The sequence below is a fragment of the Phragmites australis genome, chromosome 11, assembly GCF_958298935.1.
Source record: "Phragmites australis chromosome 11, lpPhrAust1.1, whole genome shotgun sequence".
Lineage (NCBI taxonomy): Eukaryota > Viridiplantae > Streptophyta > Magnoliopsida > Poales > Poaceae > Phragmites > Phragmites australis.
In genome coordinates this window covers 29,979,668-30,087,313 of record NC_084931.1, presented here as the reverse complement: position 1 = coordinate 30,087,313, position 107,646 = coordinate 29,979,668, and the positions used below count along the sequence as shown (strand labels likewise).

Genomic DNA, 107,646 nt, shown 5'->3' with positions numbered 1-107,646 from the left:
CCAGTGCTTTCACTGTTAGCGCGAGATTTGTTAACGGTTCCTGTATCTATAGTTTCTTCTGAGGCTGCCTTCAGTCTTACAGGAAGGATAATCGAAGGGAGAAGAACAAATCTGTCAAGTGAGATGGTTGAAATACTCACCATAGTAAAGGATTGGGAACAAGCTGAAGCACGAATGCAACACACTGCAGAAAATACTAAGCTTGAAGAATCATTCCAAAATTTGTATCTAGATGCTGATGAGAACGTGTAATTTTAAATTTTCTGAGCTAGGTTGTACTCTTTTTTCCTTTGCTAGAAAGGTTTTTAATGAGACAACCTATCAATAAAGCTCATTTTTATCATGTGCCCCTATTATTTCTAAGTTTTTTTATTCATGTTTTTTGTTTATTTTTTTAAAATACCCCCCACGGCCCCACCCCCACCTACCTCTCCTCTCATCGTGGCCTATAAATACCATCTACTCCATCTCAAACTCCATGTATTCTCATTGCCCACCCTGCCCACCCATCTCTCTTTTCCTATTTGCTAGCCAAGTAGCCAGTAGTCACTTCACATTAAGAAACCAATTCCATATTTCAATTCATGGATCAAGACGCCGAGAACTCACGTGTATGGTCATGAGTGTGGCAACATTTTGAAAAGGTATTCAAAGAAATTAACGGGGAACAGGTAAGATTTGCTAAGTGTAATATATGCAGCATAGAAATAGGTGCCAGATCTTCACATGGAACGGGACACTTGAGGAAGCATATTAAAAATTACAAGCAAAATTCTGGGGTTTCTAATGAAACCATGTAATTTTCGGAGCATAATCATTGGTTGTACTCTTTTTTCCTTCTAGTAGAAAGGTTTTTAACGAGGCAACCAATCAATAAAGATGTTGTGTATTTATTTTCTATATTTTTTATTCTTTTTTGGATTTTTTTAGCTATTATTTTTTTTTTTCCCTATTTTTTTGAGTGCTGACGGGCCCAACGTGCCTCCACCGTGCCGGCCGGGCCCGTCGTGCCTTCCCGTGCCGACCTGGCCCGTCGTGCCAAACGGGCCTATCGTGCCTCCACCGTGCCGAACGAGCCCATCGTGCCGAACGGGCCCATCGTGCCGGCCGGGCCCATCATGCCGACCGTGCCATGGGCCGGCCCGGCACGGCACGGTGACAGTTGGGCCGTGCCGTGGGCCGACGGCTCGGCACGCGGGCCGGCACGGCACGGCCCGTAACAGTAAATGGGCCAATCGGGCCGTGCCGATTTCGGGCCGTGCCGAGATGGGCCCGTGCCGGGCCGGCCCGATTGGCCCATTTGGCCATCTTTATCTATGATGGTGTTAGTATCAATATTATAAACCTTGTAAGCATGACTATAAAGAAAATACTCTAAGAAAATGTCATCGAAAAAACGCGACTCAAACTTGTCGAGATTGTCACACTTTTGGATGAAGCACCGGCAACCAAAAACTATCAAATATGAAACCTTCGGCTTCCTCCCAAAGCACAACTCATAAAAAGTCAAATTCAAGATTGAGCGCAAGAAAATTCGATTTGAGTGCTAATGGCCTCAGCCCAAAACTTCCTAGGGGTCATGTGCCCATCGAGCGTCATCCTAGCCATCTCCACTAAAGTCCTGTTCTTTTTTTCAACCAAGCCATTCAGTTGAGAAACGCGTGGGGCAGTAAATTGATGCTTAATACCATGTTCAAGGTAGAAAGCATCAAATAGATAGTTTTTAAACTCGGTGTCATTATCATTGAGAATTGCTTTCAATACACCTAAGAGTTCTTTGAACAATCTCAAAGCTAAACTCTGAAAGTGTGAGAACACTTTATCCTTACTTACAAGAAAGAAGACTCAAGAGTAGTGTTGGGGGATGATCTCCCGTACCCCTTCGGATGGCAAGTCAAAGTCCGCCGGTGGTTGAGCACTAATGAATGTTGCAGTTGTATTTCAGGAAATGCAGGCGAAGGCTATGGCGGGCCTTCGGTCGGAGGCCGAAGGTTGATCTGCGACTTCGCTCGCCCGTGTAGGCGAAGGCTATGGCGAGCCTTCGGTCGGAGGCCGAAGGTTGATCTGCGACTTCGCCCACCCATGTAGACGAAGGCTCTGGCACCGGAGAGCAGGAGGAGCGAAGGTCGTGGTGAATCTTCGGTTGGAGGCCGAAGAGAGACCCACGGCATAGTCACGAGACTGGCTGAAGGCACCCAGTGGACGTCGAAGCCCACATAGTCGCTCAGGGTATAGCTATAATTATACAAATGTACTTGATAGTACCATAATACCGCCGAATATGCCGAGAATGTGGCAGTTGATGGGGTGAAACTGTAAATCCTAGCGTGGAGTGGTTGAGTACGGGCTATAAATAGGGGCATACTGTTCCTGAGGTGACAGAGGAATTAAGATTATTCACCCTCTAAACACGTGTCACACCCAGGAGCCTTCGGCTTTCCCTCTAGGCAAAGGCCTTCCTTGTTCGGGGACTTAGGTTCCAACAAGTAGTGAGAGTAATCATCAACAATAACAAGTACATACCACTTACCACCTGTCGAATGAACCCGGGAAGGACCAAAAATATCCATATAAATAAGTTCTTCTAGTCATTCAATCATTACTAGATTGATTAGTGGATGAGGAGCGGTAACCATCTTGTCATATCGACAAGGAGCGGTAACCCTAGGGCACTCAAACGAGTAAACAAATTAAAACTCATGTGCCCTAATGGCCTAATCTCCTTATGCCACATCCAAAGCTCAGAAGAGGGTTGAGCAAGTAAACACCGAGAAGATCCAGAAACCTCAGAAAAATCGGCTCCAAAAACTCTCCTAACTCGAGAAATCTTGCAAATCAAAGCACCAAAAGAATCAAGAACTCGAGAAGTATCGCACTTGAAGCGTACTTCTCAGTCCGCATCTAGCAACTGAAATACAGAAAGAAGGCTATATCCTATATGCTCAACCAAACCCACATCTTTGAGAGTAAAACTCTCATTTACCTTTATCGTTCCTTTGGCATTTACTCTACCTTTCCGATCATCCCACAAAATGATATACTCGTGATGCTTAGTCGGGGTGAGGCTAAAAAACTACGATGAATCTACGGTCATGTGCGTGAATAACCGTAGTCAATGAGCCACTTGTTCTCCAAGCCTCCACCTGCCACATACATAAAAGAAGAATAGAATGTGTATGACTCAGTACTGGGGTTAGTCAAAAACCTCCTGGGAATCCAGTACTGGGTCATCCGCCCAAAAGCAGAAATAGTAGGTGCGTACAACTTAACACCAACACGCTGGGGGCGAGTACCACAATGAGGAAAATATGGTCTGCCTAAGCGTTGGGACTCAAAGCCTCTTACATGTGGACCAAAACCATATGAGTTATGGTAAAATCCACGATGGGCAACACCTCTAGGAAAAGACTGAAAAATGCTTGAGACTCGTGGATAGGAGAGAAAAAAGGCTCATGTACACCAACAGATAGGCGGTACATGTCCCAGGTACTCCACTCCCACTCACGCCTCTCATCTCTCATACGGCGAAAGCAAAACCCAACAAGGTGACCCTCTCTCTGGCAGTAGGTGCAGTGATAGCGTCTCTCAAGAACTCAACTGTCAGTCACTCTAGGCTCTCTCACAGGTGCCCTCATCTTAGGCCGTGGAGCTCTCTTGGGTGTGGGTTTCTTTTTTGTAGGTTGACGTGTAGGTTTTTTCTTTTCTGACATGGATTGTAAGACATTGATTTTGGCTTTCTCCGACTCTAGGGTAGTGGATGAGGTGTATACAGTATTGCCAAAACTGGTGTAAGCAACTCTCTCAAAGCTCAAACCCAAAACTAATCCAGTCTTATCAGCACACATCTTGCTCTTGGCCAAGATCAAATCAATTTTGCCCTTGCCTTCTGAGCAATTCTCCACAAGAGAAATAAGGTACTCATTCTCAGCCATGAGCTTTTCAACTTGTCCTCTAACTCAGCTGAGCTTGTCCTTAAGGATCATGCAGGTGGGACACTTAGGCTGCATATCCGTAGAACTCTCGATACTCTCCAATCTAGACTCTAGCTCCTTTATGTGTTTATCTTTCACTTCAGCATCCTTTAAAAGCAAAGGGCAATTCTTGCAAGTGCCTAAGAGAGTAGGTCTAGACTCCTTCTCGATGAGCTTCTTCTCGGTAGTCTCAAGCCGACTGACGACTTGAGCATGCACAATTTGAAGCTCGACATGATCACTCATGACAACCAAGCAACTCTCATAATCTTCATCCTCAACCTTAGTCCTAGTCCTAAGCAACTCAAGCTTAGAAGAAACAGACTCATACTTAGGCTTAAGCTCCTTCAACTCACGTACAACTTTCTTAAATAACATATCCTGGCTAACGAGAGCATCATTTAAGGTATCGATTTAGTTGGAAAGCTGGTCATAGGAAGGTAATACCTCATAAGGATCAAACTCGGGGTCGTGTCATTGTTGTTGTCCACCATGAATCAGAGGTCGGTGAAGTCCTTAGCCTTTTTTCTTGTTTTTCACTTCTGGTTCCTCCTCCTCTGAGCTCTCCTCCGAGCTTGATGAGGTGTCGATGTTGCTGAGAGCTACCACGAACGCACTAGAAGCTGCCTTGGCCACCTTCTTAGCCATCTTATCGCGGTTCTTCTTGAAGAATGGCATCTTATTCTTCTTCTTATGCTTGTTGTAGTTGTGGTTGTTGTCCTCCCTCTTCTTGAGGTTGGGGTAGTCCGTCTTGTAGTGAGTGATATCACCACACTCAAAACAAGCACGGGAGCCCCCTCTACTTCAGTCTCTCCTGTTGTTGTAGAAGCGGGTGAATTTCTTCATGATGAGAGCAAGATCCTCATCAAACAGTGCATCTACCTGCTCCTCTGTGATAGAAACCAAGGAGGAGAAAGCAAAACCACTCAGTGAGGTGTTAGCACAAGAAAAGCTAGCTCCAGCCTGATTGCCACCATTTGGTCCAAAAATCAACATCATGTTCTAAGATAGGGGATTTCTGAGGCCAATCTGAGTCGCCTTAGCTATCTCGGTGTATTTGAGCTTACTGAAGAGTTTATCACAAATTAACGTGTCATAACTTGGTGACTCTTCAATGCTCGAGATCTTCATTTCCCATATGCTAAGGTCAAGATCATAGAGAAGCTTGATCGTCCTCTTATGGTCAGAGTATGAAAAAACACCCGTGGATCTAAGGTTACTCATAATTCCATCAAAACGAGCAAACATAACATCCAAAGATTCACCAGACCCTTACATAAACATTTGATATTCTTGATTATAAATGCTTTAACGTCTGACCTTAATCTGATTAGTGCCTTCATAGAAGGCACTCAGAGTAGTCCAGATCTCCCGGGTAGTACGGAGGTGTTGAACCCTCTTAATCGCATTCAGACTCAGGCTAGTGAATAAAATATTTTTGGCTTTGTTGTTGGTCTCATACTGTCCGATTTGAACCTGAGTCGTGAGAGTAGGAGGGATTTCGTAGTTGGAATCAACTACTTCGTATATTGCACTTCCTTGTCTTAGAAGATAAGCCTCTATACGCACATTCCAGTATGAAAGTCTCTTCCATCGAACAACGAAATCTTCTCATTTCTCTCCATGTCGTCTACAGATCATAAAGCCGGTTAAGGTCAATAAGTGATCAAACCGGCTCTGATACTAATTGTAGGATCGAGAACGACGACTAAAGGGGGTGAATATGTTGCCTTATAAATTTTTTACGAAATAATTGGCATACTCCTTATTCACCTAACGCTCCTCAAAAACGCACAAACGGAAGTATAAACTTTAGAGAGATAAAGCGAGAAAGAAAGTTCTAAGGCAACATGACTTCACAAATGTAATATGAATTATAGGATCTATTCAAGACCATTTCATGTGTCTTTGAGCACAAAAGCTTGAAACTTGAATGAAGAACAAAGCAAAAAGATAATCACCGAAAGAAGCAACTCTACATGTACAGTTAGGATCGCCCTTAACTCCGTCCGACCTCCTTGATCGTTCGACACCAAGCACCCACTTAGCCCTAATCACCCGTCGTCGACCGCCAAGTTTCATCCGCAACTGCACACCATGAGACAATCAAACTTATTTCTCCAACTCCAACTCCAGTTAGTCCATAATCAAAATACCCAAACCAAGTTCAAGCAATACAAAACTTGACAAATCAAATCGATAAACTTGTCAATCACTCATCACATATAAATCAAGACATATTTTAACTTGGTTTCTTAGCACTAGATGCTAGCTAGTGCTATTAAAATGTTGAGCACCCAAGAGGGGAGGTAATTAAGTAGCCAATTAATGGACCACACATCAGCAACTGAATCGATTGATCAACATATATTGATATTAAATGGATGGCACTTCAATTCCTGCATGCATATCAAATCGTACAAGAAACAAGCAACCAAAATCCCGCTTCTCCGCAATCGCCATCCCCATCCAGGAACAAACAAATGTATTGCTATACTAGGTTAGGTTTCCTTACAATTCCAAGTCCGAACGGAACTTTTAGGATAGGTCTCTACTCCACGGCAGCCCAGAACCAACACAAGGAGGATGAGAAAGGTGACAGAGACGAGAAGAGGTGGTTGTGGAATGGAAGGAGGCCTGGATTTGGATGGCAAGGGAGACCGCGATGTAGCTTGAGCTTCCCTTATCTTCCTCGTCTCTTTGCCTATGTTGCGTTCCCACTAAGATCTAAAGGATTTAGATGTGACGAGTAGAGGAACCCTAAAGGCAGCAGGAGAGAAGGGGGAGAGAACTCAGATCATCGTCAGCAAAGAGGATGCAGAGGCCGAGGTGGAGACGTCGCACTACTACATAAAGGATCATCCATACCTCATTTCACTATCAGTTCAAAAATAGCCATCAGTGATAAGGTATCACTGTCAGTTCATAAGCTGAACCGATAGATTTAACCATGAGCCGTTAAGAACCGGCAATGATAGTTGATATTACTGCCGATTCTAACAACGAACTGGCAGTGATATCCTTTCTTACTGTCGGTTCATAAACTCATCGACAGAGCAATAATTGAGGCAACACGAACCGACAGTGATCAAACTTATCTTTGTTGGCTCGTATTCCAAATCGGCAGTAATAAAGATTATCACTGCCGGTTCATAAGGTCACCGATGGAGCAATAATTGAGCGAATACGAACCGACAGTAATACTCATTATCTCTGTCAGCTTCTATTCAAATTCAGTAGTGATAATCTTCTATAAATCCCGAGCATGTCTCCCTCAGTCCGCTCCCCATGTCACTTCGCTCCCAATCTCCATAAATCGATCCCGAGGGGTAGTGGCAGTCAAAGTGATATGATAGTCACCGTCACCACTTCAACCGTCCCTACCCCTCGTGCTCGTCTTCCACATCCTCTGAGCCTGTTACCGTCTCCAGAGCCCGAGCCACCTCATGGCCACCCTTGTTTCCCTAATCCGTGGTTGTCTACCTAGCCCATCGCCGACCTCGCCATCTACTGGGTCTATCGCCCCATTTTCTCGAGCCCAAGCCGTCTATCAAGCTGTCGAGCCCACCGCCATGTCTCCACAACTAAACGAGTGGCAAGTTGAGTGTTCAAGACTGTTGCAATAGACATATCTAAATGAGTGGCAGAAAACACATTTGCTTCAAGATGATTGTATTTTCATCATTCATTTAGATGTACTATTGTCACTCGGATAGCGCAAGATGTAAAACAGATAGCCCAATATTGTTGTACCAAGAGCTCTTCGATGTATGGTGTAATACTATAAGCCTAGATCCCAAGCCGAAGAGCTCCTGCTACAACAGCTTTGCAACATCCGTTCCTATATATTATTGCGGTTTCAACAAGATTATAATTTCAAATTAGGATCAAGCTTGAGCATAGGAATTGATGTGCCTTGCGGTGCAAAACTGCTTTATCAGGAGCTAGGAGCTCTAAGCGGTTTTGCATCGTATGGCATATTGTTCCTAATGTTGATTGAGACTACAAATTTAGATTTAAATATAAAATACTCTATCACGAACATTTTGGTATAGGGCTTATGTCTTAAGTTTGAGATAGATCCTCATGACGAAGAGTTCACGGTAGAGTATTTTTCATATATGGACGGATTATCACTGTCAGTCCAACCATCACTGTCGGTTCTCGACTTGAACCAGTGGTGATATTTACTATCACTTTCAATTCATAAGCCGGCAATGATGATCTCTGATTATACTACCGCTAATTTATTATCAATTTTAAAATTAACACTGATGCTAATTTTAAACCGGTAATGATGTTAGTTTTGAATCTACGATGATAGCATGTTTAGTAGTAGTGCCGGAAGGCTCGATCGCCTCTGGCCTGCTGAGATTCTTCCGCGTGCGTGCGTGCGACCCATTGATGGTCGTGGTAACTCGGCGCGGTCGGGCTTAGCTTCTACTGTTGCCGGCGTCGATCGGATCGAGCTGCCCCTTGAGAAGGGCTTGCAAGAACCGAGATCATCATGCGGTATGTGCTCTGAAAAGCATTCAGACGCCCGTGCTTAATAACTAATCGACCTATAACTATCCCTCCACGTTAATACTACTAGTATTAGGCATTGCCTTTGCACCACGAGCCAGCTGCTTCAAGTAAACTAGTGGAGTACTGTGTACTGCGATGGCTTAATACTTGGGACCATGTGCAGTCATGTGACTGTGTGTGCATTGGTCCAGGGCAAAAGACACAGCGCAGCAGCAAAGCACTGCTCCTGCAAATCTGCTGCAGTTCACTGCATGTATGCAAGCCCTAGCTAAATAGCTACCACAGTCCACAGGGCTATGGATGCTGCAGACGCATGCAGGAGTAGCTTAGCTTTAGTCGATCCCATATATGGGGGCCGCCGCGCCTCAGCATACCTGCAGTCCACAGGCCTAGATCCGCTTTGGCTATCGCTTGTGCTTCCTCTTTGCCCCATGGATCCTCTGTTGCCGTGGCCGGCCGGTCGAGTCATCCATCCTTCGGTGAGGTGCTGTGTGACTCTCTTTTTCTCGAATACCATGCAGGCTGTGTCACTCGCAAGCACGCATGTCTTTCTGTTCTTGCAGAACGCAGACGCACGCCTGCCAGGTTAAGGTCCTGTTTGTTTCAGATTATAGAATCTGGATTGTGATCAAAATCTAAAAACTGAAACAAACAGCTGAATTGTAAAAGCTGGATTCTGATCACAATTTAAAAACTGAAACAAACAGCTAGTTGGAAAAGCTGGATTGTTACAATCCAACACACAGATTGTAACAATCCAGCAATCTGTTTTCCAACAGATTCTAACAATCCACAATCCAGCTTTTTACAATCCAGATTTTACAATCCAGCTACTTACAATCCACAATCTATAAGTTGATTTTCACAGTCTACAGCTGAAGGTCAGTTCTGTGCTGGCTAGGTGTTGTGTTTTCTTTTGCAAAGCTGTGAAGCGCAGCTGCTGGGTTGATTTGACCTTATTATTAGTACTAGCACGAGTGAAACGTTTGTACTGTACACTGCTGGATATCTAGTAAAAAGAAGCGGTAATTTAGCTGAAAGAAGCCTTGGTCGCCTGTGGTACATATGTAACCAGCTGTTCACGTCAGAATTCAGATGTCATCGATCTTTAGCTCATGCATTGCATGCATGCGGTTGATCTTTTCCTGCAAGACCGCGCGTGCCTTAGCATGTACGCATGCATGCTATGCAAAGTGCAAAAGCCGTGCGTTGAACGAATTACCAGTAGCTGTAGATTGGTCCCGCCCAGGCACATACAGAATGCGTTTTCCGTGCCACATTCTTGCTGCTACATACATTTTCCGCGTACGTGGATGACGCATGCGGCTTCATGCAGACCAGGAGAGGGAATAGATTTACAGTGCATGCGTTGACAGTGCTGGTGGTCACGGCAAAAGGCATTTATCCTTGGGCTGCTACCTTCATCTAGTTCACATATCCAAAATGAAATGCATTACACACGCCATGAACCCTGCTATATGCTGCTTGTTATATGTGCTATGGCCTCTGCCGGAACTCATGAATTTCACATGAAACGGTGCATGATTGAGAATGGATATATGCGAGGAAATCAAATTTCCACGTCCATGAGGTATAAAAGTAGCAAACCACCAACTTGAAACCTGTACATGCTAGGACTTTAGTATGAGGAGTAGTGCTTTTGTGCTATTCGAACGAAAATTTGCAAATCTTGATGGAATACTGTTAGCTCTGAAGTAGTGACTGGCTGCATTTTTTAAAACCATTGAATCACACCTTGATCGGCTAAAATTTGTTCACAAGGTAACAATGCGGTGGTGACGGCTAGAGTGGCAGCCGGGAGCTGAGATGCGCCACCGGGTGGGGAAGTGTCAAGGATAGCGCAGGGATAGAAACGGGCACGGTTATATTATCTATAGAACAGCACCATGGCATTTACATACGACACCATAGGACATGACGCCGTGCTAGGCCACATCAACAAGGGGCTCTGAGGGAGGATATCCTTACGTGGCAGAGCATGGCGCCAAAGATTATGGTGCCAATAAGAATACCAACAGCACCAGAGTAGTGGCGCCGTGAAAAGAGTCTATTTCTAGACAAAGTTTCCTAAAGGATCTATTTATAAAATATATTTAAAAAAGAGCTAAAAAATAAAAATTCCACCAAGAGCAACGAATGTGGATACCAATCATGCCCCAATTTGCTATTGATCACCTGTGCTTTCCATTTATTTATTTTTCAGTTCTGGGAGCCGGAGATTATATGGGATGATCTATACTTGAACCGATTGAATTTGTGCTCATTAACCAGTTTGAATCGAAGGAGTATTGCGAGAATAGGCAAAATCCATCAAACCAGTCGCTCGGTCCAAACGAGTCCTTAGTGTTTTTGTGTGGGAAAGAGGGATCATGTGCGCTATTGTGCTATTATGTCGAAAATTTGACTTGTACAGCACTTAAGATAAATCAGGCAACTTATAAATGGAAAATCCGAATTGAAAATCGTTTTCTCGAGTTTGTGTGCCATACTACTACTTAGGAAACATAGAGATAACAGCATTTGATATGTAGGGCAATGCAATGTAGGCAGCCCCAACAAAAGATGAAAAGGAAAGCAAGTAAAGCTTTCTCCAAAAGAGGATTGAAAGCGAAAATCCGAGAATCGAAAACTTTAACATATCGGTAAGGAATTGCTCGACCAAGAAGCAAAAGTCCTATGAGGAACACAATCTAGCCAAGCACAAATTCAAAAAATATCAAATCGTTATTACAAAAACCAACACACCATGAACAGTTACTTCCTTGTATAAAAAAGAAGCAACGAAATGCATTGCATGCCCTGCAAAAAACCTTAATTACTATGCATGCTAATGCTAGCTGATCTACGTCGTTGTTCTAGAGCCCTTAAGTTGATTAGACCAAAAGCCTCTCTCAAAACTGCAATCACATTCGTTGAAGAAAAAACGCAATCACAAGCTTAACGTACCTTCAAACAAGTACTTGACTACTACGCCAAGAGCATTATTGTTCTACATACCTTCTTGGAGCAGAGATCGATCGATGATCTAAGCATCATCCCTGGTTTCCCGAATGAAGGAAGCTTCTTGCTGAGCTCAGTGAGAGCTGGCCTTGCGAATGGTCGAGGTTATCTACAGGGAACTGATCGGCGGCTTCTTTCATGGCAAAGCCGCCACCTTCCGGTGAGTAGAAGACGAGCTGAGGCCCCGGAGCCAGAGACAGCAGCGATGAGAACGGCGAGTGGTGATGGTGAGCCACCGTTTGAGGCGAAGTGCCGTGGTTCACCTGATCATGGACATGGCCACTCGTCCAAGATTCACCGCCCGTGTAGTACATACCGTGAGCCAGCGGCATGGCGCCATTGACGAGGCCGACGGAATTGTTCAGGCCCACGAACCCTTTGATGCTGCTCTTGTCGCAGTCCAGCGCGGACGACACGGCCGTCGCCGTGTTCGTGGCGGCGGCGGCGCCGTTCGCGAACGGCGTCAACATGGAGGAGGGCAGGTGGGCGACGAGGTCCTGCGCTTGCATCGCGAACTGGAGCGGCGGCAGCTTGTCGATCTCGTGCTGCGCGGCGTCGAGCAGCCAGTCCACCACTTTGCTCGGCTGGCTCAGCCCCAGCCGGTCCTGGAGGTCGTAGAGCTGGATCGCCGTCTGCACGGACAGCCGCACGCGCCGGTCGCGCAGCCCCTTGACGGTCCTCACCTTGCTGTGCCGGTCCTTGCCGCCGAACACCCGCGAGACGCGCACGATCCTCGACTCCGTGGACGGCGGCCAGTGCCGCGAGTTCGCCGCGGCGCCCTTGGCGGCCCCCGCGCCTGCGGGCGGCATCTCGGCCTTCGCGCACCTGCCCAGCTGCTCCTCATTTGTGTGGTTGCCGCTTATCATCTTGGGCCTCCGCTCATGATCATACCTAATCGATCGATCATCAGAACTCAGAACCATGCAGGGAAATTAATGGGCGTGCATGAAATGTGATGACGCATCGATCACAGTGCGTGCTGCATGTGGTAGACCGATCTGGCACTGTTCCACTGGTGAACGAGCAGCCTTATTCGCTGCACATGACACTGAAACATGAACTTGTGCATAGCAAACTGTAGCTCTCTCTATGCAATGCTTTGCTAGTTTATTCTACACTCCTACATTAATATTTATAAAACATCTATGCACTAGTCAGTTTGAAGGAGAGTGTATTTTTTTTAAAAAAAAAACTTGTTCTAGATCGCTCAAAGGATTTAGTTGATTTATGAACACCGCGCGCATGTAGTATCTGTATGAAATTAACACGTTTCATATAATTATCCAGGAGATTAGCAACAAATGAAGAAGAAAGTTCTCTCGAGCAATGAAGATGAGAAACAAAAACCTTGAAAATCAGATCGACCTTCTTGGCTGAACCAGTGCCGCTTTACGTGTACTAGGAAAAAATTAAAATTCCCCAAAGAACAAAAGATATTCCACAAAATTAACTACTGAGAGGAAGAAGAGATTAACCAGGCCGATCTACCAAGAACCACTTACAAGCTAGCATGAGCAAGATTGTAGACTCCCTCCCTCAGATCGATGAGTTCAACCAGCCCCCCCCCCCCCCCCCCCGGGGGCCCTGCAGCAAGCTGAACCAAACGGGGTGTAGTCCTTGCGTCAAGCGAAGCTCGAACGCCACCGTGAAGCGCCGGAATTCAGCCGACCAGGACGACGGATAGATCGAAGGAGACCGGACGGCGACGGGTCAGAACTGCTAGCTTCTGTGTAAACCCTAGAAAGCTCTAGCTGGAGAAGGATGGAAAGGCAGAGCTGTTTGGGCTATCGAGCTAGCTGGTGTGTGTACTACCAGGGGAGCAAGCGCTTGGGAACTTGTGGAGCTAGCTTATTTACATGGACTAAATGATCAGCGTCGCTTTCGGGTCCCTGTCCTTTTCACCAAATCGTGCTCCTCGTGTGTTAGTGTGTTACCCTCAATCGTGGATGGCCATTGCGGTGACTCAGTGAGTAGACCAGTGGGGTCGATGGTCGACCGTAAGCTCCATTGGCTAAATGCCATTTCGTATACTCGTATCAGCGATAGGCACATAGTCCAATTCAAATATTCTGAAGTTGATTTCAGCTCCTGCAAAAAAGTTGTATAATCCTCAATAATAACTCAACCAGATAGAGCAAACAGTTTTACAAATTTACTACATCGACTCAAATCTCAGCCGACCGTGCGAACACGTGGTGCCGGCTCAGACATTGTTAGGGTTTGGGGGATGAGGGTTGCCGGTGGGCTTTAATGGCTGGTGGAATTAGAAAATGGGTTCTGGGGAGGGAGGCAAGCCGAGCGCAGGGGCAGCATGACAAGGCAGTAGGAACACTACCAGCTGTGGGTGAGCAATGGACTTCCAATGGGTACGACAGGGGCATCACATCCACCTTGATTAGCGTAGCGGGGAGGCAGAGGCAGAGGCAGACCAAACGACAGGAACGCCGTTGGAGATGGTAGGAGGAGGGAGGGAGGCGGGGGAGCGCGCGAGTGCATGATGACACAAGGGAGAGAGCAACGCGATGGTAGGGAGGAGGAAGAAAGAACGAGTGCCATTGGATTTTGATCGTGCCGTCCACAACGTTGATGGAAAAAAAAATCCTGATTTTAGTCTAGTGAAACATAATCGGACCGATAGTTTTATATAGTAGGGACAACATATATGCGTCATGTAGTTGCCCAAAAAATTTTGAGAGAGAACAATTTGATTCATGATCGAACCCTAACCAAACAAACAAACTTACCTTAAAAATTGCAACCATGGGGATAAGACATTCATTGGCTTCGTCTTATAGGAGGGAAGTATCTAACTCTAACTGGCTATAAAACTCGTTGAAACTATTCTCAGGAAAGTACTCATACGATCTAGAGCATCTAGGTTCAAACCCGGTTAGATGACTTTTCAGCTAAAGGCTCTACCAACCTAGTCGTCACTCCATTCTCAACAAAATTATCTTATACAACGGGTTATATGGGAATGCACGTGCGCGATATAGTATTGCCTTATGCGAGTTCTCATCCAACTAATAGCATAGATACCGTTCCAAGATATCACAAATTTGAAAGTTGTTGCCCCATACGGTGTCTTTCTCCCAATATTTGCATCAGCATGTAGCGAACCTTTGCAAATCATTCAGTACCAAGGTTCACGTTACCGATCGCCGGTAGGTAACTGAGGTGCAGCGATAACCGAAAAGTCGTGATAACCGCGACAATCGCTCGAATTTTGAATAAATTTTGGATAAAATTCATTTGAAAAAATTTAAATTTTGGGAAAAAATTCGTGAATATGGCCTCTCGGTAACCAGTCAAATTGGACCGGTTACCGAGCGATTTTCTTGATTTATCAAACGGTTTTCTTGAATTTTTCGCATTATCGGTAACCGCTCGGTTTTCTCGATTTATGGAGCGGTTTTCTCGATTTTCAGTGAAATTCAACAAAAAAATCCAAAAATTATCTCAATCTTGTAAAATCAATAACTAATCCATCTGAGCTTCAAATCAAGTGAAACAAATTTTGTTGGTTTCCTTATAACATGGTCTACATGATAAAAGTATTTATACTCATAAAAAATTTCAACATTTTCTGTGAGAAAATGTATTTGTTAAACCAAGTTAAATGCATAGTTTACTATTTGCTAATCCAAAAATCATGAAACTAATTTTGTTAGTCTTATTACATGATCCTATGTCTTTTAAAAATACATGAACTCATGAATTAGTTATTGTAACATGCAGGATTGTGTAAATATGTTGCTACTAGATTAATTCATAACCAACCCATCACACCTCAAAAATTAGTGAAAACACTTTTATTAGTTTATTTATACTATGATTTACGTAGGAAAAATAATAGTAGACATGAAAAAGTTAATTACAGTGATGTTTCTTAACATATTCACTTTATGCTTGTGAACTTTGTAAAAATCATAGAGAAATTAATAAAACTCTAAATAAAGTGAAATAAATTTTAAAGATCCTCTTAAGATACGTTCTACACAAGAAAAATATGTGTTTGTATTTTAAGCTTTTCCTTAACATGAGTTAATAACTGAGCCGCACGCTTCAACTTTTTTCCTTTTTTTCAAACTTCCTCCCTATACAATATGATGCAAACGACATTATTTTTAAAATTTGTTTTCATAGAAGGTCTTAGAATTGTGTCTAGTTTTTTTAGGATTTTTTTGAATATTTTTATTTTTTTCGAATTTTTTGAATTCAAATTCGATTACCGTTCTGTTTCTGAAACTGAGCCGGACCGAGATGCCAGTTATCACGTATTTTTGTTGGTTACCGACGAATTTTTGAACCATGTTCAGCACCGGAACCTAGGACTCTAGGAGGCTACTCTATATAGTGCAGGGACCATCCTTCTTTGGGGCATCCAATAGCCAGCAGCAGGACCACCACCATGACTTTTTATCCTTTTGTAAGATACACATAATTTGGGTGAAATGAAGAGAAAGGGACCGTAAAGTCAAACTGGATCTCTTGAAATATTTTGTACTACTACTATATCATGTTTCATGGAATTCTCAACCCCAACATTATTTTCACATCCTCTTGCACTCACATTTTTCCCTGGAAACATCGTTGAGCACATATATATGTATAGTAGAATAATATTGTACAAAATGTAAGTATGCAACCCCCGGTAATCTGATCTATGGCTGAAGTTAGCACAAACCAAGTATAGTGTAGAACACCTAGTGTGTATACTACTAGTACAATGCAGAGACCGGAGCATTATTTCGTTCTAAAATAAAGCTTCACTCGTCTAAAAAACCACTGAATTTAAGATGACCCCCTCTCTTATTTTCTAGAGAAGAAAAGGCCAGTAAGCACTACTGAATTTCAGAAGGTAAGTATAGCGTGTACGTTCTCAGTTCTCTTCCTTACAACTAGTCTTTACCTTAGTAGAGATTATAACATACGGATTTTAAATTCTATCATATATGGTTATATATTTCTTCTCTGTAAAATATTTGTGATATCGATCTTGTTATAATAGTTTTAGAACTGTTTGTAATACACTTACACACAACATAGTTTCTACATAACCGTCTGTGCATAGTAAAAGTCAGATATTGTATTTGTTTAAACCTCTCTATGAGTACTAAGCGTTACATATAATCTTTAGTTAAACCTGTCTGTGACTACTAAAAGTCACAAACACAGATGGATTTTTATAAAAAAATTATTTGGGTCTCCTTTTCCTCCCTATAAGCAAATTTGTTTCCTAATTGCATAGTCAGGTAGCAAATTTGCTACGCAGCCAGGAAGCAAAATTGCTTATAGGGGAAAAGGGTTGCACAGATTCACCATTTATGATTCACAAATTAAACACATTATACAGAATATCGATCACACATTGTTTAGAAATAAAACACATGTATTTATATATCACAAAGGTTAAGAATATTGTTCAGAACACATAAACCGAGCTAGCTATACATCATTATTGGTTGATCTATGCTGTATTCCAAAAGGATGAAATGATTGATATAATGGCAATTGTGTTGTCGGTGTAAAGAGTAAGAGGTGTCATGTCAGGGGAGTCCACACCGGTCAATGCCACATGACAGTTGATATTATCAAGATCGTGTCCCCACAACGTGACCAGGTGGGGCTCGCGCGACCAGTCCCCTGATTGTAGAAGGAAACCCCGCGACCAACCCTTGCTAGTCGTGGAGCAGTACTCACATAACACGTCTAATCTTATTTAATGCCATTCACTCAAGTATTTTCCTTTCACAGGCATCTCCTCTCGGTGAACAAGGTTGTGACCAGCACAGAGGTGCAGTGCCCCATCCCGTAGTATTAAATGCTATGGGATGGCCTTACAGACAGGCATGGCGCCATTGGGCAGATGAGACAGGGCATGTAGGATGGCTAGGCAAGTGGGATGGTCTCACATGCGAGGGTGCGGCATGCGGTGACGGGACAAGGCATACAGATCAACCAAAGTAGGGTGAACCTACCTACCCTTCGTCATCATAAGTTAGGAGTAGTTGGCTCCGTCAGTGTTAGATCGGTCTCAGGTCTATTTGTATATACCCTTCTCCTTCTACTATATAAAAGTACGAGGACCGGGTGTGTAAGTGACAGGACTCATTTGGTAACAAGTTTATACAAGCCATAAGAAAATACGCATGACGTAGTGCTATTATCTCACGAGAGGCGTGAACCTGAATAATTTTTTGTGTTCTTGATTTTTCTTCGACACACAAACATCCACTAGAAATATTGATCATAGGCACGTCATCTAAGTATACCCCAGAAATATTATCAGGAATTAACCCTCAATAGCCATCTTCTAAAAATACGAAAAGTGGTCGAAAAACTTGGGTCCATCGACATTATGTTTCAAAAAAAATGAGATGATAGACATCATCTCAGTCTTTTGTGTTTCAGCACAATGTCAATCCAATGATCATCTTCAATTAGCATCTCGCAGTCATCCGAATCCGACTGCATCTTGATGATCTCACGCATCAACCAGAACCAAACTGCATTGCTGCCAAACCGTTATCCATGGTTCAACAAGAAATGGGCATTCAAGCATGTCTTGCAGTTGACAAAAATGTCTCCATTATAACAAACAACAATTGAGAAATTTCTATCCAATAGAACCGAATAGAGAGCATGATTGACAACGTACATTGGGGCGACGAAGGGGGCCTTCACAATTGCGAAGAAGATGAACTTCGCCAAGCTGAAGTCGACGCCAAGCCTCCCCGCTGTCGAAGCCATCATAGGGACAACCCCATCCTACCACCTCCTGATTGTCATGAATTATGCCATTGCAGATCTAGAATACATCAGAGCAGTGAAAGGAACCACATGATACTCACCTCGGTGCAGTGAAAGGGATTCGGCCACTGGCGAGATCTAGCTTCTATGATGCAAATGGCGAGTGAGGAACCAGAACACTCCTCACTTTTCAATATGGTGAAACACTTGGATATGACGAGTGAGATAGAAGAGCACTCTTCGTCGCTTTATATTGAGGAGAAACGAGAGGTTGTGTATGTGAATCCAAAAGAGCTTTGGGAGACGAATGTTTTGTGTGTGTTGGAAGCGAAGGAGCCAGGGGAGACATGTGGTCAAATTTGAAAACGTTCACGGGTCTTTAAATACAGATGGGTGTTTATAAAATCTGTATGTATCTACGAACTAGATACAGATAAATCTTACAAGAAATGGTCTATGACAATATCTTATAAAGATTTTTTTTTAAACCGTATGTATCTGTACGATAGAAACAGATGGATTTATAAAAATCTATCTGTGAGTTTATTCACAGCTAGACGTCTAATTTATTACAGACATGTCTATCTTAACAACTGTCTAATGATATATAATTTGTGATAGCTAAAAAATGTATATGATATATCATATACTTTCAATAACTCTGTATTAGTTAGTGCATCATTTCCTGGTCGTTGGTTCCATTTCCAGTACTCAGTTATAACGGGTTAAAGAGTGAAGTTAGAAAAATCTTGGCGCGCTCTCTCTCTCTCTCTCTCTCAGCATGCATGCTCCATTGGGGCGGTTGCATCACTGTAACATAATACCCAGATCGACCCAGGCCAGAAGCTACCGCTGACATGCATGAATGAGCCCTGCAGCCTGATCTCAGCTGACAGCATATCGACAAGAAGGCCGCGCCGCCGATCCCACTAGCCCACCACACAATATCTTTCCATATCTCGTAATCGATCGCTTACCTCGGTATCCATCCATCCATGATCCCATCCACGTTTCAAACGTTTCGTTTTCTCCATTGGCAGGTCGATCCTTGTTGCGGTGGTTAACCACTTAGGCCAACTCTAGTACATGAGTTATCCAAAAGTACTGAGATTCCCCATCCGGTGTTACAGTGACGCACGGTGCTGCTACAGTATTGCGGAGAGGTATGGAGGTGTATTTTGCTGGTACTGTAAACGGAAAACACTGTAGTAGAACTGTTTATAAAGGCTGACAGCTAATCCGAGGAAAAAAAAAGAGTAGTATAAGGTAGAAAATAAGTTAGCTGCTGAAAATGAAAAAATAAGAGAGATGCTGTAATAGTAATAAGGGATACTGTAATAGTATTTTTAGAATAAAAATTTAAGATAGCTGCTGGAGATTGCCTTAGGCTAACACAAGTAGATGAGTTATTTAGTGCTACAGTATCCCCGCAGAGCATATACCATTGGAAATCGGAGCAGATACCCATCCGTGCTACAGTGTGCATAGTTCTGCTACAGTGTTTGCGGGAGGGTATGGAGTTGTACTTCTGCGATACTGTAGCAGCACGCAACACTGCAGCAACACTATTCATAGTGGATGGCAGTGGATCTGGAGGGGAAACACTGTAGCAACACTGTTTATAAAGGCTGACAGCGGGATCGAAGGGAGAAAAAGAGCAGTAGAAGATAGGAAATACGGTAGCTGCTGGAGATGAAAAAATAAGGGATGCTGTAATAGTGATAAGGGATGCTGTAATAGTGATAGGTGATGCTATAATAGTATTTTTGAGGATGAAAATTTAAGATAGCTACTGGAGATGGCCTTACCATCATTGCGAATAGGGATGTCAACGGCCTCGATCCTCGTCCCTGACCGGAAATTTATATATTAGGAGGATGGAGCCAATTTTTCTACGAAGATTTAGTTAAAAAAAATCCCGTCGGGTACAGGGGGCGGAGGCAGCTCCCTATTCTTTGTTTTTTTCCTCATGGGGTTCTAAATATATAAGCTTTATATATTATTGACTCAACTAGTCTAACTTAATTTAGAGCTTAACTTATAGGATGATCCGTTCAAGTATAGCTTTATATATATTGACTCAACTAGTCCACTTAATTTAGAGCCTAACTTATAGGACGATCCGTTCAAATGTCCAGTCCAACCATCTCTATTAAACTTAAAGCTCAGCTTATACGACGCTTAATGGGGACAGGTTCCTCATCAAGTCTCCATTCTCCGTAAGAGGATGAGAGAAAAATAGTCTTCACAAGCAGATACTCTCACTGATTGTAAATGTATGTCGTTTTAGACTTGTGCATAGAGATTAAGAAAGTAGATCAAATAATCTCGTTACCCTTTATTTATTCTGTATTGGAAAAAGATAACTCATTCATTTACGAGAGTGATAACATTTATTAAACAAGGTTAACAAGGGATCAAAAGAGAAAAAAAATACATAAAAATTCGAAGATAACTTATATTTAGAAAATAATTGAGAAGACTAAAACAACCTATATTTACAATAAAAAAAGTACAAAACCGAGACAAGAAATTTTCCCCGTTCCTCGACAAAGAATTTCCTATTGGCATCCCTAATTGCGAGCTAGCTAGGTGCATGCATAGGAACACGTCAGGACAAGTGACAGTTCAGAGCAGTACTCTTCACTGACTCAGTGTGACGCATACACCACAGATCAAGTCACAAACCCCTTGGACATGCATGCAGAACTGCAGATGAAGATCCTAATCGGTTGAGATTGCCTGTCCTCGCATCTCATGTTACACTCACTCAGCTGGTCCACATGTCAGCGATTGCGAAAACGTCATCAGTTCCTTGTCGATCGATGTCGCGACGAAGTAGCTACATCATGGTAATTAGAAATGGTGTTTAATTTACACGCTACCCCCTCCAATCCTAAGGATAAGTTCATACAGCGTTCTTCCTGATGCACCAAATATAAAGTCAATTACAACTCCAATATATCTTTTTTTTATTTTTCCATGTCTATCCTTATTTATGATGTGTTTGATTTTAGAGATATATTTGAATAGGAGATGATTATCTAATTTTTTTTATGTGTTTAGTTGGAGAATAAGCTAGATGGATTGACCATCCTGAGAGAATACTCTTCTCAGATTGCTGGATGGGGTCATAAAAAAACTATTAGATGAAGTCATCCATATTCTGAATGGATTTTATTCCTGTTAATATGTTATATTCTAGTTGGTTAGTGTAAACGTACTTTTTGTTAACATGATTTAAATAATATTATCTCATAGACCATTTATTTGATTTGTAGCTATAAACTATATATTTTATGAGAAAAAATGATCAAAATATAACTTTGAAGATCAAACCAAATAAAATATACCTTGTGTATTCATGAACAGAGCGAATATTTGGGATCGGAAGGAGTAAATTCCACCAATACAGCATCTTTTGTTTACCTCGAGAGCTCTCTTTAACGTTGAATCTGCAGTGAATAATTGGATCCGCTGGACGCGCCGTACATGCAAGTGGAATCAACTCATGTAGTCTGTAGGCCTGGGATACCATCGAGCATCGACGCCGATTGAATGAAAGAATCAATTGTCCGACCAGACCACCGGATGGGAGTGCCGCAACTTGATCATCCACTCTATCACCTGGCTGGAGAGAGATGTGAATTGATGGATTCTGGGACCAATCCCTTACGAGCAAATACCAATGGGTGGCATACGTACTGTACCTGACAAGCTGAATCATGGCGTGTGACTGCACTAACAGACATGCAAGTAGGCTGTCTCGTTCAGAGAGAGAGAAAGGGGACGAACCAGGGCACCGCAGAGCTGCAAAAGGAGCTGGGTCCTGCGGGAGCAAGGACCGATGAAGTTGAAGCTAAAACTCTAACAGCCCGTGTATAATATATCTTACAAACCAAAATAATATGTACGTTAATTTATATTTGATAGGTGATGGATTATATTATTGATTTAATTTGTCGAGTTTAAGATGGTTGAAGCTTGGTTTGAGTATATTAATTATGAACTAACTAAAATTAGAGTTGAAAAAATATGTTTACTTGTCTTATGTTGTGCTGATGACGGATGTAACTTGACGGTCAACTGTGGGTCATCGGAGCTAAGCGAGTGCTTGATGCTGGACGATTAAGGAGGTTGAACGAAGTCAAGGTTGATCATAACTGTACATATGGAGGTTGAGCAAAACATAAAACAGAGGATAAAGACGGTGTATTGACAAAGTTAAGCAAAAGGCATATCAGTGCAAGTGACAATCCGACCCATGGGATTGTGAGAGGGAGAGACTTGCCGGTGGTCAGGATCACAAGATGAAGTACACATGTTGATATTAGAACGCTTGCTTAAGGTGTAAGCAAGTGGCGAATCACGTTTTGAAAAACGTACAGATGGTTTCACAGTTAGGCCTCAAAACCGTGGGAGCATTGGAGTAGTATGTTGCACTGTCGTAAAGCTTGTGTTGAGGCAAAGCTAAGTCATAAAGGCATCACGATCGTTCGATAGATGGAGTAAAAAATAGACCAAAATACTCTAAGTGGTAGGTAAGAGTATACTATAAGAGATGAGTATTTTGATAATAGGCTAGGAAACTTAGGGGTCAAGTTTCTTAGACATACAAATAGAAGGGTAGGGCTACGAGAGAGTTTGAACCAGCCACTTGAACCATTTGTGCCATCTATTTGAGAGCTTAGTGCTAGGGTTTGAAATGAGAGGAATGATAAATGCTTAGCCTATGTAATAGGTATGAGTTTGAGAGAAAATATTTGTTTCCCTATATTGGTTAATCTCTTTGAGTAATAAAATCTATATTTTTGCATATGCTTGAATTCCCTTTCTTCTAGTTTTCCTCTATTGGTTCTTTTTTTTTTTGCAAGTTTTCGATCTTGATTGCGATTTTTGTTTTCGTGCTTCAGCTAAATTTTTTCACCATGTTGGAGTTAATCTTCTAGTTGCTAGAGGCATAACATTCACGTACAAAAGTATATAACTGGGTATTGACTTTATTTGCCTATGATCCATCAACTTGGATGTTGTTTTCACCTGGTGATCATGTCCTTGAGTTTTCGGTGTTCTTCCTAAATATCTAATTTTTATATGGGGTTGAGTCATAGATTGGTTTGCTATAAAACTTAAGGCTAGATTCTAACAATGAGATCCATCTTTTGTTAGATTTTTAAATTTGGTTTTTGAATCGAAAATTCTAGGTTGAGCCTGAATTTCAGCTGTGTTGCTCTTTATGGTGATTTTTTCTCGAGGTATGTTGGGTAAACAAGTAGTAGACCATCTATTTCACAATAAATTTATAAGGCATACAATATCATCCATATCCTCATATTGATTGCCATATATAAAGATTTTTCTTCTATATTACCCTATCACTCCAACTGTACATTTATAGTTCATCCTCAATATTCTCTCTCCATTTCTTAATAGTATTCTATAACTAACAATAATTTTAGAAATTAATACATTAGATGAATATTCATGAGTTTTTTTTATTTTTGGAATTAAATTTATACCTAAAAATTCAAGGAAAATAAAAAAATACTCAAATTTAGAGAACTTTTATTTAAAATTTGTAAGAGATTTTTTAGTCAGAATCGATTAAAATGAATTATTCTATTAGTAAAAAAATCAGTGTGATTTTAAAAACTCCATAAAGTCACCTTTTAAATTTATCAAGAGAAAAGAAGAAGTAAAAGTTTTGAAGTAAAAGCTAGCTGGTTTCTCCCTCATCTCTCTATAGGAGGATGATGTGGGAGGAGATGCACGTCACATCTGACATGTCTGAGGACATGAATGGTGTGTCTGCCAAAGTAGCATGCCAGATGAAGGGTTTGTTGAAGGCTATTTTTTGGAGAAAATAGATGAAGGATGATATAGAAGTTAGGATATAAGGACTCTTATAGTGTTTGGTTGGTTGAACGAAGTTAAATGAAATGTGATCATTCTGAATAGGATGATTCTGAATAGGATGGTTCTGGATAAGATGATATAAATAGATTGTTTGGTTGAATATATGAGTTAGTACAAGAATATATTTAGTTGAATGTATGGGATGATACAATAACATGTTTAGTTGCTTAAAAATCACATATTATATTTATGTATAACTTAATTTTTTATAAGAAAAAATAATTTTTGTATTATTGTTATAATAAATTATATTAATTAGTACTAATCATTATTAATTCTAGATAATCGTAACTAAAGTTGCCGTAATCATCACTAAATATCCCAATAATAATTAGTTATAGCTAATAACATCTAATTATAACTAATATTTAACTAAATTTTTTTAATAACCACTGATATTGACTAATTATCATCAATTATAAGTGATTAGCGAAGTTAACCGTAAGGATCGTTTGGTCGATATTCTCATAAAAAACATTCAACATCTATAAAATATTCTTAAAATCTGTACTACCCACCTAAACGGTAAGGTACAATTCAGCTATCCAAACGCCTGTATCAGCTTCCATCGCGCACGACTCCGTACATGGCTCACCCAACCAAGCACACAGTTTGAGATGCACTAAGCAAGCAGTGTCGACACTGTTGAGACGGTAGCTAGGCCAACGAATTGAAGGTGCTCTCTTCAATACGAGCAGTGTCCTTCGCGTCCAGTCCAGCGAACGGAACAGGGCGCGCCCGAGATGGCCGATCCGTTCCCCTCGATTCACCCTCCTGAACCAACGTCGATTCCTTCATTGATCACCACACCAATCCATCCTTGCTTCTCCTTACAAAGCGAATCGGAGATGGCGAGCGTGTTTGCCTCTCCAAAAGTCACGAGCCGATCAGAGGAGAGCAGATGGCGAGTCCAACACAATAGCAAGCGAAATAGAGAGCCGGTTAGAGACCGTTTTTTCCGTCGATTCACTAAATACGATGATATCGAGCGCCGATAAGAGGAGAGGAGATTGGAGTTGCTCTTTAGATCATCTTCAACGGTTTTTCTTAATCTAAAATCCATTCATAACGGGATTTTTGTTCTCTTTAAAGTTCTAACAGTTTCATTCACGATTCTTATCACAAAATAATTTCTAAAGTCATTTAGTTCAGGACGAGATTGTCTCTCCTTTAACTTCACAATTCCGTTCGAATGAAAATTGTTAAAAATAAGAGAAAATAAAAAAAATAGTAATAAAAAAGAATGAAAAAAGAATAAAATAAAATGAAGTGAATATAGTTGGGTATGATATTACATACCTGCTCCCTTTGCGCGCTCCGCATTATTCGTACCGCGCGTCTGTCTCACCATGCGTCCTCCCTCCTGCGCTACCTGCCGCAAATTAATGCCACTGGGCATGCACGCACCACCCTGCCCCGTCCATCGTCTGCAGCAGCGGCAGCGGCAGCGACTGCAGCAATGCAGCTGCTGCCTCACGAAGCGGTGACCTTTCGCCAGCCGTGCAAGCCACCACAGTAAAACAGCCGCTGGGGTTCGTCTCGATCGCCTTCTCGTGGCAGTTGAGAGCAGCTCCAATGGTAGGTATACACCAGGCACGGAAACACGAGAGCCACTGCAGGCACTACGAATGGTACGGCGATCTAGCCCAGGTCGCGTACGACGTACAGGTAGCGGCCGGTTTCTTTACCGCACTGAGATCTTGAGATTTTACCGCCGTGTGTCAAGCGCCAACCCTTTTCGTTTTTGTTTGTTTGAGCAGAGCGGTCGGCCGGCGACTGACGCTTCAGGCTTTCAGCCTTATCGGTCTGCCTCACGGGAGCAGTGGAGCGTGAAGTAACTGAACAAACATATATGAAAAAATATCATAAGTAACAATTGATAATTATTATAGTAATAGATTTTTTACTGGTTACTATTAATTATAAGTGATAAGTCATTATCTATCATCAATAAGACTATTGATAATAAATTATAACTTGATTCGTCACTAAGTAAGATCATAAACAACTTGTCATGACCCGTTATTTATGTATGATACAGTTTTTTTTTGTTTTTTAACATGAAAAAGTTAAAAAAAAAATTCACCTGAGCTATCCCGATACAAGAGCCATCACCGCTCACCACGTGTCTCATACTATTTTTCAAGTTATTTTCATACTATGTGTTTCATAGAAATCGAACACGTGACCTCCCTTACGTGCACAACCCCCTTACCATCTCACACTTGCATGTGTTCTAAAGAAAATCAGAGATTTTATTGTTTTAACTTTTTCGCTAAAGGTTATTGGTGATGGGTTATAATCGTGATCCGTCACTTATGACTAATTTTCATTTTAAGTGACCCGGAGTGACTCCCATAAAACAGGCTTGCATATAAACTTTGATTTTGATATTTTTTATTCTACGAATATCTATAGAAAAAGTTACATCTGTTTCTCCCCTTGCTTTGTCAGGTTTATGGAATTTTTCGAGCCAAAAAATGGCTTCAAAGATTGAGTTATCGCCTCCGAAAGCTTATGCACTATTTTCAAAACGCGCGTTTGTGTCTATAACCATTACCCTTATATCAAACTTTAGTAGAAATAATATATATTCCTACTCTAATATTGCTGAGGTGAGAAAAAAAATAAAATAAGTAAAAAAAATAAAAATATTAATGAGCTAAATATTAATAAATACCATCTCATTATAAATAATATATCATAATTTGATACATTACTTATGATTGGCAGGACGACTCAGCTACGCCTACCTATACTCACCAATCTCCATCCATCCAACGAGATTTGAGACCATGGAACATCACCTACGAGTGTCCCTTCTTTTGGAAATGCTGTTCATGTTTGATTTGATGTTTCCTGATTTTTTAAAAATAAATCATCACGCCATCAGAAAAGGTTCAATTTATCGAACAATTGTGGTGATTTCGATCTACACTTAAAAATGGCGCAGCGTTGAGTTGGCGCCTCATAGCCCTCATCCCTGGACTCTAGATTTAAAATAGAAGACGGTTGTAAAAAAAATTCAGAATCATATATTGATAATGTGTAGTTATTGAACTAAACAGTCTTATACGTAAATCGGTAAATATCATGGCAAGTTACATAGTTACATGATATTCCATATACATACCCGGTTGTTGCATGAGAGATGTAGCACCTATACAAGAACTCATTACTAGAGATAAATCCAGCTCAACTTTATACCAGCACATATAATTTATTATTTCCAAGTTATTTTTTCTGGGCGTATAAATTTAGCCAATGGGTAAAGCATAACCTACATAAACTATTGCAATACGTCCGTAATTAAAACTAAATCTACTGTATTTAAGTGTTCTATAAGCTAATAGAGATCAACAGTGCTAATAATTACCATGTTAATTACACTACATATTTTGTATTCTCAATTTTTATTAGGGTACTACCAAGGATGCACACGACCCACTCACAAACATCACACACATGCTCCACGCACGCACACGTGTGCGTCCTAAACACACGCTAAACTCACAGTATACGAGCATGCACATCCTACTTAATATACGCGTGTGCGTACTCTGGCCGAGGACCCATTCAGGGAGTAGCTAGGAGTTAAAACCCCCTGGTAAGCACCCGCGCTGAAGCTAGACTTCAAACACGGGCGGGCTCGGTCGCTCACCTAACGACTTTGCCAAATGAGGTACGACTCGTTCTCAAGACTGCTATGAATTGAAAGGAAAAAAGAGATGAGATGAGCTGACTGTTGGTAAGGTACCTAATTAAGAAATACAAGAATGAAGTAACAATTATAACATCACAAATAATTATTTCATGTTAAAAAAAATATAATGTGTATGTTTGTTCATCCCTTTTATTATGTTTTATCTCACATGTTTGTTGAATAGGCAGTCTGCAGAGTCGAAGCGCTTTAACTCTTCAACATAATTGGTCCTGCAACATATCTTGAATATCATGACAGATTCCATGAGGTTTGTGCTCATGACCAATGATATATAATGATGGCCAAACTATGATGATCACATGAAAAATTAGAGTATATAGTCTTCTTTTTGTCAGTGAGAAAAATTGAAAAGTTATTTAATCTTCAAAAAATGATAGTGATATATAAATTTCTTGAATTGTTAGTAGCCGGTCTTTTTCATACTACATGCCATGTACTCTGCTTAACATGCTGCTAGGAACAGAAAGTGATCTGTTCAAGAGACAAGCAAACATTGATAGTCTTCTTTATGTGACTATGTGTTTTCGTAACTTTGTATGTATGCTCGTGTATATGTATTTATGTGTATGTGTAAGTCTATGTGTATGCATACATGCATGTGTACACACAAATGTATATATGTATGTATGATGTGTGTATGCCTGTGCACATATGTACATATACATGCGTATGTACGTATACATATATGTGTATGTATACTTATGCATACATGTGTACTGTTCACTCATTGTCCGGGGCCGATCTGCGTCGTTCTTTCACAATCATATATACGTGCTTTAGATATATAAGATTACGTTTACTCTATACGGTAACCTTTTAGTGCCTTATGCACAAAATATTATTTTTTTTCTGTTTAGTATGAACATTGCTGAACCGCTGGTTGCTAGGCTACATGAGCGCAGCTGAACTGCACAGTGAGTGACTGAGTGTCTCGCGACCCTTCTATCCTTCCTTCACCGCTGCCTCATGTCTCCCACGAGATTGATCAAGATCGACATGTCACATGTCCGCGCGTGTGGTTGACGGACAATCGGACATGCACGAGACGAGCGCCTGCCTGCGTTGGCACGCACATCAAAAGCCAAAAGCTCGCGCCCACGGCGGCGTCTCGTCCTGCTTGTCGCGACTCCCTTTCGCGCGGTTCCATTCCAATGCAACGCCATGATCGACGGACGAGCAGCTTGCGTTGGAAGCAAGAACGCCATGCGCGCGGCCGTGTTGGGATCATGGAGCCCGGCTTGATCTGCAAAAAGATAAAGAGATCTAGCTCCACGTATTCCTCCCACTCTTCGAGATTTCTGTACTCCCAAATTCCAAAATGCATCCACGGCCCACATGTGACAGCACAAAACATTCTGAAATGCACGGTACCAGAAAGAAGTCCATCGAGAAAAGGATTTGAGAAGTCGTGCGTGCATGATAATAATTCATGGGTTACCCACTTATCCTGAGAGCTAGTCTGCTCGATCTACCAAACGGTTCCCAGACATCACAGCGCGGAGGACGGTCTCAGCCTCTCAGGCCGGCCGGCTGGCCGGCCGGCTGGCCGGCCAACACAGCAGCCCGTCATGCCCGCAGCGCGCGTAGGCCGCCGGCAGAGCCGCGCAGAGGAGACAGGGACGGCCACTCGCTTCGCAGTACCGCAGCGTGCATTTCGCCGCAAGAGGACACGGGACAAGAACGTCACGCAAGGGCATGCAGGCCGTTACAAAAGGGGTGCCTGCCCTGCCCTTCATGGCTTCACATGCCAAGCACCATGACGGTCCATGCCATGGGGAGCACGGAGAGCAGAGTGCGCTAGTGGGACTAGTGGTACCAACCTACCTACGGCCTCCACCGATCGGGCATGGGACGATGGGAGCAAGTCTGAAATGGCACTGCAAAGCGATCCGGCACCTTTCCTGGTCAGGTCAAATCGTTGGGTTAATCAGTAGTCACATCGAAAGAGATCAAGAGACATAACGCATTGTTAATTAGTAACGGAAAAGCTACACGTACGACCGGTCGGAAAGGTCTTCCGACCAGCTATTGATACAGTACCCTGTGGTACTGTAGCAGCGCCGTTTGTCTGAACGGACGGCTGGGTCGTAAGACCCAGTAGTACTTACAGCAGCGCCCAGTTAGTAAAGTGCAACGAACAGATTGCATAGCAGCAGCGGCCATCGAGAGAAATATGTACGGGGCATTTTGCCCCCTGCAACTCTTCAACAGGAACGTTTCACCCACATGTATATACATATATAGAATAAATGTGCGAAAACAGCATGCCAAAGTAGCATTGACGATGACGTTAACACGCGGCCCGTCGAGCAACGGGTTTCTACCCTAACCGCGGCGACCGGCGGCGGCAGCGGCGTCGTCGTCTTCTGTTGGGGGCGTCGCGCGATAGGCCTAGCGCGCGAGGAGTCGCGGAATAGACTTATCGATTGAGCAGACAGACACTGAAATAGTACAACTTGGGGGCATTGTAACTCGGTAACTCCAATCTATAACCATTGAAGATCAGACATTGATTCACCCCACCCACATACACTTGGTTTGAGTTACAACAAGAAGCTCAGAATCATGTTTCTTTTGTGAACTTAGGACTGTCTTAGAGTTCCCAAGTGCACAATCTGCAGTAGTATGCATTGCTTTAGATACATAAACGCCCTGAACAGGGACGGAGCTAGAAAAAAAAAATAAAAGTCAATTAAGATGAATTGAATATTAGAGGTGTCAAATAGAAAAAATTTATTATTATACTTTAAAAATTTATATTATGTAGAGAAAATCATCAGCCGTAGGAGACAGGGCTCCTGCTAGCTCCTCCCTGACCCTGAATGATGCTGACGAACTGAGTTTTGAGTGCCAACGCGGGCGAAGGGTGAAGTAGCCACCACAATGTCACAAACTTAAAAGCGCTCCCAGAACCACACTATGAAGGAATTACTCCCGTTCGACGAGTTCCGCTTGTAAAGCAATAAAATTCGTCATTCATGAGGATTTTTTTTAAGGACACGAGGTTGAGCTGAGCAGACACTCCGCTAGACTACAGAGAAATATCGTGGGCCTTTTGGTAAATAGGAGGGTGCGGCCATGAGAAATTTTTCTATTCATTTTTATTCAATATTTAAAAAATACACATCCATTTCAAAATATTGCACATCTAAACTATTGTCGTCTATTGAAAATACGGCAGCAAGGTGTCACATATCTAACATGCCACACTTTGTGAGGCCTACGATACAACAGTTAGAAATTAAATATTCTGGCTAAGTGACGTCCACGTCAATCTGTCGTCCAACCAACAGGTGATAACTTTGCCTACACATAGGTATTGTTGCATGCATGCATGTGAATAATGCGGGGCCATTGTGATTAACAAAGATGCTACCTTTTACAACTTTGGAAAAGCATGAGTGCATGCTATTAACAAAAGCGAAAAGCACCATTGTGAGAGCACGTTGCGTAGGAAAATATATCATCAGTTGAACGGGTGACACATTTTCGGATCTACGAGCGCGTTGATTGGACGATACGTCGATGTGGATGCTATGGGCCTAATAAGTTGTCGTCCATTAGATGGGGTATCGCATTTCCAACATACGATAATAGCCTAAATACATAATATTTTAAAATAGACATGTATTTTTATAAATATTAAAAAATTAATATTACTCCGGCCATGACACGATCATCCAAGACCATATGGGCCCATTAAATAGTCCTCGGTGGGCTGAAAGATGTCCATCGGCACCTCCCACGCCCATCTGCAATATGTTTGGATCATGATTCTTTTACTTCTCCTCTCTAAAGTCACAAGGTGACTTCACTTTAAGAGCAGCCCAATCTGTGATTGATGTCTAATATTAAATCTCAATTTTATTGGACTTCAATATTTTTCTGCTAGTTATGTAATATTTTTTATTTCGTAACTAGTTCAATATTTTTTATTAGTTATATAATATTTTTTAATTAATTATGTAATGTTTTCAAGTTTAGAGTGAACTCACGGTGACTTCGAACTCATGTGATCCTCATCTAACCCGTTCCCTGATGGCCACGGGCTCTATGGGTCGCCCTGCCTTCCGCGTCAGATTTCTCGTGGCCCACTGTACGCCTCCCTCCTAGCTATCCGCGATCCATCTCCTCGTGGATCGGGTCAGGCTGCCCATCTGGCCATCGGCTAGCCGTTCCGGGCTGTTCGCTTGCGATTCCCTTTTGATGGGCTGGACGCGGTGACAAGACGCAGACGCAGGACGCCATCCAACAGAACGTGGGCCAGCTTCACAAGCAAGCCCTCCTCGTGCGTCCCGCCGAGGCCTAGCAGGCTACAGCCGTTTCCCTCAAAATAGCAAGCAGCGACCGCCGGCCCGGCAGATATTCCGTCCCCCACTAACTACGGCGCCTGCGGCCTGCCCCCATGCCGGTCTTCGCCTGCCCACCAGTAGCCCCACCGGTGCGCGGGCGACTGCGCCATGCGTCGGTTCACGCCTGGTCCGCGACAACGGTCACCGGCTCCGCGGATCCTATCCCACTCGCATATCTGGTGGGCTGGTCCCCGTCGCGGATTCCTGTGTCCGTGTCGGCGTGTTCTGCTGGACACGTTGCTCGATGGAACAACCAAGACCTCACCTCTCGCCAAGGAGTCCCTCACCCTGCACCCCTACAGATCAAACAAACGTCTCTACCACTCGATCCCAATCCGTGCGTACACCGTAACATCCAACGTGCGAGGCAATGAACGGTGCAGCGTAATGCGGAGCACGTGATCTGACTGTATCAAGTGCGAGATGTAGCCAGTCGATCGAGCAGCATAACATGAGACGCACACTAACTACCAAAAGAGCTCAATGCACGGCAGGATGGAAGGTGGCCACCACCAACACGAGCCTAACAGGGCATAGCAACAAACAAAAGACACTGGAAACACAACGACACGTATGTCCTGAAACACCACAGCTACAAAAGAATCCCTAGAGCTCTACTCGTACAACACCACATGGCGGCCACCGGCACGAGGACGGAGGAGGTCAGTTCAATAATAATAGCACAGGCTGCTACTACTACACTGATCGATCAAAACCCAGCCGGCAGAGGCCGGAAAGGCGAGCGGGACAACGACCAAAAGCGGCGGCAGACGTGCCCCGCCGAATCCGCTGCCCCTTTGCGCCGCGCGCAGCCAACCGTGGACAGCATGCGGCGCCTGCTTTTATGATTAGGCGAAGCGGAAAAGGAGAGGCGCGGCGGTGGCCAGGAGCGCGGCGGCAAGGGCTTGGCGCCCGGCGACGAGCGCCGGCGCGGCCTCGTTGTAGTCTGGGCCCGTGCTGCTGCCCGACGGGCCGTAGGCGCCGCCGAACGGTGGGCTCAGGGTGCTTCCAGGGGTTGTGATCCCCATGCCGGTGCCCGTGCTGGTTCCTCCTGTCCCTGGACCCATGCCCGTACCTGCTCCAGTGCTCGTCCCTGTACCGGTGCCGGTGCCGGTGCCTGCTCCTGTCCCGGTGCCGGCGCCTGTCCCGCCGGTGCCCGTGCCGGTGCCTACGCCGCTGCACAAAAGAACCGAAAGCAAGAAACTTTAGTTACGGTGCAAGAAACTTTAGGTATCGTGCAACGAAAAATCTGGGGATATGCTTAGGATGGAGAAAGCTCTTGCGTTGAGTGAACAATGATACTGATCCACTTGTGAAGCAGGTTCAGTGTACTTGACGTAAAACTCGGCGGCCGGAGGGGAGGGACCGCGCCCGACTGCTTCCGTTCGGAAAAGACATTGCTTTGAGCCACGATTAGAAGATCCGGTTCAGACGCCTTTTATTTCACATGGACGCAAGAATCGTAGTGGAGTACTATTGCTTTGAAAGATGAATCGTAGGGCTCTTTTACTACTTCATTAGATTTCTGTTTTTCAGATTTGGCTTGCAAATGGCAGCATGATACGCGAGTAGTACAAGTGGAGTACTACTTTGGTAGTATAACTTTATTACACCGTAGGCCTCGTTGAATTAAATATCATCATCCATACGCAGAATCTAGATCGATGCACAATAATCCAATTGAAGTATGCCAAATGACCCAGACACCGGTCGAGGACAGTAAAATACCCGAATATACTTACTCTAATCAGCACTTGGCACTTGCAAATGCTGAAGTCCCAAATCTTTTACAGGTACGGAAGTACAAGAGACGGGTTGAGCTTGCTTACCTCGGGCCGGAGGCGAACTTGCAGCTGCCGGAGCTGGGGTCGGTGGTGGTAAGGGTGGCGACGCCGCCGAAGTCGCAGGTGCCGCCTTTGGGGGCATTGAGCTGGAAGTAGCTGTTGGTTATGTAGGAGCAGACCGCCAGCTTGTTGCCGTTGCCGTAGCACGGCCCGTTCTGCATGGTCGAGGCGCAGTCGGCGCCTTTGCTGCAGGCGTAGTCGATCGCCTTCTGCATCATCGCGTCGGCCACGCCGGGCTTGCACACGCAGAACGCCCCCTCTGTCATTGTACCCAAAAGAGGACCGGTTAGTTCGAATCAACCGTGGCGACAGGGATCAGAGGTACTGCAATCTGTGTACGCCTTCACTCAGTTGCAGTGAATCTTTGATGCTTGGGAAAGCTAACTGTGCTCAGAAATGGGGGAAACACAAAAGTGCTATGTTTTTACCCCTAATAATGTATAGTAGCAACAGAATCTATATGAAATAGATAGCGCAAAGCTCAAAAGAGAAAGATATTTCACCACGCAGGTCGAGCTCAAAAGATTCCAATGAGCAATCAACCGGGGGTAAAACAGAAAGGAACAGAACTCTCGGCACGCACAACGCTCTGAGCGGAGCTAAGCTGCAGATCCGGAGCTCACCTGAGCCTGTGAACATGGTCAGCAGCAGGAGGAGCAGCAACGGAACCGCCATGGCAGCAAAGAGCTCGAGCTCTCCGGTTCTCTGAAGCTAGCCTGAACCCTGGGGGAGCTTCTAGAGCAAAATGGGGACAGCTCAGTAGGGGGAGTGGTGTGCAGTGTCGTCGAGCTCTCCCGAGGCGTCCCCCCTTTTATCGGCGAGCACTGAAGCGGCGTTCGCTTCTTTGTGCTTTTCTTTTCTTTTCTTTTTCCCTGAACACCTCAGACTCAGAGTGGCCGTGTGTGACCGTGCAGTGACTGAGTGGTGTCCCTTCGGGCGAGGAGCCGCCGTGTCCGCATGCCAACGGCTCGATTTCGCTCGCTGTGGGCTAAAGCCAGAGCGGTGACCCATCATCGCCCTCCCTCTCTCCTTCGCCAAAGCGGAAGGACCCGCGTGCACACACTGAGCGGCGCTGTCCTGCTTTGTCATGGCATGTCATGGCATGGGAGATGATGCGGCCCTGTGTTTTGGGGCTGGCTTTATGGTTCGCCAAAACATATGGGTGGGAACACCGGTTGCCTATATCGAGCCGTCCGGAGTGATCTAGCGATTCGGGAGGGGGTCAGGTCCGGACGGAACCAGAGGATAACATTACGTTCAATCATGTACACGTGAACAGTTACACCGTATTCTATATGGTTTAATGGAATATGTTGTTTCGAGGCAGAGTGGTCTTGTTTTCGAACCGTGAAAGGACGAATCTTTTCGTTCGAAATTCAAATGCAAAACGCTCGCTCGGCTCTTTCATGGCAGGCGGACCATAGCGCCACCTCGTCGTTGGTGATGAGAAGCAACAAACCTTGATGCCCTTCTCTTCATCTGCATCTCTGTTCCGTCCATCCATTCCAGGTAGAACCTATTCCTATTTTTCGCCTAGCTACGTCTCATGTTCATCTTAGTGAATCATGGTCCCAGTGAGTCGTCATGAACTTGGCTACGTTCGTTAGACAGCAATTCAGTTCCAAATTGCGGAGTATGGCACCGATGCAGATGCGAATCTATCATGCTTTGTACCTTGGACCCGATCTTCCTCAGGGCACAATATCACCGCACACAAGGACATTCGGAGAGATGCTTGTAGTGCAATTTTTCGGGTATTTTGTTCATGTGCTACATGTTCTAGGCCCTAGTTGTAATGCTTTGGTTCGATTATTTCAGGATCTTTGAGCAAGGTTCAGTGACAGGTTGCACAGAAGGACAATTCGATAGATGCCCTGGTTCATGCTCTGTTCCTCGTCTGGGTATGTATTGTGTCCGTTGTTCATTGAAGTTCTATGTGTTCATTTAGGTGCGATGTAAATGCTTCAAATCTATTTTCCTTGTTGTGCAGTTCGTTGCTACGTGAATGGATTATTTTCCGTACATTCCATGTATCATAATATGGTTAGCCAATAAATTCCTTTTGTTAAAATTGTGGAAGCTTGAATGCCATCAAAATTCAAGATTTTTTATGTGGTTTTGTTTTGCATATGGGAATAATCCTAATCACAGATAATATAACGAGAAAGAGTCAGATTGTTAGTATATTGTTTTTGCCACTGCAATGAGACAATACTCTTTTCTTTGATAGCTACTGTGCTAGATAAATTTGATGATTAGTCCAAATAACGATGGGTCTAAGTCCATCTAATAATATTTCTCACATGTCGGGTAATTGGCTTGGGCATTTGAGAGAAAAACAAAAGGAAACTATCTTGGTTGTGGTTGCGGCGCTATGTCGGGTTCCGTGGCTGTGTCGAAATGATATTGTTTTTGACAAACTAAAATATACTATTTTTTATAAGCTATTTTCAGAGCACATACTAGCTACGTTTCTAGCACTGCTGCAGCATGATGAGAAAAAGTTGAAGATCTGGGCGGCATGTCACTCTTCAGAGGTCATTGTGATGGAGTTATTCGGCACACACGGATGAAAATTTAGCAATAGACTGTGATATTTGAAACTATTGTCAGTCATTTCATAGTTATCTTTTCCTCAGCTAAATACTGAGTGAATGTAATACGAACCGGAGTACCAGACTGCTCTTTAACTCCTAACAGCATCCAAGGCAAACCTCATCATCGGCGGCGGGACACATCAAACGAGATCTTTCTCATCAGGAGGCTTACGGGGGCGGATTTAGGCCCATGATAGGGGGCCGTAGCAGCGTCGGCACGTACGTTTTTGGGCCGAAGTATCTGAAAGTTACATGGGCTTGAGCCTGCCACCAGCTCATTATCCACCATGCAGCAGCCCAGGGTCCAGCGCGCGTCTGCCACTCCGGCCACCCACCACCGCACGCACCCGGCCTCCAGCTCTCCAACTCGACGCCGCCGGTCCCTTCCCTTCCCTCTGCCGGATCCTCCACCCGCCGCTCCCCCCCACTCCTCGGTCTAGTGGTCTGGGAGTCGATTGGAGAGGAGATCCGTCCGGACGTGGATTGATTTCTTCCTTCGTTCGTCTCGGTACCCAAGGCGCCGTCTCAGTTTGTTCTCCAAAATTTCAGGGAGAGTTCAAAACTGAAGCCGCATGGACCACGTTGAGTCCGCCCCTGACTCGCCGGCGCAGGCGCCGCCGTCCTCCGCCTCGTCTCTTCCCAAGGTCCCTTTCTCCCTTCTCTTCTTCTCTCTTTTAAGCAAGGGTGTGTTCTCCTTGCGACTTATGTTTCTTTGTTTTGTTGGTATGGTAGGAGCAATCGCAGGTGGAGTTGGAGCTGAGGCTGCTTCAGGCTCTCGAGTTCTACCCCCCGTCAAAGCTAAAAGGTTTCGCCATACCCTTCTCGGCGCGTGCATTCTCGTGATAAGTTTGTTGTTTGTTTACTCTTGTGGATAGTCACATTTTTAGGGGCTTACTTGTCCTTGTTTCTATATTTATATCTATACTCCTATAAAATGGACGAGTTGTTGTAGATCCGAACGATCTTTATCGTCCACACGCCTTGATTCTATGGCTGAAATCGATAGTTGGACCCCCTCCCCTCGCATTCACAGAGCTTAATTAATTCTCTCCCCCAAAACCCACAAATTGTGGAACCAATAATTATTGCATGCAGATCACCAAGAAAATGGTCCATTCAATGGTATAGTGGTGTTGCATGCATGCAAAAGACGAGAGAAGGAATTGATGTCTAATGTTGCTGATTCACGCGCATTGAGGCAAAAGAGAGGAAATTCAAAAGGAAAATGTAACACGGATGAGTCAACCTTTGCATGGAAGGAAATAATTTACGGGATACAAATATGCATGCGCAAGAAATTAGGTAAATTTAGCCGGCTGATTTGCATAGATGAGGATTGCTTTATCTCTACTAATATAAAGCACAAATGTGGTCATGCATCACCCCCTCCCTCCCCTCCCACCAGCATCGCTAAAAAATGATCGCCTTACAAAATCGTCCGAAAAACCCTAGAGAAGATTCGCATGAAAAAACCACTACCCCTGCACACCGCTCGCAGCCTAGCCGCGCTGAGCACAAAAACTCCGCTCCGCCCTACGTGCCGCTCGAGCTGAGGCCCTCCTCAACTCATAGATTGATGTTAGATCATATTTTGTGTGAATAGGATCTTTCCAAGTAATGGTATTTGTCAATGCAACTTGTACAGTTGCCCGAGAAGATGTAATGCATGGACACTGGGTAATCTAAAGCAAATAATCGTATTGGTGTTTATTTATCCTTTATCATGAGCAACCAAGATTTTTCCTACAATGGTACAAGAGTCTATCAATGAACCATAATGATTTTAAATCTAACCACGCAATTTGCATGGGCAATTTTGCTAGTGCTGACATGATGGAAACAACTTGGAGTGGTAGATAAGCTATTCCATTTCAAAACGTCATTAGTGACTGCATCTATTTTAGTGAGCGTGAGTTTAGAGTATAGTGCTATATGAATAACTGGATTTGTAATATGGCTGTGGGGAACATGTATTGCAGTTCTGAGGATAGGTTGCTAATATCATTAACAGGCAAAATAGGAAAGCAATGAATCAGGCATCTTAGTATCATATCCGTTAAAGGCTGGGATAATCTTATTACTTTACCTAAAAAAAGTACCATATCCATGCCTGTATGTGACAAAAGTTGGTGTTTAATGCTAAACAAATTGTGTATTTTCACTCGGAAGAAATAGCATATCCCCCTCATTGTTAAATTGATGTGCAAGGTTGGAATTCTGTTGTTTTTTCTTAAACATGAATTCTGTTGTAAAGGTTTCAACTATAGCATGTCGAATGAGGCTCCTTTGTCTTACATGCGAAATATTTGAATAAATTGTTGTGTAGAGTTGCAGTGTGTAGAGCCCCTACAGCCCTACAGGACCACTGCAGTGACATTGTGAAAAATTGGGAAAGCATGAAATTTCCCATTTGATTATTTTTTACCAAGAAAAAAAACAGAAACCAACTTGGATTTCATAGAGTGACTTTGAGTTAATCATATGAGGGCATCATCTGTACATCCATGATGGAGTACGACTATATAAATATTCTCATGACATTTTTCAAAGGGCGTCTATGTCTATATATGTTGAAGAGATCATAGCAGAGAGCACAATTGGCATTGCTAATTGATTACTTATTTTACTAAGTTACGCTGATCGAGTGCTTTGCAATAGAACTTGACCTTTGATTTTTAAGTACACACAGATCTGACATAACGTAAAATTTGTGCAGAGTGATTATATTCTCGCAGTTATTATACTGTATTTCTAGTGAAATAAATGTGGTAATGCTTACACATTACGAGTGAACAGAACAACTTCAGGAAAAATAATAAAACAAAAATGATTAAATGGATGATCTGAAAAGAGCCGGTTCTTACATCTTGGATTTGCGAATTCTGGCAAATATTGTTTTGTGAACCCTGTTTCGTCCAACTTAAAATAAATTTCTAAATAATTTCTTTCTTTGTTGAACATATGGTCTAAATCTGGTCTGCATATTTGTAGGCATTCATCGTCACTTTGTTCTCTATGGCCTCATGGAATACTTGAGAAAAAGGTGTTTGTATGTGAATTCTTCAATTTCTGCGACAATGAAGTTTGTGGTTTCCAAGCTGACCAAATGTGAATTCGTCCAGCCTTGACAGACAATTCTCTGCTGATGAAGTTTTGCAACTATTGGACCGCTTCTTCAACCTAGAAATGCTGGTGATTTGTGAAACCCAATATCTCAATTACTTTGTTATATTCCTTTTAACTTTTGTATGAACACTCTGAATAGATTAGATTTCGATTTGTGCATAAGTTTACCACAATTTTGCATTAGCATCTAGAGTCTGATCGGTCATACGGTTTCATTGATTTGTTGTAACAAATGCAGAAACCAGAGGATGATGAGAAGGATAACTTCAGTCAAGGGGAAGAGTTTTCCTTACCAGATAGCTTTTTTAACAAGGAAGAATGACAGCAAGTAACCGATAACATGCTTCGTAATGTCACAGAAGGTAGTCACGTGTACTATCGCTTAACATTGTTGTCTCGCGCTAGTGAAACTGATATGGTCGGGCAAACATACCAGCGTCGCAAAAGGCAACGTGGCTTAGGTTTGCACGGCAGCCGGATAAACATCAGAGACTCTAGTCGGTTGGGAGAGATTTGATTAGTTAGATTGTTAGTTTTTTGTTAGGATCTTTTGGTTAGCTGGCCGGCTATAAGTACCATGGCAATGTATTCTATTAGTTCAAGTAAGATTCAATAAAAGAGTATCTTACCTCATATGGTTCGCATACTCGCATTGCTGCTGGGCATCGCCACAACACCTGGACGTCGGGGGTCCAAGCCTCACCCATCGGTCTACTACCACTACTTCCTCTATAGTCATTCAGTCTCTACCAATTTGGTTTCAGAGATGCTAGGCTCCAACGATAGGGATGGGTCTGTGGCGGCCGCACAGGTGTAGGCTATGGATACTATGACTAAGGTGATGGCCGACGTGCAGAAGCAGCTCAACGACATGGTGATGCAGATGTTCAACATTTCCTCTTGCATCTCCACCATGGAGCAATGTTCCTTGGAGGCCGCATCTTCCGCCACGACTGAGCCACAACACCCTTGTTGTCTCCATCATCCTTTCGCCGCCAGTTGTTGCACATACCTCCACCTTTCCTCCATCGGTCGTGGCGCCATTTCCACACACCACCGTCATACATCAAATCCAGTTTCCTCACTCCCTAACCCCACCGATCTACCATACACATCCGCTTCTCTGTTCCACACCACCATCGCTAGCCTTCTTCAGTCGCCCATTCACGTCGCGCCACGGCAAGCTAGCAACTTATGAGCATGAGCTCATCAGGCTAGTGCAAGTGGTGCGCCATTGGCGGCCATACCTGTGGGGGAGACGCTTCATCATCCGCACTGACTACTACAGCTTGAAGTATATGTTGGATCGACGCCTCTCCATTATACCATAACACCAATGGATTAGCAAGCTATTTGGCTTTAATTTTGTTGTTGAACATTGGCCAGGCCGCCTGAACATGGTAGCTGACGCCCTCTCGCGTTGTGATGTGGACCAGGGCACGCTCCTTGCCATCTCTGGCCCGACGTTCAAGCTCTATGACGACATCCGATGTGAAGTTGACGCCAACCCGGACATGGTGGCCGTCCGCGACCAGATTCGAACCGGTGACCGTGGTGAGCCATGGCGCCTACGACGGTCTTATCTTGTATGGGCATCGTGTCTTCCTGGCGATGTCATCACCTATGCTTCCAGTGCTGCTTGAAGTAGCCCACGCGGCCAATCATGAGGGGATCCAGAAGACATTGCACAGGCTGCGCGCGGATTTTCATGTGCCCTATGACCGTGGCCTTGTCCATGATTTCGTGCACACCTGTACAACGTGCCAACAAAACAAGACAAAAGCTCTCCACCCCGCTGGCCTTCTCCAGCCAGTCGTCATGCTATCTCAAGTCTGGGCAGATATCTCGATCGACTTCGTTGAGGGCCTTCCCAAGGTCCATGGCAAGTCTGTTATCCTCACCGTGGTTGACAGGTTCTCCAATTATGCGCACTTCATTGCGCTCAGCCATTCGTACACGGCGTCTTCGGTCTCTCGCGCCTTCTTTGACGGAATCGTGCGGCTACATGGGTTTCCCAACTCCATCGTGAGCGATCAAGATCACATATTCACCAGCAATCTATGTCGCGATATGTTCAAGATGGCGGGTGTTCGCCTCCACATGAGCACGGCATTCCACCCGCAGTTCGATGGGCAATTCGAGGTTGTGAACAAAGCCATATCCATGTATCTGCGTTGCATCACCAGCGATCGCCCACACGCTTGGTTGGAGTGGTTGCCCTGGGCGGAATTTTGCTACAACATGTCGCTCCACTTGGCTCTTCGCACAACACCCTTTCAGGTTGTCTATGGCCGCGAGCCTCCGGCACTGATCCCATTCACCCCCGGCACGGCTCGAATGGCGACAGTCGAAAAGATGATGCTCGGTCACAATGCCTTCCTAGAGAACGTACGGGAGCGACTCCTTCAAGCCCAGCAGTACACCAAGAAGTACTACGACGAGAACCACTGCAAGCTGCAATTCAACGTTGGGGACTGGGTCTGACTTCGTCTTCTCCATCGCCAAGTGTCGTCCCTGGAAGCTCGACCTGCCGACAAATTGGGACCTTGCTACGCCAGACCGTTCCAAGTGGTAGCTCGCGTCAGCTCCATCGCTTACCGCCTTCATCCGCCAGAGGGTGTGCGACTGCATGACGTATTCCACGTCAGGTTGCTCAAGCCATTCCATGGTGCGCCTCCAGCAACCTTGCCGACTCTGCCACCCATGGAGAACGGCCGAGCGCTACCAACACCAGAGCGAGTCCTCTGAGCTAGCCTACACCGAGGGATTTGGCACATCCTGGTTCAATGGAGTGGCATGGCCGAAGCCGATGCAACGTGGGAACTGGTGGACACGTTTCGGATGTCTTTCCCAAATTATTAGCTCGAGGACGAGCTGTTTCTCGGGGATGGGAGGGATGTTATGGTCGGGCAAACACACCAGCGTTGCAAAAGGTAACATGGCTGAGGTTTGCATGGCAACTAGATAAACATCAGAGACTCCAGTCGGTTAGAAGAGAGATCTGATTAGTTAGATTGTTAATTTTATGTTAGGATCTTTTAGTTAGCTGGCCGGCTATAAATACCACGGCAATGTATTCCATCAGTTCAAGCAAAATTCAATAAAAGAGTCTTTTATCTCATATCGTTCGCATACTCACATCGTTGCGGGACGCCACCACGGCACCTAGACGCCGGGGTCCATGCCCTGCCTGCCGGTCTACCACTACTCCCTCCGTAGTCATTCAGGCTCTACCAGAAACATTGCTTGCTGTTATCTTCTCATCGACATTGCTTGCTCTACCAGAAACATTGTTTTCATCTTGCAGGTATTTTGAAGGTCCTTGGAACGAGAAACCAGAACGTGAGTCCGCTTGGAGTTCTTGTCCTTGGCGTCCCTTGCTGGCAAACACTAGAACTGATGGAACACTTTTGATCAGCTGTGTTAAGTGCCTACTGATTTGTACAGCTTTTGTTGACTTAGGATATGCAGTCAATTGAATTACGCGGTAGGTTCGGTTTACCATGCGTTTTCTACTAGCCTTGACGCCTTGTCTTGTCACACAGGCTTATGTTGCCCTGATGCTCGCTGAAAGGCAACGTTTAACACTAGAACTGGAGTAGTTTTTGTTTCTTAGGTTAACACTCGACGAAAGCATACAGGAGCCCGTGCTAGGAGATACCAAAAGCTCTAGGGTAAACTCTTCTTAGCACTTGGCGTCACATAGTGAGTGATTGATTGTCTAGATGAGTCTTATCCTGACCTAATATAAACGTATATTTATGTTCATTTGGTGCAAATATACAGTGTCATCTAGACTCCAGAGTGATGAAGAGATCAAGCTTTACCCTCGAGTCAGACCTGACGGATGCAATTGTATTCCATTTGACAAGTTATACAGATTCGACTATCAATTATACAACCTCATGTATATAACTAATTATAATCTCAGCACATTCAATTTCTCATATAGCCTCATATTTGATCAACTAAACAAAAACTCTACTCAATCTGTCTAGAAAGACTTATATTTAATCAATCAAATATATTAAACATTTTTTCAGCAAATATTTCCCTCATCCTGCGCTGGTCGTCCCCCATTGGTAGTCGTCTCTCGGTCTGTTAGGGCACAGCGTATGTTTTGCTGGTGCACGATGAATCTTTCAGTGCTAGCTTCCGGTGTGAGTCCACCATGGCACGCAACTCCCCAGACCAAAACGCCAAAACCCCACGGCCGTCTCCGAGGCTGCCATGAGCCTTCTCCGGCTCGACGCGATCCAGGCGATGCGGACTGTGCCATGATCTCGATCAATTTGATCCATTTTCCATTGGTGCTGGGTTTTGACGCGATCCACGGGTTCCGAACAGAGATGGATAAACCCCGTGCCGGACGTCACGGCGCCCCCACCAGCCAGCGACCCAAAACCCGCGGCGCCACGAGCCCACGACGAGCCGTTGGGCGCTTGCTTCGCACGGCGCTGCGGGCGGCACATGGGCATGGGTACTTGCGCTCCAAAGCGCATCTCCTTTCCCCCGCGTCCGCCCCTCCCGATGTGATACCCACTCCGCCGCTGCCTACGCTCTGCCGGTTGCCCTTGCCACCGCGTGCGATCCCGTCGCGCCCTCGCTCCTATCCCGGCGCCGAGAACCCCCCACCGTATCACGCGAAAAATGCCCCGTCACGTCCACCACGAGCCGGCCCCGCCCCCCTGCTGCTGCGGCTGCGGCTGCGCCGAGTCGTGCTATTACCCCGCTCCCGCGCCGCCCCCGCCCAGCTCCGCCGCGTCCGACCACCTCCTCCATGCCATCGCGGCCCACCTCCTCCTCAGCTCCTCCGCGCCCCCGCCAACCCCTCAGCCCCAGCCCCAGCCCCAGCCACAGCCGCCGCCCGGTCTCGCCGCGCACCCCGCGAATCCCTACCCCTACCAGTACCACTACCAGTACGAACAGCAGCAGGCCAAACCCCACGCCTATACCCATCCACCGCCGCCGCAGCAGCCCAACCCGTCCGGCGACAACGGCCACCTCCTGATCCACTCGCTGCTGCGACGCGTGGCCGCGCTCGAGTCCGCCCTCCCCCACTACTTCCCCACCCCTCCTCCGGCGCTGCGGCCGACGCATCCAGACCCTCGCCCGCGGCGCGCGGCCCGCAGACAGCAGGTGGAGGAGGAAGAAGAGGAAGAGGAGGAAGAGGATGAGTCCCCGCCCTCGCCTCCGCCGCCGCGGCCGCGGCCGCGTCGACCCGCGCGAGTGCGGCCGTTCTCCGCGAGGGAGCTCGCGGCGCGGACGATCCAGGCGCACTTCCGCCGGTTCCTGGCGCGGCGCTCCCGGACGCTGCGCCAGCTCAAGGAGCTTGCTGTGCTCCGGTCCAAGGCCGCGGCGATCCGGGGGTCCCTCTCCGGCCGACGCGGGGGCGCCGACCCCGCGGCCGTCTCCGAGGCTGCTATGAGCCTTCTCCTCCGGCTCGACGCGATCCAGGTGATGTGAACTGTGCCATGATCTCGATCAATTTGATCCATTTTCCATTGGTGCTGGGTTTTGAGGCGGGTTTTGGATCAGGGAGGGGACCCGATGATCCGCGAAGGGAAGCGCGCGGTGAGCCGGGAACTCAGCCGGATCTTGGAGTTCGTTGACAAGGTGCTACTCAAAGAGCACGAGCAGATGGCGATGAGTGACGCGTTGGACACTGACGAGTACCATGAAGGTTGCAATGCTGCGTTCGTGGCAGATCGCCCTGCTGTGATCGAGAAGAAGGTGAGTTTCTCTGGTAATGGTCAGGTTCACGAGCTTAATGGAGAGACAGAGAATGGAAATGAGGTTGATGAGGGCTGCGAAAGCTCGAGCTCTGCTGAGTCTGTTGAGGTGAAGGGTATGCCCGCCAAGAAGAGCGCGAATGGAAAGCCTGGGCTTGCGGCACCAATGCCCGTGCACATGGAGACGAGGAAGATTGCTGGGGAAAGGAGATAACTTGTGTTCTGCATCTCGTAATGCAACCTCAGGTTTAGAGTTCTGTGGTTTCTACATTACTACTGTTATTTTCCACTGATGTTTTATGAGGAAAGATTGAACTCATAAGATGGTAGAGTTTGCACAACAGTGAACTTTAGAACTAGGGCTGTTGTATGCTCAGATTACCTCTTTGTTAATTGCAATTTTTGCTGGAATGTACTACTGTCAGTTTTATTCATGGGGATTTCTAACTTTGATTGTTTCGTTGCACTAAAATGTCCTGGTTCTTAAAGGATCGATGAATTGGAACGCCACCTTATTTTGATATTGTCCTTACTGGTTGAAGAAGATTGCTCCGTGACTGATGTTGCGTCCGTGTACTTTGGCCAACTCATGCAGATGATAAATATGGGTCGGCAGTCAGTTTGGTTGTATTTATGCCTTGTTGCTTATGACATGTGATTTCACTAGCTGTTTCATCAGAAGTTAAGCCATCTAGATTTTCAAAGCAGTCACTTGTCATGGGTTCCTTTTGGTCTTCCCTTGTCAGTTTTACATCTTTCAGTTGAGTGACCAGATAGATCATTCGATCTTAAACCACAATTTGTTTTGGTACTTGCAAAGCAAATAAATTACTGTGACTGTGACAGTGACAGTGAAATGTTTGGTTTACAGTACTAATAGATTACTGCGAACCAGATGCTCTAACCGAGATTAATCCGTTCTCACCACTGCCCCTTGATGGTACTGCTCCGTCTCGGGCGTGCACAAAAGAACATTGGTAAAGCAAATAATTATTGTGTACTGAATACTGGCTACTGATTCTGAAGTAATCTAAACCAGATTTGTGTGCTGGGTTGGATCCGCAAAGAAACCTGAATACTGACCGCTGAACCTGAACAGTTCAGATTCGCAAAGAAACATGTGAAGCTTAAGTCTCTATTTCCCGATCTTACATCATATAATCACCTAATCCTCAACAGCGATCAGTATGCAACTTATATGTATTTGGTCCATATTAAGTTGTATGGACCAATCAACTCATGAAAATGTCTAAATTGATGGGAAAAGGTAGACAATTCACTTGTGCTTCAACTATATGGACAAAGTATGAAACAATAAATGGGAAATATCTGTAGCTGTTATAACAAGTGAAGTAGAGGTAGGATTGGAGTCTTCATCTAAAAAAAAGGTAGGATTGGAGTGATTCTTTAATTGGGCAATGTTTGTACGATTACTGCTTCGCGCTTCGCTCCGCTGTTGCGGTGAGGTGAAGAACGATAGATGTTACCGGAGATGAAGAAGAGGACATGGTTGTGTTATTTTTTTTAATTTTAAGGGACATCTATATAATATGGGGATGCATTTTTCCACTTATAACAATTCCAGCCCTATTTGAAAAAGAAAATCAAAAGGTCACAAATTGGGTTTCTAGTGCCAACAATGGACAGTTTGATCGGTATGGCACCGTTTTTTTTTCTTTGTAGTTTTTGCCAGGAGCTTTTGTGTTCACCTCCTTTTCTCCACTATTTGCTTTTTCTTCGATCCCCAACCAGACCTGAACATCGTCTTGGTGCATGACAACTCCACCCCCATATTGGCGCCAGCGAGGCTCGTTGGAACTCCTCCTCCCTCCCCAGTGCATCTTATCCCTTCATTTTTGCCAGCGTGACCTTTTCTTATTTTTCAAATTTGGCGAAGCTTCCTCATATCCTCCTTCTCCTTCATCTCCGGCAGCTCTTGCCGTCAGGCTCCAACCCGCTAACCACAGTGACTATGATGCCCCTGCCTACCTTCTCTGCCCACCAGCATGGTTCACCAATGTGTTTTGACTACTAAAAACCGCTCGCAGGGGTAATCGCGGTAACCGCACAATAATTTGTTGGAATTCGATGAAAACCGAACGAATTTAGTCAAATTTTTAAATTTTTTAATTCTGAATTTGAGTTTGATCGAAAATCGGACAAATTATGAATGCGATGCGGACTGAATCGACGGGTAACCATGGTAACCGAACGTATACCGATGATTTTTGAAAGCCTGTCCACCGGTCATCTAAACTCTAAATCTCTAACCCTAACTCAGAGATTTCAGTCACCTGTGTTTATTTTTAAATTGTATGTTATACACTTATACTAGTTGGTAATCCATAATTTTCACTTCCTTTTCATTTTGCCTTTTTTCCCGTCTTATCATCTCATGCGCCTCATGCCACAGCCTTTAAAGCTCACCACCACCCTCATGATTTCCCCCCCGCGTCCCTCTCAGTCATCCGCCTCCCTTCCCCATCCCCAGCTCCCGCGTACCTCCTCGTCTCCTCGAGTTGCCTCCCTCCCCTGCTCTGCTCGTCCAATCCAAGAACCAACGCAAGAAGCAGGCGGGCCACCGGTCGGGCACGCGCCGCCTCAGCCATGGGGCCGTCATGGTGTCGGAGTCTTCGTCTCCTCTTCTTCGCGTCCCTGCTCATCTTCTCAGCCGCCGCCCTGCAGTCCTCGCCGCGCACTGGGAGCCGGCCGCCGACGCAGCAGGAGCTTCCCGCCGCCGACGCGCTCATCGCCCGCATGTGCGACCCCCGCAGCACGCACCCGGCGTCGGGCGTCCCTCCACTCTCCTGGTGCCACGGCCTGCACCTCAGGCGCCGCGGCGGGGCTGGGCGCCACCATCACGGCCACCGGCCCGTGGTGCCGCTGCCGCCGACGGGCCGGGACAGCGGGGAGGAGATCGATGTGCGCTACGGCGTCGCCAAGAGGCTCGTGCCGACGGGGCCGAACCCGCTGCACAACTGAGACCCGCGCCGCGCGCGCGCGCCAACGACGATCCGGCGCGGCGCGGTCAGTTCTTACTTTCTTGGACTCCGAGTTCTTGCAAGATCGAGCAGCGCATGCGAGCACCGCTCGTCGTCCTCTCTTGTTCCTGCTTTCCGGCCGGTACGCGCCTTGATGCCCTGCCCTGGAAAGGACTTACAATGGAGGATCGATCGATGCCTACGTCTGCATGACAATAACAGAGATAGATGTGTATGTAAGAGTATAGGCTAGTTCTTCTTCATCTTCCTTCCGATTCTTGGCTTCTTGGCTTGCTGTTGCTCTGTTTCTTGGGTCCTTGTAGTTGTAGCCTTCTTGGCTTCCATCGTTCAACTCAAAACTGGAAGTTTTTCGCGGCGGCGGTCCGCAGAATTGTCGTCTTGCCATCTCGTTCTCACCAGGGACGCCGGCTTCGACGTAACGAGAGGCCAAAGGCGACATCTTTTTCTGGCTTCGCTTCGTTTCTTTTCTGAATTCGGAGGCGACAGATGAGGTCATGCGCGTTACTACTCCCTGTGGTCGGTGTCGCCATCGCCGTTGCGATACATCGCCTGTAGTATTTAATGCGCTCTGGTTCTTCCTGTGATGGCAAAGAAAAGGATGCGGAAATTAATGGCGCTCCACGGTCTCGCCTTTCGCATTGATTTCGTGTGTTCACTCACAGCGGCGGTAAGAGTTCGGCTGACATGGTAATTTTGCAACTTCGCGTTGTGGTACGTAACGAACTTAACTACACATCTGACATGGATGTCAGTACTAAACACTGGCTTCAGAGTTCGAACCAATAATGGAAGCCTTCGACAGTTTGCTGCTTAGTCAATGGGGACTACACATAGCAAGGGCAAAGTAAGAGCTCTAAATATCCCTGTACATACTTCAGGTCCTGTTTATTTTAGATTATAAAAGTTAGATTATGATTAAAATTCAAAAGTTGAAATAAACAGCTGGATTCTGATCATAATTTAAAAGCTGAAACAAACAGCTGGTTAGAAAAGCTAGATTGTTACAATCCAACACACAGATTGTAACAATCCAGCAATCTGCTTTTCACCAGATTCTAACAATCCACAATCCAGCTTTTTACAATCTAGATTTTACAATTCAGCTTCTTACAATCCACAATCTATAAGCTGTTTTTCACAATCTACAGCTAAAACAAACAGAGCCTCAATATATCTGAATGTGCAATGTTTAGGACTAAGTGATATAAAGAGGTAAAATTAAATTGTTAATAACGGAGATTTTATTTTTTTTCCCTGATTAGTGCACTCGGAGTCGGCTAATGTAGCTTGGCTCCTGCACGTACCCCCTACACTATCTTCCTCTCCGATCAGCAGACGATCTCCGGGTCCCGGCCGCGTGCTCCGCCTTTGTCTGAGATGCCTCCCCCCGCGCACTAGGCACCGTCGTCCGACACCGAACTTGATGATCGAGTCCACGCCGGCGCTGTCACCTTCCACCAGCCGCGGTCCACCGGTCGTCTGACGGCGACCGGTAAATCGGGTGGACGCGACGGGAAAGAAGCATATGAAGAAAGTGATGGAGTAGGCGCTTGGATGTGCGATGCACCATGCGTCGGTTATAATGAGGTTGCGGCCTGACGCGTGAAAGAAACTTTGCCGTGTCAGCGCGTGCCTGCTCATGGAAACAGCCCGGCAGCAATAACTCAACGGAGCTCGATCGCACGAAGAGGTAACTCCTTGACGACCGGCATAGCGTCCCAGTCTTGTGCACTCTCAAGTTCAACTGAACAAGGAACAACATCCCAATGTAAATGGGCGCCAGACGTGGCAAAATGCTCTCTGCTGCAGGCCCGGTAAATTTCAATTATGCGGTAATATTGGCCTTTCTTTTTCGAAACAAGCAATATTGGGCTTTCTGTCAAATCGAGGAAGATACATACGCTCCTACAGTATATATAACCTATGACCTAATGGACCATTTCTTCCTGGATAACTAGCTACATACAAATTTAACAGTGGAACCATGTGTCCTGCAAGTACTGTACTAGCTCTTCTTACAAAACTATGCGCAGCAATACAACAGTTTCTCTATATATACATCATTTCTTTCTTCCAGAAACGGTCTTCTTAACAGCACCAACAGAGACCAACTGGTCGAGGGAGGAGAGCGTCTTCATGTCATCGGGAGGGAAGTAGCTCACTGCCTTCCCCATGAGCCGAATGAGAGATCGAGCCAAAATCCGATTTGATTATAAATTTAGATTCGAACAAGTATTAGTGCCGGTTGTAGATAGAACTGGCACTGAAAAAGCAATATCAGTACCAGTTCGTAGCTGGAACCGACACTGATATATCAGTACTGGTTCCAGCCAGGAAACATCACTAATAGTCTTTTTCAGCGTCAGTTCATGGTGGCTCACTCATTTTTCACGCGTGGGAGACTAAAGAACCGACATTGATATATCTTCAGTCGCGGTTCTTGTTGAACTGACTGCTACTTTTGGTTGGTTCTGTAGTAGTACGCACCCCATGGATCGAATGAACGATCATCAACCGTTCATGGCGCTCTTCGCGGTGTCACCTTGTGCACCGCCAAACCCGTCCCATCACGAACCTTGTGCATGTCTCGTCCTCGTCGATCCTCCCGACTGCCACGCACAGGTTCTTGAGTCCTGACTTGGACACGGTGACAACATCCTTGTCATCACCGCGGCGGCCTAATGAAGCCTGCTGTTGTTGGGACATGGTGCAGACGAACTAGTTCATGTCCTTGTGAAGCTACGGATTAGAAAGAACCGGTTGATGCAAAATCGGGTGCCGCAAGAAAACGCACTCGAGTCTAATAAAGCGTGTAGGGGATTTTCTCATACCTCATATCTGTCTCTGCTCTTGCTCGGTCGCTCCCCACTATCTTTCTTGCCTAAACCCAAGCTCCACCTCTTGCCATATGCTCTACATGTAATACCCCGATCTATTAGTGTTTTGGTTTTGGTCCATGTGATTTAAGTGTTTTGGTGTAGTGGATTTAGTAACATCTTAATAGTTTAAATAGGTTGGACTAGCTTATAAGTATTCATGTTTCAAACATAGCACATCCCTTTTATACGAAGCGAGAATAAAAATATAAAAGAGATGTTATTCATATATGTGTCCATTCCACAAGTGGATTGGATTATAAACAAATTTGGGAAGCTAGGTGTTACACTACTGCTCCACCCACACTCATGGTTCCAGACAAGACGTTGCTACCTGATGTAGCCAAGGACTACGCCTTCACCATGCCGACAGCAAGCTCCTCTCCATCTACCTTCACAACAGGATCATCGGTGAACCGCTCCCCGGCATCACGAGCACATCCTTCCACGATGCCGACATCTACGTTGTTGAGCCCGCTACGCTCACAGAGGGCTACCACCGGCCCAATCGAGGAAAGGGGAGGGAAGTTCTTGGTTCTTCTTCACCCCCCGTGAAGCCCAAGAACAACAGTGATAGCCACAAGTCCCGCACGGTCGGGGGCGGCGTGGGCACCTCGCACTCTGAGCGCGCTCCCTGGGACGTGGTCGACGGCAAGGGTCACCACGTAGGGAACATCCAGCCCTTCTCATACAAGCGCAAGATAGGCAAGAACGGTGAGAGGACCAACTGGTACATGGTGGAATTCGGCTAGGATCAAGAAGATGATCACGACCTGCTGGTGCTTTGCAAGATCTACCAGGCGTGCCCCTGTTCGTGCCGCATCGATGGATCTGCCTCAAGGTCATCATCCTTGGGGTTAGCGCGCAAGAGGAAGGATAGGGACGAGTGCATTGATCATGCTTCAACTCCCGTGAGGCGGCGGCTCTTTGGCTCCCTTCAGCCAGCTCCGTCGCCCGTGTCACATGACTAGAGCTCTGCACCATATTTGTTATCAGCTTATGGTCCGAATCAGTGGCGTCGCAGGACAAGATCAGCACACCATTACTAGTCTCTCTTCCCAACTTGTTGATGCCGGAGCTAGAGGCGTCGCAAGATGAGATAACAACTTTTAATTGGGGCTTCCTGGCTGCCAGTGACACCCCTCCTACGCCGGAATACTGCTTTGGCACAAACCTCATGGACGTCGGCGACATGTCAGGCATTCCTCTCATCGCATCGGGTACCCAGTCCTCTAGTTCTTGGATAGGCAGCGACACCATGGTGTCGTTGGATCCGCAGGCGCGCCATACACGTGTGCCATTCCCTCTACTCCTACTCCTGCTCGGTGGTGCAGTGACCCGGACTTCTAGGTTTCCTTATCAGAGCAGACATGCGTACGCGCGAGCGTTTCGTGGCTGATGATTTGGAAGGGAAAATTACGTTAGTTCTTGTGCCCGTCTAGTGGACGTATCAGTACCATTTATTTATGTCGAGATTCGTGTTGGAATGGTATATGAAAAAATTCATTAGATACATGAGAGAATCAATGAATTGATGGATATCAAGTGGACGAGATGGATGGATGAGATAATCCGTGTATCCACACCAAAAGTTGCATTTCCCGATTTCTTTCCACTGACGGGTGACCTTGAGGAAGACCTGGGCATCTACAGAATTCTTTGAGTTGTTGTTTTATTTGCTCCAATGATTGTCGAGGGATGATTTCTGACATTGAATCCAGGGCGTATCAGACAACAAGCACGTTGATCAGCGTTTCTGGTGGTTGGATCAAATGGATGCAAAAACGTGGGGATTTATTTAGGTTCAGATCTCATGTGGGATAATAGCCATACACCCTATATATTTTCTTCTGAATTAAATGAACTTGTTACAGAAAAATATATCTCCTTCTCAGTCTCCCCTTCCACCTTTATATAGCAAGGAAAAAGAAGAATGTATAAATAGACAAGGCCAAGCCCTATGGCCGGTCTATTCCTAACGATAGCAGACATACCTTTAGCTCATCATGATGGGGGTAGGCACACTCATCCTGCTCTGGTTATCCTGTAGGTCATGTCCTGTCCGCTGAACGCTGGCACGCTCGCCTGTCAGACCATCCCATAACATTAATACTACGGAACGAGTCACTCTATCTTCACACCTGTCCACAACCTTGCTCGTCGAAAGGAGGTAACTGGGGAATGAAAACACTTGATTTAACGTCACTAAATATGATTTGACTAGTTATGTGAGTACCTACCTTCTGATTAGCAGGGACTTGACGTAGGGTTTTATCCTTGACCGAGGGACTGGTCGACGGAGCTCTGTCATGTTCGCAAGGTAAGACCATGGTCTTGAGAATATCCGTCCGTCGACTGACATTTGACAGCGGGACGCCCGTCTGGTGAGGCACATCTTACCTATTATACCGACAAGATGTAACATGTTCTATTGATTGTTGTATTAAGACCTTGATTATGTTGATGACTGGTTCATCTGGATTCATATTCGATGTAACACCTAACAACTCACATGTTTGTTCAATAATTTTTTTGGCAGTTTCACTGTCACTCAGTCTCTGTATGAATTACTTGTGATGTGAACATATGCTAAGACCTGGATAAGGTAACCTAAGGCCGTTAGCTGCTTGAGATCGTGCTTGGTATTTTCCAGCCAGGCCAAGTGGTTATTGCTCAAGTCTTGTTCATCCAACCAAGCTTCAGATTCAGCCCGCGTGTCGGGCCAGGCCTGACTAACGCTGAAGGCCCGACGACCGCCGCCCTCGACGTCAACAAATTCCACTAATCATAACTCCGTATTCTCTTATCTTATCCTCGGTGCTTAAAATCATTATTATACCAGTCCCTGGATCAGTTGCTGGTAAATAAGAGTCTTACAACAGATATTATCAATGCTATACAACACGAGAGACGGTGAGCATAATCCACCATCCTAATAACACGTACAACACTAAGCCCAAATGCATTATAAAAAGGGTCCACGACAACAGAGTACACAGCAGAGGCAGCATGACGAACACACCACTCCATAGGCAACTTGGGTGCGGACACGACCAAGCCTACTCGTCAGCCTCACCGTCTGCCTCGGTGAAGTCCGGGTCGTCCTCTGAAAACACAAGCAATGGTGAGTACAAGAGTACTCAATAAGTCTCAACCCTTGCTGTATGTCAGGGGCTCGAATACATGCATAAGAGGATGACAAGGATAAACTGTAAGGTTGAATTTTGTAGAAAGCTAAGTTGTACACATGCATGGTTCAATTTGTGTAAAGCAGTTTATGTAAACGATATCGGTAATAAATATGGTTGTCCAAATTTTATTGTTGCTGGACATCCCGTCCACGGCACACGACCGAACCTATATTCCAAAACAGGGCACACCTAGTCCACTCACTCACAAGGAGAACACACGCAACCCATACTAGTTGCTGCGACCGAACCATAGTTCATCCATGACCGTGGACACAGCTATTCGAATAGTTTTACCTCTGCAGAGTTGTACACTTTACCCACAAGCTGAGCTCGACAACAATCTACCGTCGTGGAAGCGCGACTCAACAAAGCCATTACCCATTACAGCATTATCTCACTAACCGCCTACGGGAGCTAACAAGGGGTTTATGACCTTTAGCTAGGCCTCCAACCGGGTTGCCAAGCCTGCACCGCTTGCACCTGCTCCATGGTTCCCCGCTGCACGACTGCTTCTAGGTGGTAGTAGACTAGCTGGGGGATTTAGACTAAGCCCTGCCCATACAGGGTCGATTGATTGTACTGTATAGACTAGATAGGATATCACATCAACTCGGTCTTTAAACAAACCAAGGCAAACACCTCTACATGGAGTCTGCCACACGTACAACACTCCTCCCGAAGCCTGTCACACCGACAGCACTCCGGCTCCCTAAGCATTCCTGAGGGAACCCTGATTTTCCCCGATTCTAACCCCAACTTAGCATTCATTATTCTCATCCAACGTGGTCTTACCCAACTATAATCCACACAACACCAACACCAGGTTTTACACTTTTGAAAAGCTAGATGTGATTAAGCATGAAATAATGGTAAAGGTTATCGTTCCTAAGCATACTAGTACAAGGTGATCGCGTAGGTATAAGTAAAGTAGCCATGGCAAGATCCTAGGTTTGCCAAGATTAAGCAGACATGATAAACACGAACGGCTGGCTAAGCTACATTAGGTTATAGCTAGATCAACAGTTTAAAATATGCCACTAGTAATACTGCATGCATTATATCGAAGTAAAACGTCTGCTACGGGTGGTGTTGATAAAATCGAGTTCAATATGGTCAAAGGGAAACAGATTGAGACTTGCCTTCGTTGAAGTCCTCGAGGGGGTCCTGCTTGAATTCCTAGGTTCTTGGCACCAGCTCCTCCTCCTCGACGAACTCTTCGGCTTCTAAACGTGACATACAATCAAAGCAAGCACACAATAAATACAAATAAATTTTGAATAAATAAGAAAATGGTATGAATGGATAGAGCTCGAATTTAGAAGAATATCGGTGGAAGAATCGTCGAAATCGGAGTTGAGATGGAGAATTTATGGGCCTTGAAAGTTTGTCAGGAGAATAAAAGAAAAAGGGGATATACTCGGAATATTCTACTGAAATTCGGTTTTTCTGGAAAAAGAGAAGGGGATATTGTTCATACTAGCCTTCCGTGTGGCTAGTTTCCTTGGCTAACGGGCCGGCTAGTAGGCCGAGGCCCAACTCCAACCTGCAGGGGGGTGAAGGAGACGGTCGGGGAGACAGTGTTAAAGCGCCGGGCCCGCCTGGCAGATTAGCACCGAGAGAGAGAGGGAAAGATGGGAGGGCGACAGCGGCCTGACGACGCTCTCGGCCAAACAGCCTCGAGCGATGCCGTCGCTCAAACTTCGGCCCGCGGCGGCGGGCTTGCCAGAAGATGGCCGGAACGACCTTCTCGGTGCCGTACTTGATGGTGAACACACTGGAGGAGAGATGAGGACAAGGGGAAACCATTTTGGGGCTTCTCGAGCTATGGTGATGGGTGAAATGTGCTGGCGGCGAGCCACCATAGGTGTTACTTGCTGAGCTCGTCGTGATGCATGGTGGAGGTCAGAGGAGATGCGGAAAGGCATGGGAGGGCAGAGGAGTGTGAGTGGGTGCTCGGGAATAGCTCCTTGGTGAGGGAGTCGGCTTGGTGGGGGAGATCGAGAGGGAGACTCGGTGCATGGCCGGAGCAGAGAGGGAGCATCGAGGGAGAAAGAGAGGATCCTGTGGCTTGCCTTGGCAGCTTCGGCGAGCGGTGGTGAGGAGTGGCAAGGCTTGAGCGCGAGTATTTATAGGCGGGAAAAGGTGGGGGCTTGCCGGCAACGGCACGGTGGCAAGGACAGCGGCGAGGACGCTCTCCCGAGCTCGGCGCAAGCGGAGTAAATGCTGCCATAGGCAAGTGGTTCGGCACGGGCAAGCTCGTACGCGCGCGTGCGGTGCTTTGGCGCGATGGCAGGGGGCCAGGGGTGAGCGGGCGACACGGTTGTGTCCGATGGCCAGCTTCCCTGGGCTCGGTCGTCGATCGTCCGCGGGAGGTGATGGCTCGGGTAGGGAAAAGGGGCAAAAGGACGGCATGGCGGGGAGGCTCATGCAGAGAGAGGGGGGGTCACCTGCATACGTGGCTTGGGCGAGCGTCCAGCGCACGCGCGTACGCGTACCGGCGTGAGGTCGGTGCTGGCCAGGGAAGAAGAAGGGGGGTGCGCTCGGGTTGGGCTGGCGTAATGCTGAGAGAAGGAGAGAGAGGAGGGAGCCGAGTGGGCTGAAGGAAAAAGGGGCGGCTCAGGGGAGAAGAAAATGGTAGGCCGATCGGGGAGAAGAGATAGTGGGCCGGTCGGGTGGGGAAGGGAAAAGAAAGAAAGGAAGGTGGGCCAGCTAGGGTGAAAAAGGGAAGTTGGACCCAAGGGAAGGGGAAAGAGTTTGGGATTTTGAGATTTTGGAGGAGAATTTGAGATGGTTTTTAATTTTTTTTGAAAATATTTATTTGAAAACTTTTGAAATTTAGTTTGGCCAAAACTGGGATGTTACAAATAGATGCTTGTATTACTGCTCAGGTAGCTGTCTATAGTTACCTACACAACACTCATCGAAATCCGGAAGATCGGAGTTGTCTTCGACTACGGTCGCCTCCCGCTCCGACTCCTTGTTAGCTAAATAAGAACGCATGCAATGATGAGCATGAATGAATATAACAAGGCATGCCACAATGCTTAACAACATGCTAGAAATATAAGATATGCGAATCATTGCAATACTAAACGATCTAAACGAAAATTGGAAAATAACAGCCATCCGGAGTATCCGGATTGGTTCGGAGTATCCGGGCTTGGACCCTCTGGGTGACCCTCTGGAAGGGGTGCTCGATTGCTGCTTTTTATTTAACTGGCCCGGAGTATCAGGGTGAATCTGGAATGTCCGAGTTCCAGAGTATCGGGGCCATCCTTCGGTGAAAGCTCTCGGTTAGCCATTATTCTAACTTGACCCGGAACCTCCAGGTTTGTCCGGACTATCCGGGATGTGCCGGACACTCCGAGTGAGGTTCCGAATGAAGCTCTTAGCTACACGACCATATAACTACCCGGAGTCTCCGGGTTTGACCGGATAATCCGAGTGATACAGACTTGGGTTCTTCACGATTTTTTCACTAGGGTGATTTGAATCACTTTACAAATCTGTGTTACACAAATGTGCATATGTCCTATCCAAAATGTTCTAAACCAATCTCGTACCGTAAACCCTAACCAATTTTGAACACAATTCAACAGACTATTTCTGCTGAATCCGGAGTATCCGGGTGAGTCCGGAGTATCCGAGTTAGCCAAGAAAAGATATTCTCGAGTGGATTTTTGGTCGATTTGAGTTGCGATCTTTTCCAAGCCTAAAGGGAACATGTTAAGGGTAGCCTAAGGGTACGAGAACCTACTCATCAACTATCAACATGACTCTAGAACTCATTTTCGACCAAAACCTCATTTTTGCTCAAAAAGCTCAAGAACGTCAAGAACTTCAAAAACTACTTGATTCTTCCATAAAAATGAAAATGGATTGGATAGATGAGTAGCTCATGAGCTAGAGAATGCAATAGTACCACATGCATACCTTGAATCCTCCACTTGAGCTCGGATTTTGGGAAGAAAGGGAGAGAGAGCATGAGTGGGAGAGTGAGAGGGGGAGGGGGCAGCAGCTGTGTGCTGCACGGGGAGGGGGGTCGTGGGGAGTGACGAAGGAGAGAAAGAGGGCAGGTGGGGCTGCCCCATTTGGTGGGTGGGATGGTGGGGCCACATATTAGAGAAAATGGGTATTTTCATTGCAATTCCTATTATTTTCTCCCCCAATTCTCTTCTCTGATCCAAATGTTTTTTAACGAAGTGCATTAGCTCTCAGAATTATCATTACTCAAAATTAAGCATAATGCTTAAGAAGCATGATTTTGCTTAAATATGTGATTAAGAATTTGGGACGTGATAACTGCACTGACCTATTAAAGGTAACACTGAAAAATCTATTCGCTAGACTGTACCAGACTATTAGGGGTACCATTAAAAACTATATTGTTTCTGAAAACCTACTCTATATAAAAGTAACCCCAAGGACGAATATGCTTTGGTGCATAAATACCCGACTACTTCAGCTCCACCACAATCTCATTGTAGATCAATTATCGAACTACAATGACCTATCACCTCATCGCATTGGATCATTGAATCATGCATAGGTTTTTCCCTGCCGCTATAGTAACGCACACTAATGAGTTTACCAGACTATCCGATACCCTTTCGTCAATATAAGTCACTACATCATTGACTCGTAGAAGTTGTAGTCATTGAAGTTGAAGATTAAAGCACCGGTGATCAATATGTTGCACACACCAAACAATAAATAGTGTAAAAGGGACAGAAGCAGTTCAACACACTAGAAGGTCCAGTGTATATGTTGTACACACCGGAGGCTTAACACCAAACTAATTTACACAGAGAGGGTGCCTAAGTGTTGAACAATGAAGTTCAAGGCACTAGATAGTCCGATGATGAAGTGATGTGCATCGGATGCTTACTCCAGAACAATTTACACAGAGAAGAAGAAAGACTCGAATGGCTCAGGAGAACTCACTGGATAGTCCAGTGACGGAGATGAAGTATACACCGGAGTGTCTGGTGTTCACAGAGGCTTGAGTTAGGTTATAAATGCTAGTTTGTGAGAGTGTACTCACTAGATGGTCCGGTGTTAATATTATTTTTCTCATCAGATCATCCGGTGATAACAACTTTTTTGAGCCATTAGGTTAACAGCTAGTGTACGGGTTTGAGACTATAAAAATCCCTCCACTCAGTCATTTGAAGGTGTGACATGCTGCTAGAGTCTAGAGAAAGCTCATATACACTTGAAGATATCCAAGCCACTAAAGTGCTTAAAGTAATTATCTAAGGTAATTAAGTATAAGATTAGAGAGTATTTAGTGCTTATAGGTCTAAAGTGAGTTGTAACTAGGTGTTGCAGCTTGAAGAATGGTTCAAAGAGTGGTCCTAGCTTTTACCGAGTGGTTCGGTAGCGCCTTGGAGTACTGGTGACTCGCCAGCATCTTGGGCCTTAGTGGCTCAAGCTTGTTGACCCTCTGACTTAGTGTGGAGCGGTGACAAGACACGTGTATGAGGACGTAGAGATCCTTGCCTTGGTGGCTCAAGCTCCGAAGTGATCTTGACGGTAAGGAACCAAAAGAGAGGCTAGTGATGAGAACTTATCTTGGTGGTTTGGTGGCTTATCTGGGTAGAGCCCTTATCTTTATGACTTGATGGCTCAAGATCCATGACCGGGTGCCAACTGAGAGCATATCTTTTTTTAGCTCGAACACGGATTAGAGATGGCATTCATACCATCGATACCACGAGATAAAAATTCCTTGTGCCGAGTTTGCTCTCTCTACCTTATTTATGCTTCCGCATTTACATTCACAATTTACCTTCTTAGATAGTTTACAATCGCTTTGATCGGTAGAGTAGACACACTAGATAAATTTAGAGCACATCTAGATAGAAATTGATATAGATTTATCTTGTGTAGTTTTTGAAGCCGAATAGAATCTAAGTGTCATAATGCACCCCTCTCTTAAGACGTCATCGATCATTTCAATTGGTATCAAGGCCAAGGCTCCCATCTAGCTCTTCAATTTGTGTTAGAGCTTCACACCTTTCAAAGGGTTTACCGATTCAAGTGGCATTTGAGCATTAGTCTCATTGTGATTAGTTAGGCTTCACCGCCTAGTGAGTTGTAGCGTCCGGGGTTGGGATGTATTCTCATAGTGCTCCAATTTTTTATGGCACAAACTTCCTCCGGTGCATTGAATATCAAATTAAGGTCCCTTTGAAACAATCCACATCTCTATTTAATTTCAATCATAAGATAGATGCTTCTACTTTTGTGATAATTTAATTGCTTTATCTAACTCACCCTTTTACAATGAGATTTGTGTTGAGAACGTTGTTATAGAATCATCTAACAACCTCATTGCACAAAAGAATGATGAGTTTAAGCAATAAATGTAGAAGCTCAAGAAGGACTTGGCAAGTTTAAAGTGCAATAGACATGTCCAACCTTCTCGGGATAACCATGCTTTTATGGTGAAAAAGCTTACGAATGGGTCAACCGTGACATGCTTCAAATACCATCAAGAATGCCATAAATCCTTCGAATGCAAACAAGTGAAGAAGGAGACCAAAGAGAAGAAGACAATGAACCTCTCCAACCTGTACATCAAGTCCAACTACAAGAACAAAATTAAAAGCAACTACTACAAGCTCAAAAAGAAGAACAACAGCAAGGTGATTGCACACATGGTTAGAAAAAGGATTATAGGTGGAACCAACCTATTTGTATGCCAAGGAAGCCATCACCAATATGAAGTGACCCCAATTGTTTTGGGTTCCAAAAAAGTCTTGAGGCCCGAAGCGCTATGGGAATTTGGATACTTGACTCACAAGACAAGGTAAAGGTTCAAGTAAAGAAGTCAAGCATATAAGTTTGGGCGTTTTGATGAAAATCATGATCATCGTATACCCAAATCTTCATCCAAAGGTAAAAAAAGTAAATGGTAGTTAGACTTATATTCATGTATTTTATTTTTTCTTCTAACTTATTTGCCTCGTCTAGTATTGCATATTTTTATTTTAATTTATTGCAATGTTTAGTGTATATTTTTATATGATAGGTTACTTGTGTTTATCTCTAACCCATGAGCAAACTATATAGTTTATTAGTTATAGGTTCATTTCACTGTACTAGTTTTTACAGTTGGTATTTTCTATGTGTCATGATACAATCTATATGAAAAATTTTCATTGTTAATAATAACAAGTGTATATATTTTATAAATATTTAATACTTGTATGCATATATTTAGAAAAAATATATCCTATAGGTTGTGATTTTGAGACTAATATATGTTGCATGTAATATATCTTGTAGTCTAATAGAACAATCAATATGTTCTCGATAGTATACGATGTTTAAATGCTTTTGTCTGGACTCATGGAATAAACTACGGGAGAATAGCAAATAACATCTCTTCCCCAGATAAAGTGGTGGAGCTCCTGAGGAATTCGAAGATAAGGAATGTCAAGATATATGATGCGGATCCCAGTGTTCTTGATGCATTCAAAGGGTCTGGGCTCAACCTGGTCATTGCAATTCCCAATGAGTTACTGAAGCATATGGCTGCAAATCAGAGCATGTCGATGAAATGGCTGAATTAGAATGTGCAGCCTTATCTCCCTCAGACGCGGATCGTCGCGATCACAGTGGGAAATAAGGTGCTGGGAGGCCAAGATCAAAGCTTGTATCAGCCTCTTGTTGAAGCTGTGAAAAATGTGTATAATGGACTTAAAGAGGCTTCACATGGAGAGCAAAATCGAGCTTTTCACACCTCACTCAGAAGCTGTTTTTGCTACTTCTTATCCACCCTCTGCATGTGTCTTCAAGGAAGAACTCATGGCATATATGAAACCGCTCCTGGACTTCTTTTCAATTATTGGCTCACCTTTCTATGTCAATGCATACCCGTTTTTGTCTTACATAAGTGATCCGGATCATATTGACATTAGTTATGCTCCCCTTAAGCCCAACCCTGGAATCGTCGATCCGAATACTAGTCTGCACTATGACAACATGTTTGATGCTCAGATAGATGCAGCAGTTTATGCTGCTCTACAGGCCGTTGGGTATAATGACATGGAGGTTCGGGTGGCAGGGACTGGCTGGGCTTCAAGTGGAGATCAAAATGAAGCAGGAGCTTCATCTGAGAATGCAAGGACCTGTAATTTCAACCTCCGTAAACGGCTCTTTCTGAGGAAGGGAACTCCTCTCAGGCCAAAGAGACCAGTCAAAGCATATATCTTTGCCTTGTTTAATGAGAATTCGAAGCTTGGACCTGGCTCCGAGAAGCACTATGGGCTGTTCCTTCCTGATGGAAGGATTTCATATGACATTGGTTACTCAGGTTTATTACTTCATCTGCATCCTCACCCGTGCTGTCCATTAAGGTAAGCAGTTGCTTCTTGACCTTTTAGATTATGCTGCTGATTCTCCCATGAAGTCTCACTGCTCATTCGTCCTTGTTTTTATTGCTTGCTCTCATTAAATGATTGTTGATTTCAATTAAAGTGCGGATGAGTCCGCCCAGTTATTGAGCCTACAAATTATATTTATAATTTTTTTTCTCTTTTCAAAATGACCTATATATTTATAATTTTTTAATTTAAATATATAAAAATAAAAAATTCTCAACTACATGCTATAGATACCCGTAAGTACAAGCCCACAAACCCACAGTAGGAGGCCTGGACCTCATGAGCCCACATCTCCACTCCACAGCCCATGCGGCCCACAAACTAACTCCACACCGAGACCTCACATTAAGCCTAGCCAACACTTGCACAAACTCACGACGTCGCCACTCCCAAGTTGCCACTGTTGGAATTGACAGTACGAAAGCCCATCAGCTCATAACCCTAAACCCTTTATCGTTCCCCTACCTGCCTAGATATGGCAGTCAGATCTGTTGTTCAGGTTCCCGCGGGTTCTACATCTAACAAGTGCGGATTCAGGCTTAAAATCTCTTCAACGGGTTTGATGGATTGGGTACTCAACTCGGCTCGGATGCGAACGTTTAATATTATCCTGTGGGTAACTCGTGGGTAACAAAATGACGGTATAGTCAGCCTAACCCATTACCCAGTAACCCATCAGCCATCTCAGTGCTCACTCTCCTAGACGGCCCCACACTCCCTTCTGTATCTAGGGATAACAATTTATCTCGATTACTTGTTTACCCACGGCTAAATACCCGAACAAGATAATATATGGATATCATTTGGTAACCATAGGTACGTTTATGAGTAAAAAATACTGTACCTAACATGTAGACGAATATAGATATAGGTAAGATGTATGCATACATACGAAACACATATACCGTATATCTCTCATACAGGTGGGACCCCAACTAAAGACGTCCAAATGGGCCGTGCCTACTGGGCCGGCCTGAGGCACGGCACTGTAGGCACGGCCCAGGCACGGCACGGCACGAGGCCACGGGCCGTGCCTGGGCCGAGCGTGCGGCACGACGGGCCGGCACGGCCCGGCACGTATTTTCTATTATATATATATTTTTAATTTTTTAGTTATTTTTAATATTTTTAGCTATTTTTTTATATTTTTATCTATTTTCTATATATATATTTTATTTTTTTATATTTTTTTTATCTATTTCGGCCCGTCGGGCCGAAATCGTGCCCGAACCGACCCGGCACGGCACGATCACCGACGGGCCATGCCGTGAGCCGAGGAGAAGGCACGCGAATCGGCACGTCTGTTACTGTAGATGAGCCGTTTGGACCATACCGAATCGGGCTTGTGCCGGACCGGCACGAATGGCCCATTGGACCATGTTTAGCCCCAACCAGCGAAACCCTAAGTTTGCTCATGTCATGCCTTCCTCAGTCCTCACCCCGTCAGCCGCCAGTCCGCCACACGCACGCCCACACCCGACAGCGGCACCGGCGCACAGCCCCTGCCCCCGCCGTCTCTCGCTCCCGCACCTCGCGCCCCCGCCGCCTCTCGCACCACGCGCTCCCGCCACCTCCCGCACGGCGTACCTCCGCCGCCTCTCGCCGCCTCCAGCACCGCTCAACGACGCCTCCAGGAACGGCGCCGCCCCCCGACGCCTCCAGGACCGCTGCCGGCCCCCGACGCCTCCAGGACCGCCACCGTCGCCAGCCCTCGACGCCTAGGTCCGCCGCCAGCCTTCCGCCAACGCCCGCCGCCTCTATCTCCAGATTCACCGCCGGCCCGCCACCTCCAGCTCCAGATCCGCCGCCGGCCCGCCTCTAGCTCCAGTTTGCTTCTGAACTTTGAATTGCTTGAAATGGTCGGTTCAGCACTTCAGCTCATGCCCTGGTAGGAACTTCCTCGTGCCCTCTAGAATCTAGCGAGGAGGAAGAGCACACACGCGAGTTCTAGCATGGCTGACGGGAGGACCAATGAGGTTGGTGTCGGATTCTCCTCCTACTCCTGCGTTAGTTTGTACTTTCTACTATTCTTTCCTTCACTCCTTCCTTAAAATAAAATACAAAATTGGCTCTGGGGCTGGTTGAGCTATGAATTTTTGGAGGGTAGAATGATTAAGCTCGTGGCAGCGTTGGAGCAGGTACACATTTGAATTTTTTGTTGGATTTGCAAGTCCTTCTCATCTTCGGAGGCTCAATTTGTGCTCAGAAGTCAGAAAACATTTTAGTTTTATCACCGCAGTAAAATAGTGTGTGGGCGTGGTGGACCTTGTGCTTCAATAACCACCTGATTGGCCTCCCAGTCTGCTCTTGTGAATTACACGCTAAGAAGTTTAAACGTGATTTGTGGGAAACAGTGGTTATAAACCTTTGCCAATTGAATGTGTCCGGCAATATAAACACTCGTTTACTGCTGGGCGACCAATTAAGATGTAACGTAACATATAAAGTGAAAGCTACGCGTAATTTTTTAATAGTGATGATGCGGAGAGACTGATGGTTACTTTTTTAATTGTTTTAGTGTAGAGTACAGAAAATATTACTGTTTGCTTTAGCACTAGCAGATATAATCAACAATTGAGGAATTCTCCTTGGCACTTGAAGTATTTGATCTGTTACTTTGCAATTAATTTCAAATTTTAATTGTTTACATCTGGCCTATTGCTAAGCCTTCTGGACCTACTTGCATGCAAATAATATTGATTTTAGCCACCATCTGAAATACTTGTGCTTCTTTTTTAAGTTTCAGTTTTCTGTTTACAGAGTGTGGCAATTTTTTGCCCTATGCTTGATGTTAGAAAATGATTTTATCGTTTCTGTCTTATCGTTTCTGTGATTATAATTGAACCAGGAAGTATTGCATTATTCCAAACAATTTTGTGGAGATCAAATACTGAAATTTTTTTGGAAGAGCTTTCCTTCTTTTTTACTGATCATTATATTTTATTTTAAAATTAGCTGAAGATCACATGTTCCAGTTTGTTTAGATTATGGATATCACACTTTAGTGTCTTGTGGCTTACACTTCCCGGATAATTCAGTGGCTGATGTTATGTTCATTTACTTCTTGAGCAGGCAGCATCAGAGGAAGTGGATTCCATCCACTTCAGTTTCTATGGTGATGATGAAATTAAGAGGATCAGCGTTAAAAAGATCACCATGTCAGAGCGCCTTGATGCCAAGAACTGTCCTGTTCCAGGTGGATTACTGGACCCTGCAATGGGACCCATCAATGATACTGATACGTGAGTTACTTATCCAACTTCTGAAATCTTGCTTCTGGACTTCGTGTGCTAATTACAGTGCTAAACACCTGAATCATAGAGATCAGTTTACAATGAAATGATACTGCCTTTTGCCTCCTTCAACTTGAAAGCAATCTTGAGTAATATGAATTGTTTTATAAAGTTTATGTCAGCAACATACCGTGTCATTTTTCTTGTGTTTTATATCAATTACTATCTTTTTTTTAAAGAAAAACAGTAGGGCAATCCTGACTGTATAAAAAATATATCAATTGTCAATTACTATCTTAGAAACCGAGTAACATATATTGGCACTTCCGTATCATATATTTAGTTGTTGTCTTGTAAGGTTATGACATAATTACTAATTAGATGCGACTAATTTAAAGCCCTCCCAGATATGTTCTCCACTTCTCCCAGTTGTTTACATGGGGCTATTAAGTTGCCATCATTGGGTGATGAAGCTTAGTATTATTTTATATAGTTTCCTTGGAGATGTTTGAAGGTGGTGTTGTAATATGGAGAGATACCCTTTTACAAATTACAAGCGCTCAGTTCCTTATTGTGCTGTGCTCTTCCATTCTCATTCTTTAGATATTTCGTTCTACTAGTTCTTCCTCCAGTGAAAAAAAACTGGCACCCTAGAATACTGCAATAAAGCTGTATTAATTCTGACTAAACATATTTTCAAAGAAATATGTGAAAGATGACGACTGGTTTGACATACATCATTTTATAGGGTAGCCTGGTCAAATTCCATTGCGCCTTCTTGGATTTTTTGTATAAGGCAGTTGATGCCGGGTTGGAAAAATGCTGTGAAACAGAGGGAGTATTCCATTGCGCCTTCTTGGATTTTTTCATCTCGCAGTGGGAAGACCATATTTTGTATTATGGAATACTGTAGTTGTGTATCTGTTGTACGGATCTAGGTGAACAATAGAATCAACATATTACATATTTTAGGAATTAGGATTAACTTTTGCTATTGTTTATCTTGATTCGGGGGCATATTTAAAGAAAACCTTGCTGGTGTGTTCCCTTGGATTTTTTTTTTTGGTAAAATTAGATTTCTCTAATGTCTGACAGTGTCCAAATTTGATGGCCAGGTGCAAGAGTTGTGGTCAGCATTCTGTTCGTTGCCCAGGTCATTTTGGTCACATTGAGTTGGCAAAGCTGTTGTTTAATCCAATGCTATTTATGAGTCTGAAAAACCTTCTCCAAGTAACATGCTTCCATTGTCACAAGTTCCGCTTGAGCAAGGAACAGGTGAGTCCATGTTCATCTTGTTACTTTGGTTCATCTCAGAACGCTAAGGTTTGGCATGCCATTATATGATTTTACTTTGATTTCACTTTACTAGGTTGACAGATATGTGAATGAACTTGAACTTTTAGTAAAGGGTAATGTTGCCCATGCTAAAAATTTGGAAGACTCAGGTAAAGAATCATCTCTTTCAGAGGAAGGTGATGACATTAATGAAGCCACTTCAGGGGATAAATCATCTCCTGAGAAAGATAAGAAAACCTGGACATCGATCCAATTGAAAGAGGTCCTGTCTCTTTTTTCCAAGGTAATGAAAAAGAGACAGAAGAAGTGTGCCAAATGCGACATGAAGAGTCCAACAATCACAAGCCCTATATATGGTTGGCTGATCAAGGTATACATGAGTTTAGCAGTTTTATTTAATGCTTATTTCTAATTGTGGTGAACATATCCCAAGGTAAATCTATTTAATTTTGTTTGGCCCTATATTTTCTTAAATTTCATGTTTCTGATTAAATTTCAGACTACCCTTTCACCTTTTACCGATTCATCCCACCACCTTCTATAACACTATGGATGCCAAGGCTGTTCGTGTTCTTCACACAACTTATCTCTGTGTTCTCTCTATAAAGAAACCTCTCTGTACATTATCTTGTATCTGTTCCTGTTATAGCACAGCTACTTAATCTTTGCAAATACAGCTTAAATCTATTGCTCCCTTCTTCCCTAAATAAGTGTTGTTTTTAGAATCTTTATAATTAAAACTTGCGAGTGTTTGAACTCTAGTATACACAGAAGTATATAGATGGACCACATGAATATAACATTAGTAGATTTGTTATCGGTAGTATCTGTGTAAGCCCTTCTCACAAACCTTATGTGCCATTAGACTACTTCGTATGTTGTCCGTATGCCACTGATGCTTTACTGTCATGTGGGCTGGGGGCCCCACATGTCATCCTCACAGTGAGTAGCACATTGTGCATTCGTGGCCCACATGTCAACCTCACAATGAGTCAATGAGTAGACACATTGTGCATTGTTTAGTTCTTCAGTGGCATATTATGGATTCTCTCTACAAAATTCTCTATCTGGTGTAAGCACTGCACATGAAATCCCCTGAAACTTCCCAACAACATACATGGAGGGAGGATTCTATAGGGCAAAATCTGTTTCGTGTTGTGTACACTTGATTTTATCCTTGATGTCAAATTATCAATTCAGATTCTTAATGGAAATGTCATTCGTTGCATCTTAGTTCTTCATTACATTGCTTGTTCTAATTTGTAGGGGACAAGTGCTTCCGTTGTAAGAGCAAATGCGATTACTGATTTTAAATTGAAGGGAGATGGTGATGTTCGTGACTCAGGAGAAACTGGTGTTTCCGGTCTTGATGAGGAGCGAACTTCACCTGGAAAGGTGTCCAAAGGATCAATCAATGAAATGAGACGACTTTCTGATGACACAATTAAAGAAATGGTGGCATCATCAGGAAAGAAGCATCTTTTGCCTACAGAGGTTACATATATTGTTATTTCTTTGAGTTTAAAAGGGATATGCAAAACCTTTATCATGGCAGTACTTTATGCAAGCTTGGAAGCAGATCATTAAGCATTTTCTTTGTCAACTGCTTCAGGTTGAATCCATTCTCAAGGATTTATGGAAAAATGAAGCCAGGTTCTGCATGTTACTATGTGACTTCCAGCAGAATACATTAAGTGCATCAGAAAAGAGAAGGGGCTATGAGATGTTCTTCTTGAGTAGTCTCCTTGTGGCACCAAATAGATTCCGTCCCTCAACTAGCTCTAGTCTTGGAGTAAGTATATCTCAGTTATCTTGTTGACTGGGTCTTGTTCTAAACTGACTGCATTAGGTGTTTGTTGTATAGATTATGGAACATCCACAAAATGTTCTGCTAGGTAAAGTGCAAGAAGCCAATCTTGCACTACAGCGTAACAGTGCCGGTCCTAATCATATGGATGTTCTTAGAAGATGGATGGATCTACAAAGAAGTGTAAATGTGTTGTATGACAGTAGCAGAGGCCTGGGTAACTAATACACTCATTTTGTTTATCCCTGCTATAAAAAAATTCAATGGCTTCTAACATTTTTTCCGTTGATAACAGTACAAAGCGAGAAGAATGCTCATGGTATACGGCAATTATTGGAAAAGAAAGAAGGAATTCTTCGACAGAAGATGATGGGGAAGAGAGTTAATTATGCATGCCGATCTGTTATATCTCCTGATCCATACTTGGCTGTTAACGAAATCGGAATTCCTCCTGTTTTTGCGACACGCTTAACGTATCCTGAGGTATGTGCTAGATGCATTGACCTATAATTGTCAATTATTATGTATCATTCAATTGGAAACAGATATGTCTATGTTTGCGGTCTGACTACATTCGGAATTTCACCATCCTTGTTCTGTAGCTTTATTTATGTAAATTCTTGTGTGCTACTTTACTGTCCAATAAAGTCCTTGGCTTAGCAAAGAAAATCTACTTTGAACTATGAAGCCCGTGGCGTACTCTTTGTTCTTTGAATGACAGTTAAGATGGCTACTTATGAAGTAACACGGTACCTTGTTTTGTCATACAAGAGTGAGTGTATGGTTACTTGATTTCTTTTGAGAAGATAGAGCAGGCAATGACATGGGTGATCTGCATCTTTTGGGGATAGCAGTCTGAACTCCAGGAAAGTGAAAACATTGCAATTCTGTAAAAGGATTCCTCTTCTTTTCCTATATGGAGTAGACCAACCCTACCTTGCCAAATTTTGTAAGCTGTTACGGGGAGGTGCTTGATGTGAACCTTGGTTCACATTGGGTTAGCTACCATGCAGAAGATGGCCGTACATCATGGTTTGAGCGACCTTAGGGATTTGTATGTGAGAGATCATCAAAGACTGGGATGATGGAACTTAGAGTCTTATTTCTATCCCTTTTTTGATGACGACTTACCTTGACCCTGACAAACAATATCTTAATCTAAGGAATTTGTCTCTGATACGTGGATTGTATCTACAAGGAAATAACTCATCTAACAAGGAACCCTATTATTCTTATCTGCTATCTGAAATTTTTGTCTAATGTTGTGCAGGCGAGCCCAACATGAACAATGCAGCTTGTTGTGTGTTCAAGGATACCGACTAGAGCAGGGTGAATAGTTTTAGAACTCCTTTCGCTAAAGACAGTTTTATTCAGAATCGAAAGAAGTAGTTTATAGCAAATTTTGCCTAATAAGTGAGAGGGTTGTGCGCTTTGATGTGCTGAAATCAGGAGGTCCACTCAGTTTGGACCTAAAGTCCAGACAACCTGTTCTTTAGTGCAATGGCCACCTTGTACGGTGCATTAAATGCACAGGAAGTAGCTGTTACGCTTGGCTGGCTAGTACGGACCTTCACAATTTCAACTCACCGCAAAACACCGATACTGGTTCTTAGTATCCGCACTGTCCGGCACTGGACAGACTGGACATGCTACCTGGCCAGTCTGAATTGAACTGAAAAAATTGAGCCCAACTGATCTTGAGCATCTGATTTGTTCGGAGTGTACCAGCCAGGTGCCCAGTCCAGCTGCGTGGCGTTAGCTCAAAAGGGTTCAACCAGTATCAAAATACATGATCTTTCTTCATGGACGCATATATGTAGTAACTAAACCATGCATAAGGTTCTAGCTACTTGAGTGAAATGCATGTTAGTTTGAGCTTGAGACATCGAAAAATTGAAACTACTAGCCAATCAATCTCTCTTAATGCCACAACCAGAATTTAATATAAAATTCTAGCGACCTGGCCTGTAATCCAAACTATTAAACAGGCTTAATGCTATGAAAATGTCATTGGCTTTCATTTTGCCTTTGCTTTGAGCAATTTCCAAGAACCCAGGGCCTAGATCCGTGTCATTAATCATCAAAACATAATTTAGGGGCCTAGATGCTTCTCTTGTACAATACCATATGAACTGTATCCTGATGCTGCATTTGTGCCCAGCAGTACACTGGTGAGGAATGCACCGGACTAGATTGATCCTTTATGCAAATCATGTAATAGTAACGGCTCAAGCAAGCAGGCCTACTTTTACCAGTAGGCATGTGAACTTGATCTTTTGTTGTCTTTGATTGACTTACAGGCACTTCTGATAGTTCGTGCCACGATGTCTTATCTTAGTTAGGATCACATTGAATCTCTAAACGTCCATTTTTTTTGAAGATGCAACAGATAAGAAAGTAAATGCAGAATAATATTCCTTTCTTCTTTTAAATATTCTGCTCCTAAATCCTTATAGCTAAAGTTTCATTGCAGTTTCCAAACAATTTTTTAGATCTTTGAATTGTTAGTTTACAGGATTCTCCTTAACTTCTGTCATTGTTTATCTTTCACTTCACAGAAAGTAACACCCTGGAATGCCAAAAAGCTCCAAGAAGCTATAAAGAATGGTGCTGAAATTCATCCAGGTGCAACACATTACAGGGACAACAATAACATGTATAAGTTACAGGCAGCCCCTACCAAACGCCGTGCCATTGCTAAGATGCTACCTGCATCCAGAGGATCAATTTCACAGGCAGGGAAAGACCCTAAGTGCGAATTTGAAAGCAAGGTTGTATATCGACATCTTCAAGATGGTGACATTGTACTTGTCAACAGACAGGTATAGCTATTTTCTAACAAGCTCGCAGTTTCATTTTCTTCGGCATTAATATCTGAAAATTTCCTCCAGTCCAATTTAGACATCATTTTAGCAAAGTGGTTTTGTTTGCGATTACTCATTGTTTTGGTTTCTATAGGCACCTTGTGCATCCAAATACCCATATTTACTAATTCATAGTAGTGTTATTGATATGGATGGTTAACTGTCAGGGGCAGCATATGCAAAAAAGTGAGGCATATTCCATCGTTGTTCTATGTGCATAGAGCTAAAAGGACAAACCTAAGTTGGGCTGTGGAGGTAACATGTGACTAAGGCTGTAATTGCACGATTGAATTTGAATCATGAGATAACATTAAATAATTAGACCAGATCAACTACAATCATCATGATGGGACTAAGCCCATGACATGTTGCAATTATAATAATGTTGAATGTTGACATATCTCAGTTCAGGCAAGTGTTTTACTGCTCTCTGAAAAAAAATCAAAGCACATTTTAAGAAGCAGTTGAGGGTTTGATTTGCAACCACTCACCACTCTAACCATACTGCTTATGATTTTGTACAACACAGTTGTTGTGAGAGCATAGGACTATTATCGGTTTATCTGTAAGCCATGATGTAGCTCTTCAGTTCATGGATTAATTGCCCTAATTTCTTTTTTTCCCGCTTGTGATTCAAAGCCTACACTTCACAAGCCTAGCATGATGGCTCATTTTGTTCGTGTGTTGCCTGGAGAAAAGACACTACGAATGCACTATGCCAATTGCAGGTATTGGGATATATCTTTTTTATTCTACAATGTACTGTCCTTTTGGCTACATCACACGAGCAAACAACTGTCTCTTTTTAGCACCTACAATGCCGATTTTGACGGAGATGAGATGAATGTACACTTTCCCCAAGATGAAATATCTCGTGCTGAGGCCATCAATATTGTTGACGCGAACAAGCAATACATTGGTCCTAGGAGTGGGGATGCTGTCAGAGGTCTCATACAGGTATATTTTTATTCTTATGTGCACTGTCATCATGGAGTATATTTCATTTGCTCATCCAGCAGAGTATATTCAAATGTATCTATCCTCATTAATGAACTAATCCTTTCAGTAATACCTTACAATCATGTTTCACTATATGCTGTAGCTAGCAAGTAATTGTTATCATCTTTTTATGTTTAACTTGTGATGTTTTGCGTTAAATAGGACCATATTGTTAGTGCTGTACTGCTGACAAAACTGGACACATTTTTAAGCCGTGAAGAATATAGTCAGCTTGTCTATGGGTCTTGTGTGCCCTCCTCAGCTTTTAGCTCTCGTCAACCTGGTAAAAAGGTGTCTGCTATTAAGGATGATGATACATTACAACTTCTCCCTCCTGCTATTTTGAGGCCAAAGCCCTTATGGACGGGAAAACAGGTGAGATGTTTCTGACAAACAATTCTCTGTTGCTGATATCGACTCAATCTTGAAAACTGCTTAAAAATCCAGTTATGTAACCCTTTTGTCTACAGGTTATAACAACCATCTTGAACCATTTAACAAAAGGCCACCCTCCATTTACTGTGGAGCAGAAGGGAAAAATTGAAAAAAAATATCTAATCCCTAGAGAACGCCATGGTGCTAAAGATACAGCTAGAGATCCTTCTGAACAGGTTTTATATATTCACGATAATGAGCTCATAAAGGGCATGATAGATAAGGCCCAGTTCGGAAAGTACGGGATAGTTCATACAGTTCATGAGCTTTATGGTGCAGATACAGCTGGAATACTTCTCTCAACATTCAGCCGCCTGTTTACACTGTTCTTGCAGGTAACTTCGTAATTGTGCTATCTTTTATTTTTTATGGGTGATTCACCAGTAGCATATAGTAGATAAAAGTATACTCAACTACTCTTTCCTTAATATATGTAATGCAACTAAAACATGTGTCATGGAAACTGTAGTAGAAAACAATATTACGCCTTTATGCAACTAAAGCGTTTATCGAATTTATTTTCCCAAGCTATTCTGGATTCTCTATATTTGGCCATAGATTATAATTAGAGTTGCGGATTTATCTTTATTTGTCTTTTCTTTTGATAGTAAGACCAGCCTGCAGCAGACATTGTCAACAGAGCCAAACGGCCTTGTGACTTTCACATTTGATTTGTTTGGCGCAAAGCATGTTTATCTAGTATCATACCATTAAAGATCTAGATGGGCCATGGGACCAAATGAAAGAAGAAAAAGAAAAGAGGGCTGGATGAGCAGTTCAGATTGCTTTGAACTGAACTACTCACTATCAAGCTGGTTGATTTTATGTTCAAGCACACTGGTTGATCCATATGAGCCCAGTATATTGCAGACTCAAAATAATTAGTTTTCCGGTGATACATATCCATACATATGAGAAGTTTATGTATCTGCCACAATAACTGGATCTGACTTAATTTTGTGTTGCCCAAGCAATAGACACTAGTCATTTGAGTAACATAGTTTGCTCATTCAGCCTAGTCCTAATTTCTTTTTGCATATTATATAACACCAATACTCAGACTGGTGAACTAGGTGCTAAACCACGTGGATGGCTGCTCCCATCTTTTATAATTCTGGTCTGTTTGATCTACTAGTTCTTACCTGGAGTCTTTCTGTAAGTTGACATATGATAGTTCAGATGTAACCAGAAGGTATTTTAATCACGATATTATTATATAAGCAATCAGAAGGCCCTTCCAATGCTAATGTTACCAGATTTAATGAAATTTATTGGCACTAGATCTTCATAGAATCTTGTAGGACTATCTCTACCTAATATAGTTGTGATCAATAATTACATCGAAATCTCTGCATCCCACTGTTCAGGAGATGCTGGTATTTTTATTTGAGTTCATTGCTGCTGATCAACAGTTCCATATGTTGCATAAGATGACCAAAATGTTATAAAATGTGTCCTATCTGTATCATCCTTTTTATAAGCAGTTTTGTTATTGTGTATTCAACTTTCTTTTGGCATTGAGGCTTTGACAGATCATTTTCCCTGTTTCATTCGAGTGCAAAATTTGATCTCGGTTTGTGATTTTGTAATCGATGAAGTAAGACAAAGTAATTTCTTCTTCCAGTTGCACGGGTTTACTTGTGGAGTAGATGATCTGCTACTATGCCAAGAGTCCGATAAACGGAGAAGGGAAATTTTGGGGACAAGTGAACAGTGCAGTGAAGAAATCCATAGGAAATTTACACAAACTGGAAATGATCTTGAAGGTTTGTGGAATGTTATACCTGAAATATTTTTTGCTCAAGCCTTTACAAATTAGCATGATCTATCAGTCATCAATTAAGAATGATATGCCAGGACAGTCTTTTTATCTGTTCTTTTCACTACATTTCTAGTTCCCTCTCTCTCTCTCTTGTTGAGATCGGTGTATGGAAGTTTGCAATCCTTTTATATCTCATAGTTTACTCAGGAAACCAAGTTTACATTGTTCTTTTTTTTGAGAAGTACATAAGGCACCGAAAGAACGAAACCATCCTAAGTAGGCTGTAAGAATACAGGAAACAACTAAAACATAGATGGAATAGGAGAAACACAAACTTAGCCAACTATAATCCTTCCAAAATCACTTCTTGAAGTTAGAAATTAGCCCATCCATCTTGAGATATCATTCTCCGAGAAGCCCTTGAGAAGTTCTTAGTCATGGAAGAACTTCTCGCTCTGAATATTCGGATGATCTTTATAAAAGGTTCCCTATTTCTTTGCGAACAAATGTGGCAACAATAAAATCTGACCAGTTAGTTGAAAACAGAACTAAGTTTCATCTGCTTGTTGTCTAGCAAGTTCCCATTGTTGCATCAAATGGTTGCAATTCATAACCAGCATCCGTTTCAGTTGTGGAAGTTGAATTCTTTTGCTGTGTTAACCATCTCAGTATATACGAAGTACATACTTCTATATCATAGTTGTGTGTGAGCACCCTTGCAACTGTGAAGTGCAGTCCATCATATCGGGTGGAAAATAAAATTGGGATGACCATCAACTAGTGGTACCTCTGAGAAATCTGACAGTAACCAAATAATTTATATGTTTCTCCATGACTTGCATTCGATGAAATTGTTGCTTTTTTATTCCGACCTTTCTGTTTGCACTCTATAGCTTCATGCTGATTGCTTCTTTGTTAATTTTATGCAGATCCGGTAAAATTGCAATTGGAGGTTGAGAAAGTTGTAAGAAGGAATGGAGAATCTGCCACAGTTATCTTGGACCGAATGATGTCTAGTGCTCTAAACGTGATAACATCCAAAGTCAATCAAAAATTATTTCCTTATGGTCTACAAAAGCCTTTTCCTGGAAATTGCTTCTCTCTTATGACTGCAACTGGAGCTAAAGGTGGCTTGGTAAGTTTTTTATCAATTGGAACTGAAAGCGTTTTGTGTTTTGCTTTGAACTTAACATACATTATTAGCTGACCTTGAAAACAAACCATTCCATGCAAAACCACAGAAGAATTTTTACTTCAATTTACTTGACCTGCTTGGGTTAACATGCTGCCATTTCATTTGTCTTCCTAGGTTAACATGACACAAATATCATCATTGCTAGGCCAACAAGAGTTAGAAGGAAAGCGTGTTCCACGGATGGTTTCTGGGAAGACTTTACCATGTTTTCCGCCGTGGGATACTTCTTCCAGAGCTGGTGGTTTCATCAGTGATCGATTTCTAACTGGTCTCCGCCCTCAAGAGTATTACTTTCACTGTATGGCGGGCAGAGAGGGGTAAGTTTTCTTAACTCTTTTCTGATACATAATAAGCATCTATTTTCCCTGGTGCTGTCCTCGCATTTAGAGGCTGAATAAAAATAGTCAAATAGATTTGTCAGGCCCTGTTGGACACTGGGTACAAGAAACTGGTGGTAACCAGTCGGCTGGTAACCGCTGGTTTTTGGGAAAACCGGTAGGTACTGGTGCCTTCCTGTCTTCACTGACTTTTTTAGCGCTGTCAATTCATTAGGCATTTGGCATCTTTAGCTTCCACAGAACCGATACCCACCCTTGTGGTACCAAAATGTTTGAAAAAATGCTGGTTGGCTTTCGAGTCTGCAAACCAGGCGCAAACTGGAGCATTCGGCATCTTTAGCGTCCACAGAAACGGTACCACCCTCGTGGCACCAAAATGCTTGAAAAAGAAGACTGATCGGTTTTTGGGTCTGCGAATTGATCACAAACGGGAACCGGTCAGGATCCTGTTTCCTAATCCCATTTTTTTTACCTGAAACCGTAGGATTGTCTCCTCCTGCATATATATTAATAAAGCAAAAAGGGTTTATGTGCAAGAGAGCATTCCTAAACCCAGTTTGGACATGTATACCTTAAATTCTAAGCTAGCTTTTAATTTGAACATGGATATGCATCATAGTAAGCCTGCTATCCGTTTGTGTTTATATGGTAGTGGGGATAAGTGGATTGTCCAAACAGTATGCTTACTTCCTTGGATGAGTTGATTCACTTTTATGTGCTTATTGGTGATAACAAAGTCTGATATCCCGTACTACTTTCGAACAACATTTCCGTCAGCTATATTTACCATCTTGAGGGTGTAATGTATAAACACCGTACAGCATTGTTCGGAGACAGGCATTTCAAGTTTTAAACTAATCCATGGCTATCCATCATCCATGGCTATCCATCATCCATGTTCTTGTTGGACTAAAACTGTATGGATATGGATTTAAATATTTTATATATGGAGGTGGATGGGTGATTTATTGGTTTGAATTAGACTGGAACTATCAAAGATGTAAGCCGTATCGATCTGTTATGACCTCTACTTGCATGTGCTGGCGATTTTATTTGGTTTGTAGTAAAATATGATGTTCACAAAGGGAATTTATGTCTTTTAGAAATTTTTTTGATTAACATAGATTATGAAAAGTGATTAGTTTCACACTCATTAGGGGGATTTGCAAAAATGCCACTTGTTTGTTTTGTAATTGCACATTTGCCATTAAAAAACCTGACTTGCACCAATGCCTCTTGAACCACCGGTAAGTTTCATACTCATTAGGGTCGGCTATGCAGCCTGCCGGAGGAGGCAACGGGAGGAGACAGAGAGGGGACTGAGGAATGTGTGGGGAGAGTGGAGGAGAGAAAGAGATACTAGAGGGCATTTTTCGTATTCTCACCTTTCTTATTTCTGCTGCCATTTTTTTTAAATCTCTAGCTAACAGAAACGTCAGAAGAGTAAGTAGTGGCATGACAGCTTCAAACCGCCATTTCAGTGGGTGCCAAGTCACTTTTTTTTTTAATGGTTGTGAAGAATTATGGCAAATATGCAATTCTCCCTAGTCATTAGTAATCAAGACAGGATAATTCTACCATTTGATTAGGATATTTGGAATTCTGGAAGCCTGCTATAGGCTTCAGATTTATGATATTTAACTTCTGCACATTCTTTGCAGGTTGGTTGACACAGCAGTCAAAACATCTCGCAGTGGATATCTTCAGCGTTGTCTTATCAAAAGTCTGGAATCGTTGAAAGTCTCGTATGATCACACCGTACGTGATGTTGATGGATCAATTGTACAGTTCTGCTATGGAGAAGATGGAGTTGATGTGCATAAAAGTAGCTTTCTAAACAAGTTCAAAGAACTTGCTGATGTAAGAATCAATTCTCAACTGTGAAACTAAGCCACCTTGAATTTGTAGTATGTCTTTCTCTATACGTTTGTTTGATGGGATTGCTAATGGTTTGCAATTTGATCCGAATTACAGAACAGAAAAGCTGTCTTTGACAAGCTTGGAGGTCACAATCAAGATCACATGTTATCAAAATCTAATGGCTACATTACTAAACTGCCTGAGAAGTTGATTGATCTTGCAATGGAGTTTCATAAGCTCTCAAAAGAAGAGAAACAGTGTCGCTACGACATTAAGAAGGAGGAACTAATGAAGTTACTGAAAGTCAAATACCTATATAGTCTTGTAGATCCTGGCGAGGCTGTCGGTGTGATCGCTGCTCAGTCAATAGGAGAACCTTCAACTCAGATGACGTAAGATGTTCTCTAAAATTGTGATTTTTTTTTTGATATATCTATGTTCTTGTTAAAAATTCAGTGATAATGACTAAAACATTGTTTACTACACATTGCAGTCTCAACACTTTTCATCATGCTGGAAGGGGTGAGATGAACGTAACACTAGGGATACCTCGGTTAAAAGAAATACTAATGACTGCATCAGCTAGTATTAGTACGCCTTTTATGAAGTGTCCTCTGCATGAATGTAGGACTAGGTGAGCTTTATTTGTGGTTACTTTCAAAATGATTCATGTTCTGAGTTTGGTTTCTGCTGTAATTTGCATTACTTTGTATCAAAGTTCTTGTATTCCTTATACCCTATCAAATGTGATAAATATCTCCATCAAAATATACTCATAGGCTTTTCACATCTGCCATACTCACAAGGTATAAGCACTCATTCGATTCTGTTACGTGAATGTCTAGGGATGATGCTGAACGAGTGGCTGCAAAACTTAGGAGGGTTCGTGTGGCTGATATTGTGGAGAGAATTGAAGTATGCACAGTTCCTTTTTACAACAATAATGGGCACGTTTCAACCCTGTACAAGTTACAGATGAAACTCTACCCACAAGAGCGTTACCCTCCTCAGTCAGATCTTACAGTAGATGAGTGTCAGGCAACATTAAGCACAGTTTTTGTTGATGCAATGGAACATGCAATCGGAAAGCATCTAGATTTGCTATACAAAATTAATCAAATCCGTGCTGTTAAGGTAAAAGATACAGATGGCTCATTATCAGATGGAGTTGAAGAATCTGAAAGTAGACCTGCTGATGGAGAAGACACTGGTCTGAGTGATGGTGATGATGAGAATGATAATGACGATGACTTGGGAACTGATGCAGAAAAGAGGAAACAGCAAGAGAAAGATGAGATGGAGTATGACGATGATACTGAAAACGAAGAGGGAATGTATAGTGAATCTGAAGAAGAGACCAAAGTTAAACCTCAGAGTGAGGATGGTCCAGCAGAGTCTGGTGAAGATCCTCAAGAGGCTGAGGAAGGACACAAGATCTCAAAGTCTGAGATGGCTTCAGTGGATGATGTGTTGTCATATTCTGCTAAAAAGGGGAAAAAATCAGAAGATAAGCACGAGAGAGCTAAACTCCAAGAGGTAAATCAAACCGAGGAAAGATCAGATGGGCGGAAACAGGATCAAACGACCCAGAAGCGCAGGAAGAAGCTACAACGTACTGTCCATGTTGAAACCACAGATTTGAATTTTGAGATTCACTACGCCTTTCATGATGAACCTCATATTTTACTAGCTCAGGTAACCTCTTCATAAACAGTACTACTTGCTTTTCTTTCTGAGACTAATTACTTAATATGATGTCACTCAACCTTATTGCCTATGCGTGACTTAATGGGGATCTTATATTATTTCTTGCCAAAACTGTAATTTACACACACGACCACTTGGCTATTGAAAGCTAAAATATCTGTGAAAGATCCATTCAAGCTGGTATTAATTCCATGTATTTGATTTCACCGAGTAAAAGACCCCTTCCATTTTTTTTTGTACAAGGCACCAATGTTGGGGTTCAAATAGCAATTGGCTTCCATCATTACATTGTAATGCAGCTATTGCTACATTCATCAGTTGCCATGTGCTGCAGCTTTGCTCAACTGTCTTGCCAGGCACATAATCAATAGTATTATACCCCATGTTGTCGGCACAATGCATTCCTCCTTCCCATCCTTGTATAACTACTCATTCTGGCTGCTTTGTCATCCTCATGACTTTGTTATCCTATCTGTTTTCTCCCCTGTTATGATCTTTAGTTTGTGCTACTTACTTTCAATGGTCACTCCTGCACCACCTACAAGCTGCTGTTTCCTGTTAAATATTAGTCATGCACCATTAATAGAAGACTAGTAATATCTGTTAGTTTAACGATACAAAATTAAGCGAAGCATGTTTCTCGGATTTATTTAGTTCTTAATTGGTTTTGTAGGTTTAATTTTATTTGTAGTTAATTTTTGCTGTACGAACTTGTGTCGTTTAACCTTTGACCACTACATGTTCTTCTAGATTTTCACTTTTGTTTTCCACTTCACATCTTGACAACATAAATTGGATTGTTTTGAGAACCGTTTGGTCTGCATTACCTATCATTGTATGATCATTGCTTCGGTCGGTTGAACGATTGTTAATGGATCCTTTTTTTTTTTGTTCAGATTGCCCAGAAGACAGCTAGGTCCATTTTTGTCAAGGCCTGTAATAATATCGATCGATGCACAGTTGTTGAGCCAGAGAAGAAAGGTAGCCCTATACTTCTACAAACGGCAGGAGTGAACTTCGAAGTACTCTGGAATCTTGAGGAATACCTCGACATCAAGATGGCCAGATCAAATGATATACATGCAATGTTGAACACGTATGGGGTGGAGGCCGCAAGGACCACCATCATCGATGAAGTGAGCGGTGTGTTCGGCGCCTACGGTATCCTCGTGAACACGAGGCACCTGAGCATGATTGCAGATTTCATGACCTTCGACGGTGGCTATCGACCGATGAACCGGCTAGGGATGGGTCAATTCAGCACCTCGCCATTTGGCAAGATGACCTTTGAGACTGCGACCAAATTCATCGTGGAAGCGGCTACTCATGGGGAGTCTGACACGCTGGAATGCCCCTCGGCAAGTGTCTGCCTTGGGAAACCAGCGAAGGTGGGAACTGGCAGCTTTGGCTTGCTGCAGAATCTTGGCTTGGAGCAGCCCATGGTAATGTAAACCTGCGTTTGGCACGACTGATCGGACTGCCTGCTGTAGTCCACAAATTTTTGAAGCTTGCCTTTTCAGATAAATCTGTATTACTGAAAAACTGCTAATATATGATAGTGGCAGAAGAGATAAATCTGTGTTACGACTTGATCTTTCATTTTTGGAAAAGAACAAAAGACCCAGCTTCTTAGCCGGTGCCGTGCGTCTACGGAATATTTTGGTACTTTTTAAGTAACGCCTGAAACGAGATCGCAATTGATTCAGGTCGCGACTCTGGTGTCATTGCAGTTGCGTCGCTCGAATGACCGGTGTGCAGATTGACACCTGACTTTCATTGCCGCGCCTCGACCTGGCAGCATATCTGCATGTGTCCTCGGTGTCGGCGTTCTCATTGGCACGCGTTTGACCAGGTGGACGTGGGCGGGCTGTCGTGCCGATTTCCTCCCTTCTCCCGCTGCTCCGGTCCACCGCACGGTCATGGGCCTCGCTAGGCCTGCAAATGAGTCGGCTTTGCCTCGTCGAGAGCTGCTGCTTCTACGAGATTTTTTTATATATTTTTTCTTTAATATTTTCAAAATATATGGCCGTTTCAAAAAAATGGAAGGTGTAAACTATCGTCCTCCGTTCAACAGGCGAGAATAATATCTCACTCGTTGAACGAGCGAGATCTTGTGGGTCTCGGTGGTCAGCAAATTAAAAAATCGGAGAGAGGAAGATCTCGCCTGTTCAGCGGGTGAGATCAAGTTGTCACCTGCTGAACGAGCAAGATCTCCGTGGTTGTGACGCCACATTGGTCTGCCTAAAAGGTCTCGTCTACTGAACGGACGAGACCTTTTGGTATATATTGCGGCCGCGCCGGTCATGCCGACGTCAGCATGCTCATTTCATTCCAACTGATTTAAGGAGAGAGGAGGGGAGGAAAGAGGAATTGTACGGTGAAGGCCTATCGGAGAGAAAAGGTATGGTTTTTTCTCTGATTTTTTTACAAACCCGGTAGGATATTCACTAGTGTTAGGTTTTGATATATATTAGATATTAGATCTAGAATATTTTTCCGAACCTAGTAAAATAGTCACTAGACGTAGGTTGAAATGTAGATCTAGTTTTAGAATTAGGGTTAGACTTAGTTTATCAACTATGTATGTATATTTTAGTAATTAGATGTAGTATTGAGACATATAGTAGGTATTAGATGTATGATTTAGATATAGTGTAGATATAACTGATGTAGTAGATGTATGATTTAGATGTGTTTGATGTAGCGACCTGAGTATATTTTGTTGCAATGTAGATTAACTATTGGGCCATATTTTTAATGAATGTTGCATTATTGTAGATGTAGGTTTACATAATTATTTCTGTTTTTTTTCAATAATGTTAAGGTTTTTTATCGATGGTTGCCAGGTATGTCAGATCTATGGCAGTTTAGGATTTTTTATGGGAACAATGAAATATTATATGATCCAGAATGGGTAGTACTGTCTATATTTCAGATAATAGATGAGGGTATCTCCAGACCTATGCACAAAAGTGTTGGACACTTGTATACCTGGTTAATGTGGGGTTTCAAAATAGACCCCAAGGTACAGAGATGACCATTAATATTGTGGGCAACCGTTACCGAGAAAGTATGTACTGAGAGGTGTTCCTGCTCTAGGAAGATGAAGTATGGAAGATGTATATGCAGGATGTTGTGCATAGAGGTTGGTCTCCTATATTGCTTATGCAATGGAAGAATAAGGAGGTAGTTAGGAAGATGCAGGGTGAGAGGTACGCAGAGGAGGAGGGTGATGAGAAAGAGTATGAGGAGGATATTGATCTGGATGGTGCACATTTATCGGATTATCCGAATGAACGGACTGATGAGGCAGACGAGGGGGGAACGAATCCCTTCTCTTATTGAACAGATGGAGCTGGATGATCCTGAGGCTAATGAATCCCCTGAGTATGACATCTCGGATGATGATGACGATGCTCCGGTTCCTGCAGACTAGAATAATCCCAACTTCAACAACCTTGTGGTGAATGAGGGGAATCAAGTGGCCTGGGAGTATATGCAGAATGAGATGACCTAAGGTGCTAGATATCCTACCAGTTAGGCCATGAAAGATGCTGTGACTCAATATGCAACATCGCTTCGACGATAGTTTTATTTTATCAAGTCAAGTAAGAAGGAATATGATGTCAAGTGCACAAATTAGGGTTTCCCGTGGTGGGTGCACGGCTTCAAGAAGAAGTGAGTTGACTATTGGGAGGTATCGATTATGGTCGACCACAGTTGCATGATGGACGAACTTGAGCCCAGCCACAGGAACATCACCTCAGACTTTGTCGCCAATGTGATGTACGATTTGATTGTAAACAACATGAACTACGAACCAGGGTCTATAATCAGGAAAATTGAGGAGGAGAAGAAGTACACTATCAGCTACAACAAGGCATGCAGGGCGAAGAGGAAGACAATTGAGATGAGGTTCGGGATCTACGAAGTGTCATATGACAATCTACCACATTTGCTGCAGACCATTGCTCGAAGGAACTCTATGACGTATTACGACATTGATAAGTACTAATTGTTGTCCAAACCTAGCAAGTACATCTTGAAACGATGTTTCTTTGCATTAGGAGCATATATCGAAGCTTTCAAGCATTGTCAGTCTATCCTATACATCGACGACACTTTTCTTACAGGTAAGTACACGGGACAGATCCTGACCACTATTAGGATTGATGAGAACAGCCAAATTCTACCGTTGGCCTTTGCATTTGTGGAGAGTGAGAATACCACCAGTTAGTATCGGTTCCTGTACCGTGTCAGGATGATAGTTGTTGGTGATCGGTCGAACATGTGCCTTATACATGACCGATATACTAGGATCCTCGCAGTAATAAAGGAACTGAAAAATGGTTCTGACAATGGCTTGATTGGACCTGTGTGGCCAGATCTGCAGAGTAGGTGGTGCATGAGGCATTTAGGTGCAAACTTATTTCGCAAATTTAAGAGCAAGAACCTCATGAACATGTTCAAGAGGCTCTGCGGTCAGAACCAACATCGGAAGTTTGATGCTCTTTGGAAGTCACTAGACGAGCTGATGAGGAAACAAACATAGGAGCGTGCAGGGAGGCCCATGATGGGGTCGGAGGATGAACCAGTACCTCTTGAGTCCCTGACAACGGACAATAAAGCTGGTATCATGCGGAGGACCGGATCATCTATAAGGTCATTTAGCGAGTGGATTGAGAATGAGTCGAAGTAGAAGTGGGCTCTTCTTTACGACATAAATGGGACTAAGTACGTCATTATGACTACAAATTTAGCAGAGGTTTATAAATGAATGATGAAAAGTGTGAGGGGGTTGCCACTAGTGGGGATTCTAGAGTTCATGCTTCAAGGGACATGCAAATATTTCAGGGGCCACTATGTAGTAGCGCACACGACTATGATGAGGTTGAGACAATAAGTCACGCGGATGTTGAACGACCGAAGACGAGGCTACAAACTCAATGAATAGTGGTGGGATAAGTACCTTACTACATGTGGTAATATGGAGGTTCCTGCATAATGAGTGTGTGGCCTTGCGGCTGTGCCAGGGCTTGTGGCACACGGAATGGCACAAGGTACGTGTGCAACAAGTCATGCCCCTATGGATGCAACTTACAAGAGATCCGCTGGGAATATCTAGATGAGAAGTCTCCATCTTTTTCATCAGTCCAGTAGATATTTTCTTTTACCCGGCATTCTGTCTTTCCATAAGACGTGCTTCATTTAGCAATAGAGTACTACATGACATTGTAACTTATCAAAGAATGTGTACGAGCAGGGTACAAGTTGATGCATATTGCCTTATATACTGTAGCTACAAACAAGCAAAGAATGCTAATGATGACCCTTATATGTGATTTACTTTACTTTCATCAATGAAATGGCTGAGATTTATCATTCTACCAATACATTTTTTCTAAGCCCAATGCTTTCATAGGATTCTCTACCTTTTATGCAGTGCAACAATAAGTCATTGTTGAACTTTTGCAGAATAAAATAACCACAACAAGAAACATCTTTTGCAGAAAATCTTTACCAAGCATTAATGCTATACCTTTTCTAGCTTTCACAGGGAATCCTATACTCCATCCCCCAGCCAAGCCCATGCACTTAGTCCATGCACCAGCCCCTAGCCACCATAAATAACCCACCCTCATCTATTGATACACCACTCCTTCCTCAGCTCTCTCAACTGCAATATCTTCCTCAGCTCCACCAAACCCACCCAAGAAGTATTGAGAGATTTTCATCCCCTAAGGGGTCGAACCGTCGATTGCTTCTGTGGTGACCCTTGTAGGCTTCGTGAGTCCTAGGATATCTCATACACCTATGACCGATGCTTTTTTATGTGTACCAACTACCAGTACGATAAGTATCGACATGAACCGTACGAGTACCCACCGGTATAACGACATAGATCACTCATGTGACACTTTCCATACGATTTTATGCACTATCTTACTAATCTCCCATCTTCTTTCATTTATCCAGTCTGCTCTACCTATCTGTGACTTCATGGAATGGCTCGACATGGAGGAAAATAAGCACCAGAAGCGGTGGGTCACAAGTTGTAACTCACAGTGTTTCGGGTTGTAACTCACAGTGTTTCGGGTTGTAACTCACAGTATTTCGGGTTGAAATTGGGGGATGTGCGCAGTGCGAATAACAAGTTGTAACTCACAGTGTTAGCTTCTCGTGTTTATGGATGTGAAGTTGTAACTGGTCTACCTAATAAGTTGTAACTCACAGTGTTTCGGGTTGTAACTGGGGGATGTGTGCATTGCGAATAACAAGTTGTAACTCACAATGTTAGCTTCTTGTGTTGCAATTATGCATTTCTGGACATGAAGTTGTAACTGGTCTACCTAACAAGTTGTAACTCATAGTGTTTCGGGTTATAACTGGGGGATATGCGCAATGCGAATAACAAGTTGTAACTTACAGTGTTAGCTTCTCGTGTTGCAATTATGCATTTCTGAACGTGAAGTTGTAACTGATCTATCTAACAAGTTGTAACTCATAATGTTTCGGGTTATAACTGGGGAATATGCACAGTACGAATAGCAACTGGTCTATCTAACAAGTTTGAATGTTGAATGTGTGCAACATGCCCACATCTTCTGTTAGTCTATTTGTGGCGTCGTCTTACCATTCAGCATTCTGAACATGCCATGAACTCTCAACACCATTTGAAAGGAAATAATAACATGTATTTGGCAATGACCGTTATCATTTCATAAGATTTTAATGTAGGTTTACATTACACAGTATTTTCATTCGTGGCAAGAATGCAAAGATTTCTTCAGATTTGGACAAACCATACTTCAACAGTTTACACTTTCAGTTCACTGTAACTCAGAATTCAAGACTGTATTAGCTCAACTGAACTTACATATCTCTTGCAACGATAATAACTTCATATATCATATACAAGGATCCCATGTGGTGCAACTGATGTTTCTATGCACAAACCCGTCAAATGAATATGTACAAACCCGTCAAATGAATACACAAGCTAGGCAATTATCAAAACGAATCCATCCAACAGGAAAAGGCTATCAAAGACCATATGGCACAACAAAATTCTAGCGCAGTAGGGCACGGAGTGTCAAAAACTCAAAGTCAGGTGCAAACTCAACACCCATTCCATCTCAGGCTGTACTACCCCTAGCATCATATAGACATGGTGATTGGGAGAATCTTTTGAGCTGCTGGTTGCCCTCACTTGCTACAGCATCATCCAACTACGACCTCAACTGTGAAAATATTAACTGATCACATCAGCAAAAGGGCTGTGGACTGAAGGATGTGAGAGTTCAGATATCACCAGACCTTATCAACAAGGGTTGTGCTCATAATAGGTTAACCATTCAATCATCGAAAGATCTCATTCTCCCCAGAGAAAAATAGATAATTTTCAGTACTGCAAGTGAAAGCAGAGATTGAAAATAGCAAACTATATTTGGATCTGCCATCAGATCTTGGTAATAATCTTATCTAACTATGTGAGGACCCCATCTTCCACGATAAAAAAAAAAAAATCAAGAACTTGTAGTCAGACAGAGAGACAAACTTGCTTCTATGTTACATATTTGTGTAGAAAGTAAGAAGTCACAGCACCGAATGCCTACAGTTCTACGAACTCATATGTGAACGAGCATCATCAGGGAAGGTAGGCATCTAGTGATCCAATTGTACAGGAAATTCAAGCCAACCAAGAACCACATACAACCAAACAGATCGATCGTTCATGCCATCATTCGCCAAAGGCACGAAACAAAAAACCACAATACCCTACGGATCTACATCTTTCACTGAATAAGCCAAACTAAAGGACATCCCCTGAAGCCAGGGGCGATGAGGTTGAGGGTGGTGGGCGGCGTCAATGGCGACGGCGGTTGAAACCCTAGGAGTCGCCCTCATAGTCACGTTCCAGGAGAGAGCAGGTTGGAGGATGGTCCAGTGGATGGGAAAATGGGAGGTGTTGAGGTATTTAAGGAGTGACAATGGCAGGTAATTATTAGCTAACCATAGAGGGACTCTTGTATCCTCAACCCACAAAAGCTAAAGAAGTCGCCTGAGGATTGCTTTTGGTTTATAATGGATTGTAGGCTTTTGGAAGGGTTTGCCTTCTGAGAAGCTGGTTTCAAAAGCCCACTATTTGTTTGGGCTCCTAACTTCTAAGAATGAAAAGTTAAGGAGAAGCTCAAACAAACAGGACCTAATAAGACTGCGCTATCTATAGAATCCACGTAGGGTGCGTGCCTGTCGTGTTCTGTCGTCCCGTGTATGTTGAGTGGGCGCCACACGCTGGGTTGCTGCTATCCATGAAGTGTAACCTCACACATGAACAAATGTTGTCCTAGAAATGGCGGAATTTCTAGAATTCATTTTGTCCCACTTAATTTTCTTTCGAGAAGACCTGGTTCCGTCTTCCGAGTGCAACACAACTGTGATCACTATATTTTGTTGCTGGTTGTTTGTTTCTATTTGTGCCCAGCCAATCAATCCAGCTCAACTGAAGATATTATCATCTGAAGTTCTATCGTTTTAACTCATCATTCATTGGTTCTTTTACAATATCATGAGACAACTGCATTTCGACCCAACGATCTCCAGATCCAACCTCAAAAGGCAAACACACACTAGACATGTTCATGGCATCGCAGCCCAACAAAGTGACAAACCCAACACGGTCCAACCTCAAAAGGCAAACACACACTAGACTTGTGTTATAGACAGAATCGGGCTTGCACTATTGGCAGGCTCGGGCTAAAAAACCACCCAAAGCAGCAATTTGACACTTCAGAGAAACCCACTCCCTCTCCCCAGATGTGCTAGCAATCTCAATTTTTCCATTTCTAAAGCAGACCTCTCTGGAAACCATGTGGCCCAGCCCTTGTTAACCTTCCAATCTCTCCTTTTGCAACCATAGAAGACTAGCACTCCTCCTAGGTCTCAAACCAACCTCCACCATAGGTAACAGCCGCACATGCACAACGTGAGTGCTCGCCAGTGCGGCACCTGCAGGCACCACACTATGTATCGTGCATTTTCACCGCACAATACATTTCTACTATATGCACAGCTTATGTGAATAGAAAGTGACAATAAAACACTACAAGAACTTCCAAGGGGTATCTCACGTTCTCACATCTCCAACCATCTCCCGATTCTGTCTTTATCCTCTCGTCTTGTGCCTATAACACAATTTGCACTTTTCAATTTATCACCTAACATGGTGGCATTGTACTAGCCACGAAGGAATGAAGCTCACTAAGGCCGTTTTGATCACAAGTGCATTTGCAAATTTGCTCTGCACTCATTACAGTCTTCAGAGAAATGTTTGGTTCAAACAGCAGTACAAAGTGGAGTAACCATGACAAAGCATTTGCAAGAAATGGGAGTAGCACTTGGGGCCATCCTCACCACGACTGAGAAGCAGTTCGCATGGTTTACTATTACCTGTTTGGATAGATGCAAGATGGTATAGTATTTTTGCAGGAACTATGGCTTGGTTTGGTTGGCTTGTCATATGACAAAGGCAATTAGGCATCAATTACAATCGAGTGAGTATTTCTATTAATCAATTATAGTTTGTCTTGGTGAGGAAATTAAAAAAAGTGTAGATATGTACATGGCAGGTAGGTATCTGGTGATGACTATTCAAGAAGGCATTATTGATGTTACAATACGGTCGTAAGCACTAATTGTCTAAAACATGGTGTATAGATAGAGCTGTAAATGGAAGCATAAGGTCTGTCGGGGAATGGTCTCACAGGCTGGTCAAAGACCTCTGCAGCCACTGGTTACTGACAAAGGTTACTGTTGTCGTAGATCTGTCATGTGTAGAAATCCTTCGACATCCCAAAGGTACCCTTCGGGCCCTCGGCGCTGCTGGTGTGTTTCAAGGAATCGAGATCGGCGAAGCCTATGTCGGACCTTTGGAGGCCAATAAAAGGCCTTCGCTGGGCGTCATGAGGAAATTGGCCAAATGGACGCTTAAGGTGTCGTCATAGGTGAAGCCTTCGTCGGGCCTTCGGAGGCTAGCCGAAGACCTTCGCTTGACGTCGCGAGGAAGCCAACCGAAGGGGTCCCGAAGGTCCTGCCAAGTGTAGACCTTAGGGAGTCCAAGCGAAGGGAGGACAATTGCTAATAACCAAAGACAATGAAGGGCAGGATTGTAAATAAGACTGTTGTACTTAGGATAGTACCAAACTACCCACGGGTGACATTAATAACAGTGTACAGTTCCCTAGTTTGTGTGTGTTTTCCACTAAGTCTTTGGAGTCTCCCCAGAGATCCGAATGCCCACCACTTTGTTCGGTTATGCAAGTTTCCAACAGTTGGCGCCGTCCATGGGGATCGACACATTCCGAAGCCATGCCACCTAAAAAGAAGCTGAAGGGTGTTGATGCATCAACAATGCAATAGACACAACAGGCTCCAGGGGGGACCACGACCACCACTTAGGTCACGACGGAGCTCATTAACGCTTCAATTGAAGCAGTCGAAGAGGAGCACAAAGAGCAACATGATGTGGCCATGTTGGCCAATGAGGATGGTCGGGATCGCGAAGAGCAAGCTCACCTGGAGGAAGCAAATGCTTCGATGCAAAGGGTTGAAGACGACCTTCACACTCATTCGAAGCTTCGACAGCTGCGAAGGGGAAGGCCCCTCATGAAGAACATGAAGCCTTTGATCATTTTCAAGACTATGAAGACGAGGAAGAAGAAGAAACCGAAGCTGAAAGAGCTGCACGACTACAAGCCGAAGACCTAGAGCGGCAAACAAAACAAAAGAAGCGTATGCTAAAAAGCTCGGCAACCGGTTGGAAGGCGGCAGAATATCGTCGACGAGCTGATGAAGCCAGAAGAACACTAGAGCAACTTCAAGGACAAATTAACATTCTGTAGCGAGAGTGCGAAGAGACAAGGAACACCATCACCCTTTGTGTCAGCATTTACAACACGACCCGTGCAAGATCTTTGGCATAGGTCGCGCGTAGGCGATCCAGATTCACCGCTCTCCTCTGGCTTGCAGAACCAGCCTTGGCCTTTGGGTTTCAAAATGCCGAGTGTGGTGATGTTTGATGGAGAATCAGATCCAAGGGAGTTCGTCATGAGCTTCGAGGCAACAGTCGAATCTGCTGGTGGGGATGACACAACACTAGCGAAGGCCTTCATGTTGGTAGTGAAAGGGATAGTAAGATCTTGGTACTCCGCCTTACCTTCGGGATCTATTTACTCGTGGGAGCAGTTGCGCGATGACATTTTCTGCAATTTCTAGGGCAATTGTGCAAAAAAAGTCACGATTGATGACCTTTTCGCAGTAAAGCAGCAGCAGGTGGAGTCGCTGAAAGAGTACATGCATCGTTTTGTACATGTGCGCTGTCAAGCGAAGGGCTTGAGCGAGGACACAATCATCGATGCCGCTATCCACGGCATCAGAGGAGGGCTGCTGGCAGGCAAGCTAATACGCAAGAGGCCACAGAGCATCCATGAACTCTTCAATAAAATGGAGGAATACGCAAGGTCTAAAGCAGACCACCAACGAAGGAAGAGAGAAATGCCAGCGATGAAAGCACCGAATCATTTGACCCTCTAGTAAGGAAGCAAACAGTGGGCAACTGAAGGATAGGCCGAAGCATTCAAAGAAAAATGATGTTTTCAACTATACCTCAAAGCAGAAAGAAATCAACTGGATAGAATCCGAACACGACGATATTCTACAAGAGGTCGTCGAAGCCCAAGGTTGTGGAGCCCGTGGTGGCCGAAGCGGTAGAGGCCATAGAGGTTGGGTGGCCGAGGAGGATGGGCACCGCGTGACCCAAGCACGTTGTACTATGAGTTACATACCAAAGGTGCCGGCCATGCAACTAAGCAATGTCCATATGTTGTAGCCATGAAGGAAAGCCTAGGGAAGGAACCCTTCGATCCTGTAAGGGTAGTGCATCACGTCGCGCCATACAGGCCGGGTCAGGCTCACGAGCCAAACCCTTCGGCATTCGTTTCTCACTGGCGATCAATGGCTTCGACATAGCCATATGTTCCATCACCTTCGGCTCCACCAGACCAGACCTATGGTCACTCAGCAAATTTTCAAGCAGTGCTCTCACCTCCTCCGCCAAGTCCTACGATTGAAGCTCTCCTAGAAACCTGCAGATCGGTGAACACAGTAGCTCATAGGTTGAATGTGGTCTTGGCAATTACTGGTGGCTGTAATCAGGAAACCGAGTCCAAGCCATTTGAAGTGGTCTCATGTCCCCATCACATTCTCATAGGAGGACATAAGGGTCATGGATACCCAGACACAGATGCCATCATCATCGCTGCTAACATTTTAGGAAGTGAAATCCACAACATCCTGATAGATGGCGGCAGCTCGGCAGATATCATCTTCACCGATGCCTTCGATAGGATGGGTCTACATCGAAGTATCTTACATTAGGTTGGATCTCCGTTGCTAGGCTTCGGTGGAAAGACAATCAATTCTTTGGGTAAGGTAGAAATACTGGTCTCGTTTGGCGAAAGGTCAAACTTTCGAACGGAAGATATTATCTTCGATGTTGTTGATATGATCTATCCATACAATGCCATCTTTGTAAGAGGGGTGCTAAACAAGTTTGGCGCAATACTACACCATAGTTATTTATGCATAAAAATGCCTGTTCCCGAAGGCGTTATATCGGTGCTCGGAAATCAACAGATGGCCTGCAGAATTAAAGTAAATATTTGCTTCCATGTCGATCTCCAGATGCTTAAAACCAACTGGCACGGCCAAAACTACACAAAAATAGTACATTTCAAAACCGCCGTAATGCCAAACGAAGCCTAATTCGATCTGAAATCACATGCATGTACGCGCGCGCGCGCGCACAAACATGCACACGCAGATGCCGCTCCACCTTCCACATGCACGGATGCTCGTTTCGATCCCTCTCCAACCTACCATTAGCTGCGACCATCCTGATCTCGCTCCTAACCACACACGCCCAGCCACCCCCTCCCTATAAAACCCTCCTCCGCTCCTCCGAAACTTCAAGCGATCGAGAGATTAACCAATCCATCTCCCTCTCCAAATAAGAGCCAAGAACTAATAAACTCTCGCTGATCGAGAAGGCAGGCAGGCCGGTAATTGATTCCAGCTCTTCGATCGCCAACCACAGAGCGAGCAAGATGGAGATGAAGAATATCGCCTTCGCCGCCCTCGTCGCTGCCGCCTCGGCCACCGCCGTCCTCGCCTCCGAGGCCCCGGCCGGTGCCCCCGGCCCGGCAGCAAGCAGCGGCGGCGCGTCTGCCCTGGCCGCCGCGCCCGCCGCCCTCGTCGTCTCCTTCCTCGCCTACTACCTCCACTGAGCATGGATCGGGCTGCTGGTTATAGGTGGCTGGTGCTGAGGTGATCGATCGAAGGGAAGAGAGCGGCATTTGCATGTGTGCATGCATGTAAGTGCAATGCCGTTCTTGCTAATGCTTATATATCCATGCATGATGAAGGTCGGGTTAAGTAGAACATATATGTATTCGTATCCAGTCGATTGTTCAATCATACGAAGTATATGAACTATTATTTCTTTGTTTGATACCGATTTGTTCCCTTCAAGTTTTCTTGATTTCTGAATCTTCCGGTTCAGTTTCTGGGTCGCGTTGTGTTTTCCTCTGTCGATGTGGTAGCGAGTTTGGCATTGTGGCCTGGCAGATAATTGGTCGCTGCCATATGGCGCAGCCTGGCCCGAACTCAGCCCGGTAAAATGGGCGCACATTGCATGGGCTTTTCTGGATCTCTCCGCGAACACAGCCTGGAAAACATAGGCAACTCACTGGTCCCCCATCTCTCTCTCTCCATGTCTGAAACAATAGGCAGCAGAGCATCTCTCTCTCTCTCTCTCTCGATGTCTGAAACAAGAAGCAGCAGAGCATCTCTCTCTCTCCATGGTGATCGACGATGCTGGCCATGTCAGGAGATAACTGCATGCATGCAACGGATGGGCGCATCTCAGACTCTCACGACGCTAGGTCGAGGGCCGGCCAATACATGCACGGCATTCGAGGCTGCCCATACGATTCTGTGAAGACAAGCAAAGCGAACCCTCCGTCTCAGTCTCCGTCTCCGTGCATGCATGGCGTGAGCATCGATCGGACGGGTCGACGGCGGCGCCATGTCGCTCACTCCGGCTTGGCTTTTCAGGCGACAGAACATCGATTAACAGTCAATGCGAGCTGCACGGCAAGGCGCCTCATGCAGAATGCACCAAGCAGACCTGGCTAACTCGGCCTGACGGGTCGGCCTGGCACGAACAGCTAGCCACGGCCTATCAAACTGGCTAGCTAATCGGGTCGTGATGTGCTATTTCGCGTGTCCGAGGCTTGGCTCACAACACGGCTTGTGTAGCACAGTGTTATGCCGTGCTAGGCGCGATGAAGTGGCGCGGGGCAGTCAGTGTGAGGCGAGGGGTGGGTAGCGCGGCGGGGCACGGCAGCCGGGGCACGGCGAGCTTTAGTCGGGCTAGGTCATACCGGCACAACAGGCCACGGTGTCGGTTCATGCACGACTCAACGAGCACTATTACGAAAGCTATTTTTAGAGACGAGTTATAACCCGTTTTTACAGGCGTTTAGCGCACCCGTATGTGATCGAAGACCTACAAAATAGACGATTTTCACAGACGCAAAAAAGATCACATATGGAAACCTATTTTCATATGATGTTCCTTAAGAAAATCGCTTGTGAAAACTGCTTTCTACTGGTGGCGTATTTTAGCATCCACTATAGATGGATAGATTACCATAGACGGATGACATAAGGATCTGACCATGACATGTATTTCGTATATATTTTATTCCTTCAGATTTTAACATAGATTTTCAAAATAGATTAACATCACAGATTTTAACAACATTTAAACATATATTTTTAACACAATATTTACATCAGAAGACAACATTCATCACAATCCAATATTCAATACAAGTACTACAATAACTCAACTAACATTACTAAAAGTCTTTCCTCTCTCAATCACAAAGCCTCAGATTGCTAGTCAATTCACTTCCGAGGTCAAAGAATATGTCACTCTTGTGAATAACTTCGTACATGATGAATCAGCACATATCACGTTTGACGTTTTGGATATCTTCGTCTTTGAGCAAGGTGTGAGTGCATTCGATCCTCCGTGTCTAAAATAAAAATATAACTAAAAGAGTTAAAACACTAATGACAACAAAAAACAGAACTAAATAAGAATGTGCAAGCGCAATGATAACTTATATTCTTGAGATTCGTTGTGTACCTCCTGTTTACCCTGAGAAACTGACAAATATAGTATTTATAAAGAATGGTATCAAAACCTTACTTGTGGCACTTCAAATAAAAATATAATGTATTTGTTAGTGCAATAAGACTCTTCATCATAAATAGTGAGATACAAGTATTAGAGGTGTGTTATTATCGGAAGGTGTGTTATTATCGGAAATTATGTACAGACTGTCATCGTATCCGGCTTGACCGTATCATGTTTCCCACCTTTCAGTACGTACCACTTGTAGGCCCTTTTCGAATGCCAGAAAAAGTAATTATCTATTTATAAATAATTTATAAGAATTTTATGTATGAAGATTTTCTTTATCTCTGTATAACGTCGATAAGATCTTGGTAGAATGATTAGGAGAGGTCTTATGGATCACGAGTCTGCTCAACTTCAGCATCAGTATTGCACAAATAAAATAGTCGCTACATGAATACTTATGTTAGGTTCTTGATCGATCAATTAAGTTGAATACTTATGTTAGCTTCTTGACATATCAAACTTACTTAAAGTTGTAGAGAGCTATGATGTAGTTCTTATCCTACATTTCTATGTAAGTTGACATATCAAGCCTGCGTGATTTGGTCATTTCTCTTATGACCCTTGCTTTCTCCTTATTACTCTTTCCCTTAATTTCGGGGGCATTAGTCATCAACTTCATGATCAAGTTAGGTTGGGGAATTCATTGCGGATCAATGAATCTGACCGGTGGCTTTAACTTTTTCGCATCGTTAAATTGCATTCTACAGAAAAGTCACTAGTCATTAACTTCTATAGCATATATTGATAGATATATGAACATAGAGATAGATTATAGGCATTTACATGCACAACACACTTATGAGATTGATGTCGAGTATGTCGCGTTGGAACAAAGCGTGCATGTCCTTAAAATCCACCATGACATAGGAGTCTTCGCTTAAAAAAAAGTTAGCAAAAACAGTAGCAGTGATTATCGAGAACCCCGTGCGATATGCCCTCATGTACCATTTGTGAAATCTTCTTATCTCCCATGGACAGTAAAGAGCCCTGCACCCCCCTCTCTCTAACGCTGGCTTCGCCCCTGAGCACAAGAATCGCATTCTCTCTATATCGTGCCTTCTCTTTTTTTTTGTTTGCATGGGAGTGAACTGCTCACTGGCAAAGCACACGGACGTGATCTTGCCGGTTCGAGGTTTGATCCCGGACGTGCACCTAATTTAAAGCCTCCTATGTAGGTCTCGGAAAGGGGACCGGCTGTAAAAAAAAAAAATCTCGGACGAAAAGCACCTATGAACAATCCAATTGGATGCAAAGTAAATCAATCTGTACAACACGTAAAGTAAGACCATCTCCAGCAGATATTCTAAAATTCCATCCTATATAACACTATTACGGTATCCTCTAACACTATTACATCATCCTTTATTTTTTCTATCTCTAGCAGCTACCATATTTCCTACCTTCCATTATTCTTCTCATCTCCTTAAACCCACAAACATACTCTGTGAACAGTAATGCGAGCTCCCATTTCTATCCACAAATTTGCGGCCGATTTCTTCCATCTGTTTCCCTGTAGCGCTGAATAGAGTGTCTGCTGGAATGCTGCCGTTTCCGCTCAGCAGCAGCAAAGTCATACTGTAGCACCGGCATACAGAGATGCAGCTGCGGAAGGCGCCTCTGCTGGAGTCGGCCTAACAACCTTGGTCACAGTTCTACCAATGAAATTTCAAAGCTGCAGGAACTTGGTCAATAACTCACTTAAGTAACTGCTCGTTGTTTTTTTTAATCAAAATTAATGCTAGCTGTGTTCATGATTTAAGCTTAGTTTCCTATTGTACAGTGTCACATGTTCAAATAACAAACATTTATATTCAGAAGCAGCAATACATCAGTTTAGAGTGCTATGCCACTCCTTTTTTTTTTGAAGTATGACATGCCCAATAGTATTTGGACGTGTGTGAGAGCGAGACAGGACAACCTGAGGTGTAACATTACAAACTACTAGAGGTGCTTGTTCTAGAGTATTGACATGCCAAGATGGTTCCGAAGTTGTATAATCAAGAAATATAAATTCTCCTGGTAATTTCAATTATTATATTGTTATTTAAGAAATCGCCACTTGTTCCATTGATGTTATTAGTGGCAAGATTGTAACTGGGGCTATTGTGTGGATCATTCTCAATTTCATTCTAACAGAATTAGCATTAAGGCAATCGGCCAATCATGCTAATTTTCTAATCATCAAGCAATGCAGATACTGCTGCTTGATCTCAAGGTTTAATTACCAATCATCTAAACCTTGATTACTTTTCTTTCCTCTATTGATAATATAATATACTACACTTGTTTCTAGTGGTCGATTAAGTATTATGGGGCAGAAGAGAACAGTATCTCTAAGAAACCAGAAGCACAGAAGATACTTACATAAGATAGGATGGATGTAAACAGGAGGTCGGATAGAAGCCCAAACCCTCATAAGAAACAAGAAGCACAGAGAATGCTCGTAATAGAGGGCGCCCTGGTACAGAGGATGCTCGCAATAGAGGGGGCCCTGGTACAGAGGATGCTCACAATAGAGAACACCTCAGCACAAGATGGAGCAGATGCAAGCAGGAGGTCGGATAGGAGCCTAAGCATGCACCAGTCGTCCTCCTCATACAATAGTGAAAGCTCGGGATCGTATCACAGATCGATTCTTGTTCTGTGCGAGTGGAAAAGCCGACATGGGGAAAGTAGACTTGAATACGATCCTGCCGAAGAGGTACTGATATGAGTCAATGTATTTTATACTTCTTAAATGGAGAAATATTTTTTGTTTATGTCAACTTTATTTTTTTCCTCTTTAGAGGGTGAGGGTGCAAAGATTTCCGTATCGATCATCTGCGCCATGACCTTTGCTCCCTTTGTGTCTGAAACTTCAGGTTCCTCTGGGGGTACGCTGAAACGAAGATGGGGCGAGTGAAGCAGAAACAAGTTATCGTCCGGCACTTATACAATAACGCAAGTCAGTGTTGAAGGGGAGCATGTTGCACCTCGTTGGCCTGTGCCAAATTCCGCAACAGTTGGGGATTTCTTGTCAAGTAGTATGTCCCAATAACAATAACTAATTGGTGGTTGTTGCCAAACGAGACAAAGAAATTCATGTGGGCAACATTGCAGAGAACCATCTGATTCCCCTCGAGAACAGATGAAGCCGCCAAACAGAATGCATTGAAAAAAATGGGAAAGAGCTTTCATAGCTGGAAGAGTGAGCTGAATAAGGACTCCGTGAACAAGGACTTGGTGCCTTTTAATAAATACGAAAAGATTACGCCAAACCAATGGGCGGAGTTTGTTCGGCAGAAGACTACACCTAAAACCATCAAATTGGGTGAATCGTTCAAGCACCTTGCAAAGAAAAATAAGTACTACCATCACCTGGACTCATCTGGGTACGTCTCCAAAATTTTTAAATGGAGAAGACAAGAAGAAGAGACGATCCAGGCTGGGAAACCTAACCCTTCAGAAAATTATGATGAGTGAAGCATGAACTATGTTTACACTCAATCAGAAAGAACCTAGTCTGCGAACTTAGCTTTCAAAAGCTCTGAGACCATAGAAGTGACCCAGACCATTCAAGAGATTGCTAACGGAGGGTCTTTAAAGCCTGGTAGGGAGAATAAACTTCTTACCAAGGTCATAGGGAATAAAGAACACATGGATCGCATTCGAGGCATAAGCTCAAAAGTAGGATGGAAGCATGAGTTTCCGTAACCTAGCTCCGCCCCTGCTTGTGCTTATTGGTAATCAAAAGCACTCAACCCTACAGGCTTGCTTCCTAAAAATCCAAACAGGGAACAAAGCTCATGAAAACAATGTACAGAGGTTTATGCTCAAAACAAACAGATTTATGCATCAGACAGACACTACTCATACGAACTAGCGTACATACGTCTTTCCAGGTTTAGTTCGCAGAGAAGGCCACTTGCATAAACACAAGAATCATAGCATACAGTGGTCGCACGATGCGAAGCACTGGCTCTGTGCACCTAAAAACTAGAAGTCTAGAACAACAAAAACATTCGTTCTCTGCTTACACGCCTGTGAGACCAGGCAAAGCAAGGTTTTAACTCATTCGGAAGAAAAAAAGCAAGGTTTTAACTGAAACAACCAATACGATATAGGATATATATCATCCAGGATGGAAGGATCAGTAGTGCAAGACACAGTATTGATGCTGTAGAAGTGCTAGAGGTACGTTTTTTTTTAAGAACTGGATAGTCCTACTCCCATGATGGGAGTCCCATCCATTTTTTTTTCATTTTAACTGGTTATTCACATATGTAAGTATCTCAGTAATTCAACTTCAATTTTAGCACAGATGATCAGTAATGTACACCAACAAACTTGTGATTTTTGTTATTGGTACATCGACTAAGGCCTGAGCTTCTTACATATACTCGGTGTTTTTAGAACCATCATGTCCAGAGATCCTTTAGATTTTTGACGAAAGTGCTTTTGGCTTTTAATGTTCATGAACTATCACCTTAATCTTAATGCTACTCTGCATATCTCAGAATGCTCCAACTGCTGTGGTTAAAGCAGTCTTTGACACATGCTTTATTTCTACGATTCTACTTGAAAGTGATGACCAGGGAGAGATGCAGGTACATGATGAAACACGATTCAATTGTTAGCTAATGAAAACCCTAACATGTTCTCAGAGAAGGACCACGGCTATGACAAAGGAAGCACACATGTATACGGCACGATGGCCGGGTATCACACAGAGGAGAAGGATCATGGCTCGGTCGGGTATAAACAAAGAGGGGGAGGGGGTAGCTACTGACCATGGCGGCGAGGTGGAGAGTGCATCGGCGGAGAGGTGGGTGGCGTGTCGGCGGCGAGGTGGATGTGCGGACCGAAGGAGGGAGGCCGGACTAAGCGTTGGGGGCGGCGGTGGCTCGGGGCGGCTCCTCTTTAAGGGTGACGGCAGCGCGGGGCGGCTCCTCCTCTGTGGGGGCGTCGGCAGCATAGTGTCGTCCCTCCTCGTCGGGGGCGGAGGCTTCGCGGGGTGGCCCCTCCTCATCGGGGAGGGAGAGGCGTCAACGCTCGGGGAAGAGGACAGGGATGGCGGCGTCGGGAAGAGGACGAGGGCTGTTTCGGGCAGCCTAACGGCGCTGTAAAGAGTTCGTGAATGGGCTAGGTTTCAAAGCCTCACGCCAGATTATATATAGAACTTCATTTCCACAGGCAGTTCACTTAGCTAACTGCCTGTGGAAATAGTTTTAAATAAAATGTTTTTGATACGTCTAGTAATCATTATTATTTTTTGTCACTTTTGAAAATTAATAATCACATTGGCAATTAAATTACATAACATGAAAATCACATTGGCACTATTTGCCTTGAACTGTTTTTTCTACAATATCAAGGCGCATGCAGGGCATCACAAATCTACCGGGGGTTGCTTCTACAAGTTTGATCTTTTCTAGATCTTCAAAAGGAAGTACATCATTGATTTGATTATATTCTTCCTCATCCTTCACATTCTCAATTCTGATAATTTTTTGTTTTCCGGCAACAACTATGTGTTTATTCTCATTCGCGGGGTCGATTATATAGAAAACTTGTGCGACGTGATCAGTGAGTACCCACGGGTCATCTTTGTGGCGTACAATGCTAAAGTCGACAGTTGTAAACCCGTAGTTGTCTACCGCCATGTTATTTGGGTGTTTGACCTATTTGCACCGAAAGATGGGGATCTGCAGATTCACTCTATAGTCGAGTTCCCAGATTTCATCTATGAACTCATAGTAGGTGCTCTTTTCTCCTGTGGTGTCATAGGCTTCTATCCGAACGCACTGGTCGGTGAATCAAGAACTAGGGGTCCCCGAATCCCGAGGCCAGGCCAGCAATCCGCCACGTGGCACCTTCCCGCGGGGTTCACCTCCACGAGGTACGAAAAGACTAAGTTCCGGGAGAGGGCGCTCGGGGCCACAAACAGTGGTCCCCGAGTACCCGGGTTCCCCGATGATTTGCGAAGACTAAGTGACCACGAAGAGAGTGCTCGGGGAGGAGAACAGTGACCCCCGAGCATCTAAGTCCCCCGACGACCAGGAGAGCCGAGTACCGGGAAGGGTGTGCCCGGGGCTGCGAACAGTGGCCCCCCGGGCACCCGAGTACCTCGAGGACCCAAGGAAGGTAGTTCCGGGAGAGAGTGCTCGGGCTGCGAACAGCGGCCCCCGAGTACTCGGTTCCCTGAGGATCTGAACACTCAATTCCGGGAGAAAGTGCTCGGGGCTATGAACAGTGGCCCCCGAGCACTCGGTTCCCCGAGGACCAAGAGAGGGCATTTCCGGGAGAGAGTGCTCGGGAGGGTGAACAGTGACCCCCCGAGCACTCAGTTCCCTGACGGCCCAAGAAGTCCTTCGTCGGTGACCCCCACAGAGGTCCAGCGATGAGGTGTCACCCAATGAAAGGCCCGATGCCGCATTTAAGAGCGTGCATGGCCTGTCACCTCCAACTGCTCCCGCTACGCTCGGTGTCAGTCCCTGCCACATTCTGACAGAAGGATGTAGAGACATTTAATGCACGGGTCCCATCCCGTGTCATCCGGCGCGCCTCGGGATAGCTTCACAAGGCCCGAGGTGCCCCGTTTGCCGCCCCGCTGTGGCAGGCGTACAAGACCGAACGGGCACGCCGGGCCACTCTACGGCTGCCCGGTGGGCCCTCTCCACGGCACCCGTTGCCAGCGCCATTATGACGACCGAAGACCGGGCAGGGGGCGCATTTTCAACCCCCCGTCACTTCGCGCAGAGGCCATGATGACTCCCTTTCCATTTATGGTGCCTTAGAACTTGTGCCCTCCCTTTCGGGGCACGCTACCGCCGGTGAGTATTTAAGGAGCCGGTGGGCACGAACAAAGACAAGCGAACAGAAGAATCCAGGAGGCACAGAGGGCGCTTGAACTCTCAGACTCTTGCTCAGAAAATGAATAACACTTTCGTACAAGCATAGAAGCCGAGACCACCGAAGAACAGGGAGCCCGAGGCTCTAGGATAGACAGACATTCTTGTAACCAGCAACATCCCTGAGGGACATTCTCAGGCCATTTATAGCATCCACACAGGAGTAGGGTATTATGCTCAGTGTGGCCCGAACCTGTCTAAAAATCCCTCCAGTGCATTTACTGCGTTCTGCATTAGATCATTCCACACCACCTGCCATTGCATTTATATCCATTTATTTCTCCAGCAAATATATTCAGAATCATCCCGCGGCCGAATCTCAAAAAGGGGTCTCTCAGGATCCCTGCGATAGGAGTTAACCCTCCGACAGCACTGTTTTGGGCTATGCTCTTCTTTTTCTTTGCTTTGGTATAAAATATGTATCCATTAATGTCATACGGTTGCCATGACGTAACTAAACTTGATGACCCAGAAGCTAATATATTTTACTTTTTTTTATCTATAGGTTCACCATCTGATAGGTTTTGGTTCTTCAACCATGTGGTGAAGTGACGTTTGTACTCTTTCAAGATCCAATCATCTGAGCGGCCTTAATTTTCTCTGTGAAGCTCATTCAGGTGTTGCCCGACGTACAACTCCACTGTCTTGAACTATATGGTGAAATGTGTTCCTTCCACTACATTGTAATCATAATCGATGAATCTTTTCTTTCCTTTGGTCCCTCTCCCAGACAATCTCCCCTCATATCGAGATACATATACACATGTACCGCTCAAACGCATACTGAATGTACTTGATGTCGCCTAGAAGGGGGTGGATAGGCGTTCCTGAAATTTAAAACTTTGCAGCGGATTAAAACAGACCCGGATACTCCGGTCGAGTCCGGATACTCCGAGGTCCAGAGTATCCAATCTAACCCTGATTATCCGGCCTATACATGAGCACGAAATTAAAGTAAATTGAGATAAGTTTTATATGGTCTAAAGGTCACTATAGGTCCTACCAATTGTATAAGCTTTTTATCAACAAGAACCTGCAGCTAGAGACTCACAAGCACAAAGATCGGGAAAATCTTTAAAATCAATTTGAACAAAGTAACTTTGCAAGAATGTAAAGGAAACAAAAAATTTATCCCGAAGTTCGGTCACACCACAAAGAAGTGCCTACGTCTCCGTTGAGGAGCTCACAAAGAGCCAGGTCTCTTTCAACTCTATCCTCTCCTAGTGACCACAAAAATCAAGCTAGGGATTCTTACTCAACTTGATGGTGGATTACAAACTTCCCGTGGCACTTCACAAATCTTAGGTGCTCTACGGGCAACACCTTGTCGTCTAGGAGCACGAAGCTCCAAGAGTAAAAGATTGCGAATCGAAAGCTTGACGATGACTCGAATGCTCAAAGATTTGCTTTTTCTCTAAAGCTCTTAATCTCACTCACCAACCCTAAATCTCAAATCTAGCAAGAAACAAGGCTCTAGATGAGGTTTGGGAGGGCTCTTCAATGCTTTGGAGGTGTTTGTCCACAAGTAGCTCAGCAAAAGCAGCAACATTCAATTGGAGGGAGAGAAGATGTATTTATACCCTTCCTCCAAAAACTAGCTGTTACTGTGCTGGTTGACTTTTACCGGAGTATCCGGACTTGCCGGAGACTCCGACCAGCACAGAGACTAGTGCACAGAACGCTGTCAAAAACTAGCCATTATGGCAAAATTTCAACTGACCCCAGAGACTCCGAGCTTGCACGGAGACTCCGACATTAAATATTTAATCCCAAACCGAAATGCTCTGGCGGAGTCTTACTCGGAGACTTCGGTTGAAACACCAGATCCCGGAGTATCCGATACTACCCGGAGACTCCGACATAAAAACATTTTAATGATTAACCGAGACTCTCTGATGGAGTCTCACCCAGACACTCCGGCCAAAAAAGCCAGATCCCGGAGTATCTGGCCCAACTTGGAGACTCCGGACTCAGGCAACTCAGCCCATTTTCTCGGTGTCCGTAGGTGATTGTGTCTCTCATCTTTTAGTTCTAAAAAGACACTTTGAGCATTGAGACACCAACAAGACTATCAAATGAATCCCCCTTGATAGTACGGCATTTCTAAACTTAAATTCAAAAGATAAAATTAATTAAAAACTATTGAGCGACTACAATCCGCTTCTCTTTTCTTTTTGAGGGATGCCATCATCCATTAAATTCACCAATGGGACTAAATCCTGTTCATAATCTCAATAAACTCATTATTCCCTTAATCGTTTGTCATTAATCACCTAAACCCACTTAGGGGGCATAGATGCACTTTCACATACATCTGATGTAAGAATACAGAGTCCATTGCAATTATCTCATTCCCGATGCGAACCAAGAGGTGTACCATGACATCAAAAAAAGATTGAGGGAAGCACATCTCAAGTTGGCACATAGTCTCTACCAAGTAACTATGTACATCACCTAGTTTTTTACCATCAATCACCTTTTGTGCAATTGCGTTGAAGAAGTGACTCAACCGTGTGATTACCACCTTTATGTATCATGGCTTGATACCCCTCATTGCAATAGAGAGCATCTGCATCATCATCACATGACAATCATGAAACTTTATGCCGATTAGTTTCAAATCTTCCATTGAGACTAGTTTTTTGATGTTGGATGAGTAACCAGTTGGGACTCTCATCCCATGTAAGAACTTACATATGTCTTTTTCTCCTGAAGTGTCATAGAGTAGCTAGCTGGGGAAAGGTAATGTTTCTCATTTGGTTTGTCTTCGGGGTATAACTCTAGCCTAATTTTAAAACGTATCAAGTCCTTAGGTGACTTGATTCCATCCTTTGTCTTGCCCAGTATGTCCAATAAGAGACCAAGGATGCTATCACACACATTCTTCTCAACGTGCATGATATCGATGCTGTGGCGAACGTCCAAGTCCTTCCAGTTGGGCAAATACTTAAAGAAAATTAGCATATTCTTCCACAGCATGTCGGTCGGCGTCTCACTTTTCTTCTTCTTTTTACCCTTCGGTGGCTTCCCAAAAACAACCTTGACGCTCTTGACCATTTCAAACACTAGTGCCCTGTTGCGAGGTTTTGGGCCAGTACCTTGCTCAATCGATTGTCAAAATGTTTCTTCATCTTTTAATATTTGTGAGTTTTGAGTAAGAATCATCAGCGTCTCATGTACACTACCTTCTGTGAGTACGGAAGGTACACAGACGCAGTTTCCCTTTAGCGTATCCTGATAGGGAAAAAGCGCGGGATAATCACTAATGGTAACGAAATCATGGCTTTTAGTGTGAAGTACTATCATCGAAACTCATCCCGCACTTGGACCCCATCATTCCATAGTTTTGCCATATCTTCCATCAATGGTTCCAGAAACATACCTATATTATTGCCAGGTTGTTTCGATTCTTGGATATGAATAGACAGCATAAGGTACTTCCATCATGCATAGCCATGGTGGAAGTTTGTAGATGGCCAGGACCACTGGTCAAGTGCTATGTGAGGTGTTCATATCACCGAAAGGATTCATTCTATCGGTACTCAATGCGAACCTTACATTCCTTGATTCTTTAGCAAAATCTAGATATATGACATCGAACTTTCTCCATTGGCTAGCATCAGCGGGGTGTTGAAGCTTAGTTCCATCCTTCTTGCGCTTATTGAAATGCCAACGCATCATTTCAGAGTCCCAAGGGTTCGAGTACAAACGCTGCAAGCGGTAGATCATTGGTAGGTACCACATCGCCATAACAATACTTCTTCTCTTCTTCTCCGTGTTGGAAGAAGTGTCTTCTTCATCATGACTAGCATTACTCTTTTTCTTCTTCTTCACATTGGCGGAAGCATTTTCATCCTCACAATCATCATTCCTCTTGTACTGACTCACATTGCACACTGGGCATCTATTCAAGGCTTCGTACTCTTTACAATAGAGGATAAAGTGGTTCGGACACATGTGTATTTTTTGCACATCCAATGATAACGGGTAGATAAACTTCTTCTCCTGATAAGTGGTGGTGGACAAGGAGTTAGACTTTGAAAGTATGTTTGTCAAGAGACTCAACAGATCCGAAAAACTCTTATTGAACCATCCATTGCTGTTCTTCAACCTTAGAAGTTCAAGCACCGAATGCAACACAATAAACTCCTTATCACAGCCCTTCAAGTCCTCATACAAAATTCCTTCGATGCCTTCTGTAACGCCTCGAAATTAACTAAACCTCCCATGTCCCTTAAAACATTTGGTTCTGTGTGGCGCAATATTTCCTCCAGATTGAAATCAGCATCACCATCATCATCCATCATAACATCAGTGTCACCTTCGACTCCCTCATCATCACCATCCACTTGATCAGTAGTGATGTCGTCGTTTGATTCGTATGTACGTTGTTCGCTATGTTTAGACCAACATGTGTAATCCTCGATGAAACATCTCAAAATCAAGTGTGATTTGATTATGTTTGATTTGTCCTATAATTTTTTATTCTTGCAGTCAGAACATGGACAGTGTATTTTCTTTATCTTCTTAGTCAAAGCGTCCTTCTCGATGGCTTTAATAAAAGTAGATAGTCATTTGATGTATATTTATCTATATCTTGACACATCGTATATATATGTTCTATTCATCTTTAACTTCAACCATAAAATTAGATCTATAAATTAATTAATACAAAATCATAATACAAAAGATTTTTAAAAGAAATTGGAAAAACGGGGCTTGTTATGATTACAATATATTTATGCAATTGAATCTATATTGGCGCAAATTTATGGCTAAAAAAATTTGAATTCATTATTCTCTCTCCCTCTACATCTAGATCTATATAAAAATCCTCATTCATGATAAAACCTCATAGAGGCTAAAAAACATAAAATTGAAACTACATTTTTTAAATATAATGC

At 43.9% G+C, this 107,646-nt stretch overlaps 7 protein-coding genes and 1 pseudogene across 10 annotated transcripts; 6 read left to right on the top strand and 2 right to left on the bottom strand.

Annotated features, from left to right (window-relative positions):
- Positions 1–9,391: 9,391 nt before the first annotated feature.
- LOC133885761 (transcription factor TCP13-like) lies at positions 9,392–13,378 on the bottom strand. 3 transcript variants are annotated; one of them, XR_009903256.1, is made up of 4 exons: positions 13,022–13,378; positions 11,517–12,410; positions 9,721–9,923; positions 9,392–9,643 (listed from the first exon to the last, which is right to left on the bottom strand). XR_009903256.1 is itself a non-coding variant. In XM_062325506.1 (2 exons), exon 2 carries the CDS (start codon positions 12,383–12,385, stop codon positions 11,552–11,554), a length of 834 nt encoding a protein of 277 aa, XP_062181490.1. In that variant the 5' UTR covers positions 12,386–12,410; positions 13,022–13,377; the 3' UTR covers positions 11,197–11,551. The 3 variants fall into 3 exon arrangements, 2 of the variants coding, with proteins under 2 accessions (XP_062181490.1, XP_062181491.1); XM_062325506.1 differs by lacking the exons at positions 9,392–9,643; positions 9,721–9,923 and having other exon boundaries at positions 11,197–12,410; positions 13,022–13,377; XM_062325507.1 differs by lacking the exons at positions 9,392–9,643; positions 9,721–9,923; positions 13,022–13,378 and adding an exon at positions 12,867–13,015 and having other exon boundaries at positions 11,197–12,410.
- A 19,350-nt stretch (positions 13,379–32,728) lies between these two features.
- Positions 32,729–35,027, bottom strand: LOC133885932 (PLASMODESMATA CALLOSE-BINDING PROTEIN 3-like). The gene is made up of 3 exons (XM_062325705.1): positions 34,732–35,027; positions 34,094–34,367; positions 32,729–33,440 (listed from the first exon to the last, which is right to left on the bottom strand). The coding sequence occupies exons 1-3, from the start codon at positions 34,781–34,783 to the stop codon at positions 33,113–33,115; spliced, it is 654 nt and encodes a 217-aa protein (XP_062181689.1). The 5' UTR covers positions 34,784–35,027; the 3' UTR covers positions 32,729–33,112.
- A 1,786-nt stretch (positions 35,028–36,813) lies between these two features.
- On the top strand, positions 36,814–43,487 carry LOC133885935 (uncharacterized). 2 transcript variants are annotated; one of them, XM_062325708.1, is made up of 6 exons: positions 36,814–37,349; positions 37,438–37,510; positions 39,697–39,748; positions 39,828–39,897; positions 40,070–40,193; positions 43,139–43,487. In XM_062325708.1, the coding sequence occupies exons 1-5, from the start codon at positions 37,278–37,280 to the stop codon at positions 40,151–40,153; spliced, it is 351 nt and encodes a 116-aa protein (XP_062181692.1). In that variant the 5' UTR covers positions 36,814–37,277; the 3' UTR covers positions 40,154–40,193; positions 43,139–43,487. The 2 variants fall into 2 exon arrangements, with proteins under 2 accessions (XP_062181692.1, XP_062181691.1); XM_062325707.1 differs by lacking the exon at positions 43,139–43,487 and having other exon boundaries at positions 36,817–37,349; positions 40,070–40,462.
- Positions 43,488–44,197: 710 nt separating this feature from the next.
- On the top strand, positions 44,198–46,084 carry LOC133885893 (uncharacterized). Its single transcript, XM_062325660.1, has 2 exons — positions 44,198–45,288; positions 45,370–46,084. Exons 1-2 carry the CDS (start codon positions 44,482–44,484, stop codon positions 45,775–45,777), a joined length of 1,215 nt encoding a protein of 404 aa, XP_062181644.1. The 5' UTR covers positions 44,198–44,481; the 3' UTR covers positions 45,778–46,084.
- Positions 46,085–48,018: 1,934 nt separating this feature from the next.
- On the top strand, positions 48,019–48,935 carry LOC133885214 (inactive protein FON2 SPARE1-like). Its single transcript, XM_062324888.1, has one exon. It carries the CDS (start codon positions 48,171–48,173, stop codon positions 48,543–48,545), a length of 375 nt encoding a protein of 124 aa, XP_062180872.1. The 5' UTR covers positions 48,019–48,170; the 3' UTR covers positions 48,546–48,935.
- A 13,039-nt stretch (positions 48,936–61,974) lies between these two features.
- LOC133884154 (glucan endo-1,3-beta-glucosidase 14-like) lies at positions 61,975–63,128 on the top strand (annotated as a pseudogene).
- A 1,259-nt stretch (positions 63,129–64,387) lies between these two features.
- Positions 64,388–64,747, top strand: LOC133884153 (vegetative cell wall protein gp1-like). The gene has a single exon (XM_062323514.1). It carries the CDS (start codon positions 64,388–64,390, stop codon positions 64,745–64,747), a length of 360 nt encoding a protein of 119 aa, XP_062179498.1.
- Positions 64,452–82,155, top strand: LOC133884641 (DNA-directed RNA polymerase I subunit 1). Its single transcript, XM_062324129.1, has 21 exons — positions 64,452–65,001; positions 66,098–66,267; positions 67,374–67,533; positions 67,628–67,924; positions 68,821–69,048; positions 69,167–69,346; positions 69,419–69,578; positions 69,657–69,844; positions 71,920–72,183; positions 72,865–72,953; positions 73,035–73,182; positions 73,387–73,599; positions 73,695–73,994; positions 75,284–75,425; positions 76,351–76,556; positions 76,731–76,933; positions 78,616–78,814; positions 78,929–79,206; positions 79,308–79,448; positions 79,660–80,509; positions 81,418–82,155. Exons 1-21 carry the CDS (start codon positions 64,978–64,980, stop codon positions 81,970–81,972), a joined length of 4,995 nt encoding a protein of 1,664 aa, XP_062180113.1. The 5' UTR covers positions 64,452–64,977; the 3' UTR covers positions 81,973–82,155.
- The last annotated feature ends 25,491 nt before the right edge of the window (positions 82,156–107,646 follow it).

Coding starts and splice junctions, on each gene's coding strand:
- LOC133885761 (XM_062325506.1), bottom strand. CDS start 12,385: ATGATAAGCGGCAACCACACAAATGAGGAGCAGCTGGGCAGGTGCGCG.
- LOC133885932 (XM_062325705.1), bottom strand. CDS start 34,783: ATGGCGGTTCCGTTGCTGCTCCTCCTGCTGCTGACCATGTTCACAGGC. Junction 34,368..34,731: donor GACCATGTTCACAGGCTCAG/GTGAGCTCCGGA, acceptor GTACAATGACAG/AGGGGGCGTTCTGCGTGTGC. Junction 33,441..34,093: donor AAGTTCGCCTCCGGCCCGAG/GTAAGCAAGCTC, acceptor TCTTTTGTGCAG/CGGCGTAGGCACCGGCACGG.
- LOC133885935 (XM_062325708.1), top strand. CDS start 37,278: ATGGACCACGTTGAGTCCGCCCCTGACTCGCCGGCGCAGGCGCCGCCG. Junction 37,350..37,437: donor CCGCCTCGTCTCTTCCCAAG/GTCCCTTTCTCC, acceptor TTGGTATGGTAG/GAGCAATCGCAGGTGGAGTT. Junction 39,898..40,069: donor TCTTCAACCTAGAAATGCTG/GTGATTTGTGAA, acceptor TAACAAATGCAG/AAACCAGAGGATGATGAGAA.
- LOC133885893 (XM_062325660.1), top strand. CDS start 44,482: ATGCCCCGTCACGTCCACCACGAGCCGGCCCCGCCCCCCTGCTGCTGC. Junction 45,289..45,369: donor TCCGGCTCGACGCGATCCAG/GTGATGTGAACT, acceptor GTTTTGGATCAG/GGAGGGGACCCGATGATCCG.
- LOC133885214 (XM_062324888.1), top strand. CDS start 48,171: ATGGGGCCGTCATGGTGTCGGAGTCTTCGTCTCCTCTTCTTCGCGTCC.
- LOC133884153 (XM_062323514.1), top strand. CDS start 64,388: ATGGCCCATTGGACCATGTTTAGCCCCAACCAGCGAAACCCTAAGTTT.
- LOC133884641 (XM_062324129.1), top strand. CDS start 64,978: ATGGCTGACGGGAGGACCAATGAG. Junction 78,815..78,928: donor AGTTCAAAGAACTTGCTGAT/GTAAGAATCAAT, acceptor TCCGAATTACAG/AACAGAAAAGCTGTCTTTGA. Junction 79,207..79,307: donor GAACCTTCAACTCAGATGAC/GTAAGATGTTCT, acceptor TACACATTGCAG/TCTCAACACTTTTCATCATG.